General features: G+C 40.7%; 9 protein-coding genes and 4 non-coding genes across 34 annotated transcripts in view; 8 read left to right on the top strand and 5 right to left on the bottom strand.

Annotated features, from left to right (window-relative positions):
* c4b (complement C4B (Chido/Rodgers blood group)) overlaps nt 1-20,944 on the top strand; it is a 22,089-nt gene extending 1,145 nt beyond the window's left edge. Inside the window, exons 6-41 of the mRNA XM_061716635.1 lie at nt 71-153; nt 249-336; nt 879-1,002; nt 1,106-1,247; nt 1,362-1,474; nt 2,693-2,851; nt 2,930-3,097; nt 3,203-3,397; nt 3,730-3,873; nt 3,964-4,087; nt 5,281-5,352; nt 5,447-5,659; nt 5,756-5,870; nt 6,523-6,593; nt 6,704-6,843; nt 6,976-7,191; nt 7,314-7,365; nt 7,454-7,543; nt 7,623-7,832; nt 9,242-9,326; nt 9,459-9,639; nt 9,754-9,849; nt 10,179-10,332; nt 10,557-10,735; nt 10,896-11,054; nt 11,148-11,207; nt 11,279-11,369; nt 11,450-11,615; nt 11,758-11,848; nt 13,328-13,402; nt 13,475-13,577; nt 13,671-13,760; nt 19,882-19,986; nt 20,083-20,166; nt 20,281-20,413; nt 20,507-20,944. Coding sequence (XP_061572619.1) covers nt 71-153; nt 249-336; nt 879-1,002; nt 1,106-1,247; nt 1,362-1,474; nt 2,693-2,851; nt 2,930-3,097; nt 3,203-3,397; nt 3,730-3,873; nt 3,964-4,087; nt 5,281-5,352; nt 5,447-5,659; nt 5,756-5,870; nt 6,523-6,593; nt 6,704-6,843; nt 6,976-7,191; nt 7,314-7,365; nt 7,454-7,543; nt 7,623-7,832; nt 9,242-9,326; nt 9,459-9,639; nt 9,754-9,849; nt 10,179-10,332; nt 10,557-10,735; nt 10,896-11,054; nt 11,148-11,207; nt 11,279-11,369; nt 11,450-11,615; nt 11,758-11,848; nt 13,328-13,402; nt 13,475-13,577; nt 13,671-13,760; nt 19,882-19,986; nt 20,083-20,166; nt 20,281-20,413; nt 20,507-20,648 — 4,513 coding nt within the window. The 3' untranslated portion in view covers nt 20,649-20,944. The remainder of the gene's footprint in view (nt 1-70; nt 154-248; nt 337-878; nt 1,003-1,105; nt 1,248-1,361; nt 1,475-2,692; nt 2,852-2,929; nt 3,098-3,202; nt 3,398-3,729; nt 3,874-3,963; nt 4,088-5,280; nt 5,353-5,446; nt 5,660-5,755; nt 5,871-6,522; nt 6,594-6,703; nt 6,844-6,975; nt 7,192-7,313; nt 7,366-7,453; nt 7,544-7,622; nt 7,833-9,241; nt 9,327-9,458; nt 9,640-9,753; nt 9,850-10,178; nt 10,333-10,556; nt 10,736-10,895; nt 11,055-11,147; nt 11,208-11,278; nt 11,370-11,449; nt 11,616-11,757; nt 11,849-13,327; nt 13,403-13,474; nt 13,578-13,670; nt 13,761-19,881; nt 19,987-20,082; nt 20,167-20,280; nt 20,414-20,506) is intronic.
* Nucleotides 20,945-27,884: 6,940 nt separating this feature from the next.
* tnxba (tenascin XBa) lies at nt 27,885-35,886 on the top strand. The gene is made up of 15 exons (XM_061716634.1): nt 27,885-28,038; nt 29,284-30,515; nt 30,606-30,737; nt 31,666-32,856; nt 32,962-33,084; nt 33,185-33,328; nt 33,425-33,544; nt 33,624-33,779; nt 33,888-33,997; nt 34,084-34,216; nt 34,298-34,449; nt 34,534-34,630; nt 34,722-34,883; nt 35,204-35,367; nt 35,451-35,886. Exons 2-15 carry the CDS (start codon nt 29,420-29,422, stop codon nt 35,547-35,549), a joined length of 3,879 nt encoding a protein of 1,292 aa, XP_061572618.1. The 5' UTR covers nt 27,885-28,038; nt 29,284-29,419; the 3' UTR covers nt 35,550-35,886.
* A 290-nt stretch (nt 35,887-36,176) lies between these two features.
* Nucleotides 36,177-39,765, top strand: LOC133440966 (steroid 21-hydroxylase). Its single transcript, XM_061718316.1, has 12 exons — nt 36,177-36,302; nt 36,387-36,578; nt 36,706-36,795; nt 36,877-37,031; nt 37,133-37,228; nt 37,456-37,566; nt 37,660-37,746; nt 37,832-37,915; nt 38,038-38,151; nt 38,248-38,414; nt 39,299-39,402; nt 39,472-39,765. Exons 1-12 carry the CDS (start codon nt 36,188-36,190, stop codon nt 39,723-39,725), a joined length of 1,569 nt encoding a protein of 522 aa, XP_061574300.1. The 5' UTR covers nt 36,177-36,187; the 3' UTR covers nt 39,726-39,765.
* Nucleotides 39,766-42,241: 2,476 nt separating this feature from the next.
* Nucleotides 42,242-44,401, top strand: LOC133440609 (uncharacterized). The gene is made up of 6 exons (XM_061717930.1): nt 42,242-42,312; nt 42,543-42,850; nt 42,926-43,183; nt 43,293-43,391; nt 43,496-43,521; nt 43,597-44,401. The coding sequence occupies exons 1-6, from the start codon at nt 42,242-42,244 to the stop codon at nt 43,708-43,710; spliced, it is 876 nt and encodes a 291-aa protein (XP_061573914.1). The 3' UTR covers nt 43,711-44,401.
* A 230-nt stretch (nt 44,402-44,631) lies between these two features.
* LOC133440964 (uncharacterized) lies at nt 44,632-51,732 on the bottom strand. 4 transcript variants are annotated; one of them, XM_061718314.1, is made up of 8 exons: nt 51,638-51,732; nt 49,938-50,249; nt 49,569-49,844; nt 49,419-49,475; nt 49,152-49,331; nt 49,027-49,074; nt 47,840-47,899; nt 44,632-45,148 (listed from the first exon to the last, which is right to left on the bottom strand). In XM_061718314.1, exons 1-8 carry the CDS (start codon nt 51,699-51,701, stop codon nt 45,138-45,140), a joined length of 1,008 nt encoding a protein of 335 aa, XP_061574298.1. In that variant the 5' UTR covers nt 51,702-51,732; the 3' UTR covers nt 44,632-45,137. The 4 variants fall into 4 exon arrangements, 3 of the variants coding, with proteins under 3 accessions (XP_061574298.1, XP_061574297.1, XP_061574299.1); XM_061718313.1 differs by lacking the exon at nt 44,632-45,148 and adding an exon at nt 46,020-47,479; XR_009782381.1 differs by lacking the exon at nt 44,632-45,148 and having other exon boundaries at nt 46,020-47,899; nt 50,048-50,249.
* Nucleotides 51,733-63,598: 11,866 nt separating this feature from the next.
* On the bottom strand, nt 63,599-68,775 carry LOC133440963 (sperm-associated antigen 6-like). The gene is made up of 10 exons (XM_061718312.1): nt 68,716-68,775; nt 68,543-68,638; nt 67,755-67,915; nt 66,341-66,524; nt 65,930-66,135; nt 64,700-65,026; nt 64,406-64,597; nt 64,096-64,212; nt 63,871-64,016; nt 63,599-63,717 (listed from the first exon to the last, which is right to left on the bottom strand). The coding sequence occupies exons 1-10, from the start codon at nt 68,738-68,740 to the stop codon at nt 63,654-63,656; spliced, it is 1,518 nt and encodes a 505-aa protein (XP_061574296.1). The 5' UTR covers nt 68,741-68,775; the 3' UTR covers nt 63,599-63,653.
* Nucleotides 68,776-72,865: 4,090 nt separating this feature from the next.
* On the top strand, nt 72,866-73,056 carry LOC133441274 (U2 spliceosomal RNA). The gene has a single exon (XR_009782470.1). It is a non-coding gene; the product is annotated as a U2 spliceosomal RNA (small nuclear RNA).
* A 743-nt stretch (nt 73,057-73,799) lies between these two features.
* LOC133441276 (U5 spliceosomal RNA) lies at nt 73,800-73,914 on the bottom strand. The gene has a single exon (XR_009782472.1). It is a non-coding gene; the product is annotated as a U5 spliceosomal RNA (small nuclear RNA).
* A 692-nt stretch (nt 73,915-74,606) lies between these two features.
* LOC133441277 (U5 spliceosomal RNA) lies at nt 74,607-74,720 on the bottom strand. The gene has a single exon (XR_009782473.1). It is a non-coding gene; the product is annotated as a U5 spliceosomal RNA (small nuclear RNA).
* A 4,440-nt stretch (nt 74,721-79,160) lies between these two features.
* LOC133441271 (U1 spliceosomal RNA) lies at nt 79,161-79,325 on the top strand. Its single transcript, XR_009782467.1, has one exon. It is a non-coding gene; the product is annotated as a U1 spliceosomal RNA (small nuclear RNA).
* A 5,485-nt stretch (nt 79,326-84,810) lies between these two features.
* Nucleotides 84,811-87,310, top strand: LOC133429448 (allograft inflammatory factor 1-like). Its single transcript, XM_061716633.1, has 6 exons — nt 84,811-84,959; nt 85,071-85,132; nt 85,262-85,328; nt 85,424-85,465; nt 85,598-85,763; nt 86,598-87,310. The coding sequence occupies exons 1-6, from the start codon at nt 84,941-84,943 to the stop codon at nt 86,683-86,685; spliced, it is 444 nt and encodes a 147-aa protein (XP_061572617.1). The 5' UTR covers nt 84,811-84,940; the 3' UTR covers nt 86,686-87,310.
* On the top strand, nt 86,958-94,140 carry LOC133429432 (casein kinase II subunit beta). Its single transcript, XM_061716632.1, has 7 exons — nt 86,958-87,024; nt 87,740-87,815; nt 91,035-91,137; nt 91,901-92,016; nt 92,101-92,176; nt 92,277-92,466; nt 93,385-94,140. Exons 2-7 carry the CDS (start codon nt 87,744-87,746, stop codon nt 93,473-93,475), a joined length of 648 nt encoding a protein of 215 aa, XP_061572616.1. The 5' UTR covers nt 86,958-87,024; nt 87,740-87,743; the 3' UTR covers nt 93,476-94,140.
* A 24-nt stretch (nt 94,141-94,164) lies between these two features.
* LOC133429235 (uncharacterized) lies at nt 94,165-137,941 on the bottom strand. Of its 19 annotated transcripts, none has more exons than XM_061716615.1 (35): nt 137,692-137,941; nt 125,365-126,707; nt 122,370-122,654; nt 122,145-122,249; nt 121,894-122,012; nt 120,552-120,770; nt 120,308-120,395; nt 118,813-118,965; nt 118,287-118,384; nt 117,862-118,034; nt 117,664-117,780; nt 116,821-117,078; nt 116,548-116,664; nt 114,229-115,143; nt 113,908-114,123; nt 113,584-113,811; nt 112,562-112,789; nt 111,410-111,637; nt 111,115-111,285; nt 110,782-111,003; nt 110,485-110,673; nt 109,310-109,543; nt 109,060-109,230; nt 108,111-108,299; nt 107,733-107,933; nt 106,893-107,098; nt 106,053-106,103; nt 105,890-105,934; nt 105,158-105,220; nt 103,683-103,862; nt 98,766-99,155; nt 97,482-97,604; nt 97,154-97,267; nt 96,987-97,067; nt 94,165-95,775 (listed from the first exon to the last, which is right to left on the bottom strand). In XM_061716615.1, the coding sequence occupies exons 2-35, from the start codon at nt 126,697-126,699 to the stop codon at nt 95,746-95,748; spliced, it is 7,542 nt and encodes a 2,513-aa protein (XP_061572599.1). In that variant the 5' UTR covers nt 126,700-126,707; nt 137,692-137,941; the 3' UTR covers nt 94,165-95,745. The 19 variants fall into 19 exon arrangements, with proteins under 19 accessions (XP_061572599.1, XP_061572595.1, XP_061572596.1 ...); XM_061716611.1 differs by lacking the exon at nt 137,692-137,941 and adding an exon at nt 132,961-133,107; XM_061716612.1 differs by lacking the exon at nt 137,692-137,941 and adding an exon at nt 132,961-133,107 and having other exon boundaries at nt 106,053-106,100.
* Nucleotides 137,942-140,371: the final 2,430 nt, after the last annotated feature.

The raw sequence follows: 140,371 nt of genomic DNA, 5'->3' as shown, positions 1-140,371 counted from the left end.
GTTAAAAACTAAATTTTTTATTAAGTGTGACAAATATTAAAAGCGATACTGACTTTTTTTTCTCATAAAGAATGGGAATGTGGAAGATTACAGCACACTATGAAGATGATGAAGAAAACGCTGCTGTTCGAGAGTTCAAAGTCGAAAAATTTGGTAAGCTCTAAATGAGACAAACAAAAGAGATTTTACATTACCTGAAATTTAAGACAATTTCCCTTTCCTTTAAAAATGTGTGTTATTCATCATAGTTTTACCAAGTTTTGAAGTGAAGATTGCAGCGGAGCAGCGCTACGTTTTGTTGACTGACACGCATTTGAACTTCACTGTCTCAGCATTGTAAGTGCTGATTATTATTAAATCTACTTCAATGAAAAGCTTCTCTTTTAAAACACAGAAAAACAACAAGCTACATAATTATGCATTTTGAGTGAACTGTTCCTTCCTTCATCTCCACATAAAAAAGGGAAAACTATCATCTCAGTAGTCCATATAGTTTCTTTCATAAACTGCATCTTGGAACAGCTGGTTTGCAACAGAATGCACCATTATTATCATCACTTGACTAGGTTCCATATTTCCAGCCCAGGGAGCAGTTAGGGGGTTAAGGGCCTTGCTCAGGGGCCCATAGTGGTTAATCTCAGTTGCAATCCCAGGGACTTGAACCTGGGTCCCCAGACTGAGGCCCAAGCCCACCTCTGTAACCACTAGGCTACTACACCCTGGAAAATCAACATATTTCACAGTATAGTACATGATGCTAATCTAACGTTATATCTAAGTCATCTCCATATCCAGTCATCTTCATATTGCTGTCTCAAATCCTGATTATAGCATTTCCCATATCTCTTTGTTTCTCCAATTTAACCGTTTTTGTTTAGATACTCACATGGTGAAAAAGTTGATGGGTCCTACCACTGCAAGTTTGGGGTCGTAAAAAGAGGTGGAACTGGTAGTCAAAAAATGAACCCTGAATTTATCACGGGACTGGAGATGGCTGGTTCGGTGAGGAATCAGATCATCTGACCTTAATTTGTTAGGTATCTCATTTTAAGAATGAACAAAGTGTTTCATGGGGCTTCTTTGATTCCAACAATGCTTTTTTCAGGTCAAGGATGGAAGCACAAGGCTTTCTCTTCAGTTAGAAATGTTTACTTTGAAACTGAAGGAACAACTAAATCAAACCCTTGCTGATTTGCTGGAACATAAATCACAGCTCTATTTGGGAGTATTTGTCACTAACATCCAAAGTAAGGGTCACACATCTCCTCTTGGTTCCAAAAATATCACCAGTTTATTGTAACATCTGTGAAGAGCATAAAAGAGAAATTTGTTTTTCTTGCTGTGTCCATTTCTTTCACTAGGCAGAGAAATACAAGAGGGAGAAGTTCACCTTCCCATCATCTCACAGAAATACATTCTGGATCTCTCTCGAACTCGCTCTCACTTTGTTCCTGGATATCCTGTAGACATAGTGGTATGACAGAGACAAACTAAGCAGAATAACACAATGCGCATGGCTTTGATTATATTTAATAACAGGAATAACAAAAATAACATCTGGAGTTCCTCAAGGTTCAGTTCTGGGGGTCTCTGTTGTTTAACATCTATATGCTCCCACTCAAATTATAAAAAAGAACAAAACGTGTTACCATAACTATGAAGATGATACACAAATCTATATAACCATCTCCCCAGGAGACTATAATCCAATTCAAACATTGATCAAATGTATTGATCAAATTAAAGAGTGGATGGGCCAGAATGGTTTTTTTTTTTCAGTTAAATGAAGACAAAACAGAAAAATAGTGTTTGGAGCCAACAAAGAAAGATTAAAAGTTAGCACTCAGCAGTGAAGCCTGAATTTTAACAGCCACATTAAGACAGTAGTGAAGTCAGCCTTTTATCACCTAAAGAACATATCGAGGATTAAAGGACTGATGTCTCAGTAGGGCTTTGAAGAACTTTTATCTGCAGTAGTCTGGACTACTGTTATGCTGTTCTCAGAGGTCTCCTTAAAAAATCCATCAAACATCTGTGGTTAGTTCAGAACGCTGCTGGCCGAGTCCTCACTAAGACCAAGAGAGTTGACTCCAGTTCTTAGATCTTTACACTGGCTTCCTATCTGTCACAGAAAAGATTTAAACATTCTGTTGGTTTTTCCATCCATCCACCCATCGTCCGCCGCTTATCCGTTCCCGGGTCGCGGGGGCAGCCTTAGTTGGTTTCTAAATCTCTAAATAGTCTAGACTCTAGGGCCAAAATACATCTCTGATATCCTGGTCCATTGCGAACCAACCAGAACCCTCAGGTCGTCAGAGTCAGACCTACTACTATACCCAGAGTTAGAACCAAACATGGTGCGGCAGCTTTTAGCATTTCTGCTCCTCACCTGTGGAACAAACTCCCAGAATGCATCATGGCTGCTTAAACTCTCATTTGCTTTAAGTCAAGGTAGAAAATCTTTAATTATTGTTACATTTTAGTAATCTACCACAATTCACTACAACCTTTGTTAATTCCATCACATTTCTTTAATTCTTTCTGAATAATATCTGTTTATCTTTAAATATGCCTTTAAGCATGCATTTTTTTTAAATGTTTTTATATAAAGCACTTTGAATTGTCTTGTACATGAAATGCGCTGTACAAATTAACTTGCCTTGCTTGGCTTTAATAAAAGACTCCCTTTTAGGTGGTCTTGCGTCTCCCAGATGGCTCCTCAGCAGCTGGCGTGCAAATAAACATTGAAGTAGAAGGAGCCACTCGAGAAGCTTGGAATGGCGTCACTGATCCAGACGGGGGAGTTTTTTATTCCTTCAATATCAACAGTGAAGACAAAATTACAGTTGACGTTAGTATCATCCAAGTAAACATTTATTACTGAATTCACTCGAATTTAGTCTTAAAATGTTTCCACTTCTTCTTACAGGTGTCAGCAGATGGTCTGCAAGAGAGGAAAAACCTCACTCGTTTTTCATCTCCAAGTGGCAGCTTCCTTCACCTGACTTTTACCAACAAGGTGTACGATGTAGGTGATCTCTTCAGCTTTACTTTCAACACCAAAAATGCCCCAAGTGACGGACATATATACTACATGGTGAGAAATATGTGATTTAGAACATGGGGCATTGTAAGAAAAAAAAAAGCAAGAAACATATGCTCAAGACCAATGTTTGTTTGTTTTTTAAATCCTGTGTTGCAGGTCCTAAGTCGTGGGATCACTATAGAAACAGGCTCTTACGAAATGGGTATTTCAATTAAAAGCAATTCCCTTCCGATCACGGCTAAAATGGTTCCATCTTTCCGTGTGATTGGTTATTACTACAGCGCGAGTGGTGACATCATTGCTGACTCAATCTGGGTTGATGTCAGGGATGAATGTGAGATAAAAGTCAAGGTGGGTAAACAGGAGAGATAAGAGCTCAGCCTTAGCTCAGCGATACAATAAACAAAACTTTAGAATAAATGGGGCAGTGAAAGGGGTTCGGGGAAAAAAAAGCTGTTAATTTTGAATTCTATGAAATATCTTATTTACATTTACAAAATGCTGTTTTGCATATTGTAGTGTTGAGATTTAAATGGTTGCATGCTTAATATTTTTTATTTAAATTAAACTCTTCACACATTATGAAGTATGTATGTATGTATTTTGCATTTGTTTTGCTTTAATCTATCGTAAATGTTACATTGGAGAAAATAATATCTTGTTATATCTTTATCTTTATTTAGATAGATCACAGAGGATCAGGTGTACCTGGAAGAACTACTGACTTACAATTTGATCTACATGGTCAGGCAGCTAAAGTGGCTTTACTGGCTGTGGATAAAGCCATTTACTCTCTCAATGTTGATAATAAACTCACAAAAAAACAGGTTCATATACTTTTACATACTGATTTTGTGCCAAGTCATATGTTAGGAATGATAGAAATGTTAAGTTCAAGCTTTTTCCTCACTTTCTAGGTTTTTTCCGCCATGAACTCTCATGACCTCGGTTGCTCATACGGTGGAGGATCTGACTCGGCCTCAGCGCTACTGGATGCTGGTCTGGCCTTCGTGTCTCAGTCCTCATCAAATTCGAAAAAAGGTGCATGTTAATAATTACTGTCTTTATGATTGCTGCTTTTACAGATGTTGAAATGATAATTTAACATGTTCTTCATGATTGTCAGTCGACACCAGTTGTTTTCAAGACACTGTACTGAGTGCTATAACTTGATGCACAAACATAATCAAAACAGTGAATTACAGTGTCTCAAATGGGGCTGAACATTGCTTAAATCAGCTGTGTTCATGTTTTTAATGCTAGCTTAATAAATGAAAGCAGCACAAGAAAAATGATACATCATACACTGATAAAAACTGGTCATTTTGGCAATTTCTGGAATGATACTGTACTGGCAGCATATAGCATTACATCAGGGCATATTGTGTCTTCCTTTCCATCTTCTTGAGATTTTCTACTACTTCACCAGTACTGTTTATACAGTAGTTTATTCATTTATTTTTTTCTGAGTTTCTATGCTGGTTCGAAATGTTTGCTGCTTCAGGTACTTATGGTAAATTTAGCACTTGTTATGATGAGTTATCTTGTCTGTGGGGAAAGTTGTTGACATGTGGAAGAAGCTGACTGAAGTCATAAAGCCCAAATAAAAGAATGGCAATACATGTCTAGCAAAAAGGGAAGGAGTGAAACAAAGAATGAGAACGAGAAAAGTTTAAACCATAGCTTCTCTCGGTCATCATGGGCAGTGTGAGATTGAGGGGAAATCAAACATATGAGCTTGGTGCACTGACAGGGACACGTACTTCCCCTGACCATTGGGAAAGTTTTGATGCCATGGAACCGGTGAAGGTGCAAAAACACCACGCTACAAGCTTTTTGTTTTATGATCGGTTGTCATGTTGTTGCATTATTTATATCTAAAGAATTATAGTGACATGAAGGCCCAAAGAGCAGGAAGCAGATGACATTTGACCAGTCTGTTGAGATAACAGGTTGAAACATAGCTGGAAATATCAAGCATTATTGTTGCAGATCCTCCTTGATATCTAAGCTAAATTAGAAATATGCTATTGAATAGTGTGTTTTGTCTTTTAAAGACAGGTGTTGACTCAAAACTGTGATGCACAAGGATCACCACCATTAATGCCTGAACCAAAAAAAAAAACCAAATTCCTCCTTATATCATTACAAACAACCATCCAAACTATGTTTACGTGCAACAGTCATTGAAATATTTCACATTTACCTCTTTCTCTGTCACCCTACCTATCCAGGTTTTGGCTGTAATTCACAAACTTCAAGAAAAAGACGCTCTGTAATCGTTCAACAGGAAATTGAGAAATTAAGTAAGACTTTCAGCATTACAGTAGCCTACTGGAAATAAGGTACTTCTTGTAAAAATATGTACTTCTGAACTTTTGTTTTGATTGTTACTTTTAGAATCAGATTTTCCAGATGCCGAACTACAAAACTGTTGTTCCCAAGCGGTTTCTCCCATCCCTATGAGACGAACGTGTCAGGAAAGAGCGGCCAGGGTCCATCTAGTGAGAAACAATCAAACGTGCACTGATGCATTTTTAAAATGCTGCCTTGCAGCAGAGAAGCTGAAACACAAAATAAAGTTAGAAGAAGCAATGAGTGCAATTGGCAGAAGTAAGATTGAATCTTTTAATCATCTATTTGAAGAAATTACTGACTTTGGCACTATTATCACAGTTAAATGCAACCTTTCTTATTTTTGTTCCTCAGCTGCAAACACAGAGGACATTGAACAGTTCTTTTCGGACACCACTGAGCAGTATATTCGAAGATATTTCCCCCCAAGCTTTGCTTTTAGCAGTTTTGATGTTAACAACAAAGGAAGGTAAAAGATGGTCAATAATCTTTGAATGTAATTTTTTCCTTTTCATTGAAATGCAGGCGTTAGCTGTACTCAGAAAAACGTGTAGACTATTATACACACTATAGATGTGTCTATATGTAAACAAAAAACCTCAACCTTGCCCATTCCTGTGTGGGCGGTTTTCCCACTTCAAGCTTGGGTCCTCTGCCGGAGGCTGTTCCTAGAACTGTGCTCTTCTGGACCAAGATCTCTAATGTTGTTCCTGGGATCGGCTGGAGCCACTCCCCAAGCTTGGAGGACACACCTCCAAATATTATCGGCACCATTGCTGCTTTCACCTTCCAGTCTCTTTCTCCTCCATCAACACCTGGTACTTCCTCTGGTCTTCCTTTTTCTTGATATTGTGGCCACTTGGGATGGCCACATCAATGGCCGCTTCTCACTTCTGGAGTTTCTCGATCCCCAGTTTATCAGTCTGAATCTGGAAAACTCACAGGATCTTTGCTCTTTCATTCTCCACCACCACGTGGTGGAGGTATATCCCATCAGCATGGCAGTGCAAAGTGTAAATTAAGCAAGTTAGCCTTCATCTCTAGAATATTTTGGTGCTTTTCATACTCAGATTTTACAATGAAGTAATTAACCATATCTTGATTAAAAACTCCTTCCTTAGCTATTCTTTGCCCTTACCTGACTCCATCACCACATGGGAGATACAAGTTGTCACTTTGTCTCCAGAAACCGGTAAGAATAGCTAATGTCACATAAATACATATACATACTATATATGGAGCTCAGATATCTTGTTAATGACTTACTAATAACTGCATTTCATTACTCTGTGTTTTGTTCAGGTTTCTGTGTGGTCAAACCGTATGAGATCAAAGCATTTAAGAAGGCATTTGTATCTCTGAGGCTTCCTTACTCAGTGAAAAAATTTGAGCAGGTTGCTCTCTCACCTGTTATCTACAATTATGGGGATGAAGTCCTAAAGGTAGTTATTATCCATTTAATGTTGGCTGGCAACAGGCTCTGAAAACAGGGATTACTTCCTGCAAAATAAATCAATAAAAATATAGTTTATTTCTTTTTTACATGTATTTCTGGGCTGTTGTTTTGTCTGCAGGTGGCAGTGAACATGGAACAAACTGAAGGGCTTTGTTCACCCGTTTCAGCCACCCCTGCGTCTTACGTTAAAATTGATGTGGCACCACAGTCCTCGAAATCTGTCTTGTTCACTGCTGTTCCCATGGTATCGGGCTCAATACCCATCAAAATACTTGTATATGACATTGAGAGGGAGTGGGGATTAGACGCAATAGAAAAAAAATTAGAAGTCAAGGTGAGTGTCAATGACATGTTTTCTCTCCTTAAAATTACATTTTATATCAATCTAAGATACAAAACAACCAAGGGAAAAGACACAATTGTGTTGCAATGTAAATATGAGCTCATGTGTTACAGACAGAAGGATTAGAACAAAGAGTGGAAGAAACCCATCTCATCAATTTTGAGGGTAGGTGATTTCAGTATTTCTTAGTGGCGATTGCTTGAGTATTTTAGTTTTTTGCTTGTTCATCAAGTACATCGGTCTGTCGTGACAGGGCGAAGTGCAAGAAACTTCTCTCTCGATGGAACTTTACCAGACAACACAGTCCCTGAATCCAACTCCAATGTGTTTGTTTCAGCTGAAGGTGGGTGCTGTCAGACAGATGCATACGGTCTTCTTTGCAACGGACAGATGTCTTAATCTTTTATTGTCCCCATCTACAGGGGTAGGATTAGCTAGTTCAAATGTGGAGACACTTCTCTCACCTGAGAGGCTCTCCGGGATGATCGTGCTTCCCACAGGCTGTTTAGAACAGACAATCGGCGAACGACTGGCCCCTTTGGCTTTGGTCCTTCGTTATCTTGACTTGAGTCAGCGGTGGTTTGACGTGTCTCCATCAGACAAAGACGACGCTCTTGATAAAATTGAGAAAGGTAGGAACACATCTCATATTTAGCACGATGCTATTAACCCCCCTTTAATGTTTGAAGTTGGAAAATGATCACAAAAAGGGCTAAAATATATTATTTTGACAATGTCACCACTGCTCTAATTGACACTACACATTTTTGGTCATTCTCAAGCATCCGTATTTCATTTTGTGTTTCTTTTGTGGAGAAATATCTAAAATACCTCTGTAAAAATTATTTAACCAGTATATTAATCTGACTTAGTTTTTCAACCTGCTTGTTAATTAACTGAAGAAATCCTCTGTGTCAGCTATTGCTGTGGGGACAAAAAGAGTAGTTAACCATTTGCGCATTTCCTGCAGAAAGTGAATCAGCACTGTAAATTTGGGCCTGACGCTTTTGTATCATCAGACCTGTAGCTTTCCCTGCAACTGCTCAATGTGGTCTTAAGGTGGTGCTAGTTTGGCTCACCCTGTAGCATTTCATGCAGTGTTATATGAGTTATTGTGCATGTTAGTTTTAGCAGCAAAGCATCCATACGATTATAATATAGGATATAAAAGTTTTCTCTGTAGTATTTCATATATCAGGCATCAAGTTACCTAATCAGAATCTAAAACTATCTAAACAAAATCTAAAAAATAAAAATTACTCACCCAGCCATCTACGAGTGTATCTAAATTAGAAAAAGAAATAACAAAAACAGTCTCAACCAAAAAAATACTCACAAGAACTCTTAAGGAAACATATTAAGGAAAAAAAATAACATTCTAAATACATTTAAACAAATACTTTTCTGACAGTTTAAGTTCTGTCTTGACTTCCCTCGTTCCCACCTGCCCTGTCCGTGTGCACCTGTGTCTCGTCAAGCCTTCTGTGTATGTCATGTCATGTCTTTGGTTTTGTTGAGTTTGGGCTCATGTGTTTTTGTAATTCCTGCTCAGCAGCACATTTTGTTTTAGAATAAACCACGTTTTTTGGGAATCCTTGCTTTTCCACATCATCCCACACCCTGACAGTTAAATTATGGCCAAAGTTGATTCACTTCAGTCCAATTCATTCAGATTAATGTATAAAACAATTAATGCCAACTCATAATCAATTTCATTCCTATGGAGTATCTGGTGTAATGCTACTGTAAACAAACACACACACACATAGTGAGGTACTCAACAGATTGCATCAACTTCCTTCTGCAAGCAAGCATGAACTCACAGTCGAGACAGAAGCCTGGTTAAGAGGGCTTCGGCAGGGCCGAGCTCATGGAGGGCAGCCATCTTTCTTGACTAGCTAGAGGTCTGAGATGGCGGGAACAAGAGACAATTATAAAGACAAGATGCAAAAATGATAGGCATAAGTCATTTATCAAACTATCCCTAACCATTAGCATTATAGAAAAGAACATGCCTTAATCACAGTTTACACCTCTTTAGGTCTCATGCATATGAGAGACAGAAAATTCAAGGATGAATCTAGTGGGGCTTATGGATCATTTCGTTCAGTGCCAAGCAGCAATTGGTGAGTATTTGTTTTGCATTACCTCATTTATTTGTATTTATGATAGACTAGAAACTGAATATTTTGCATAATAATTTCAGTCAAGCAACACAATAAATCAGCCGTTTCCACTTATTTATCCCCCTTCCTCAGGGTGACTGCCCTTGTAGTAAAAGTTCTGTCATTGGTGGCAGAGCGTGAGAGGCCAAATTTTGGAGAACGAGGTCGGAGTGGCGTGACTGTAGACTTATCTGAGATAAGGCACCCCGTCAGTTACTTGCTGTCTATACAGAATATGGATGGGTCATTCAGTGATCCACATCCAGTTGTGATGGTAACCCCTCTTTTTATTTGAATTCATGCCCATTTGCAAGAACATTTATAATTAGCAGAATGTGGTGATGGAAGTATTTGGCTATTATTTGAATACAGTGTGTTTTTACTGTAGAACGGCAGGGAGCAAGCGGCATCCATGACTGCTTTCATTACTCTTGCACTGAACCGGTCCCTCCCGTTCCTGACACCTGAAAGTCAAACTAAAGCGGTGAGATATTTAAAACATTTCTATCAGTGTGGCCATTGTGTACCTTAACAGATAATGAATTGAAATAGTAATAAAAGTTATAGTAACGTGAACCTGTGCCTGCAGATGATTCCAATGACTTTCCTCGGCCATAGCAGATATAACTTACTTCACTTTGGTTTATTTACTCCGTTTGGCCTCAGCTGTACATTGATCTTTGATAATACTACGAGGATGTTAGCTTTCTAACTAGTGTACTTGTACTTTGATGAAGCTTTGCCAATTCATTATATGGACAAAAAATTAGCTGCAAATAATTAATAAAATGTCTTGTTTCTGATTTCCAAAAGCAAAGCAGCATTTCAGCAGCAACGAAATATCTCCAGTTACAACTTCCAGAGCTGCGCCACACCTACGCCGTGGCCATCACGGCCTATTGCCTCTCAACTTGTTTGCCAGGTGAAACATCTGGATGGACAAAACTTCAGTCAATGGTGAAAGAAGGCATGTCCAAACAAATGAACTTGCAAAATATGAATGGAATATAATGTTATGTACATAATTTCATTTTACTTTTCAAGATGTAGTAAAGTATGAAAAGTCGTGGAGAAAGGTTTCAGGATAAGATAATACAGAGGAAATGTTTTCAACAACTCTAGATAATTGACATTGGAATAGAATGATACATTACTAACTATTATTGTTTTATTTATTTATCAACTTATCAGATAAGAATGGCTGCTACATGTGGGCCGAAGATTCCAACGCGGATCATGCTATCACGATTGAGACGACAGCATACGCACTCTTAGCTGCGCTGGAAGAAAAGAACATAACGTGGGCAGAAAAAATAGCCTGCTGGTTAACCAGCCAAGAAAATTATTTTAAAGGCTACAAATCGACACAGGTGAATACAATGGCATCTTTTCAATAGATGAAACCTTAAGAAATCTCTTTCTTTGGATGAAACCCGTAATTCCACGGCATATATTGATCATTCTATGTCAATAAACAGAATCAACATATTTATTTATTTGGCTTATTTTTCTTCTATTATCTTTACCCAGGATACCATCATGGCACTGGAAGCCTTGTCAGAGTACGAGCTAAAGAAGCGCCCCAGCCCTGAGACAAATATGAAAGCAGAGTTCACAGTCCCAGGAAAGCAAGACATTGTCAGGCTGTCAATGGCAAATAAGAAGGAAAAAGTGGAGACCAGCCTGAGGGTATTGTGGATGAGTGCTGCTATACACATACATTCAAGTATATGTTTAGATCTCAACCTACATTATATTGTTTTTTTTGCAACTTTTTCACAGAAATTTGCAGGGAAGAATATTAGGGTGGATCTGACAGGAGAAGGAGACGTCAAGATTAAAGTGAGTTTAACTTATCTCTGAATTCTGTATTTCATGAATGGCACCTTTAATTTACCTTTCCTCTTTGGCAGTCTGTCAAGGCTTTCTATTTGCTGGAGCCTAAGGATGACTGTGACCAACTTTCTATCAAAGTCACAGTGGAGGGAAAAGTGGAGTATACAGGTGAGTTTTTCTTATTGATAACACATCAAAACCATTGATCAAATCTGCACATATATAGTATTTTTTTTTTTTTTTTTCAGATAAGATCATAGAAAACTATGACTACTATGAGGAGTATGATACCGAACAAGACGTGGCACGAGTATCACGATCAGTGACGGAGCAGTTTGACGCTCACACGCGTGAAAAGAGGGACCTTGAAAACAATCCAAGTTCAGAAGTTGTTAGTTATAACATCTGTGTCAGGTTAGTCGAAAGAGAACCACGTACTGGTTGCTCATTGTATTTACAGCATGGGGTTCAGCAAAATATGAAATTAAATAAAACAAAAGGTCAACATTTCTAATGCATGTCTTCTTTACTTTTTTCATTTTTTTCCCTTGCTCAGTATCAAAGCAGGTGCCCAACTCACGGGAATGACGATTGTTGATATAACATTGCTCAGCGGATTTGAGGCTGAAATTGCAGACTTGGATATGGTTTGTTGTTCTCCTTATACTATCTTAATTGTTATCCTTGTCATTGTCATCTTTATCTGAAACTGTGAAGAGAATTTTTGTTACATTTGTTTATTTGTTTAAAGAAGAGGCGATAGGACCCTCCAGGCTGAACAGACCACACAAAAGAGTGTCTGACAATATCTATAGCTACTGTATATATTTTGATATAGGTATTTGACTGCTGGAAAAACAAGCATTGTCCATACATTGTATTAAAAAAAACCAAAAAAAAAAAACCAAAGACGGTGGCACAGCTGGTAGTGCAGCCGTCTCACAGCAAGAAAGTCCTGGGTTCAATTCGCTGTGGGTGCTGAAGTGCGTCTTTAGTTCCTTCATGACTTCAGCGCCCACACCCTGAAGGGCCTTTCTGTGTGGAGTTTGTATGTTCTCCCCATGTTCCCTCACAAAAACATGCACACAGTCCTGGACTATACATGCCTCCTCTGGCCATCCGGGGCGCCAGTGGGGGGTGGGGAGGATCTGGCCGGAATAACGTGATCCTTCCACGCGCTACGTCCGGCCGGAGAAGCCGCACCTGGTGAAAAGATGCGGCCTGCTCACTCCTCAGGTTAAGAAGGAGACCTGAGCTCAGTGCGGGGACTCTACCAATCCCGGGATTGGTAGAGGATGGCAATGCCCAGGACTGACTTAGGTAGGAGCACTAGGTGTTAAAAATGGGAAAAAATCGGAGGAAAAAAAATATATAAAAAAACAAAAAACAAAGTGAGAAGAACTATGTGTTGTTAAGCAACCTCTGGTAAAACAGTGCTTCAGTATACATGCCTGTAATGCCTGTAAGTTCAGACCGATTACTTCTTCATAAATATTATCTAGAACGTTATAATAGCATCCATCTGATGCCATTATCAGCCATTGCATCAGGCATGTATGGTTTGAAATTATTTATCATTCCTTCATTTTGAGTTTGAGAATTTAAAAATTCAAACTAAATTTCTAATGCTTCTACAATCAATTTTCGTGTTCAGTGATTTTGTCTTACTGTGAGACATCTGAAAGAATTACTTCCGAATGTCATACATTGTCCTTTGAAATTCATCGCTGAATTAAATTTTTTTTACATTTGATGGACACAAACTGACATTGCCTGACCTTCTGACCTACTGACATAGCCTAAACTAATGCCTTATTCCTACGAACTGCTTACCGTGTAAGCTCACGTACAAACACACGTATAACAGATGAATTTTCCTCATCAAATTAATGTAATCTTTGCTAGCCCAGTGTGTCTTCATTTTTACCCAAGTGAAACAGTAATAAATAAACTCACATTCATACAGAAATACTAAGAGATTCTGAAACAATTGCTATTAAAATAATTTTTGAAAAGTTAAAATAAAGCTCTATGATACAAACAAGCAAAGCACATTTCTACCATGAGATGCTATAAAAAAACATTTGAAAACTAGAATATGGATGTGTTTATTATCTTCTTTTCAGCTAAAGCAGCCAGCTGAACAATACATCACCCATTATGAGGCCAACTCCGAAAGGGTGATAATCTACTTAAATAAGGTGAGGTTGAGATCAACATACAAATCAAAAGTGAATGTGTTCAATACTAACATATTTTTTTACCCTCTCAAGCTCTTTGGAAATGAGGAATGTTTTAGTTTTCGTGCTAAACAAAACGTGCAAGTTGGCCTTCTGCAGCCTGCTCCAGCTGTCTTCTATGATTATTATGAACCAAGTAAGCCCTCACTTTAATGTTTCTGAGCATATCTCTGAACAACATCCGGCCAATCTGAGATGAACTCATGGATTCTTTATGTTTTCTTTGCAGCAAGAAGGTGCACAGTATTCTACTCTGCACCGAAAAGAAGCAAAATGATCTCCAAACTCTGTTCAGAGGATGTTTGTCAGTGTGCGGAAAGTAAGCCCTTATTTATTTGCAGGCTATTTAGCCACCAGTTGTTTTCCAGATTCATTTTAGAAAGCTCAGCCCATTGTGAAACAATTTTGGTGCTAAATGTATATTGTAGCAGGTTGGATGCTACGGGGGTCACAGAGACAGCGGACACCGGGATCTTTGCAACGACTTTTATTTTGTTTCGGGCACAACCGATTCAGAGGCCTCGTCAGCCGAGCTGCTCGCCTCTGGTCTGCTTCCGTCCTTCTCCCGTCTCCAGAGCCCACACCCTACTGAAATACACAGAGAATGATTAGATTCACCTGTGTACCGTCAGCTGTTCCAGCCGCGTCACCTGTGCGGCACTCCCCCGCACTCCCTCTCTCCCCTGCAGACCACGCCCCAATCCTGCACCCTGCCACATACCCCCATCGCCCGACTCAGGCCGGGGACCGTCCGGCCTAGCCAACTCCCCCCCCCCGGAGCGGGAGAGGAAGTCAGGGACCGCCATCTGAGCCCCCGGCCTGTGAACCACTCTGAAATGAAAGGGCTGTAAAGCCAAATACCAACGTGTGATCCGCCCATTGGTATCTTTCATGCGATGGAGCCACTGGAGGGGAGTATGATCCGACCAGAGGGTGAATGGGCGCCCCAGGAGGTAGTAGCGCAGGGACCCGACCGCCCACCGAATGGCGAGGCACTCCTTCTCCACCGTGCTATACCGCCCCTCCCTCTCCGACAGCTTGCGGCTGATGTATAGCACGGGGCGGTCCGTCCCCTCCACCTGCTGGGACAAAACGGCCCCCAGCCCTCTGTTCGAGGCATCAGTCTGCAGAACAAAAGGGAGAGAAAAGTCAGGAGTATAAAGGAGCGGCTCCCCACAGAGGGCCTGTTTCACCCTCTCAAACACCTGCTGGCACTGCTCCGTCCACTGGACCGGATCTGAGGCACCCTTTCGGGTCAGGTCAGTCAGGGGGCTGGACAGATCGGCAAAGTCCGGAATGAACCGCCGGTAATACCCCGCCAGCCCCAAGAACTGCCTAACCTCCTTTTTGGTCTTGGGTCTTGGGCAGGCCGCAATCGCAGCTGTCTTGTCTACCTGGGGACGCACCTGCCCGCCTCCCAAGTGGTACCCCAGATACCGTACCTCCCTCCGTCCAACCACACACTTCTTCGGGTTGGCCGTGAGCCCCGCCTGTCTCAGTGAACCGAGCACCGCACCCACCTGCCGCACATGCTCCGCCCAGCTGTCACTATAGATGATGACGTCATCTAGATAGGCGGCAGCATACGCAGCATGCGGGCGCAGTACTCTGTCCATGAGACGCTGAAACGTGGCAGGGGCTCCGAACAAGCCGAACGGAAGTGTGCGAAATTGGTACAAACCGTACGGAGTGGAGAAAGCCGTAATCTACTTAGACTCTGGAGACATGGGAATCTGCCAGTAGCCCTTGGTCAAATCCAGTGTCGTGAAAAAGCGAGCTGTGCCCAGCCGATCCAGGAGCTCGTCGACCCGAGGCATCGGGTACGCGTCAAAACGTGACACCTCATTCACCTTGCGATAGTCCACACAGAAGCGTATAGACCCATCCTTCTTCCGCACCAGAACGATGGGACTAGACCAGCCACTGTGGGACTCTTCTATTACCCATTGCCAGCATGGCGTCCAATTCGGCCTTCACCACTTTGCGTTTGTGTTCCGGCAGCCGGTAGGGACGTGAGCGCACCGTCACCCCCGGGCGTGTCACAATCTGGTGCTCTATGAGGTTTGTGCGTCCTGGCAAGGGAGAGAACACATCAGCAAACCGCTGTTGCAACGAGGCCAGGTCTGCCCTCTGGGACGCGGAGAGCTGGTCCCCACAAGCGAGTGAGGCTGGATTCGCCGAGTTTGGCACCTCAGGCCCCAACTCATCTCTCTCTCTTACCTGCGTCACCAGAGCGACCGGTACCGCCTCCCTCCAGGCTTTAAGGAGGTTGACGTGATACATCTGTGTCGCTCCACCCCTGTCAGGACGCACCACCTCATAGTCCACGTCCCCCACTCGCCGTGTGACCACGAAGGGCCCTTGCCACTTGGTGAGTAATTTGGAGCTAGAAGTGGGCAGCAATACAAGTACTTTGTCTCCCGGAGTGAAATTTCTCAGCCTGGCTCCTCTGTTGTACAGCCGTTGTTGCCGCTCCTGGGCTGAGAGCAAATTCTCCCGTGATAGCCTCCCCAGTGTATGGAGTTTTGCTCTCAGCTCCAAGACGTGCTGAACCTCATTTTTACTGGGGCTTGGACCATCCTCCCAGTTTTCTTTAACCAGGTCCAAAACCCCACGCGGTGTTCTGCCAAACAGCAGCTCAAAGGGGGAAAACCCTGTCGAGGCCTGGGGAACCTCACACACTGCAAACAGCAGAGGATCAAGCCACCTATCCCAATTCCGAGCGTCCTCGTGAATTAACTTACGGATCATGGACTTAAGCGTCCGGTTAAAACGCTCACATAAACCATCCGTCTGGGGATGATAAACGGAGGTCCTAACCGACGTAATGCCCAGTAATCCGTAAAGTTCCCTCAGTGTTCGTGACATGAACTGCGTGCCCTGGTCCGTCAGAATCTCTTTCGGGATCCCGACGCGGGAGATGACCTGAAGCAGCGCCCGCGCCACACTCGTTGCCGAGATGGTGCGCAGCGGCACTGCCTCTGGATAACGTGTTGCATAATCCGTCAGGACTAGTACAAAACGATATCCCTGTGCGCTCCGCTGAAATGGACCGATGAGGTCCATGGCGACCCGCTCAAATGGAACCTCCATTAATGGCAACGGCTGCAAAGGTGCTTTTGGCACAGCCGGGGAGTTAACTAGCTGGCATTCGGGACAGGAGGCGCACCAGCGGCGCACCTCCCCCACCACCCCATGTGACCAGCCATCGGGTTATAATGAGCCGCCTGGAAAACCATTTCCCGGCGGTTCTTTGGTACCAACAACTGGGTAATAATCCGGCCAGATTTAGTGTCACGGCTCACTCGATATAACCTGTCCCTATTCAATGCAAAGTGCGGATATGTGAGCGCTGCATCAGGGCGCACCTTGTGACCATCAATTTGTATCACTTGGTCGAAGGCTGAGCGTAGAGTATCATCACGAGACTGCTCGAGTGGAAAATCTTCCATAGAGTGCAGCGGGTCCCGCCGAGCCTCCACCGGAGCCTCCGCCGGAGCCTCCGCGGGTCCCTCTCCCTCTCCGTCTGCAGCGTCGGACAACCTGGCGTCACCACTGAGCACAGCGCACATACCGCATGTCCCTGTCTGCCGTGATTGCATCCCCACACACTGACTCACCAAATTTCCAAACCCCGGCCAATCGAGTCCTAGAATCAGAGGATGCAAAAGGCGGGAGCTAACCGCGGCCTTTATTCTATGCTTTTTCCCCTTGTGTCTAATTTCCACTGGTACCACGGGGTACTTATGCACATCACCGTGAACACACACCACCTCAACCCAGGACGACACATTCATCAAAGCCTCGGGTCGCACCAGGCTTTGGTGAATTACCGACTGCATGCAGCCAGAATCCACCAAGGCCGAGTGTATACCCCCACGGATCCTTACCGGAACCCGGTATGTCCCTCCTGAGTCTGGGGAGGATGCTGGCGGACCGGCCACCCGGATCACCTGGCCCACCTCCATCAGCGGGCACTCCCGCCTGATGTGTCCGGGCTGGCCGCACCGCCAGCAGCCCTGCCCAGGCGTTTGAGGGGCCCCCGCCGGGTCAGCTGGCGCGGGTGGAACCGGGTGCGAGCTCTGGGGAGGAGAAAAAGGAGAAGCATTATTTGTTGTTGTCGCGGGACCCCCTGCCGCGCTGCGGGTCCCGCCGCGGCTGCGGCCGCCGGATGGACTGCCAGGTGGTCCTCTGCCAGGGTGATGGCCTCCTGCAGGGTCCCCGGGCGATGGCAGCGGACCCACGCCGCCGTCCGGGTGGGGAGCCCCTGGACGAACTGTTCCAGGACGATCTGCTACACCACCCGCTTCTCCCCCTCCGCCTCGCCGGGCTGCAGCCACCTCACCGCCGCGTCGTGGAGCTGGTGGGCGAAGGTGAAGGGGCGGTCCGTCGGCCCCAGCTGGAGCCCCCTGAACCGGCGGCGGTAGTCCTCCGGGGATCGCCCCAGCCGGTCCATCACCGCCCGCTGCACCGGGCCGTAGGTGGCGCGTGCTGCCGCTGGGAGGGCGAGAGCCGCCATCTGCGCCTCCCCTGACAGGAGCGGCAGGAGGCGCACCGCCCACTCCGCCGCCGGCCAATCACAGGCCTCCGCCACCGCCTCAAAGGTGTCAAAAAATGCGAGGGGGTCGTCCGCCTCCGTCATCTTCTGCAGGACGACCCCCGCAAAGGGAGCGGCCGGGCGACCACCCCGACCCGCCCTGCCTGCCTGCTGAGCTGCCAGCTCCTCCAGGGTGGCCGTCTGCCGCTCGGCCTGGTCCTGGAGCCTGGCCGACATCTCCGCCATCGCCTGGGCGAGAGACGCCACTGCCCGCTCAATCTCCCCTCCGCGTTCCGCTGTCATTCTGTATGTGCCCCACGTTGGGCGCCACTGTAGCAGGTTGGATGCTACGGGGGTCACAGAGACAGCGGACACCGGGATCTTTGCAACGACTTTTATTTTGTTACGGGCACAACCGATTCAGAGGCCTCGTCAGCCGAGCTGCTCGCCTCTGGTCTGCTTCCGTCCTTCTCCCGTCTCCAGAGCCCACACCCTACTGAAATACACAGAGAATGATTAGATTCACCTGTGTACCGTCAGCTGTTCCAGCCGCGTCACCTGTGCGCCACTCCCCCGCACTCCCTCTCTCCCCTGCAGACCACGCCCCAATCCTGCACCCTGCCACATATATAATGTAACTTTTTGGCTGATATGATCAGAAGATGTGTATCACAGATTGCCCAATAACTGTTTACCACACAAACCGTGCTCTTTGATTGGAGCAAAATGTGTGAAAATGTATGAAAATATTAGCCAGTAATAACTTCCTGAGTACACACAACCACATTGATGCATTCTTGCAAGGTCCCCCATATAGTTTTATCCTGCTGCCTAAAGCATGACAAATATCAAATTACTAACTGATTCCCATAAATACAACGTGCTCAGAAGCAATCCTTCTCATGCTAATCTAACGAAATCAATATAAACCCAGATAACTGGTATAAACACTGCTGTGCATTTGGCTAAAACAACCACAAGAAGATTTATGAACTTCAGACTTTCAACTTAATTGTGAAACTCACACAGTTGTATATTTGAAAAACAGACAAGTGTGCAATGGGTGCCTAAAGCAGAGGAGCTATCGGCAGGTGGATCCTTGTAGTGTGTAGCTTTTCCCCCATATGGCGCCTACCCGACCCTTTAGTTAAAGGATGAGAAATGTTCAGAGAGGATCCCAGACAAGAGTCACTGCTCCTGCATTTTCCGAGGAACCAATTCAGGATGTTCGGGTGTCTGGGAAGTATTGCTAACCGGATGCCTCTTTACATGGTGGACCAGGTGGAGGCCAACATGAGACCCAGGACCTGCTGAAGAGATTATTTCTCTTGACTAGAGGCCAGGGGAGGGAGGTGGGGGTCTCTTATCTTTTAATTGGATAAGCCTAAGGTTATTTTTTCTTGTCTTACTGGCCCTTAATAAAAGTGGTATGACAGGAAATTTGGGTAAAGAGAGAGGGAGACTTGCAACAAAGAGCCATAGGCCAGGAGTCTAATCTGGGTATACATAACCTCCATAGATGCGACATCTGCTCAACCAAGTGAGACATCTGGTGCCCTGGATAAAACGATGTTAAGGAAATGGATGGATGGATGGATGGATGGATGGATGGATGGATGGATGGATGGATGGATGGATGGATGGATGGATGGATGGATGGATGGATGGATGGATGGATGGATGGATGGATGGATGGATGGATGGATGGATGGATGGATGGATGGATGGATGGATGGATGGATGGATGTTAATGAATAGAATGTGACTTTTATTTTAAGAGGTTGAGAAAAATTGCCTTTCATATTCCTTTAGATTAATCTTGACTAACTTTTGAATATATTTTGCTGTAATGTTCAGATTTGTGGAAATAAAGCTGAAATTACTTTGTTTCATCTACTTTTAGGACCCTGCCATGAACTAAAAGATACTTTTACAAAGGACAGGGTTAAAAGAATCAAAAAGAATGACCGTGCAGAGCATGCTTGCTTCTCCCCGGGGGTGGATTATGGTTAGTAATCTCCACAAGTCATTATATTGGAAGCATGTCATAGTAATTGACTAGAGTACATCCTTTTAATCATTGCTGATACTTCTTGTTTTCCAGCATACTTTGTTACTGTCGACAGTATTTCTGTGAAGAGCAATTTTGAGCTGTACAAAAGTAATGTAACTGAGGTTCTCAAAACTCGTGAGTACACTGTCTACATGCTTTATGCAGCATAGAAAATTAACTGGCTGTGTCCTATTATGTTAATTCTCTGAAGACTTGTCACAAATATGATGACTATCTTCTGTTTTCAAGATGGAGATGCGCATGTTGGTGAGAACTCTGTTCGAGTGTTTGCCAAGAGATTTCATTGTAAGGGGAAACTGGAGGAGGGAAAACAATATTTAATCATGGGAAAAGATGGCTCCACTAAAGACTCCAGCGGAGAGTAAGCACAATTAATTATGTTAAGGCCTTCATCAAATTTTCCAGTCAGTCAAACATTCAGAGTTAACATCTCCTCTCTCCTCTCTTTTTCTAGGATACAGTATCTGTTGGAGTCAAACACCTGGATTGAAAAAAAACCTACAGCTGAAGACTGTAGAAAATCTGCCAATAGAGTTTCTTGTGGTTACTTTTATTCATTTGTTGATGGGTACAAGTATAGTGGCTGCAAAACATGAAACAACTTCAAAAATCTGCTTGGATAATGTTTGCTGACACTCAGGCAAGAAGTCTTAAAAAATGTAGTTGGCCGTCTATAGCTGTTTGGAACTGTTAACCTTTTTTATATGAGAACAATATACCATTGTAATCCTCCATACAAAATAAGCATGATCAATCAGACAAATGTGAGAGTGATTCAGAAGTTCATCATCACAAGCTGTTACAAGGAAGCTTTAATGCTTCTGTCTGTCACTTCATATTCAATACAGTCACCAGCGTTAAAATAAAAATAAACTGCATAATGCTGCAAGCATCTTTGTGTATTTATTATTACTGAAACTCAACACAGCAACAGTGAATGTACATTTGCTTAAACATGGCTGTCCCAGTGGTTCGATTCAGTTAGGTTTGTTTTAGCCTTTCTGTCAACTATATTTATTTTTACTTTTTTTTTTTTTTTTTTTTTTTTTTTTTAATGGGCAGCAAAGAATCTCTGTGCTCAACTGTTGTTGACGCCCGCCCTCTTCCCCAGCTCAGCATTTACAAGATGAGGAAAATGCAAGAGGGAGTGGTTCTGGGTACATGAGATGGATCTCCTCACGAGGGTAAAAGTTCTATATAAGAATTAATATGTCTCCCTGCAAATGTGGTCAAATAGAAGACATGATACAGAAGGCCCTTGGTGTAATTGCATAATCCAAACCGAGGCGCTGGGAGAGGAGGGGTGGGTGAGAGGGAGGGAGAGGAAAGTAGGAACAGGCAAAGGCCTATGTGCTTATATTATTCTAATCTCTGAGGCCAGGTCCAATGTAAGCAACACGGGGGGACTGACCAGCACTTCAATCACAGCTCGCTCAAAGCCTGCTCTGTTTCAGCCTTACCATCAGACATTTCATTAAATTTGAATAAATAAAGGCTAAATAAATATGCAGATCTTAGGATTTCTTAGGTGTGCTCTCAGTAACCAACAGCACATATGAGTGGGGGAGCTTTTTACCATCCCCAGACTAAGGCTTTTCATGAGTAAGAAGAGTATACTTGTGTCCTCTGGTTAGAGTTTTATCAAATAACGAGTAGTCATACTGATGGACGTGGCTGGAGGTTCGTCACTAGGAATGCTTGACACATTTCAGGGTTGAAATTATGTCTGTCTGGTTAATTTATTAAATATATGTATCTGCAGGCTGTTTGTCAAATGTAATGAAATACACTCACATCTGGCACATCTGCGTATTGCCTTAAGAGACATTTGAAATACACATGATCTTTGGCTACCTGCTGACTTGTCCTGGCATACAAAATGTGACCAAGCTGCATCTGGGAGCTTCCGGCGCGATGTTTGTGTGTGAACAGGTGTGTTTTCTCAGGTGTGCAGTAGCTGTAGCCGCTGAAGGTATGTCTTCAGCCATTTTTCCAAAGGTTAGGGCAGGGTCAGCATCGTGAGGGTGGTCTCTGGTGCATGAAGGACTCGAGTGAAGGTGGAGCTGTTCATAAAGAGTGCGACCAGATGGACTGGGGCCACCCACTCTAAAGTCCAACACGTTTTTTTTCCATTTTAACATGAAGCTCTTATCATTACACCCCTTTATCACCAAATATATTTTAATATTTAAGAAGAGCAAAAAAACTCAATAAAAAATATTGAAATTAGGAATAAATGTTTAATTAACTGCTTCAGACCATTTATAAGTTTTTGTACAGCACTTGCATAGAAATGTAAGAAACACAACTGTCAAACCATTCAAAAGTGCTAGTGGTCCCACTTGTATTGACAAGCATGGGTTTGCGGTGGAGCAGGCTAAATGCAATAACACCAGTGCTGCACCAGTGCAACAACCCTCAAATGCAACAAAACACTGTATGTCACTACATTTAAGCTGCTTAGATCCCTAATGAAAGTGTAAACTCTTTTACCATCTAATAATACAAATACTTTTTTTTTTTTAAATACAAGATGTATTGTGTATGAGATGTGTAACTATTTGAAGGGTAAGTAGTTCCCAGATCCTGATACACAAATGCACTTGATTAACTGATCATCAGAAAGTCTGACCACCTCCAAAAAAGATTTCAACACATATTGCATTAACATGTCACATTGCTGTCATGTTGACAGCAAATTCCTCTGTGTAATAAAACCTCCTAAAGATAGACGTGAGGACATCTATATGACACCTGAAGCTTGGTGGAAATGAAACCACAGGACGATGATCCCAAATGTCCAGTAAAACCACCATAGAATGGCTAATGACAAAAAGTACTAGCGTGCAGATGGTCACGGGTGTAGTGGTTGTAGGACCCAGATGCAGGAGACCAGGAGGCAGGAGTTCCAAAAACAGCGATTTATTAATTTAAACAAAACCAAAAAACACTGCTGGGCAGGTTTGCAAAAACCAGAACATGAACATGGCAAAAGTACAATACTACAAAAACCTGATATGAAACATGGAGAAAGGAACAGTACGGACCAGCAGGGAGCAAGGGAAAGACAAGACGAGATATACACAGAAGGCTTGACCAGACACAGATGCAGACAATCAGGGCAAATGGGATGGGATATGTTTGTGTGGCTGTGTATGTTTGTGTATATGCATGTGACTAAGTGGCTGTGTGTGTGTGTGTGTGTGTGTGTGTGTGTGTGTGTGTGTGTGTGTGTGTGTGTGTGTGTGTGTGTGTGTGTGTGTGTGTGTGTGTGTGTGTGTGTGTGTGTGTGTGTGTAATAAACCAAACAAAGCTCCACCTGAAGTGTATCTATAGTGGGGGAGGGGGGGGGGCAACCCCGCCACCCGCGAGACCAGAGGCCGACACGGAAGAGCCCGGAACCCAGGCCACCGGCAACCCCACAGAGGGGAGAAGTAGGAGGGAGGCAACCCACCGCCTGCGAGGCCCCCCCCCCCCCCCCCCCCCCCCCCGGCGGCGGCCGAGGGGGTCCGCGGGCGGGGCCCCCACGGCGCGGGAAGAAGCAGCCAGGGATCCCGTGGCGGCGGACCGCGACCCAGGCAATCCCCGGCCACCCGGTCCGGGCCGGACACGCGGCCAGGAGGCCCTCACCCTTCAGGCCAACGACCCCCACCCGGCAGGGGGCCAGCCTGCCCGGAGAGACAGAGCCGCCCCGGCCGCCGACGCGGGCAGGCGCACCCGCCCCCCACGAAAGTGGCCCTCCAAGACCAGAGGGGCGCCCCGCCGCAGAGGCAGCGGGGGGGACCGGAGACGGGCCCGGAGAGAGGGAACCCCCCAACAGGGCGACACCCGTGCAGGCCCGACAACGGAGGGCCCCAGACCCAGGCATCCCATTCATTCATCCATTCAACTATCCGATATCTATACTAATAATAATATGATATACTATACATAATAATAATACTAATAATACTAATAATAATAATAATAATAATAACCATCTTTGTATAATATAATATTGATAAATTATTAAGTTTTGATGTCCTGCCAATGGAGGCCCGAATCCTCCATGGCAGGACCCTTCCATACCGCATTCTCACCGACACAGACACACAATCACGCACCGTTTCCCCCTCCCCGGGGGGGTCCAGCCCCGCCAGAAGGCACCCCAGGCTGCACGGCGAGCCCGGCCGGGCCCGGGTATCCCGACCCACCTATCCCAGGCCGGTGAGGGAACGCGGGTGATGTGGGACCCCCTCCCGCCCCTGGTGTTGAGTGCATGTGATTAATGCCATAAAAACAGGGAGGGGGAGGGCCAAGTATCGATTTGACACCGACCCCCCCCTCCCGAACTACGTGTCCCTGTCAAATGTCTTTATTAAGTGTTGAATGTGCAGTGTCTATTTTGCTGTTAAAATCGTGAGGCGGGGAGTGCCGGGCCCCGCGGGACAATGCCCCCCACGACCCGGACCCCCCGCCCTTCGCCTATGTGCGTATGAATCGTGTAGGGGGGGAAGGAGGGGGAGCGGAGGCCGAAGCCAGGAGGCAGGACCAGCAAAGCCGGCCCTGATAAGACACCCGCGCCCCCCCACCGGCCAGTAGACGGGGGCCGGCCCTCCGAGCCGGGCCAGGGCCCCACCGTACCTCCACGGGCGCCCCCGGCGCCGCCGGAGCCCCCAGACGGAGGGGGAAACGGTCCAACATCCTCCCATTCATACTGACAACATAAGACATAGACACCTGGGAATGGTGCCGCCCCGCCGCCGCGCCCGCCCGTGCACCCCCCGGTCAGGGGAGGCCCGATCCCCGGACCCGGCCCCACCTCCACCCCGGCGGACACCCCAAGGGTCACGGAGTCCCCACATCCGCAGGGGCACTCGGCCCCTGCCCAGCGACGGAGGACCAAGGCAGCAATGTCCCCCCAGCGCAGACAGCCACCCCCCACCCAGGCAGGGCCGGGCCCTCCGAGTGGGACCCCCACGTCCACGGCCCAGCCCCCCCCGGGAGACCCGGAGACGCCCAAGCCACAGCCCCCCGCCCGAGCCCCCCCAGCCACCCCCACCGCCATGAGGTAACCCCCCCCCCATGGGCCCCCAAGGCCCCCACCGGCCAGGGACAGGGCCCCACGGCCCCCCCCACCGCCCCCCAGGGGCCACCAGAGGCCGGCGCCCCAGACCCCCCAAGCCGACCCCCAACCCCAAGGGCTACGAGATCACCACCCCCCCGCCCCCACTAGGTAACGAAGCCAATAATCGGGGACCACAGAGAGTGCAATTCAGCCGAATGTTGTTCAGTGGAGGCAGACATTATCTCACTACTAATATGGTCTGATAAAAGATTCCTAAAATGGTTGATACATAAACTGGATTTTTGTTTCCAATTTACTAGAATGGTTTTCTTTGCGATACATAAGGCAGTGAGGACCCGGTGTGTCCAATTAGGTTCTATACCAATGTCTCCCAGGTGACCTAATATACATACCGTGGGGCACACTGGGATTCTGTAGTTGATCCATGTGGATAAATCCTCACAAATCTCCTTGCAGAACCTCTGTACCGGTGTGCAGAGCCATAAAGCATGCATATAATTATCAGGAGTCAAGACAAAACTTAAACACAAAAACATGGGGTTTCAAAATAAAACAGGAACCTAAACACCAAAACTTTGACCAACTCAAATACGTGACACACAGGTGACCCAAAGTCCAGACCTAACTTCTTTTTTTTTTTTTTTTTTTTTTTTTTTTTTATCCTTGTCTGCACACTAACTTCAAATGCACTTGTTGGATCTTTAGACAGTTGTGCATAAATTAATGTCTGCAAATGTCAATAAACTGAAGCAACATTGTTAATATGAGAAGGGCCAAAAAGACTGGATGAGGACATTTTTTTATGTACCTCATCAGGTACTGATGATTGAAGCCTACTAGCCAGGGCTAACCAGTAGATGGCAACAGGATGATTGATAGTTTATTGGCTTCTACCTCTTGTGGGTCCTGTGGTCCAGCAACATTTGACTTGGATCCTTTCAGGATCTTTCCAAATAGGACTTCTAACCAACAGGCCTGGTGGAGCATGTTCGTAGGCGACCGAGTGACTGCAGCTCCCAGCAAGGCTACGCTGTTCCTTGACTCCACAAAACAAATCTAACAGTGTTAACTTGTCAGCGTTGGTTGTAATCAGTGTTATTTTAACATATTTAAATTAAAGGAAACACTTTCAGAGAAACTTCCACCAAATTTGAGTGTCTACTAATGGGTGTGACATGCTTTCCAACATTCACAGTATTAAATTGACCACATTCTTATTTTTGGTGAAGAAGCGCCTTCCAATTTCTACGGATAGCATTTTACGTTGCTGCTGCAGTAAGTTTTGTTTCATTACATTCCAAGTTTTAGAGAAATATTCAGTCAAATATATATTATTGAACTGCCTTTTGGTTTAACATACACCATACAGTGCTAGAGTAACGGGTCATTGTTAGATAATTAACTATTTTAAGTCTTAAAATAACACTCAACAGACACACATATACACACTTTTTTAGTGTTGAATGTAACACTGTAACACTGTGACCTGCGCAGTAGCACTCGCTTCGGATGTGATTTCTGTACTGGCACCTGAAATGACATGAGGATGTTAAAACACATTTTATCAGCATAAATGTAAATGAACATTAGTCACTATTATAGGCTAGAATAAGCTAAGCCAGCCAGGGTTATGCAGGGTCAGTTTCTAACAATATGGAGCCACGCTGTCAGACCAAAACAAAAAGTATTAAAAAAGTGTTAAAAAGTATTTTGTTCCCTCCGTACAGTCTATAGCCACATGATTATTTATTTATTTATTTATTTATTTATTTATTTATTTATTTATTTATTTATTTATGTTCTGGTAAGTAAAATGTCAAATTCACATGACTGTAGACTTAATTGTAAGAGAGTATAGGAATACTGTTTCTGCGGTGTTATGAGTATTTTCATGGTTTCATAGTTTTTCTGCAAAGTAGTTTTGCATATTTGCAGTGTTATTCTGATATAAAGTCTATGATGATCTCAGTTTTTGTTCACGCTCTCCTGTTAATTTAGGGGAAGGTGGCCTATGTCTTGTTTGCTCTGAACCCTTTATACTGTATACCTGTCTTCATGTGGTTAACAAAAAGTGAAATAGTGGGTGGTCATTCGGTTAGAGTTGCACTCCCTGCACAGAGCAGTCCTTAATTCTAGTGGATATTTGGTTACTCGCATAACTCCCACGTAGGTACATCTTATTACCTTCAACAAAACAGTCAATTCATATAGCGAGAGAGTCCTGTCCCGCAGAGTCAGTGTTGGATATTTACAGTGCTGGGCTATGTATTCTAGCTGAATCATGATTCTCAGATCTGGACTTTATTTGTTCAGAGATTACGTGTTGATAGCATCCATCCTTGGTATAAGTAAATCTAAAGACAGGAAAACATCTAGAAGGAGCTTTTAACATGCTATTTTACTGTTCTTCAAACAAAAAAATAATAATTTTAAGGTGCATATGAATATGATCATTTTTTTTATACATTCAAATGATGTAGTTTGTTTAATTTTCTTTTTTCGCTTTAAAATATCAACACTGACCAGACAAAGCAATCTAATATCCTATGTATTTCTTTTAAATTTAGACACACACACACACAAAACGCGTTTTCTTCATCTTACAGAACCCAAAAAAGTAATCAGACAAATCTGATTTGTAAGTCTATTTGAAAATGCCACACTTTCTTTAAGTCCAATATAAATATTTTTCGTGGTGGTAGGGAGAGTGGGACCTCGAGGTGTGGTATAAGGGTGTGGGGGTGTGAGTGTAAGGGGGTGTCCTTAAGTAGGAGCAGACTTTATCACTCTCCTTCTGTCTAGTGGCGGTCCTTTCCCTCACCTCCTTCTCAACGGCGAGTTTATATGAGCTTTTTCTGATCAGATGGCGGGGCAAACATAAAGACAGCAGTAAAGCCAAGAACTTATTCAGAACTCTGGTAGGTGTCTTTTTCATGTAACTCTGATATTCGTATACTCATATTGATTTCTTCATAAATTAGTTTTTCTTTAATAGGGAGTAATACAATTTTCTCAGGCTTATAAAGGAGTTGAAGTGTTTATTTTAGCTGCAGGAAGAAAATGAATGGTAAATAGTGGTCACAGTGAGTTCATCTTTTAGTGTACATATACTATAATGCATTGTTCATTGCATACAAGGATCAGACATGCATGGTCTGATTTGAGTGAGAATGATCAAATTACTGTTATTAAGTTAAATCCAGTAAGGTTAATCTTGCCGCCTGTAAGTTGATGTCCTGCAATTCATTGCAACATCTAAGATGTGAGATTGTTGTGTGGCAGCTACTTAGAGCATATGTAGCCACTGAATTATTGATTTGACATGACAGATCTAAAATCAAGGTTGAAAACTTTTTCTTTTTTTAAAGTTTTTGTGAATTAAAGCCATTGGTTCAGGTGGTTATGCAGCCTTCTGTATCTTGAAAGACGTCCAGTGTCCCGCAACCCTGCACAGTGACACTCTGTTACCTCAGCGCAAAGTCTTCCTAGCTGACTCTCTGGATTTCCGCTTCAAGTCACTTTCGTCCTTCCTGGAAATTTAAATATTATTTGCTTTGGAAAGCTGTTGAATTAAATAAAGCCAGAGATTTCAACCTAAATTTACTTCATGTAACCTTCTGCACATTTTTAAAAAGTGCATTGCTGTGTTAAGCATCCTAAATATGAGTTTTTGTCTTTTTTTTTTACATTAGCTCAGTAATTTGGCTGTATGTCAGAAATATAAATGAACTGTAAAAAGCATTTTAACAACTTACACTTTAAAAAAAAAAAAGCTAAATTACAGCACAGAATGTATATAGAATCTGCAGCTTACAAAACAAGCTGTCACAACTAAGGATGGTTAGACTGAAGCATTTCCAAAATGAATGTACAAATGGGGTCATTTTGTGGTGTGGTCATTTCTGGCAAAAGTCAGCATCATATTAGAGCAAGGCGTAAAACCAGAGAGTGATGAAAGAGTGACTTCTGAGTAGCCACTTTATCTGGGGACTGAATGGGAACTCTGTGAACATGAAGCTGGCCTGTGCTGAAATGGTTCATGTATACTTGGACTCTGACACCTATGAAAAAAAAGGGGGAAAAAAACTCTAAAAAGACGTTGCATACGATTTTTTTGTATTAAACATACAACTGATGTCTTTATTTTTTTTTTCCATTTGTAGGAAATACTGGGGAAAGCCCCCCTCCCCCCAATAATTGCTCCCAGAAGTATAGAGGAAGGAGTTCATAATTTTTCAGTTACACGCTTACAGATTCTCAAGAAGCCATACCATCTCTGGTCACTGTTGCTGGCTCAAAATGATGTTTACTTTAGGACTTCTCCTCCTTCTCACCCCATTTCCCTCCTGTCAAACCACGACCAATGAGAGGAGAGATGCTACGAGAAGCGAGCTGACCAAAGCCCATGCAGTTTTCACCCTTTCGAAACCAAAAACCACTGCTGCCCTTTCCAAACAGACCATTCACCCCACCCTAAAACCAAACACAGTCAATCAGACAGTTTTACCCACTCCAGCCTCCAACCAAAAGCCTCAAACAGTCAACGCTACAGCAGCCACCAAAAGCAGGCCTAACCCTTCAGTAATTCAAACCACTCCATCGGCACCACCAAGGGCTCCTGTAGCCAGTGGCACCATCACCAATAAAGGCAAGCATGTGGTTTCAGACAACCAGACTTCTACAACTAAGTCACCCTCAGTTCGTGAAGTGAAGACTACCAAAGACAAGCCGGCACCTACTGGAGCACCAAACATTCAGATAACATCTATAAAGCCTCCTTCAGTTAATGCTGCTAAAACCACCAAAGAAAAAGTCCAACCCTCTTTTAATCATACGGTTTCAGTGAAATCACCGACCAGTGATGGGAAGACTGCCAAAGACAAGCCTGCTCAAAAGGCGTCAACAACCATTAAGTCAGGCCCCACCAGTGGTACTAAAAACACCAAAAACACCTCCGCTGCCTCTGTCAATCAGAATGTTGTTTCTAATACCACCCGCACCAGTTATTTGAAGTCCAAAGACAAGCCTGCCCTCACAAAAGTTCATACTGTGTTGTCAACACCAGCAAAAACTGCCACAACTGGCAGGTCGGGAACAGAAAAAGATAAGGTCGCAGCCTCTGCAAATCACACTTCTTTGATTAAGACTCCCAGCATCCCCAGCAAAGAAAAGCCTGCCCCATCACAGCCAATCAAGGTGGTCATCAGCAAGGACTGTGACTCGAGCAGCACTAAGGAACAGGAACTAAAACTGAAACCTGGTGCTCCTTTGGTGATGACACACAAGATCAGCCTGCTGCCTGGCGGCTGCGCTGGGGGATGTGAAGCTGAGATGGTCGCTCTGAAAGGACGTGTGGCCCGACTCGAAAAAGAGATGACCTTAATCAAAGAGAAGTGTATGTTTTATTTTAAGTATAGCCTTTTGATTTATCACTATTTAATGCAAATTGTATTGAATAATTCTTGTTTTTCTTGTTGCTGTCCAGGTCCATGCTCTTCTACATGTCTAAATGAATGTAGTGGGAATGGGAAATGTGACAAAGGGAAATGTCTGTGCCAGCAGGGATTCACAGGTCCAGACTGCAGTAAGTGTATGCAAGGTGCAGAGTGTAACAAAAGTAAGTATGACTTCAATTGTTATCAGTGGTGGACAGTAACAGAGTAAATTTACTTGAGTACTGTACTTAAGTACATATCCAGAGGATTTGTACTTTACTTGAGTATTAGATTTCTTTGGTACTTATTACTCTTACTTGAATACATTTCCAAGACAAATATTTTTACTTTTACTCGAGTAAATTTCTAGGAAGGCTGAAAAGTACTCGTTACTTTCAGGTCTGCTCTTTTTTCTTCTTCCCTAAAATCCTATTGGACACAAGCTGTTTTTGTCAAAGGAGGAGACCTATCACAGTGCACGCTCTCCACTGGGATGTACGTAAAGCGGAAATACGTCAAGCCTCCTCAAAACGATACCACCAAAGTAGCCTGCGCTTGTCAAGACAGAGCTGCAACAAGTCAAGACAGAGCCGCAACAATGGCTACGCCTGCGTCAGGAGAAGAAAGACAATCCGCTGAGTCGTCTGAGTCTGATAATGAGCCGGACTCGGAGCAGGGACTTTCACAATATCCTTGGCCGTATCTTAACTCAATGTTTGAGTTCGACCGAGTAAAAAACGAGGGCACAGACAAACCACAGACAAAATTAAAAAATTAAATTAAAATTAAATTAAAATTAAAAAATATAGTAATTTACTGATGTGGAAAATAAGAAATTTACTCTTACTCATTTACTTTTACTTAAAGTAAATGTAAAAGCATTTACTTTTGGATACTTAAGTACCTTTAAAAGCAAGTACTTTTCTACTCTTACTCGAGTAATATTTTGACTGAGCTACTTTTACTTGTAACTGAGTAAATTTTGACCAGTAGTATTTGTACTCTTACTCAAGTACTGGGGTCGAGTACTCTGTCCACCTCTGATTGTTATCATAAATCATCAATTATTTGGCTTCTAACTGACTCTAAAGCTCTATTTTGAAATTTCAGAAGCTTCCCAAGGAAAGTCCAAGGTAACAGTGGCGACCATTACACTGGCAGTGAACAAAGACAAGGAAAACATGCAGCAGAAAATCACTAAAGTAGAGCACACTCTTCTACAGAGGAAGGGTACCGAAACCAAAGAGAGTGACCTTAAACCCAAAGTGGTCCCTAAAGCAAAAGCAGAAGTAACGAAACCACAAGGCAAACAAGAAACGTCTGACAAGAAAAAAACTGTTAAAGTTTTTTCAGGTCTCACAAAAAACAGTCATCCAACTGTTGGACAAGTGCTCTTGAAATATGACAGAAGAAAGGGAGAGGAGGCCCGCAAAGGAAAAACAACAGTTCTCCAAAAAACTGACCCCAAACTTGTTAAAGATGGAACTGCTGTTAAGACATATCCAAAATCTGACCATCTGAAAGACGAACCTCAATCTAACGCAACACAGAGTATGAAGAAAATTAACAGCACAGCTAAAAGTATGATCATTCTCTCCAAAGCAACCGGAGCAAATAAAACTATAACGGGGAAGGAGATCCTGGACCAGTCCACAATAACTGAGAAGAATGTGACTCAATCATATAGACATAAACAAATAAAGATCATTAAAGAAGACAGCAAAAATCAGCAATCTTCCGACAACAGAAAAATTAATGCTGGCAAGACTGGAAAGGACAAAACTGTCCAGAAGATTGAGCATGTCACTAATGCGACCATTTTAGTAACATCAGACAAGACGAAAATATTTCCAAACATAACAACAGCCCATGGTTCTGAGATGAGCACCAGGAGGATGGGAGGTTTAGGATTGGTGAAGGCTGCCAATATTTCATCGTACACCTTTACCGTCACATGGGCAGCCCCAAAAGGCATGTTCAAGAACTTCACTGTGATCAGAAGAGAGCCACGGACAGAGGACGACCAAGATGAACACGAACACGAGGGATTTGAAGAGGAACCCCTTGAAAGATACAAGACATCTTCAGGCAGGAATGCAACTGAGGTCTACAGCGAGAGCACCAACACAACTGCTGGAACACGAGGCAAAGCTGAAACCAAGAGGATCTCTGTGGTAGTCCCTGGCAGCGTACGCTCCGTGGAGTTCAGTAACCTCCGGACAAACACGCGCTACGTCCTGTATGTGTACGGCACTGCAGTCGACAAGAGATCAAAGATTCACAGAATAACAGCAATCACAGGTTATTGCAGTGGCAACACAGTTATGCACATTTCGCACAATGTCAAATGGGGGAACTATAAGGTTTGGCATCAACTGAATTGTAAAAATTGCTTTCTTATGGCAGGTCCCGAACCACCCTCGGAGATGGTTTTCAGCAATGTAACAGAGTCTTCTCTGGTTGTTTCCTGGACCAAACCAAAGGTCATATTTACAGGCTTCAGAGTCGCATACTTCAACATTGCCTCAGGTCTGTCAAAAACCACCTCACTGAAGGTCACAGTTCTTGCTAAAATAACAAGTATGACAAATCCTCGATTTCACAACGATGACTGTGATCGCTCTGCCAGGGGAAAGCCGCGTTGTGACAGTGACCTCCAAGCAATCTCAACTTGTTCTGTCTGAGCTATCTGCTGGATCCTCCTACATCATCAGTGTTTCTACGACTCACGGCAGAGCTCAGAGTGATGAACTCACATCTGTTATCACCACAGGTAGACTTTCAGAAAAGCTCACCTTGATGCTCCCATTTTAATTTCAAATAGAAAAAAATACATAAATAAATGTTGTGGATTCTCTCCTGACTGCAGTACCAGCCCCTCCAGCACACCTTCAAGTTGTAAATGTGACAGATACCAGAGCTGTGCTGCAGTGGACACCCAGTCTGGGGAAAGTAGACCGCTTCATCATCAGTTATGAGTCCTCCAAGAGTGAGTGCACGTGCCTTCATGACTTATGACCCATGACAGAGTGCTAGTGACTAATGTTGGTGTATTCTGCTGCCCACAGCTCCCAATGTGACAGTGACAGTGATGTTGTCAGGAAACGCAGTGGAGCACCAGCTGAGAGGCCTGCAGAGAGGCACCCTGTACACAGTGAAAGTACTGAGCCAGAAAGACAGCCTGCAGAGTATGGCCATCACTACTACATTTACCACCGCAAATGGTAAGACGAAGACGAATGGATAAAGTCAAATCAGGACTGTTTACATACTGATCACTTGCTCATGATGAGAGATTCGGAAAAAGTTAACCTAATTTCTCACTTTCTCAGTGGTTAAAGCCAGTGAGGTTGGGGCTCGCTCTGCACTTATTGCCTGGAGATCTCCCGTCGTTTATCACAGCTACAGAGTGATCTATGGAGTGGCAGGAGAGGAGACAAAGGTGCCCGATAATCTTTCAGCTTTGCCAAACAATTTGCACCAAACGATGAGATACTAACTACATGTGTGTTTCTGTGTGTATGTTAGGAAGTAATCCTGGAGTCCACTGTCACAGAGTATAAACTGACTAGACTGTTGCCCATGTCACGCTATAATGTCGTGGTGCAAGGCGAGAAAAATGAACACTACACTTCTGTTTTCGCTTCAGAATTCATTACAGGTATTATTTGTTTTACTGTTAAAACTCTTGCAATCAGAATTATATTCATGCTCCAACCAACATTTTGACTTTATGTTCCAGGAAAACTGCGTTTCCCTTTTCCCACCGAGTGCTCACAGGAGCTGCTGAATGGAGCTCTGCACTCAGGGGAAGTGGACATCTACCCAGAAGGAAGAGAGGGACGAGCAGTGAGAGTTTACTGTGACATGGAGACTGATGGAGGTGGCTGGACGGTAGGACAGACTAGTGTTGTCTATCCCGATTCAAGGCTAATTCAGGGGAAAACTGGTTTGTGAAGATGCCTTTGTGTTTTGTAGGTGTTCCAGAGAAGGATGAATGGAAAAACCGATTTCTACAAAACCTGGAGTGAATACAGAGCTGGGTTTGGAAACTTGAGTGAAGAATTCTGGCTTGGTATACTCAGAAAAATATCTTAAATCAGTCTGAATCAATATAGTTTTCACTCAATTTGTCTGAAACGAACATTTGTCTTTACTGTGCCCAGGAAATGAGCTCTTGCACAATCTGACCAGTGTCGGAGCTGTGAGTTTGAGAGTGGATATGCAATCTGGCAATGACACAGTTTACGCCCACTACGGCAACTTCTCCATCGCGTCAGAGGACAGGAACTATGCTCTTGCTGTGTCAGGCTACACTGGAACCGCAGGTACCACATAAAAGCTTAATTGAAAAACACTATAGCCACAAAGACAGCAGTGAAAACCAGTTCCTAATAATTGCATTTTCAAGAAGAAGACTTGCAAAGGAGGAAGAGAGGTTTATAAGTTATAAAGCGCTATGGCTTTTTGACAAAAAACCTTTCTGATAAAGTACCTTGAGTTCTGGTGTCTGATGTGTGCAATAATAAAGATAATGGCAAGAAGAAGAATCTGGACGCTTCATCTTTGCTTCTTCAGCCACTAAATATCCTTGAACACATGAATTAACTACCTGACAGTTTTAATCTAATGTCAATGTATTCTTCAGGTGACTCAATGAGGTACCATAATGGCCGTCCATTCTCCACGCGAGACAAGGACCCAGCTTCTCTGGGGATCCACTGTGCCAAGGCTTACATGGGAGGCTGGTGGTACAAGAACTGCTACAAAACCAACCTCAATGGTCTCTATGGCACCAACATTGATAATCAGGTATGACTGTTAAACTCTTTAAACACTTGTTTTACAGCAGATTGACTACATGGTACTAAATGAACATTTCTGCTCTGACACAGGGAGTAGTGTGGATAGACTGGAAAGGCAAAGACTCTTCTATTCCCTTCACCGAGATGAAGTTCAGACCCTCCAGGTTCTCCCCTGCAACTCACGGCTAAAGATGCATCATTCTCCAGGAGCCAGAAAGTCTTACATCTGGCAGAAGATCATTCCAGAAGGCAGTTGAATTATCGGCTGCTGCATGTGTCCGTACAACTGAAATCACATGTAGTGGTTTTGATTGAAATTTTGATTCCATGTGCTGTTTTTATGGCAAATGTAACAATGAATTGGAGTCACGTTTCTTTGTAACTGTTGTGTGCCCGTTCAACTGTTGGGGTTGACCAGATGTTTTGACTCTAACACCTACATGTGCACCACCAACATGATATACCAACCCACTACTACTGTGATTAAATATGCACTGTCTTAATCCATTGGAATAAATGTTACTTAAGTGGGTCTCAAGTGTCACTTCTTTAATTTGTCATGAACACCAAAGGATTAGATGAAGGTTTTAGACAAAGAAACACCAACATAACTGATGTGATGTGTTATCATGCCCTTCAGCGTGCCCCGGCTGTGTTTATCATGCTGCTTCATGGTGCAGGTGTTGCAATTATGTTGACCCAAAAATATTTAGACATCCTTGGCTTTAGTGAAAACACCAACAACGTATCAAGTTGAGGGGTTATAAAGGAGTAGAGCAGAGCGCCGACCTGCTTTCTGAAGTGGGACGCACACGAGAGACCACAAAATGGCAATGGAAGTATCAACCGTCAGTATAGGAGCTGTATTCTTGCTTGTACTGCTGCTGTTGGTGCTGATTTTTGGTTCAAGAGATACTTGTATGCAGGGAAAAGGTAAAACAGGTATGTATATAAGTAGACATCACTTTTCTTGATACTTACATATTGGCTACATTTAACTCACCTTTCCTTTCTAACCCTGTGTAGGAGCTGGATCTGGAGTACTGCAGGGTCTGTATCAGTTCCTGTCTCGTTCTTCTTCCCACTCCCTCCCAGGACCCCCCGGCCGCTTCCTTGTTGGCAATATTATGGAGCTGATGCACGATCACCTTCCAATTCACCTAACCAGTCTGGCACAACACTATGGAAATATTTATCGCCTGAAATGTGGAAACACAAGTAATCGTTCATACACATCTTATTATGTGAACTGCTGACATCATCAAGCAACTAAAATGTTTTTCTTAGACATGTTTTTTTCAACCCAAGCTTTGCATATCTATTGTTTCTTTCTTTTTTTCCCCAGCTATGGTTGTGTTAAACAGTAGTGACGTAATAAAAGAAGCACTTGTAAGGAAATGGTCTGACTTTGCTGGAAGACCTATTTCATACACAGGTGAATAACTCGCTGGCTTCCTTTGCTGTACTGATGTTGAAATGATTGTATGTCCTTACGGCCTTCCCTTACATGAATCAGGTGATATTGTATCTGGAGGAGGGCATAACATCTCTCTGGGGGATTACACTGAGAAGTGGAGGGCACACCGTCGCCTCGTCCACGGTGCCTTGCAGCGCTGCTGCCAGCGATCTTTGCACAGTGTGATCGAGAGACAGGCACTGCATCTGAGAAAGGTTACAGAAAACAAGGAGCAGTTTCAGGGAGCGGACCAAATGTTGGGCTATTTCCAAAGTCATCACGTAACCTGATGAAGAAAGGCTTGTTTACCTCTTAGGTTCTGATGGACTATCAAGGCCGTGCTGTTGACCTCGCTGAAGATTTCACCGTGGCAGCCAGCAACGTCATTACCACTTTGGCTTTTGGAAAAGAAGTGAGCATTCTTTCTCAAGCAGTTTATTTTGAACTCCTGGAGATGTTTTATAACACTGACATCAATCACCAGTTGCGGTTGTGCCAGACCAGAACTGGTTGCCTGTTTGTTTCTGGGGATCTGCAAAGTCACTGTTTACTTTTCCTTTCTTTTAGGACTGTCTATTTCAAAAGAGTGGACGAAAAAATGCTGTTAAGTTATGACAGGGTTTATTTCTCTTTTTCTAGTATGATAAGAGTTCTTCTGACTTGCAGCAGCTGCACAGCTGTCTGAATGAGATTGTTGCTCTGTGGGGTTCTGGCTGGATTTCTGCCCTGGACTCCTTCCCATTGCTCAGGGTCAGTCAATATTCATTGCCGTGTGTATCAGTTACATGGTATCAATTGATTCTGAGAAGGATTTCACACATTACATCTTTTCCTCTTTCAAAGAAATTTCCCAATCCTGTGTTTGCCCGTCTTCTCAAAGAAGTGGCCAGGAGAGACAAGATCATAAGACAACACCTCGACAGTTATAAGGTCCCATAACTTTAAACACAGGAATGGTCCAGGTAACAGTAAGAACCCAGAATAACTGACATAAATAACATTTCTGTTTGCACAGTTGCAAGAACAAAAAAATGAGGACGCCATTACAGGATCCCTCCTCCAGGGCCTAGACAAACATCGGAACACAGAACATGATGCGGTATGCACATACACTTCCTAGCTGCAAAGATGGGTTTAGAAGTGTTTCTAAATGAAAACCAGTGGTCACTTAAGATAAACTACAGGCACTGAAAGCTAAACTGCACATCGTCTAATGTCTAGCGCCTGACGGATGTCCATGTTCATATGGCGACTGTGGACCTTCTCATTGGGGGGACAGAGACCACGGCAGCCTGGCTGAACTGGACTGTGGCCTTCTTGTTACACCGACCAGAGGTATGCTATTTATAAGATTATTATTATCGTTATTAATACATTTTCCAAACATTGCATTGCATCAGTGTGTCTCTGCTCTCACATTTGATCGTTCAGGTGCAAACCAGGGTGTTTGAGGAGTTGTGCACAGTGCTGGAGGGACGTTATCCCAAGTACAGCGACAGACACAGACTTCCTGTCCTGTGTTCTCTGATCAGTGAGGTGCTCAGACTCAGGCCGGTCGCTCCTCTGGCGGTGCCACACAGAGCTCTCAGAGACAGCAGGTCAGCTGAGCTAATACACATGACTGTCTACATTAGTTTGTCATATTAAAGCCTCATATCTTTAACCAACCACTGATGCAGGTTTTTTTTACATGAAAAAGGTGGGCATTCTGCATATGGCATTATTTAGAGGCGATGCTGGAGGTGCGCTTAGCTTCTACAAATCTACAAAAAACCCATGAGATGGCATCACTGTCACATATTGAAACAGTACAACATGCTTAGTTTTGATAATTTCTTAAAGTTTTCTACACTCAAACTGGTTTTTAAGTGTCTACAGAACCTAGCACCAGATGTTTTATGTAAGTTAGTTAGCAGGCAGAATAGTGGTAGGATCACCAGGGGAACAACAAGTGGTAACTGTAAGGTTGAACGCCGTAAGACCTCCTTTGGGCAGTCAGCGTTCTCTATAAAGGGCTCTCAAATGTGGAACACACTGCCAACTGAGATAAAAACAACTCAAGATTTTAAGGTTTTTACTAAAAATGTCAAAGACTGGTTGAAGCAAAATCAGAAATGTACGCATTTTTAATCACCTGTAACCGCTAATAGGGTGCTCTCTTGCAAGCTGAGAATTGTAAATAGGATATAGCTTTGCATGTTGAAAATTGAATGTATTTTTGTATTCTTTTTCTCCTTTCTTTCGTTTTCTTTTACTAAAAGCCTAACTAGGGACAGGAGATGGAAACTAGCAATAGCTATAATCTCTGTATGCAGAACATCAGTCACATTGGCTTGTTTGTAATGAGTGAATGTGATCACATGTAACCCTGCATTGTCCCTATTAAATAAAATTAATTAAATTAAATTAAAATACAGACCTTCCAACTGTTTTTATATATGATGCAATATTACACCATGGTGAATGTATAACTCCTTCTTAGTATTGCAGGTTATTTCATCCCTAAGAATACAGTCATCATCCCAAATCTTTTTGGAGCTCATCACGATCCTTCGGTGTGGTCTCAGCCATACAGCTTCAAACCAGGTACTGCTCTACGTCTTTGTTCATATGCAGCTTTTATAGAATAAAGTCACCACTCTTCATCTCTTTCAGAGCGCTTTCTGGAAGGAGGAGGAGGCTCCACCCGTGCCCTGATGCCTTTCGGAGGGGGGGCTCGGCTCTGTTTGGGTGAGGCTGTGGCCAAAATGGAGCTCTTTCTGTTCACTGGATACTTGCTCCGAGATTTCCAGTTCATCCTCCCTGAGAACGAAGGCTCTCCGCCTGACCTTAGAGGGGTCGCCAGCGTGGTGCTTAAAGTCAAGGCTTACAAAGTTACAGCCCGACCCAGATGTGTAACTAATCCCTGAACTCTGTTGCTTGAATATTGCATTTGAATGTTCTCTGAAAAATGTAGTTTTTTGTTTTTGTTTTAAACAATTTATCCTTCTTGTATTTGGCTATATCCTGAATAAACCAGTTGCTGAATGAACTCACAACACATCATAAACATAGAAATAAATCTTTACCAGGGGAACACTGTACTTGGTTTTACCAAGCTACTCTTATCTTAATCTACCAAAGGCCTAATTTTTTCAAAAACAATATTTTTGATTGAGGTCAACGCTACCATCCAGTGGCCCAACACTGAACAGGCTTGTTGGGCCCGGCTGCATCACCTCTGGCCTGCAGCGGAAGTGCCAGTCACTTGCAGGAGTGGTAAATGACTCAGCGTCATAAATTACATATGTGGTTCACGAGGTTCACCATTCTCTTCCTCTCGCAGCTCATTTTCAGTCTTTATTTTAAATTACAGACAAACAAACGAGACTGAAACGACGGAGAGAGTAAAATACAAACTATTCATCACAGGTTTCCTTTCCTCATCACTTTAGAATACACATGAAACACGTGAAAGAAGATTATTATTAGCTTTGTAATTTTAGCTGGTGATTAAATGGAATTTGAAAGCTATGTTTAAAACAGAAAAACAGAAAAAAATCTTACAAACAGAAAAATAAATGAAACATGCACACAGACACACAGCGGGCTGTACACATGAAACAGTCATTTGTAAAAGTGCTTTTTGTCAAAGTGTGCAGAGTTTCCTCTGACGAGGTGTCAAAATGCCATTTCCTGAAACGGTATTTCGGGAAATGACTGTTATTGGAGTGTTTAGCAATAAGAAAGAGAAAAATCTGCCAGAAGACGTCTTTCAAGAAAAGGATGAGTTCCCTGTCTTCATTTGGACTCTGTGTCGTTATATTTGCATGGACAGCAGCCGGTCTTCGTTCAAATGGTAAATATGAAACTATACAACACAAACAACAGCAGTAGGAACCTGCATATGTGTGTGTATTTGTGGCATTTTCTAACTGCTGTTGCCTTTTGCCCTCTGTGTCCATTCAACTGAGTATTACTTTGCCACCTTATGATAATCCATTAAAGTTTAATGGATTATCATAAGGTAGCATCCTTCTCTCAAAGACAAACCAGTGGATTCTTTCGAAAGGAAAAAACGTGAGTTAGATTTGCAGAAGCAAGTTTTAAAGGCCACAACATCAGCTAACGTTGCTGCAACGAGGGCTTCATATCTCGTTGCTCACCGGATTGCAAAAGCTAAAAAGCCCTTTACAATTGGAGAGGAGCTAATACTGCCCGCTGCAAAATACATCTGCCTCGAACTTTTGGGGGAAAAAGCAGCTGGCAAAGTGCGAAAGGTTCCACTTTCCAACAATACTGTTGCCAGGAGAATTGATGATATTGCCGAGGATATTGAGGGACAATTGCTGGACAGAATAAAAGCATCTTCGTGGTATGCAATACAAGTGGACGAATCTACTGATGTGGAAAATTCTATTTCTAAAATGTTTATTAAAATTGACATAAATTGTCAACCGGTCCCTGAGCTTTTTGTTTATACTTCTGCTGGTCTTTGGCACAAAAAAGGTTGGGAACCCCTGCATTAAACAACAAGAAAAAAAAACAGGAAAAATAGCAGTATAATATGCTGAATCAACTGTGGGCAGAATGAGGTGCAGTCCTGACAATGATGTCTGCTCTTTTGTTTTAACACTTCAAGCTTTATAGCTCATGTTTTCAACATGGGAGCAGCTTTCTTCACGTAGCTTCAGATTCCAGGGAATCTCATAAATACAAATAAATAAAAATTGTTATTGTCCTAAGAATTATCTAATATTAAATTTTTCGGTAAAAATAAGAGCTTAAATTTGTTTGATGTGGGAAGTTTTGGAGATTTTTAAGAACTGTTCTTTTAATGTATTCAGCGTAGCTTGAATTATGTCAAGCAGCAATCTTGGAAAGTGTTGATGGACTCAAATACATTAAAGCAATTTGAGCAAGTTACTTTTCCTGGTTCTGTGGAGCATATTTGCTCTTAAAACCCTTGCCATAGAAAATTACACACAAGTTTTACTTACTGGAATAAACTGGAATATTAAATTAAATGTGTTTTTTTGTGTATGTATATATTCTGAACAGATACGTTGCAGATGTTTGCCATAGAAGGAGATCAAATCGTTTTGCCCTGTGGTTTACCCAACATTCAAGCCTGTTCCTCTGTGAACTGGATTATGAACGATAACCGTGGGGAGATTATGGTGAAGCTTGGAAGAGTGATAAATCCAGAAGCTGACAGGCATCAGGTGCTAAAGGACTGCTCTCTGGAGATCACTTCTCTAGTGCTTGATGATGCACGCATGTACACTTGTGAAACTGGAAACTTCAGTTCAATTGTTTCACTTCGGATTCTTGAAAGTAAGTGGGATTGTGCTACACGCAATTTTGAGGGTGAACAGTTAATAAAATCATAATTTTCTTTATTTATTCACTAGTTAAAGAGAATCCAAAACCTAACGAAGGCACCATGGAGCTCCAGTGTTACCTCAACACATTTAAAGGATATTTGGAGTGTGACGAAGAAGGGATGAATATCAGGTGGTTCGCTGAGGATGACACGCCTATACAAGGAGAAAGATTTGAATTTCAAAATATGTCTACTTGCTTCTCAAAACTTTTCATCACCAAAAAACGGACAGACCATCACAGAACATGGAGATGCCACCTGACTCAGAATAACGAGGTCAAAGCTACCACAGCTTACACAACAACTGTAAGAGGTACCAAAGCTCCTTGACAAAGTAAAACTGAGGTTGGTGTATTTCAAGTGTGACCAGCGTTTCATTTCTCTCAGACGGCGTAGAGGAAGTGTTTGCAGCAGCAGGGGAGTCAGTGTCACTCACTTGTAGAAACATTTCCTCTCTCAGTTCTGGAGGACCCATACGGTGGGCTGTGAATAAAACACCAGGCACATACAAGTTGCCAGCAAGCCACCAAACAGAGGACCTTGATCTGGACGGAGACTCACCGTTAGTCATTAGTAAACTGAGTCCTTCTCATGCTGGAAACTACCAGTGTTCAGAGTCCACTGGTCAGAAAAACGTGCTCAACAGAATCTGGCTGCACACCCTCGATGGTAAGACCTTTTTAAAAGTCACAATAAGGGTTCATATGTCATTATTATTATCTTATCTTTCTTTTTTCTTTACAGTGACTGAAAAGTCTGTGCCAGGAGATAAAAATGTCACATTTACTTGTGTGCTTACTTGTGCTGAAGAATGTGACGACTTCAACTTGACCTGGTCTGGAGCAAACCAAGAAGGCCGGCAGGGCAGGCTGATGAGTGTTAATAACACCGTGATGAAGGAGTTAATTCTCCCAGTTGGGCCAACGAGCTCAGATGAAATAACCTGCTCTGTGTACCGAGAAGGTGCACTCACGGTGTCAAAGACTTGGCACCCTGTTAACTGTATGTATAGATAATTGCCTTTCCTCCTAAAGTAAAATCCACGTGGATGACTACATGCACACATCTCCAGCATGAACAGAAGTTAATGACAGTATTTTAATATTTTCAGCTCTGCAAACACTCGCCTGGTTAGGCCTCCCTCTAGGCCTCCTGATAACTGTAGGAGGACTCTATCTGTACATGAAGAGGAAGCACAACAGGAATACAGGTATTTTATCACTCGTGCAAACTAGCGCAACAGAATAATTATGTTTAGTGGAATGATGAAAAAGCATGCCAGCTAGTGATGCTATCACTTCTTTCGTTATGCAGCCAAAGAACCGACAGATATTGGAATGGTGAGAAACACGTACACAGGATTTATGTCAGGTCCATATATGCTAATGTGTTAACGTGACTTTTCCTCTTCACAGACTCACGTTTATGATGTCATTCAGGATGAGGAACCAGAAAATCAGAGACGGTTCGAAAGAGAAGCAGCCACCAAAATTGATGGCTTCTATGATTTATTGCAGGCTGTAAACTAGAATGAAATAAACAGTGTGCTCTTTGTCTTTATTTAACTCTAAAAATACTTTACAATAATCAAATAATTTATGTCATAAAGTAACTCACTTCCAAGGATGGATGAAAAAAAAAAAAATAATAATAATATTAAATACATTTAAACTCCAGCTCTATAGGACAACTGTAGTATCTGATCAATGTATTAATTGTGGCTTTCAGCACGGTCATCATAAATAACCCTGATGAAAGAATGCTGTGTTCTTTAAAAAAAAAAAAAAAAATACTACAAGGGCTGTGTTTTAAATGCATAAAAAAATAGATAGGTTTATAGTTTATCGTTATTCCATTTTGCTATATTCACTTCTGTGCTACATTGCATTGAAATTTAATTTCTGATGCAAATCCGAAATGAGAAATAAAGTCTGTCTAACTCTAAGTCTAAAGTCTAATTTACCTAAACCAATGAATATCAAGAACCTAACTCTGGAACAGTGGCATCGTCTTCAAAGTCTTCAAAGAGACATTAAAGGAATGTTCACAGAGTTATTACATCCCTGTGTCTGTTAGTCAATGGGAAGGAAGGTAAATGTTGTTTAGGGTCCAGAACAACAGTTTTGAATATGAATGCAATATATGTGTTTGCAGAAAAATAGAAAGCCAAAAATGTAATTTCACCTAAGTTTTACTGTTTATAGGGTTCCTACAGACAAATCAAGGCCATTTTACTTTGTGTGAATAAAAAGTGTATGAAAATAAAAAATAAAAAAAACCTATTTGTTCATATATATCTGGTTGCTGTCACCGTGTCATAAGTTTGCAAAAGTCATATTTTCATGTTGCATAAACCCATTATTAAACAAACAGGGAGGAGAGCTCTTGGCCTCTATTTCTCCAGAACTGGAGTGGATTTATTCATGACAAAAATGTACTGTATTAAAACAAAAGGGCCAATAGTAAGTATCCCTTGAGTCAGTTCCACCTTTATCATCAATACCTTGCACTTTGAAACATTGCTGAGGAACATTTTGGGCCAATTCTTACATTATTGCTTAATTTCAATGAGGTTTCTGGACATGCACTTGTACACACCTGTGTAAAATAAATAATGAAAAAGCTTACAATCATTAGCTGTCCAATTTAGGATACTGTTGAATGGGAATATTGAACGCTATGTTTAACATCATATCTTGCAATAAGTAAAAATTCGACATGTACACACAGCAGGTTTTATACATGAAACATCAGTTTCTAAAGTGGAAACAGATTTATGTCAAAGAGAGTTTCCTCTCATGGCATGTCAACATGGGACTTCCTGAAAATATATTCAGGATATGATTGCCCTTCATTTTGCAATAAGTGGAAATAAATGAGAGAAGGATGACTTTCCTGTCATCGTTTGGATGGTGTCACATGGAAATCTTTTACATGTGCAGCAGCTGCTGGTCACTTAAATGGTAACTATGGAAACAAACACAAACAACAGTTACAGAAGATATACCATTCTGTCCTGTCCGGCATTTTCTAACTGTTGTCAGCAGTTGCTTTTTGTGGATATTCAGCTGAACACTTATTTATCTACTTTATCAAAAAAATTTAAAGAAAAAGAAAAGTTTTGTGTGCTGTATAAACTGTGGGCATGAATAAATGTGATATCTCTCGTTTTTGTAGTTCTGAGGGAGAATCAATATCTGTTCATGTGTTTCAATGTTTATTGCTTTAGAATTTAGGTTTTAAATCCCGTCACATCCCAGATGTTTTATTTGTAAAAAGAAATGGGACACTACTGGGTACTAAACATCACATCTTTTTTCAGCTTCTTTGAGATGTTTTGCTGCGATTAAATTCAAAATTAGCTAATATTTTCCATGTCTCAGTCTTGACAAGTGGCGTTATGAGATTCATTCATTGCATTTTATTTACATACTACACAGATTTCTGTCGTGCCTCAAGATTTCCATTTTGACATTCTGTCTACTTGCTTTCAAAAGTGACAGCCCATCACAGGACATGGAGACTCACAATGAGTTTCAAGTGTGACCAGCGTTTCATTTCTCGCACACGGCCTAGAGGAAGTGTTTGCAGCAGCAGGTGAGTCAGTGTCACTCACTTGTAGAAACACTTCCTCTCTCAGTTTTGTGGTGGGAATACGGTGGGCTGTGATTAAAACACCACACACATAGAAGTCACTTCTCTTGTTTTTGACTGTTGATGATGCAGACACAGCAGTAATTTACTGAATTTTTTGTTTGTTTGTTTGTCTTGACTGTGATGAGAGAGCTACAGAGAAGGTTGTGCGAAAGAAATGGCATCGAAGACATTGAACCCTGTTTACTGTATATACATATTGTTTATTTTCTTCAAAAGAAAACCCACACTTATGACTACATACATATTATTCCAGCATACACACAAGGTGATTGCACTATTTCAGTATTTGCAGCTCTGCAAACACCTGGTTAGGCCCTTTTTGGCCTCCTGATATCCATAATTGCAAGACTGTCTCTGCAAAAAGCACAATTGGAATACTAATCCGGTAAAAAAAAAAAAAAAAAAGATAATAATTAATCCAAACTAGAGCAACCCAATACTAATGAAATTAAACAAGCCGCTTTCCTTTTTCTTTATGCAGGCAATGAACAATCTGATGCTAAAATGTTAAGGCAAGCATTTGTATTAGATGTATAGCGAGCCAGCGTTTCCTGTTGTGTTAACGTGTGTATTCCTCTTCACAGACTCGTGTGATGGCATTCAGGATGAGGAACCAAAAAAGTCAGAGATGATTCAAAAGAGAAGCAGCCACCACAGCTGAAACATTTTTACGATTAACTGTATTGCAGGCTGTAAATTAAAGTAAACTAAACAGTGTAATTTTAACTCTCGAAAATACTTGAAGTCATCAGTAGACTAGTTTCAAAAGGTTCTGGCACAACTTCAGTTTAAGGTTTGTAGCCTTCATTGATGTCGTCCTATAACAATACTACTAAAAGCATTTAAATAGAGCAGAAAGAAAACAGGAAAAATAGAAAATATGCAAATTAATGAATCAGACACATTCACATATGTAGCGGCTTTAACTAATTAGGTGGGTTGAAAATATGGTTATTTGACTTCGACACCCTCTACCAGTAACCTGGCTCAAGATGCACCCAAATGTTGATCAATCCCATCACTAAAAAAATTCAGAGGTCAGATGTGTAACGAAACAGGCGGTTTAGTGGTATAGAGGTTAAAATTTGGAGAAGTACACTAACCAGGCTGCAAAAGTGGGAAGTAACGAAAAATACAAAACATTTGTTACTGTACTGTACTATACAGCCTCATAACTACATGTACATGAGACATAGCTTTTATATACAGCATTCATTTTTAGGAGACACAAATGTCTCTTAAACACTGAGCACATGATTTTCTTTCTCCTGCTTGAAATTTAAAGTAACATACTTTTCACATAACAGATGAATATTGTTTTATTTAAAAGACTTTATAATTAATTTGTAGTAGAATTGTGCTATATTCTCCAAGTGTCTCCAAGTGCATCATCAATACAATAGAATAAATGGTTTCCTTAAATGCCCAACATGTAGTTCTGTAATTAAACCGAATGAAAGCTTTATTTTTGAGCCAGAATGTCTGTGTTTTATTTTAATGATATCATCGATTTTACCTATTAATACAAAGATGTCTTTATATTATGAAAATGATACAGATTAGATGATCCATTTTAGATACCAGGAACAGAGAAAAATCTTCTTCTTTTCCATGAGTAATCTCATAATGACTAATAATGAACTGCAAGAAAACAGTAGAACAATGATTCTTTTGTGAATGTGATTAGGATTAAACATGTATGGAAGCCCTAAAGGGTCAAACATACATAGATTTTATTTTCTCTGCTTGCCCGTGATAACAAGATCATTTTCCACAGAAAAAGGAAATAAAATATATGTATGCATGACCCTTTATGGCTTTGTGGGTTTTGTTTTCTTGAGATTGCACATTAATTATCTCATAATCACAGGAAAACTGAGGAATTATCTTGATATCACGGAAAAACGGAGGAAATAAAATGTATGTACGTATGTATGACCCTTTAGGGCTTCCGTTAACATGAGACATCAGGAATTACTATGTTTTAATATTAACACTTACATGTATTACACAGATTTTCCTCCTGAGGTTGGTACAGAGTGTTCAATTGATGCTGAGAATCTATAAAGTAAAAATTGAAATAATTAAGAAAACAAGGGTGCATTCACCTCATCTTGTTAATACTTCACTGTCTGGAATTAAAAATGTTTGATCAACAACATACTTGCCATTTTTAGAGTGCAAAACCTTTTCAAAAACATAAAACTTAAATGTACACTACCAAAAAAGGTCAATACTATTTAACTTTTAAAGTAATTTGTTGCAAACACTAAATCTATACATCTTCTGCTGCGTGTCTCCATAAGTCTGGCACATATAGCCGCTGGTATTTTTGATTTCAAACTAAAATGTCTCGCTGTTATACAGCAATGTTGAGGTGAAAACACAGATCAAATCAGACATCAGTCAGATCAGGGTCCAAACCGACTCTTCCACTTACATTCTGCTAAAGCCACACTCGACCACTTGAGTGTTGCTTTAGCAGTATTGACAGTTCTGAACAAATGTCTAAGGCACGCCTATTGCTGCTTTATCAAAATGCTCATGACAATCCTTATTTATTTTCCAGTCTAAATTCAAAAGCAAATAAATAATAAGAGGGTTTTTCACCGATATTAATTCCAAAGACAAGTGAAGGAGGCTAACATTAGACTTAAACATAAATAAATAAAATAGTTTTTCCTGAAGGAATGAGGAAATGGTTTATGCATTGTAATGTAACAACTGTCATTTCTGGTAAATGCCATATTTGTTTAGAAAACTTTGAAACGAAAGCTGACAATCTGCACTTTGAACTTATCTGCAATGTTTTATTTTAAATCCGTGGTGATGTATAAACGCAAAAATCACAAAAACTCAGACATTGTCCAAATACTTCTCAGCCTAACTGCAAATCTGTGTTGAGTGTTTTGAAGGAGGTTAAAATAACTAATACCTTTTCCTTGTAAAGTTATTTTGTTCTGAGACTGATGTTGCATGAGTTTGTGTACATATTACCTCGACTGACGCTAAGCATTAAGAAATGGCCAGGAAGCAGCCATCCAATTAATTGGCCAACAAGTTAATCGGTCTACCTCAAATATTATTAGTGCCTATTATTTCCTGTTTTATGTCTAAATAAATAGACTGAAGGATAAATATCATTTTTTTGTGTCACAGTGGTTATAAGAACACAACTTCATACTCACTGCCTGGAGGGCGACCATCATAAGAATTCTCGTACACCTCCGAGTATTCTGTAAAAGCATGTATAGTTGCACGTCACTATACTTGATAAATATGATAACTTTAAGATTTCTCGTACAGATCCTACCTGTAGAGAATCTCTGTGACTGCTGTGATCTTCTTTGGGTTTGAGGCCTACAGTAAATGAACAATCCTGTCAGGGCAGCAATTGTGATGATCACGCTGATCACTGAGACCAGAACTGGAACCAAAGTTTCTGTGCTCTTCTCCTTCCCATCGGTCAGAACAGTCTCGCTGGTTGTCAGTGCTGAGAGAGGCAGGAAGCAAAGGTAAGCAATTGCAACACGACAGTGAAAAAGGTTTAATGCATAGAAAACACAACAAAAGAGCAGACCTTGTTCAGAGATTGTTGTTTTAAAAGGAACCTCAGTGACCACAACTGTGTCTTCTGCTACATTAAGAAAAGATAAATAAGATGAATGTGCATAATTGCCCTCTAATGTACATTACATTTATCTGCAGATGTAGCAGATAAAGATCTGACCTTGGAGAAGTAGGTGGGTGTCAGAGCAGCGCTGGCTTTGTCCGTGCAAGTAAGTACATCTGTACCAGCCCCCGTCACTGTCAGCCACGGACTGAAAAGTCAAGCATGTGCCATTGACTTGTGCCCTTTCAATGTCAACCGATACTTCGTTGCTTCCTTTCACCATAACCCAGGAGGTATTTAGAGGTCCTTGTAGTCCTGGTGGTGTATTCACCGAGCAGTTGAGCACAACTGCCTTGCCAGGTACAGCCTTCACCGCTTGAAGGATTCTGCATTCTAAGAGGTTGTGTCAGAAAATGTGATAAATGAAAGAAATGTATCTGTTGAATGAATAAAATCAAAGACAAAAGGAGACAAACATATATTTACCTTTAACTTTTAAAAATAATTTTCTAACATCAAATTCGTCCCATCCTTTAAAGATTTTGCATATGTACTCCCCTTCATCAGATTTTTGCAAGTTTTTTAGAAAAAGACACCTTTGTCCTTTTCCGTTTTCTTCCAATTTCAGACGTTTTTCATCCTTGGATTTCCCTGGCCATTCAAAGATAACCACCTCATCTGTCTCTGTGGTTTTCTTTGTCCATCTGACTCTGTAGGAGCTCTCAGGATCTGTTATATCGGACTCTAAACAGGATAGAGAAACATCTTCGTGTTTGGAGGCTGAAACTGTCTCATCACCTGTAGAGACAGTTTTCAAATAATTACAATACAGATATAGAATACAAGTACTGCTAAAGCCGGGCATACACTGTGCGATTGGCGGCTCATTTTGAGCCCATTTTCCAGTCGTGCGACTATTTTTTGGATCGGGCCAGATTTCGACCCAATCGTTGGTCGTGCCTTGTGCAGTATACGTGGAGTAACGACGAGAGATTAACACCTCACGACGAGCTCCCGATCACAAATCGTGTGCTCGCAAGAAAATCAAACGTGTTTGAAATCCTGGTCATGCTACGACCCGATTTGCCTCATCCTTTCGCAGAGAGCATGCGCAATCTCTGATGTCACGTCAAAAACTATTATTTGTAGTTTAAAGTGTTGCAAATTCACATTACACATCATGTTTTAATAGCAGAAAAAAAGGCCGCATTTCCCACGTCTGCCCAGCCAATTCCTTGTCCAATCACGGCGTTGTTTAATCTTTTTTCATTTATCGCCACACAGAATGGCACATATTGCTAAAGGCTGATTTATGGTTCTGCGTTACACCAACGCAGCGGAGGATGCGCGTGGCCGCGTACCCTACGCCATAGGCTCTGTGTTGGTGTAACGCGGAACCATAAATCAGGCTTTAGTGTGCGCTGTTCTGAACACTTCTCTATTGTGCTTATTTTGCTGGGACGCCGGGTCCCTCCGCCGAGACACAACTTTTGCGGTATGCGTTCATTGTTGTGTCTAAAAATGATGCGCAGTGCCCACCCAATCAGAAACGGTACAGATATCTTGTGATTTTTTTTATATATATAAAAAAATAAAATTATAAAAAAAATAAAGGATCCCCATAACCTTTGATTGGGTGGGCAGGACGCACGTTTGGGTGGGCACAGCCCACCCCTGCCCCAAAACCGGTCTCGAGTTCCAGTACACAGAAATCCGACGTGAGGATTATGATCGTATAGTGTGAGCAGACGGAGCATCAGAGCATCGGGTCGTACAGTGGGAGACCATAAATCGTGGGCTGTGAACTTTTGAACTCAGCGATCTAGTCGTGCAGTGTGAGATGGGGCTGAATCAAACGATTTAAAATATCGCACAGTATATGCCCAGCTTAAGAAGACAATGTTGTACATTCAGTGAGTTCTGTGTCCGAATAGCAAGACACATAATTAAAGATTCATTGCATTATATCATAGACTATTGGAAAAAACAAACAAACACTTGTTCTCATATAGATAGATAATATATCAAAGAACCAAAGTTTGTACTTAATAAAATACAAGATACATATTTTGTATATATTGAGTGAAATAACAAAAAAAAGGACAATCTTTTGATAATATTGAGTAATGTAATCTTCTTATTTTAAATATCTTGGAATATCTTGGAAATATCGTGGAAATACTCACCTCTGCAGTCAGGAATAATTTTTAATAAAATAAATAAAAGAAACGTAAAATAAAAGTGAGACATTTCCTGCGTACCCTAGAGCAGCAACTTGAGAGACAGCAGACTGTTTTACCAGATCCATGGTTTTGTTTCGATCTACTCTCAGTTCCTTACCTGGGGAGGGTGGGGGCAATATCAGTGCAGTATGAGGAAATTCCAATGTCTATATAAACTTCTTTTTGCTGCTCCTTGGAGGGTTTAGGGGAACATCTTTAAATGAAGTTGCACTGGTGCACCCCTACGGAAGAGTATTTGTGACACTGAAGAAAAATAATTGCAATTTTGAGAAAAAAGTCAGACTTTTTTTCTCAGAATTGTATTTTTTTTTTCTTCAGCCGCCCTGATATTCTTCCTTATATCCCGTTTTTAAAAAATAACTTGCAATATTTCTGTTTTCGAATGTTGTCTTACAGGGTATGAAGCGCTTGAGGCTGAATCTCAGACTTTGACAAAAAAAATCAATTTTCTGATTGGCTGAGAAATTCTATTTTCTGATTGGCTAATAGGTTGGCAAGACATATGAGTTAGCTCTGAGTTGTATGAGAACTCAGCTCACTGCAGCATAGTCTGCCTTTGACTTGCCTTTTCTGTGCGGGGAAGTTAATGATTTCTCAGCGTGAGACTAAAGAGCCCTGCGATACACGAGCAGTTCAGACATTAGAACCCGTTCTGGCTAGCGGTTAACAGACATACTGAACAGTCGCCTTTGGCGGTTGGTTCCTGGTTGAAATTTGACTTGGTTAAATAAATTTCACTTGACTTGAACTTAAAAATAAGTAAAAATATCACCTGTGGGCCGTGGAAGCTTATTTAGCCAACAGCAGTTTCTCCACTGCGGCTCGTTTCGTCTCATCCACACAGTCAAACAGACTTGCAGCATGTGAGGGGCATAACTATTTTAGAGACCAAAGATTATCTATTACAGTTTAAAAAAAAATAAAAAATCATGCCTTATTTCAATGCATTGGGGCGATTTTGAGCAGAGTAGTCATTTGTTTTGTAATATCTTTATAAAAACCTTAAAATTAGGGGGGAAACGGGGGGGGGGGGGCTCTTGAGTGGGAAGTTTCTCCTTCATTTTCTTTGCAGACTTTGGTACGGACGTCCAGTCACGGTCCATTAGGAGTTGTTTTCACCATTGGATGCACAAGAAGAACTGAACAAACCCGCTGTCTCAGAACCACCCATACTTTGAGTGGTTCTGAGGCCCTTTTTTTCCTCATACTGCATGCAAATGGTTGTAACTGGCTGGAACATGACCACCTCATGTCAGTCACAATTAGCTATTTAAGTTTGGCTAACTTAGCTTAGGCTAACCTGCGATGCAAATTAATGTTGCTTTACATCCACTCTTATTAAATCTGCCCAAACATCCTCATTCCAAGTGTTACCACAACAAGGACTAGCTGAGCTGGCCAGGACGTACGGTGTCTTGAACTGACTGACTGCAGGTCCTGACAGACAACAGAGGTCCTGAAAAGATCTGCCGTGGGTCAAAAGCTATGCTCAGAAGTCATACCAATGTGAAGCGCTATGTAGCAAAAGTGATGAGAGCTATCTATCGGGTATGTTTTCAAGTTTTCAGTCAGAAAACCACGCTCCTATACATAAATGTATTGCTCTATATAATTTTACTTGTAATGCAAAAAAATTCAGTACATCCAGTAACTTTGCCACAAAGGCAAATTAGCTGGATGTACTGGATGTGATTGCATTTAGAATAATACTATTTCATTGATATGATTAGGGGCCATTTTGTTCCTCCCAACTGAATAAATTGGACAGATGTTAAAATACAGGCTGAACCCATAACAACTGCAGAGGAGTTTCATTCAGAACTTATAAAGGTCAGATGTATAGCGAAACAGGCAGTTTAGTGATATAGGGGTTACATTTGGAGAAGTACACTAACCAGGCTACAAGTGGGAAGTAATGAAATACAAAACATTTGTTACTAGAGTAACAAATGTTCTTTTTGATTAACAAATGTACTGTACTTTTTCAGGTATCTGTACTTTACTTGAGTATGGTATTTCTTTTTCTGAAGAAATTACTTTTACTCCATACATTTAAAATCGTATCCTCCATCACATCACCAAGCGGAAGAAGCCTATCATGGACACTAGAGGGCGTCCAAACGCAAACTACTCAATTGAATAGCAAAAGAGGCTGGAAACAAGGACACTGGACTTCATTTTCTGTTGCTCTTGAAAACGTTTCCCCTTCTATCCTGAAGATTTCTTCAACTGACGAAACATCTTCAAGAACAAAAGAAAAGGAGGGCAACTTGCTTTGCCGCAACTTGGATGGCTGAGAGTTTACACCAACAAACTGAAAATCACTTCATTTTATTTGTTAGCACATTGAGAAACAATATACAAATGAAATGTGAGTAAATGAAGAGTCTACTGGATAAGATAAGCAGATTTCACTAGTAGCCTATGTGTAAGAGCGTTTCAGTAGTATCAGTGAGTGGATACGTTTCCAGTTGTATGTATAAGAGCATTTCACTTGTGTATGTGAGAAGTTTCACATGTGAGTGTGTGAGGTTTTCAGCATAGTGTTTAAAAGAGTTTGGTTTCATATGTGTTTATAAACGCTAATTCAGAATTATGTCCCTCACGGCACCTCACATGAAGTGATGAGCTCCTACTCTGGCTGTCAGTTTGAAATTCTACAGCTGGGATGACAATATCAGTCCCACTCACCACAGGATTGTACTCCCAGAGCTGGTTACCCTTAAGATGATGATACTTGAGCACCGTGATGAGTCTGTTCTCCTCGGACACATCTAGACACAAGTTGTCGTCCTGATCTCCTTCTTGGCCATGTAGGAGAATACCTGCATGTTGGACAAAGTCACACCAGTTTTTAAAAAGAGCACATATCAAGCTCAAGATGATAATGTTTATTGGTATCTCTGGCCCTAGTTTTATTAATTTTAATGCTCAAAATTAAAAAGGTTTACTATACCATCTCTCCAGGGTTAGCAATGTCATCTCACAGCAAGAAAGCCCCCCAATTCCCAGGATTTTCTGTGTGGTGTTTGCATGTTCAGTCTGTGCTTGTGTGAGTTTACTCCGGGTACTCCGGTCTCCTCCCACTTTCCAAAACACATGTAGAGCCCTTACCTGTAGCTCTACTGCGAGGGACAAGTTTGTCATAAAAGTTTGACAAGTGCGTGTCCATAAAATTCAATGTCCAGAGTTATATTCTGTGTTGATATGCCAATCCATTTATTTGCATATTGAGCCCAGAAATATGTTTCGTACTCCACAAAACACCTTTTTTATACCATGCCACGGTCAAAAACTGATTGGCTTTTCCTCATTGTCCACACCTGGCTTCCATCACTGACAGGTGACCATAGCAACAGTTTAATTTGACCTGTCGTCATACCAAGTCTATCCGGTTCACATAAATAAATAAAATAAAACATGTATTTGGCTCCAACACATGTATGTGAGGTTTCTGTATCTCTCCCTTTGCTTGTGGGGTTGTGGCAGGAAGGGCATCCAGCATAAAACTGGACCAAACCGATACACAGACTATGATCTGCTGTGGCAACAATTTCAGCTTAATCCAAGAGGGATTAAGCTGAAATTGTTGATGACTGTACCGACTCCTCCTTTAGTTTTCTCCAACAAGTGGGACTTGTTACGTCTAATACTATATCCACAAATTGACAGGTAACCTCCTTAATATAATGTTTAAAATATGCTCAGAAATGCTTTTTATTTTTGTTTTAGGTATATTTATATGACATTAATTAATACATTTATTTAGTAAAGTTAATGATTAATTATCTGCTCGTAGGCTACATTAAAGGAATGATCCGAGAGAAATCATCAGATACATTTGTGAAAAAATGATGATTGAGAACACAAAACCTCAGAAATATTGGTGCAGTTTTGGTTTTCATATTTTCATAAACATCGAGAGGGACCTGGCTGCAGGCAAGATGGCCGACAAGGGCGCCGCCATACTTCCATCCATACCGGAAGTCCATACCGGAAGTTGGTCACTTCGTTAATATATTTTTTTTTTAATTTTTTTTTTTTTAAATTAACCTTTGCAAACAGTACAATGATAACAAAACTTCACATTATGCAATTTCACGTTGAATTATAACATATAAAGAGTATTACTCAAATAAAAAACAAAACCAATGCATACCGGAGGTCCAGACCGGAAGTTCATACCGGAAGTTGGTCTTTTTTTTTTTTTTACAAGCTTTATTGAATAGTTCTCATATTACAAAATACATAAACAGACAGACATACAAAACAGTCGTTAATACATAAGAGTACAACAACACAGGAGCCAGGGGGATTTTTAAACAAACACATTAAATAGAGAGCATAAATTAACAGTTTTGACAGCTTTTTTGTTATTTGAGTCAGAGATGGAACTCAAGTATTGTTTGGTTTCATTCTCAAAAATTAAAAAAAGGGGTTTTGAATGACTGAATTTGGATTTATGAATATGAAACTTTGCAAGAATAATTATTAAATTGATTACAAAAGATTCTCTAGATTTGTTTCTTTCATTTCTGATGAAACCAAACAATACATTTCTCCAATACAGAGTGAAGTCAGAGTCAATTTTATCTATAATAAATCGGGATACATCTTTCCAGAATTTGTTAGTGTAGGGACATTTCCAAAACAGGTGTACCAGTGTTTCAGGGGACATTTCACACAACGAACAGTCAACACAAATATCTCTTTTGAATTTAAGAAGATAATGATTAGCAGGGTAATACTTATGTAACATTTTAAAAGAGATTTCCCTCACTTTATTTGTAAGAAGGTATTTGTATGGAAGAGTCCAGATGTCCAGGGAACGTATATTACGATTGTTACTTCTTGTGGATGTAACTAGACAAACTTTGCCCACTGAAGTTTTCTTGGGGTCCAGATTTGGTAAGCAGGCTGGTCTTTCAACCGGAAGTTGGTCTTCTTCATGTATATTGTTCAAATATGACGGAGGTAGTTTAAAAGCGGCCATAAAACGAAAATTATAAAACATTATTATAAAACATAATATAACATAACGTACTTACTAATAACTATGTTTTTTTAAACTTATTTATATACATATATAACAAAATAAAAAACATGTATGTATGTATATGTATATATTATTATTATTAATTTGTTGATTATCCTCGCAAAATTCCACATCCACAAATCCAAATTCTTACGCAAAAAACCCTTTTTTTTACTTTTCATTGTGAATTAAAACAGTATCTGGACTCTATTAAGTGTTCTACTAATTCAAAAGCAATCAAAACCATAAATGTATGTAAATGTTTTGGCTTTCTGTTATAATGTGTTGTGCTTTTTGTTTTGTTTTTTATTTGAGTAATACTCTTTATCCCCCCTATATTCTTAATCCCCCTGGCTCCTGTGTTGTTGTACTCTTATGTATTAACGACTGTTTTGTATGTCTGTCTGTTTATGTTTTTTGTAATATGAGAACTATTCAATAAAGCTTGTAAAAAAAAAAAAAAAAGACCAACTTCCGGTATGAACTTCCGGTCTGGACCTCCGGTATGCATTGGTTTTGTTTTTTATTTGAGTAATACTCTTTATATGTTATAATTCAACGTGAAATTGCATAATGTGAAGTTTTGTTATCATTGTACTGTTTGCAAAGTTTAATTTAAAAAAAAATAAAGAAATATATATTAACGAAGTGACCAACTTCCGGTATGGACTTCCGGTATGGATCGAACTATGGCGGCCCCCTTGTCGGCCATTTTGCCTGCAGCCAGGTAAACATCTGCAGTCAGCACTGAGTGTGAAGACAAAGTTGAGATGATTGTTCTTATTTGATTAAAGAACATTTTAATTTGGGTCTCCTAATGCTAATGAAGCAGAGGACAAATAACAGATTTTTTTTAATCAGTTACTCATAATTTTTTAATGTTATAGTTTGTTTCATGTAATAAACTATTTAGATCCAGTCTGAGGAGAACAGTTACCTATGTTTAGTATTGATTAAACACAAGCAATACACACATTGAAATAACAATAAACATAAAACTGCAGTATGAGTAACATTTATTTGAAATGAAATAAGCACTTTTCTGTGTAGATTGTTGTTGTCAGGGGTCGTAGATGCTGGAGTCTGGAGATTCCTGCTGTCATCAGGTGAGAGGTGGCTGCAGGGGACAACACCTGCAATGAAAGCAGGTTTGCACACATTTCTATGGACAATTTACAGTCACCAGGAAATCTAACATGTTTTATTTGTCTTTGGGAAAAACCAGAGAACCCACAGAAAACCCATACCGATATATATCCTGTTTCTGCACGATCAATTAAATCTAATTAGCTAATTATTTAGGAAATGTTTTGACTGCAGGTGAGGTAGGGACAGTATTTTTAAGAGCTCTAATTGGCCGGGGTCTTGGTCTTCTTGGGTTTTTCAGATTTCCTTAAAGGAGACCTATTATGGCATTTAATGTATATTTTAAACAGGCCTTGAATGTCTTAAAAACAATCAAAAGCTTGTTTATTCTACATAAATCAGAAATTCAGCCTCTGGGCCATGTCTCTAGTTTTACCGCTTCTAGCCTCCTTTTCTATGAGGGATTCTGAGGGGAGGGGAGGCTATGATAATGAGGCTCTGTGCTGATTGGCTGCCTGAATGACATGTAGCAGGGGAGGAGACAAAGCCTCGCTCCAGGCAGAAGAGCAGCGGCTGCGTACACTATTAAAGCTTGTCCCATGCGATGCGATCGAACTTCAGTGACAAAATAAATTCCATTGCTTTATTTTCTATTGGACTGTCCTAACTGGCCGCGAGTTTAACAGTTTCAGTGTGGACAGAGAGCGTCCGATGTCACGCAGCTCGAGGCGATAGTCGGACGCTGGGATCTTAAGCCGGAATTACAGTTCTGCGTTAAATCGACGCGTACCCTGCGCCGTAGGCTCTGCGTTGGTGTAACGCAGAACCATAAATCAGCCTTTAGTCACCTCGTCTTCACACAGGAAGATTTAATTGAATTCTAAACAGTTAGACCACAGTTATTTACTCCGATTCCTCATCATTTAATTTCTTATGTTACAAGACAAATTAATCATGTTAACTGTAAAGAAATCACAACACTGAAGGTTCACAAATAGCAACTTTATTGTTAAAAAAAATAAAATAACATAAGTTGTATATAAATAACATGTATGCACTATTGCTGGCTCAAGGAAGGACCGTGCGTCTTCTGAAGGTGTCTGAACAGCTTCAGGTGCATTGCTTGGAAGATATGAAACCATAAACAGAAAAAAATGTATTACAGTACTAATAGAGCTCCGTAACACGGAGTAACACCGGAGCTGAGCTAAATACTTAGCCCATGCAAAGATCATACTTGTAGACAAATATAAATAACATAAAAAATTTACTTTCTTACCGCTGACTCATGTGCAGTTGCCGGGTCCGTACTGTGGGCACTGATCCTTTTATGAGGGTAAGTGTCGATGCAAAAGGTGTCCCTCGCTGTGGAAACAGCCCCCGCTTCTAAACAATGGCGGACGCTCCGGCCGGCTGAGTTAGTTGTGGGCGTGGTTTCAGCAGCGGAGGAGACCGAGGCGTGGTTTGCATTTTGCTTACGTAACGAAAATGCACAAATCTGAACGGCTCGTAAAATCACATGACACTGGAAGGATCCTCCGGGCGGGGTGAACAGACCCAGCAGAATTTAGTTGAATTCCTCCTTCTCTGAGTTGTCAGGGTGAGGGGAGACCACTTTATATATGTTAAAGCAAGAAAAAACGTGTTTTTCATAATAGGTCCCCTTTAAAGGAGCTGTATGTAAGAGCAATAATAAAACTAATCATAAAATGACCCCGATATGTCAACAGACATTTAAAAATCATGTTAATTTCAAATACTTATGTCACTGACAACAGCACTCAAGCCAGGATATTCCAGTTTAAAAAGAGGAGTTGCAGCCCTCAACTGATGTTTATGTTGTCATTTTTTGTTTTGGCCTGAAGCTCCACCCTCCACCTATCTCCCAATCACCAAGTCAGTATTGTTTCTGAAGCTCCACCCTCCACCTATCTCCCAATCACCAAGTCAGTATTGTTTCGGCATCCGGGTTGCCAGCTCGGCTCTAATTATCGCAGCCATGGCAGCCTACGTTCCTGCTGCATTCTGCAGCCTACCTGGCAACCTCTGGTCGGGGGGAGGAGGGGGAGGGTACACGCCGCTCAACAATATTTTGAAAGTGACTGCAGTACCAGTTTTGGACATTTCTTACAGACGGCTCCTTTAAACCCAAGAAGTGTCTGACTCTCTTCCAAAATGAAAATTATTTTCTCGGCTAGAGCTTCCTCGTGTCGTTTTATGATCTCCTGAAGTTCAGTTTTTAGATTGTCCAATACAGAGCGATGGATAAAACAGAGTGACGACACTTCCATAGGACTCAGTTGTAACCCGCACTTCCAGGTTATGGAGCCCTCTGGAGTTCCATAAGCGGCGTTGATCGCGTTGGATCCCGTTGATTTCAGTGGCCGCACTTCGAGAAACTCCAGAGATAAGGCGATGAAATACCGACCAATTTTAAGTCATTATGTGTAGTTATTATATCGGAGGCGCTTTTTATGTTAGATATGATTTTTTTTCTCCATTTTTAAATCCATACATTATAGGCCAAAACATTGCACAGCGGTTTAAACATTGCGGCCGTAGATAACCGGTTACCACTGAATTAATTATATTGTTAACCTCTGATTTAAAATAAATATTAAATGTTTAAATGGGATGTTCAGTTTAATTATTTTAAAGGTAATCCTGAAAGAGCCTTGTGAAGTTTCTGCTGTCAAAAGACTCCACAAGTGGAGTAGCTATAAATTACATGAGCAGCAAAATAATTTTGTGGCTGTTCCTTTTCTTAGTTGTGTATGTGAATCATGTTTTCTCTTGCAGGGTTTGCTGTTCCTAAAGCGATGCCGTGTCCACCTCCAGCAATGGGAACAAAGTGACCCTTTGATGAGTCACTTTTCGATTTAAAAGCATGTCATCATCTGCTTGTCTTTCTTTTCTTTTATCAGAGTTCAGTGGATGTATTTGAATGTGTTTCTCCCTCACAGGTCCCAGGTTCTCCAGCCCAAGATATCTAGTCATTTCAATTCAATTAAATTTATTTGAACAGACAAAAATCAACAGATTATTAAAGTCAGTTTCCGCATATACTCCTTGGGAAGACGAGGATCCTGCTCCATCTCATCCTTGATTTGCAAATAGAAATATCATTTATTTCCCTGCTCCCCTAACACAACTAGTCATCATCATACCATGGTATAATCACTGATCTACATACAATAATAAATGTAAAAAAAAAAAAAAAAAAAGCGTGTCAGACCTCAACTTGATTATTAACATTTCTGATTGACTGAGAGCACTGCAGTTGTTAAATAATAAAATTAAACCTCAAAAATACAACCTAATAAAATTGCCTAATAAATTGTGCACACAGTGTAGATGAATACTTTGTAGTGGTGTGTATATTTAATTGACACTTTTATTTTATTGCCATTGATGAATATATAGACATTAAGATAGTGAATGCTCGGATGCTAGATTACTTTTTCTCACTCTTCTTTCTGTTTCCCACAGGTTTGGTTGACGTAAAATTCAGAATCCAATTTAAAATTTTATTACTTGCGTATAAAGCCCAAAACGGCTTAGCTCCGCATTATTTGCAAGACCTGATAGTGCCTTATGTTCCTGTCAGAGCTCTCCGTTCTCAGAGTGCAGGTTTACTCGTAGTTCCTAGAGTATCCAAATGTAGATTTGGAGGGCGGGCGTTCTGCTATCAGGCACCACTACTATGGAACCAACTTCCAATCTGGGTTAAGGAGGCTGACACCACCTCCACCTTTAAAACTAAACTTAAAACCTTTCTGTTTAGTAAAGCCTAGAGTTAGTGTTTAGTAAACCTCTAGCTGGTGTTGGTAAATCTCTAGGTAGTGTAAACTTTAGTGTGTCAGAGTCGCTCCTGTAGTTTCTTGTGCTGGCCCCCCCTTCTCCTCCCTTTTCTCTCTTTTGTCCATGTTGCAGCATCCTTTGCCGGACACCGGAACCTGCAGTGTGGGAGTGAGGGGGGCAGGGTAACGGCCCCTTTTGGGCGGGGGAGAAGGTTCGTCCCTCAAGACTCCTCTCCCTGGCCCTGCCCCTTTTCAACCTTTCCCCGACCCTGCACCCCAACCTGGGACTTGCTGATTGGGCCGGAGCTTCGGGAGCTGCGTGCTGGCCTGCGGTCCCCACCCCTGGTCATCCCGTTGCTGCTTCCACCTGCCTGCTGTGCTGTTGCCGTCCCTGACCCACCAGTCTGGCCCTCGGCAGGAGGGTCCCCCCTTACGAGCCTGGTCCTGCTCAAGGTTTCTTCCCTCCTAAAGGGGAGTTTTTTCTTGCCACTGTTTGGCTTAAGGTTTTTCTCCCACTAGGGGAGTTTTTACCTGCCATTGTTTATGTAATAACTGCTCGGGGGTCATGTTCTGGGTATGGGTCTCTGGAAAGCGTCTAGAGACAACTCTGTTGTATTAGACGCTATATAAATAAAATTGAATTGAAATTGAATTGATGTACACAGATGATATTGCTAGAGGATATTGTAATGAAGCCAACTTTTACACCAGATACACCTCTTTTTATCAAATTGTTCCCCTTTGGAGGAGTCAGAGTGGGTCAAACACTACACTGATGAGCAGGACGTGGCGTCAGGCACTTTTCACAGTATTCTAATAAAATATATGCTCATATTCTCTGTAAGTGTGTAAAAGCAGCTTGTGTTTCACTGTAAGAAATGTAAGAAATTTCGTAGCCCCACCTTTGTTCTGCTGTCCTAATGCTGGAATACAGTCTCTGTTAAATAAAATTGTTCTTCCGTAATGCCAAACACATTTTTCTGTGATGTAAGAGCCTTCATACAATGTCTTTTAATTGTTTTACTTGTTCTCACAGACAGACACTTGCTGTTATTGTCACAATCATCATTTAAATTTTTGTGTGATGCTGCCTCCCCAGCAGACTGCAGCATAAAACACACTGACCACAGACTGATAAACATCTGCAGCATCGTACTACAGATGTCAATAGATCTGGATCATAAAATATTTAACTGAAAACCATAATTTATCATTGTCCAATGTAAGGGAGTATTAATCAATTTCTTACATGAATCTCATGTAGCTACACAAGAGATGCATTGCACCAGATTACAGTTAAGTTGCTAATTTATCTGCAATCCATGAAGCAAAGTTTTCCCTCCCCACCAAAATAACACAGAAAAGCTTGTCATCCAGCCATTCAATACACGTAACTGACATTGATGTATTCACAGTGATTCATTATCAGCTGTAAATGTAACTGTGTACAGTTTATTTTAATATTTACCGTTCAAAAGCGAGCTCACTGCTGTCTGTCCCATTTAGGTCACTGCTTTTACAGCACGAAAGATCAGGAATAAATACAACATGGTGTATGTTCATTTTAATTTTTTTTTTCTCCCACATAAAAAACTCAGTCAGTCAGATTTCATGTTCCCAACCACCTGCTGCTCTGCCACTGAACCTGGCCTTTGACCTTTCTATAGTAGAAGAGTGACAGCCGCACTGACTGTGATAAAGCCACTAGCAGCTTCAAGTGCAAGTGTAGAAAAACATTTGAAAGAGATGCTTGTCAAAAATGTCAATCATTATTTCACCCTCAGTCTCACAAATCTAAAATACGAACTGGATTTGAAGCTTGCCGATGTGCAATTTAAGGAGAAAACACAAAACAAACACGTTCTGGAACAGAACAGAACTTCATTTTATTTGCAGACGTGCAATTTAAAGGAGAAAACACCAAACAAACACGTTCTGGAACAACAGAACTTCATGTTGATATAATTGTTCACAATGTTAAGGCTCAGTCTATGTTTTTAATTAAAAATTGGTCGGTAGTGTGTGTTGTTCACGGCTTTCAGACTGGCTGGTGGTTCTCTAATTTCTGCAACAAGACATCTGGGTGGTTAAGGGAGTAGAACCTGCAACAAAGCACACACAAATATATAGTCATATTCCAGTCTGAAGATTATTATCTCTCCCTGAAGTTATGATTCAGTATGGGAGAGAGAGATAAGAGCATGCCTCCTCAATAAAACATGGCCATGTGTGTGTGGAAGGTGGACAGTCTGCACCTGACTATTTCTTCAGGAAAGCAGTTGTTGACGGCGTTGATGTGCTCCTGCAGAGCAGAGTCAGGCTCAGCCTCAATTTCTTGCACCTTCTTCAGTCCCCCGCTGGTCACAAACAGACGGCGGGCCTTGCTGTCGTGAGGCAGCACCTTATGGAGACAGAGCTGTGCTGAATAGGCTGCCTGCACCATGAATGTGTGTAGTGGAGGTTGCAGAGTCGCTCCCAACCTTGCTGAACTGGCAGAGGACGAGTTTCAGGATGTTGCTGGGAGCGTCGTAGAGCAGTGGTTCCAGAGCCGACAGGCAGGTGCACTTCGGCAGGATGCTCTCCAGAGCTTTCTGACTCTGAAATGTCACAAGGTGGTTTTTAGTGCATCACAGATAAAAGTGAATAGCATGTTCATTCAATTTACTGTTAATCAGAAAAAAAACAGTTAAAAAGAAAAAAAAACAACATTTGCCAACAGTTTTGATTTTATTTCTGTGGCGATGAGGCTGTTCGTTCATTCATTAGAGGAAAGTGTGTTGCATCTCTTACTTGGACCTGCAGCTCCTTTGAGCTGCTGGCGTCCATATAAAGCTGCAGCAGTTTGGGCAGCAGGTTGGCTGTGGCCACTGCTTCTGCGTGGTCAGGGGTGTGTTGCCCTATCTGGCCGATGGACCACACTGTAGCCGCCTGGATCTTCTGTTCAGACTCCTCAGACAGACACAGGGCCAGCTGGGACACCCCCTGCAGGACAGGAGGACACACAGCAACAAGGGTGGCCTCAGTGCATGTGACCTACATACCAGCCATGAGGGTTTTAGGGGTCACATGAAGAGATTTTAACACCTTAGAGCGGATGACAGCCATAGCGAGGCTTTCACTGTGAGTTGCTAGATATCCCAGCATCACGATCGCCGGCAACCGCAGGCCTCCACGACAGCCAGCCAGGTAGTCAGTCACTGGTGCCAGGGCACCAAAGTTCACAATATCCTCCGACAGCTCCAACGAGTGTTTCACCACCTCCTGCATGAGGGTGGCCACGTTCTTCCTGACGGATTCATCCGGGTCTCTGAGGAGGGCCAAGGCTGCAGGGAAGATCTCCGCCTCCATCACCATTTCTGCCAGGCTGGACGAGTGCTTGCTGATGTTGCTCAGCGCGGAGAACACCTGCCTCTGCACGGACACAACAGTACTTCCAGAGATGATTCACATTTTTGAAGAAATGAAAAGTTTATTACTCCTTGACGTTTCCCTTTTGAAACAGCACCATCTGTCTTCAAATATAATTCAAATATTTATTTAATTTTTTTTTAAGTTGCCAAAATGGGAGTACAGATATGTTTAAAAAATATTTTTTTAATTAGTCTAAAATAAAACTTAAATAATAAATCCTGTTTTGCTGAGATTTCACTCTGCTTTTTTGGATTTTCCAAGACAGACTTAAGTCTAAAGATAATTCAAGAAAAAAAATACAGCAGTGGTGACTTAGTGTAAATCAAAAATACAAAGTAATGTTTACAATCATTTTCTACAATTTAATTCTATATTTTTGGATGCAAATACTTTGTAGAAATGTTTTCTAAATCTGTTGATCCACAAATAAAAAAAATCATCTAACAGAGTTTGAGCAGGGCAAGATTTTGTTGAAATGTTTAACATAAGTGAAATGAATACATGTGTAAAACTCTTAATAATTCAAATGTACATGTATGTAGATTCTCCTCTCTGTTAAAAATTGATTTAATAAAGTTAATTTTGTCTCTTGATTACAATTACTTTGCTAGTACTTTTTTTCAAACAAATAATTTAGGTTTTTTTAATTACCTACATGTTTCGGCGATTCCTTTCGCCTTCATCAATGTCACCAGTGTCTGGTGACACTCCACCTAAATTATTTGTCTGAAATGAGAACTAGCCGAGGATTTGTTAAGAATTGATTTTAAAGCAGGGAGGTTTTTTCAGTTTTCTGCAAACAGTGTTGTTAAATCCGTATATAAATGAAATTAAAATGGAAAAAAATAAAACTGGATGAGCTTTTGTCTAATAAAGTATCACCAGCAGTCATCGGGGCCTCACCTTGAGTTTGGCATCTCGGCTTAGGGCAAACCGTGCCAGGGGTGCGATGGCGCCTGCGTCCACCACGGTCTGGGCCAGCTTTGGTGTGTGCTTGCAGATGTCACAGATCGTGGAGGCTGCGATGCGTTTTAGGTCCATCTCAGGCTCCAGGAGACAGAGCACCAGCAGGCGGGCCGCTCCAGCCTCCACCACTGACTGAGACAGCGCTGCAGAGGCAAGGAGGGGTTGTGAAAAATGAGGGAAAAGAGGTATATTTCCAAATCCTGCATGCTGTGTCCTCTTTAATGTTTTATTCCAAATGGTGAATGAAGAGCGTTGATTTAAAAAGTATAAAAAAAAATATCTGCAGCCTATTAAAACATAGATGCAAAAGAGACAGATGTAAATTAGAACACGTGTGAACGTGCTTACATGCATTGTGTCCTGCGATGCAGCCCAGAGCCCAGGCGGCGGCCTCCTTCACCTTGGGGTCAAACTCCTCCAAGCAGAGAACCAAAGCCTCCACCCCCCTGCAGCCCACCACGGCCTGGGACATCTCCGGGGAGTGTTTGGCCACCGCACGCAGCACAAACGATGCTGCCTTCTTATAAGACCTCTGAATACAAACACAAATTAGTTATTTAAAAAAAAATGTACATGTACCAAGAATTGCTGGTAATTACTATGGAGACTAAAGTTTTGTTTTATTTTGAAAAAAATGCATTGATTGGCTGAAATGGCTTATATGCTTATGTTTAAATTATATAATCCCTTGCCAAAATCCAAATGCACATAAAAAAGAAACAAAACAAAAATTATAAATGTAAATGATTGAATTAAAAATATCAAAATGATGCAATTTGTTTTTAATTAATTGAATTTAGCTCTCTGGATATATAAAAGAAATTAAATGTATCTTTCAACAGCCTGTAATGTTATTTAAAATGTTCAATTATGAAGCTAAAAGATGGATGTGGCATGAATAATCAAATCAACCAAGGCAAATTATTAGCTATTAGACTCAGTCAGCTGAAACACGCAAATACTGCTATCAAAAGAAGTTCACAAAAAGGTAAGACTAATTTCAGGTAAAGTTGTTCAAGATGAGCATCAGTGTTTAAAATTGTAAGACTTCATATAAATTACATGTTTTAGATGCTAAAGAACAAAGAAAGGTTTAATCTATTGGGTGTATAAAACAGAGGCTGTATGAGTGTGTATGAGAGCAAAGCAAAGCCTTTTCCCAAGCTTTCAGAGCACATTTGTCCACATAAAAATTAAATTAAAAGAAGTTTGCAGTAAACATCAAACCTAAAGCGTCCATATGTAAGATATAACACTACACTTCCACTCTGATAATAAGAAGTTCTGGTCTGAGCTTGCGAGTGGGCTGCAAGAGAAGACAAAAGGCCTGGTTGCCTTCGTGGTATAAAGTGCTTTTAAGTTTTGAAGTATCCCCCAGGCGGACTGCTGCGTAAGCCCCACACATGATTACATTCAGGGGCTTGACCCCTGAGGTCCTGCAGGGTGACAGCCAGCCCTTAGTCATCGCTTTCCTCTCTCACATACACACAGCACCTTCAGAAAAGACAACATTACATATATATTGTAGTGACCACTCACTAGCAGGACACTGTTTAGTTTCAGTGGGTTGGAATTCACAAGAATCTAGCCGTTACTAACGACGATGATGACTTTTCAGTTAGTTTTCTGTTACTGTTGGTTACGGGCAGTTGTAAATAAACAACACAAGTTTTTCCTTCGTCCACAGAAAGCGTTCTTCAGCTCTTTTGTTCCCAAACTCCTACAATATATTATATATATGTCCAGAAAATGAAAAGCTTACATTGTGTGAGGCCATAGATTGGACCAGGTGAGGCAGGATGTCCTCCTTGACCACGGCCTGGGCCAGGCCCTGGTCTGCCAGGTGGCCCACAGCCAGGGCTGCTGTCTGCTGGATTCTCGGGTCCACATCCATCGTCAGGGGGCGGAGTAAGCTCAAAACCTCTGGAGGAGAGGTGAAGACACATGAACACTGGGCTCAGTTATTTCATAATAATTTAAAAGAAAATAAAACCCAGTCTGGCTTAACAGCTTCATTTTGCATTCAGCCCCACTGTAGCTAAAATCAATACAGTCAGCTTCAAATACAACAACTACAGCATCATCCTTTAAAAAGTATCTCACCTAATTTCAGTAGTATTTCACTAATAATATTGTTAGGCATCATCACTTAACAGTTAAATGGCTTAAAATTTCAGAAAGTATTATTTCTGCAGAGTAAATGGCCTAAAAAGATATGTGATGAAAAAGATAAAGGAAAGGAAACCTTCAAAATAACAGGAAACAGGATTTGGTCTCTCTCTAGGTCCACAAGCTTAGAAATGTTTGTTTGTTGTTGGGGTTTTTTTTTTTTTTTAAAAGGGCCCACAATGTATACATCCATATTTAACAACAGTATTACTTGACTCTGCTGCACATAAATTAATAAAAACAAGGTCTTCAGTGTAATTCCTTGTCTAGCTGGATGCTCGGGTTCACATCCATCGTGAGGAGGCGGAGTAAGGAGAGGTGAAGACTCATGACCACTGGAGTCACAAACAGGTGCTAACTTTGCCGTAAAAATGTTTGTACCTGGATTTTGTAGTTGCTCTGCATTCTCGGGTCTGGATGCCAGATCGGCAATAGACTGCACAAACTGCACCCTCGCTTTCTGGAACTGCCCCAACACTGCACAGCAAACAAACGGACACAACGTAAAACACTAACTTTCTTCATCGTGAAGCAAAAGTTTGCAGGCTTCTCACCTTGAATTAGATGTTGTTGACTCATTGGGATCGCGTTTTCTTTTTTAAAGGAGTCTCGAATATACATTTTTCAGTTTTTTAAGGAGATTTTAGCTCAGGATTTAACGCAGCGTTTCACCAAGGCTTGTGTAGTTGTTGTTATTGTTGCCCTGGCAACGTCGGGGAGACTGAGCGTTCTGTGGGCTGTGACAAAGATCGTCTATATTAAAGGTATAGTCCTTGATGTTGGAGAGCTAGCTAGTAAGATTTGAAAGTGGCACCTCCTCTAAGCCCCGCCCCCTCCCGTCAGCGCTCCGTCCAAAGCCACGCCCCCACAAACTTTGGGGAACGCGCATTTGCAGGAGTCGAGTTTTCCAGGACATTTTGGACAGCACATTTTCAACAAAACTACCCCATGTCTCATTCACCTGTAAGCGAGGCTGGTTTTAGGGGGAGGCAGGGGTGGGCTGTGCCCACCCAAACGTGCGTCCTGCCCACTCAATCAAAGTTATGGGGATCCTTTATTTTTTTATAATTTTATTTTTTTATAAATATAAAAAAATATCACAGAATATCTGTACTGTTTCTGATTGGGTGGGCACTGCGCATCATTTTTAGACACAACAATGAACGTGTCTCGGCGGAGGGACCCGACGTCCCAGCAAAATGAGCACAACACAGAAGTGTCCTCTGACCAATCCGTGCCATTCGGTGCGCAAAAAACAGATTGGTCAGAGTTTTTACAGGATTAAAGCTGTCAGAGAGGTCACATTTTTTTCTTTCCTTTTTCTGAACACATTATTCACTGGCTACTCTCAGGATGGAAGGACCATTTCACCCAGTATAACAATAAATGTTTTTGAATACGATTACAGAATATACCTTTAAGTAACGTCTCACTTCGTTTAAAATCACATCAGCGGGCAGCTCGATAATGATCTCGGGAAATACGTTCAGAGTGAGAGCTCTTCTCTTTTCTCATGTTGCCTTTTAAACGGCGGACTTGTCGCAAGTTTGATCAACACCGTTACTGAACCATCTTCAAAAGAAAAGGGAAGTGAAAAAACGGATATAAATACGACATGCTGCATCTAACCGCAGGAGGTGAAAACGTGTCATTTTTTATACGTTTTCAACCTAAGGACCATATTCGTGGTGATTAGCTATTAGTGTTCATTTAAGATGCCAATGAAACCTGACAAATTATGGTCTGGGCTACCTTTTAGTGAAGGTGAAACACCTGAGGGAAAACATAATGTCATGCTATTTAAAAATCATATTAGTAGGCTCTAATAATAGTGCTTCCATGACAGGCTATGAGTACGCTTTGTGTACGCAGCCGGCTCTTCTGCCCCTGAGCGAGGCTTTGTTCCCTCCCCTGCTACACGTCATTCAGGCAGCCAATCAGTACAGAGCCTCATTATCATAGCCTCCCCTCCCCTCAGAATCTCTCTAGGTAAAACTAGAGACATGGCCCACAGGCTGAATTTCTGATTTACGTAGAAAAAACAAGCTTTAGATTGTTTTTAAGACATTCAAGGCCTGTTTAAAATATACATTAAATGCCATAATAGGTCCCCTTTAAAGCAGCAAAATGTAACTTTCAGCTTTTGTTGAGTTTGGGGGCTCCTTTGGACAAAAGTGGTAGTGCTTTACCAGAAAGAACACTACGTTTCCCATGAGCACCAGCGCGTACTGCCGGAAAACTCCTGTGCCCGTCGCGTGCATTTGTTTTAATGAGAGAAGACGGGACAGACTTTCAAAACTACTTTTCTGTTTCACCAAGTGAACAGACGGAACGCAAAAAAAAAAGATGTTAAACTGCTGGAAAGGAACTGGAATTTACCGGGATACCTTAAACAAGGAAGCCAGGGAGCGGTATATGGAGAAAATAATGATTATTAACGGGTTGGGTCCATATGAAATCCCTATCAAAGTGTGGAGCTCCGATGAAGACTTACCGCAGTTCTGCACAACCGACGTCTTAGGCTACCTTGTTTAGGAGTGTTTGGCAGCTGCTTTGGTAAATGTTTGACTCGCCATGTGTTTCAATAAATTTGTATAATAGTACAACATACAGTACATGTTTTGTATCCCTCTTACTTCTCTTTACTTTTTTTTTTGACTGCTATATTATGTTGAAGAGGCTCCGAGGCGTGAGCAATATTTTTGTTTTCCTCGTGAGTTAATTTTTTTCCTCTGCAGCTACAAAAGAGTTAATATTTTTTCCTCAACAAACTAGTTTTATCTGAAGATTGGGGTTAATTGCACCGCAGAGAGCTGGCCAGCAACTGCGTTTAGCTGGAGAAGTGGGGAATAAAACCCGATCCGACACGTGTGTCTGTGTGGAAGGTTATGTTTGGTCGTTACAGCCGCCATCTAACCGAGCCGACAACTCTTTTACTCTTTTACTCTGTTATCTCAGATACTTGGCCGACCTCCGTGGTTCTGCCTCCGAGCAGGAAACTGGTGAAAAGTTAAACCATTAGCAATCTTTTCCCCACGTCTGTTGTGTGTGGAGCTGTTGCAGCCACAACACAGCAACGGGTTACCAGCTTCTCCTGAGCTCTGCGCTCCACGCCCCGCCCATTTTCGTCTCGACTGCGAATCGGGAAGGAGGGGGAAGTGACGTATGCCGTAAAGCAGTCAAAGTCGTAACGATTTGTAGTTTTTTAGTGTGGCAGGGTTCCTACCATGCTCCTCAAAGTTACATAGTGCCAGTGAAGGCGATACAGACCCCTCAGACCATGACAGAAGTGTCATTAAACCTGTTGGAAGTTTTTTTTTTATTTATTTATTTTTTTTATTTATTAACATACAGTGCAAACAACGACAAAAGACAACATCAGTATGTGTGTGTGTGTGTGTGCGTGCCGTGTGTGAGTGTAAATAAGATGATGAAAATAGATACATAAATTGAGAATATTAATTTGAGAGTAAACAAATAAATAATTATCATATAGAGTGGTGTAGCATGATATCATATAAATATAGCATAATAATATAGTAATATCCTAATATAACATAATTTTTATAAAATACTATAACATATAACCAAATTATATCACCGTACAATTTTATATATAAGAATATAATAATACTATAGTTTAACATCCCATGAGATTTCATAACTTAATATAATAATACGAAACAATATATCATGATAATGCCAGGAATAATTATTAAAGTTGGAATTGGTAATTTATGTTTTGCAATGAGGGGTGAGGTCAGACCGGGGCATCAGGGAAGCGAGCAGGAGGCCCCCACCAGACTCCAGTTGCCCGACCGGGAGCCCCAGCAAGAGGCAGGTAGGACGGCAGTGAAAGGAACCCCCCCCCTCTCCCTTTTTTATTTTAAGTATTTGTATTTATTTATTTGGTCCTTTCCCTTATTCCCCTTCCCCCGCCTCTCCTCCTGATTGGTTTTGTTTAATTCTGTCAGATGTGATTTAGAGTCAGGAGGGATCGCATCTTGGGCCGCAACCCAGAGGAGGCTGCCGGCCCGTTGTGGATCTGACCTCCTGTGCTTCTCCTACTCTGGGCAACTCCCAGACCCAAACCTGTTGTAAGTTGATGTACCATCACAATGACTCTGGAAATATGATATTGAGGTGGAAAAGTTACATAGTGCTGCTTTAAACAAGTTTGTATAAATGTTTTCATTGAACAGTTTGATCAGTTATTGTGTGGTTTGTCCATCTCTCCACTAGAGGTCACTGAAGGATCTCTGTCGGTCGTAGAAAAAAGGTTTCTTCCTCCTCACCAACAGAAGATAAGCTCACTACAAACATTACAGTACAAGTTAAAGACAACATAAACACATATATACATTATATATACTTGAATACACATGTGTGTTATGTTTAAATAATCATAAATGTGAAGAAGTCGTGTTTCTGGAGCGTTCTGCCCCAAGTGTCTTTCTATTGGTCCGTAGCGTGTCACCTGTCCAAGAAGTATTCATGAGGCTTGTTTATAGATATAAAATCACCAAACTTCCCCGAATACACAAAAAAGAAAAGAAAATATTGTAATGTGGTTTACAATATTCTGAAGTAGTTGTTTATATTTTGACTTTATTTGTGTGTGTGTTTTTTTTTCCCCATTTTTCAAACCGTGAGTTTAAACGAGGGTGCCGGGAATCGGGAGGTTTCCTCCAACCCTTTGTGGGTATCGCTTCTCGGCCTTTTGGCTAAGATCAAGTGTAGTATCTGTTCTTATCAGTTTAATATCTGATACGTCCCCTACCCGGGGACCATATATTAAATTGATTTTTGGAACAGGGAGATGGAATAGGGGCTTGCTCCGTCCACTCCACGCATCGACCTGGTATTGCAGTATCTCCAGGAGCGGTGCACTCCTCCATACATGTACAATGTTAACTATCGCTAAACGCAGAAGAATAATCCGTTTTAACACATTTAGGTTCAGAGGGTTAGCGGTTTAAGACAGGGGTGTCCAGTCCTCGAGGGCCGGTGTCCTGCATGTTTATGTTCTTCTTTTTTAGCACACCGTGATACAAGGAGCTGTGTCATCAACAGATCTATCCGGACTTTGAGAACAATCTGGTGACGACCGTTAATTAGAATCAGGTGTGTTGATGCAGGGAAACAACTAAAACATGCAGGACACCGGTGTTCTGCCAATTTCTGCTACCTGCCGAGAAATGCTACTTTGTGGTTCTGCGCATGCGCACAGACGATTTTCAAAGTTTGATTGCCACGTTTAATTGATATGGGATGTTGAGTATTTGATCCTTCAAAATACACTACCCATGACATGAATCCCATTACACTTTGTGAACATTATACGATAAAGAGAAAAATTCTATCGCTTTATTTGATATTGGCCTTTATTTAACCAGGCAGGTCATTAAGGACACATTCTTATTTACAATAACGGCCTGGCAAGTGACAAGGACCATTTGAGGGCAAAGAAGTTGGCTAGGGAGTGAAACACAGTAAAATTGTAGCTCTACAAAGGTAGAAACCCATTAGGCATCTGAATAAGAATATATTTTCATTACCTCATCAAGGCAAAGACTGGTATATTTATTGAACACAAGACGTGTACATATTTCAATTTTCTATTTAACATCAATAAAAAAGCCCCGTCAAAAACAGGGCGTCAAAAAATTAGTTAAAACTCTTATTGTTCCTCTCCACGGAAATCTTTAGTAAAAGGCGAAAGATTTATACGATCTGAAAAGAAACAAGAGTGTATAATGTAATTGGCTCAAAGTGTCCGTTCCCATTCTCCGCCATAGTAAACTTACTTACGGTTGTCGGTTGTTGTATGTAACTACCGTATTTATTTTATTTATTAAATTAGCAATTTTACACAATTTTGTTCATGCTCCACGGATCTTTCTTTCTCAGTTCATTAAAATCAGGGTTAAAAACTAATTTATTTACAGCTGGCTTTAACTATTCTGAATTTATCTTTAAACAATGCTAATTTTAAAACAGGCTGTACATTTTTTCTTTTTACTTCATATTTTATATCTCAGTTAATACTACTTGTTCTTTTGTATTGCACCAAATCACCACACCAAATTCCTTGTGTGTTAAAAAACAACTTGACAATAAACTTCGTTCTGATTCTGATTTTAGTACTCAGTTGTAACTCTGAATCCAACTTTTTACTCTGCCACTGCACTGTAACTTTTATTTTTTCTCCTCACTCTTCATATATCTAAAGCACCTCTGAATGCCTTGTTGCTGAAATAAACTAGCCTTGTTTATAAACAGCAACTTAAAGTGTTTTCAATTTGATCTCTAAAAAAGACGTATGTTTCACGTTTCCAAAAAGAGGATTAAATATGTTTTATGAGTTTTATTTTTCTCTTCATTGCTACATACATAGATGAGCAACACCATAAATGTTAAGCTTTATTTTTGAACAAGTTTAGAAAGCCCCGTCGAAACAGGGCATCAAAAAATTGGTTGAAACTCTTATTGTTCCTCTCCACGGAAATCTTTAGTAAAAGGCGAAAGATTTATACGATCTGAAAAGAAACAAGAGTGTATGCTCTCCCAAGCGCAGAGTGTCCGACCCCATTCTCCGCCATAGCAAACTTACTCACGGTTTTCACAGTATGTAACCATTTTATTTTATTTGTTGAACAGATATTTTACAATGTGACACTTAACTCCAGTAGAAATCGTTGTACTACTGAAAATAGATATGGTTCGTTGATAATAACACATTTATTTTAAAAAATGTACCGCTCCACGCGTGAAGCATTGTGGGAATATGATGACGTCACGTCGGTCGCAGCCATCGTGGATGTGGCAAAAAGTAGATTGACAGTAGAAGAGGCCTCATTCACGTGAAGTATAAACTTAAATAAACTATTGGCAGTCATGAATAAACTATTTTTACGCAGTTCAGCTACAATTAAACAAAATTAGCTGCTTGATATTTACTTGACTATCTGTTTTATCATAGATAATAAGTGTTGTTCGATACCATCGATTTCCTTTCCATTCTGATATTCAGTAAAATTCAACCTGGTCAATTCATCAGCTATTCAATACCGATACATTGTGAAAATACACCTAATGTCTAATGTGACCGTAAATAAAAAAAATTGTGTATTTTAGATAGATTAAGAATACAAAACATCAGAGTCACTTATTTAGCTATTTATTCTAGTCAGAAGTATACTGAGGTAGCGGCCTCATTCAGAACATAGCTGAGCTGTTACAACAGGAAAAACATTGTTTGAAAAAGGTGCTTCAATCACTAAAAAAAGATCCTAAGTAAATAATGAAACCGTTAAAATAAGTAATAATATAATAATAAACAAAAATAAGAACTACTATAGAAATAAAAATGAAAAAAGCAGTTCCTACCAGCAGCGTGTCATTCAGACAGAATCTGAATAGTCTCTCCACCATATTCCTGTTAATGATATACATTAACACAAATTAGTATCAAAAGTATCAATATTTTCATTTGAGAATCTATTTTAGAGCTATAGATCTGGTATCAGAAATATCAATATTTCAGTATTGATCCATCACTAGTAGCTGGAGTAGATTGTATATAAACCTGAACCTGATGAAATGAACGGAATACCTTTTTCTTAAGTTTGAAACTATGACCCAGCTCAAGGATGTGACAATGTAATGGGAACTATTTTAACATATGCTAGTTGCAGTATTGTAATTGACCCACACAGCATTCAGTCCATCTTTAACCATGTGTTTACAAAAAAAATCCACTGGCCCTGATGGCATCTCTGCACTGTTATTAAAGACATGTGCACAGGAACTCACTCCAGCTTGCTGTCCCATCCTCCGGCGCTCTGTGGATTCCCATACTCCCCTAGAAGAAAGCCACAATTGTTCCTGTTGCTAAGAAACGGTGTCCAGCCAATAACTACAACTTCAGACCTGTGGCCCTGACTTCAATTGTCATGAAAAGCTTTGAGAAGTTCATTTTTATCCTTAAAGCAGAGGTTAATTATAGACAGGGGAGAGGTGCTGATGATGCCATCCACAGTATCACCCACTCTAAATAATGTGTGTAATAGTTAAGACAGATCTCCCTTATTTACGTGGATCAGAGATTTCTAAATTGTTCTTTTTATATTATGAAAAATAACTACTGTTTCCTCAAACCCTTTTTTCTGCAGTATGGTTGTAGAACTGAACATCTGAATAGACTACTAGTGCTTGATTCACTGTGTGTACTGGAGCAATGGCCCATTTGTCTGGCTCAGCATAAAAGCCATCAGTCGAGGAGATCATTTTTGGCTTTTTTCAACTTTATCTAGCCATTGGCATGACATTTTTGAAACCATTTTTTGTATGTTGTCTTTCAGTGCCAAGGGAGAGGGAGGGGGGAAAAAACATTTGCTAATGTGAGTCCCCAGAAAAGAAAAGGGCAAAGTGCTGCTGCATGCCTGTGTCGATAAAAGGAAGAAAGTTTCATGACAATTAACAGACAAGCCGTCGGGTGCTACTATAAACCTTCAGGTCTTATTAATTATTGGATAGAGAAGAAGGTATTTCTTCCTGTTTTTTGGATAGACCAAGATCCAGATCCAGATCAAATGGTTGGATGAATGGATAAACGTCATATGTCAGAGACTGTCAAACACTTTTTTTGAAATGAGTGAATGTTAAAACATTTTTTGTAAATATTTTTTTACATGTACTGTAGAAAATATGCATGTAAACTATTATTAGTTCAGCTTTTAATACACTTCAACCCCATCTCATCTCAAAGCTGAGGCAGATGAGTGTCAACCCTTTTTTAATTAAATGGTATTTTTCATCTAGAAGTCAACAGGTAAGAATCAACAACAGCCTCTCAGAGATAACATAATTTAGCTCAGGTGTCCTGCAGGCTTGTGTCAGGTCTCCTGTCCTTTTTACATTTTACACAAATAAATGCACTAACAGGTACCCCGGGAACCTTGTTTTTTTAATTTTCTGATGACACCGCCATTCATATTAATCTCCTGCACAAAGACTCCAGCTTACTTTTCGGAAATAGAGCATTTGGTGAAAGGGTGTGATGCTTATTATTTAATTTTAAATGTCCAAAAAACTAAAGAGATGGTCCTAGATCCGAGATTGATGGGGGATCACAGTCCTGTTGTCCTACATGACTCACCTATTGAGCAGGTCAGCTCATGCAAATATATTGGAGTTCTCTCTGGCTCTCTGGAGTTCCCAACTACCGGTAACTCTTTTAGTTGGGATGTTCACGTGGAAAGTCTATGTGCCCATCTGCAGCAAAGACTGATTGAGGCTGTATGGTTTGGACAAAAGCATCATGTTTTTATTTTACCAGGCAGTACTGGAGAGTCCGATATGGGATGTCAGCCTGGCTTGGGAACCAAATTGGCCCATTTGGTGCTTAGAACCCGAAGGTGATGGAGAAAAGGGACCATCATTCCTTGCAGTTGTCAGTCAGGCCCAGAGGACGGAGCTGAGCCTTCATAGAGACTCAGAGTAATCAACCACTGTGCAATAATAATAATAATAATAACCACAATCATATGCTGTAACAATGCCCCTTTCAATAACCATGACTACCTCATACTGCTGCACCTTTCACTTTGAAATTGTTTATTGGTTAGTAAGAGCCATTTGTCTATTACTGTTTGTAACTATTTAAATCTGGGTTCAGTGAGGGAAAAAAAACAAACAAAAAAAACAAATTCCCTGTCTGGCATGATCATACTTGGCCAACAAAGCTTATTCTATTCTATTCCGACATCTTTACTCGGAGTACGAGCTCCTGCCCTCTGGGAGACGATGCAGGGTTCCCAAGTGCAGATTAAATTGCTTTAATAACTCATTTGTGCCAACCTCCATCAAACTTCTAAACGTGCTCCATGAGGCCAAAGGATGTGCAATAATTTTATGCATTTATTTATTTTGTATTTGTGTTTTATTATGGTAAATTTTAGCATGTATCAATTAGTGTATGTTTGTGTTTTAATTGTTGCTGAAATACCCGGAGATGTGTTGTTTTGTCACTGTAGCTGTCGCCTCCTCTCAATTTCCCTAAGTGGGACAATAAAGTATATTGAATTGAATTGAAACAAGTGTAGAAAATGAGTGGATGGATGTTTCCATGTTGGTTTGGTTCTGCAGTTCACTCTTTTCTCCACCAGAGGCCGAAAGTAATTTTAAAGCGTGGTGAACAGCAGAAAAGGCTTTTCTTTACGTGTAAGAACATAAATCCAGTAACCAGATTTATAGGAACATCTAATCTTGGTTTTGACCTGTATTCAAACATATTAAAATCCCATTATAAATCAACCCGAGTTGTTCACTTTCCAGATCAAAAGCAGGACATGCAGCTTCCTACCACTGGTGAACAAAGAAACAGGAAGTAGTTGCACTGTGAGCAGAAAAATGCCGCGTTCCATTTGTCCTCGGAAGTCGGAATTTCCTAGTTCCCAGTAGGAATTTTCAACTGGAACGCCCCTCGAAGTGGAATTTCCTACTGGGAAAGTGGGAGAAGCTCACCACCCCCGAGTTACCATTCCAAGATGGCTGCCATTCCCAGTTCCGATTTCCGAGGTAAATGGAACGCGGCAAAAGACCTCGGATTTGCAGGTTTCATACTCTTCTTTTAAAATCACACTTGAATAAAATAATGTATATCTTCAGTTTAGTTCAGTTTTGTGTCACTTGAACCTCTTGTTGGGTTGTGGGTCATCTGTGGGGGATAATCGGAGGAAATCTGATATTTATTTCAGTTAGCTGTAGCGTTGAATATTCAGCAATGCATTATGGGAAACACCAGCTTTCTGTTTGTTTCTTATTTTTTCTAATGAAAACATCACCGATTCTCACCTTTTATCACACATTCTTTGTTTGTACTAAAATAGTAAAGTGTTCCGGTCCCTGTATCCTGTGGTTAAGTTGATATTGATAGCACCGTCAGTGAGTTTGGTGTGTGTGTGAAACACTCCCCCAGCCGCGCCGTGTACAACTCATACTTACCTGGCAGGGGAGACACTATGATCAGGAAGGTGGTTCACCCAAGGCGAGGCTAAGCCATTGCACTTCGGCTATGCTGACCTCTTGCGAATTCCCCACATGTGGGAATCTCGACTGCATAATTTCTGGTAGTGGGGGACTGCGTTCGCGCTCTCCCCTGATCTAACTGTTAAATAAAATCATTTATACAAACTTGTTTATCGGCAGGATTGACTCAGAAAGTTAGAATCTTGTGATAAAGTTCTTTAATTTCTGTAATGCAATTAAAAAAACAAAAATGTCATACATTCTGGATTAATTTCAAATCAACTGAATTATTGCAAGCCTTTTATTATTTTACAGTTTTCCTCAGTCGCTTTGGTACATTTCTCAGATCAGAATTGAAATTCTCAAAAATACTTGTTCAATCTTCACATCATTGTGTCACTTGTGCACATCAGAAAAGCAGTTTCTCATTTCTTTGAACAAGTTGCAAATGCATTTGTCATCCATGCAAATGATAATGTACAATTTTCTGCTGTTTCCTACATTATCAGTTGTTTATGTCATGTTGATCAAAATGTATTATAATGGGTCTCTGTTGAATAGTCTCACCCCCCACAACATTTAGGCATTAGTTCATCGCATAAGTCTTTACATGCAAAATAGTTGAACAAGTTGTCATAATATGTCAGCATATTTCTATACATTTCCATTAGACTTTGTTTCTAAATCTGGCCTGAATTGGTAAATTGATCCCAGGTGAATCTTGACTTTCTGTAATGAAGGGAAATATGTCAAGCATTAGATCAACCAATGATCAACCAGTTTTCTGAAATAGCTCAAAGGTGCATCTCATGAACTATCAGCTGGTAAGTATACATATAGCCGGAGCACAACACAATGTTACAATGTCTGACAATGGAAGGACAAGGAATTGGACGGGGTCAACAGCCAGAGAGGAGAAGAAGAGGAAGAGGAAGAGGAGTGAGGCTGCGTGGCGGAAGAGTTGGGAGGCCAGAGGAAGAGGCAGAAGAGGCCGAGGACACGTTCCTGATGAGATAAGAGCTACGCTTGTAGACCATGTTCTCAATCATGGGCTTACAATGGCCGAGGCTGGTCCAAGGGTGCAGCCAAATGTTGGGAGAACAACTGTGTCCTCAATCGTTCAGACTTTTCGTCGACAGAACAGGTATGTAATCTAACAGTAGGCACTGTAATGTAATTCCTACAGTACTGCATGTAGCCTACAGTTTTCCCTAAGGAGATTGTCCTATGTTAGATTTCTACTTTTCGTTTTTTTGTTTTTTGTCTTTTTGCTCTGCAGTGCTGTCTTTTTCTTTTCTGTATCGCAAATACATGATCTGTCAACAAATTGTGGTACAAACAATGAAAATGAATAAAAAACATGACTAAGCAATTTGACTGTCTTATCCGTACACAATGACACAAGCACTTGTGATTCTGATGCACTGACATGTTCATTGACACAGATATTTAATTTTGAGAGATGAACTAAGGATTTTGAGCAAGAGACTGGCTTTTGCAGGTAATCCATGGTGTTTTGCTATTTGTACGAACTGTTTTGAGAAATGCACATACTGTTTTGCAAATGTCCAGGATGATCTGAGAAATGTACCAAAGCGAATGAGAAAAACTGTAATATTGCTGATTATGGCTTACAGTTTAAGATTAAGATTCCCAGAATATTCTAATTTTTTGAGATAGGATATTTGAGTTTTCTTAAACTGTAAGCCATGATCAGCAATATTAAAATAATAAAAGGCTTGCAATATTTCAGTTGATTTGTAATGAATCCAGAATGTATGACATTTTTGCATTACAGAAAATAAAGGATTTTTTCACAATATTCTAATTTTCTGAGACAGTCCTGTATATCGAGGTGCCGAAGAACATAACCTCCTGTCGTCTTATTATTATTATTATAACCTCCTATCTGCAAAATTGTCTGACTGGTGTTTTTCACTTTAGATGACATCACAAGGTGGGCTGCACCTAATCAGCCTGTCTGTACGTTATTTCCACCCATATAGGTATCCTTAAAACAAAATAGCATACAACACAGTTTTTTGTTTTCCCAAAAAAGTGAAATTTTCAGATAGGAGGTTAAGTTCTCGATATGTGACTTCGATCCTTACGATGTTACAACATACACGAATCAAGCTTCTTATTGTTATTAATGTTATGTACTTTGTTAAGATAAAGATGGGCCATACAGAGCCACAGTGGGTTGATATACCTAAGAGATAAGATAAAAGAAGAAGAAGATAATCCTTTATTTCTCCCTCAATGGGGGAACTCACATGTTAGCAGCAGTACACTTAACACACACATGCAGGGAAGGGAGTAAAAAAGTTAAAAAAATATATAATTACAAGATACAGACAGTATATACATTGCGATGGAAATAAAAGTAGTGCGAAGGAAAAAAAACAGTGGAAAAAAAGCAGGTAGAATGAGTGTGAGGTAGACAGACAGATATTGCATAGATATTGCACATATGGTTATTGCAGATAATAAATACTGCTTGGCATGACTGGGATGGAAGCAAGAGCTTCAAGAGCTGGGATAGGCTCCAGCAGACCCCTGTGACCCTGCGTTACAATAAGCAGGTGTAGAAAATGGATGGATGGACAGTTTTTCCAAGTCTTCTTCAATGTTCAGTCCGTGCTTGTGTGAGTTTACTCCGGGTACTCCAGTTTCCTCCCACTTTCCAAAACACATGTATGTAGAGCCCTTACCTGTAGCTCTACTGCGAGGGACAACAAGTTTGTCTTAAAAGTTTGACAAGTGCGTGTCCATAAAATTCAATGTCCAGAGTTATATTCTGTGTTAATATGCCAATCCAATTATTTGCATATTGAGCCCAGAAATATGTATCAGACTCCACAAAACACCTTTTTTATACCACGCCACGGTCAAAAACTGATTGGCTTTTCCTCATTGTCCACACCTGGCTTCCATCACTGACAGGTAACCATAGCAACAGTTTAATTTGACCTGTCGTCATACCAAGTCTATCCGGTTCACATAAATAAATAAAATAAAACATGTATTTGGCTCCAACACATGTATGTGAGGTTTCTGTATGTCTCCCTTTGCTTGTGGGATTGTGGCAGGAAGGGCATCCAGCATAAAACTGGACCAAACGGATACACAGACTATGATCTGCTGTGGCAACAATTTCAGTTTAAGAGGGATTAAGCTGAAATTGTTGATGACTGTACCGACTCCTCCTTTAGTTTGCTCCAACAAGTGGGGCTTGTTATGTCTAATACTATATCCACAAATTGACAGGTAACCTCCTTAATATAATGTTTAAAACATGCTCAGATGTGCTTTTTATTTTTGTTTGAGGTATATTTATATGACACTAATTAATACATTTATTTAGTAAAGCTACTGATTAATTATCTGCTCGTAGGCTACATTAAAGGAATGATCCAAGAGAAATCATCAGATAAATTTGTAAAAAAATGAGGATTGAGAACACAAAACCTCAGAAATACTGGTGCAGTTTAATGAGACTTTAAACTGCACCAGGTTTGGTTTTCATATTTTCATAAACATCTGCAGTCAGCACTGAGTGTGAAGACATAATTTTATAATGTTATAGTTTGTTTCATGTAATAAACTATTTAGATCCAGTCTGAGGAGGAGAACAGTTACCTATGTTTAGTATTGATTAAACACACACACACACATTAAAATAACAATAAACATAAAACTGCAGCATGAGGAACATTTATTTGAAATGAAATAAGCACTTTTCTGTGTAGATTGTTGTTGTCAGGGGTCGTAGATGCTGGAGTCTGGAGATTCCTGCTCATCAGGTGAGAGGTGGCTGCAGGGGACAACACCTGCAATGAAAGCAGGTTTGCACACATTTCTATGGACAATTTACAGACACCAGGAAATCTAACACGGATGTTTTATTTGTCTTTGGGAAAAACTGCGCACCCACAGAAAACCCATACAGATATATCCTGTTTCTGCACGATCAATTAAATCTAATTAGCTAATTATTTAGGAAATGTTTTGACTGCAGGTGAGGGAGGGACGGTATTTTTAAGAGCTCTAATTGGCCGGGGTCTTGGGTTTTTCAGATTTCCTTAAACCCAGGAAGTGTCTGACTCTCTTCCAAAATGAAGGCAGCTTCTTTCTTTTCTCGGCTAGAGCTTCCTCGTGCTGTTTTATGATCTCCTGAAGTTCAGTTTTTAGATTGTCCAATTCAGTTTGATACGTCTCCTCCTGCTGCATGGAGCTTTGTTTGAAAGAGGCGATCTCCCTGGACAGTTTCTCACATTCAGCATCCTGCTCAGCTCTGAGTTTTTTAATAAACTGCAGATTCTCCATCATCGTCTGCGTGTGAGTCTTTATATTATTGTTAATGTATTATTGTTAATCTGCAGTTTCTCCACCTCCTGCCTTCCTGCTGAAACATCAGCTTCATACTTGGAGCTGAGCTCCAGGTGTGAGGCCTTGGTCTTGTCCAGATCTGTCTGTAAAATCTTCTCCATCTCTTCTGAGCTTTTTTGCAGAAAGATCATCTCTTTCGTCATCTGATGACAGAGATCTTCCTGTTCAGCTCTCAGTTTGCTGAGGAGCTGCTGACGTGACGTTAGTGCATGTTTCCACAGAAAAAAAAATATTAGCTTTAAGATGATTTATGTCTAAGATATTTTTATTCAGTGCTGTTTCAAGCTTTTGTAGGGTTGTGTGAACCTTTAACCAAGAGTTTCTTTAGATGGGCTTTTTCTTTTCTTTTGTTTTAGCAAAACAACAGTCTAATATTGGAGTCAAACATTTATTAAATTATTTTATTATTTTATTTTACTTCTGTATTACACAACAGATGGTGCATAACTGAAACATATTAAGATAAGATACTTTTTTGAGTCTCAAGAAGATATGAATTGGTTGCAGCAGCTTTGTCTATGTTCAAAGATAACAAGAAAAACAAATTATAGATATGGAAAGGGGGGAAAGATTTTGAAGTCAGTGTAGAATATACGGTGTGTGCTTATCATGAACATTAAAACGAGCTCAGGGCTCTTATCTAATGATATGACCAATGAATAAACACATGTGGGACACGCATCTGATTCCGCTTTTTCAGTATCAGCAAAGAATTGTGATATCCACGGACCATCGTATCTTTATGACAACAAGTTTTGAAAAATACAATCCTACAGTTAAAAGCATTCATCAGATGGATGTGTAATCATCTTTTTCTGTTCTTTTTGTTTGACTTTTTCTCAAGTTAGAGTGGGAAGTACAGGCAGCAGATGGGCCTGAGTAAGATCTGATTAAAAACTTCAGCCTCTGCATGAGGGTCCTGCACTCTTACAGGGGAGCAATATAGAGAGGTGTGTTATGTTTTTTTGTTTTTCTTTCATGGGTGCATCAGTGTCTCCTGATCTTGACTGGTCAGGAGAAAAAAAACATGTACTTCATGTATTTTTCTCATAGCAGGTGGTGAGGTTGAAAATTTCAGGACAGCAGAGACAAGATATCTCTTGTGCAATATTCTTTTTTTTTACTTCACCTTTACTCTGTCTGGGGGAAAATAGGCCGTAAGCATGAAACTTCTCTTTTGCATCTCTACAGTTGACCTTTGTTTGCTGTGGCCTGAAATTAAATACAGGAACTTCACCAGTGCAAAGTGATACTTTTTTCAGTTCTCTTCCTCTTCTGGTTTACAGAAACAACATAATAATCTTTCAGTATCATTATCAGTGCTATTTTCACAGTTTCCGAGCATAGTTGAGAGAAATGGACAAGACTGCTCAAGGTCAGTTTTTCTGCTGTTTAAAACTAACTTAACAAAGCTTTGTATTCTGAAATGTTCTTGAATAACTTGTAATCTGAACGGGCTGTCTTGCTGCTTTCTGGTTTCTCGCAGGTGGTAAGGCATATGGTCTTCTAAAGTCTCAACAAGATGAAAAACTGAACGGCATCAATGAGGTGAACCAGAATGATGATTTCAATATTTGATCAAGTCATTTGCTGAAATGTTGTGCCTTAAAGTGAAACATTAAGTGTGGTGACTACTACTAATAGTATTAGGCTGATTTCTGCTCGTCCCATGTTTAGACTTTTCTCTCAGATCCAATGTATGTAGAGGAGGAAGATTTGGCCTCAAAGCTGGAAACTTTTAAAAGTGAGTATTCGACTGTCACAAATGACCATTCTGTTCTCTGTTTTATTAAGTACATAATACTCACTTTTGATATGATGTATCTGTTTGGATTTCAGAGAAATACATGGAGTTTGATCTTAATGACAAAGGAGAAATAGGTAAAAGTTAACTTTCCCTCCTCTTAAGAATTTATAGCTGTACTTTCAGTATAGTGTCTCATTCATGAAAGTTCTTATCACAGGCTACAAATAACCCTTGTATTTCTCTGTGTGAAATAATTTATCTAATAGATATGATGGGGTTAAAACGAATGTTAGAGAAACTGGGACTTGCCAAAACTCACTTGGAGCTGAAAAAGATGATTTCAGAGGTGGCTGGAAGTTCATCAAAGGACACAATCAGCTACGATGACTTCCTGAAGATGATGCTGGGGAAAAGAAATGCCATTCTAAAGTTGTGAGTATGAAAAACTTGGTATTACTGAAAAATCATTTACAACTCTGATAATTCATGGCTCCATGCTAAACTACTGACCATAAGACCAAAAAACAGAAATAACTTGTCTCTTATGCTTGGTTAAGAAAAGGCCGTAAAACTACAGGTTACTCCGGAAAAACAATCTTAGCGTTTAATTACAAATGTTTTTAGTGTTGGCGTTCACATCTCTTTTAGCTAGACGTCGTATCCTACTCTCATGGAAATCCCCCAAGTCTCCGTCTATTGCTCTTTGGCTTAGTGATGTTATGTTTTTTTCTAAAATCTGAAAAGGTGAGATATTCAGTAAAAGGCAACTCATCTAAATTTGTTCGTAAATGGCAATCTTTCGTAGATTATTTTAACTCATTGAAGACTCTACCCACCGACTGATCCCTCCCCCTTACCTTAATTTTCTTTTCATTTCTTTCATTTATTTATTTGTTTTATTTATGCTGCATTTTATGCTTTTTTTATTTCCAGTTAATGGGATATTAGTGATGGGCATTTGCATTTATCACTGCATTTGTTTTTGTATGCCGCATTTGCTCATCCATTACTCTCCTCCATTGTTCATTTGTTGCTCATCTGTTTATCTTTTATTTAACTCTACAGAGACTCTGTTCTTAGTTCTGTGTGTTTATAAAAAAAAAAAAAGGGACAATGTATAATGCATAATTCGTATTTTTGATTATTTGTGTCCATGTTGTCATTGTATGTTGTTTTTTTTCTAAAAAGATCAATAAAAAAAAAAAAGGTTTTTAGTGTTTACAAGAATATTTCAGAAAGGACTGAACTGTACTCTCTTCATTTAAGGATCTTGATGTTTGAAGGCATGGGAAAGGAGCAGGAGCAGAAAGAAGCCGGACCACCTTCTCGCAAAACCTTTTCAGACCTGCCCTGAAAGATGTCGCCATCCCAGCTGAAACTGACCTGGCCTCAAACCATAATACAGAATGCTATTTCGTTTTACTTAAAAGAGCCAACATTTGACATCAGACTCTCACACCGTGTACTATTATGTTTTTTTTTTAGTTAAATCAAAAGTAAAACGGGACTCTTTCTTTCCAATAAAACTTTTATGTCAGTCAACATTGCCACACATTTCCTGTTACCATGGTAACTCGTGAAGCGTGCATTATTGAAACTTTATTTTGAAAACTGATTTACCGGAAGTGTGACGTCTCTGAAGGGAGAGCAAATTTAAGAAAGCTTGCAACTTGATGTATTAAAATACAGAAGGGTGAGTAAAAACCAAATCAGGCTGTTTTTATATACACGTGGGATACAGTTATCTTTTAAAAAAGGAAAACATGCTCTCGTTAAAAAAAAGTAATTATCTGTACATTGTGTGTTAACCAGAAAGGTAGATTTGTAGTTTAGTAGAGCTAACGTAGTAGCAGGGAAACCATACTCCATCTTAAAAACCCACTGCTATACAATGCTTTTATGTGCTATATTCAATTTGCTGTGTCCATATGGGAATATAAAATTGCATGTATTAATAAAAAGGGCAGCTATCTAGCTTATTTGTCTGTCTAGTAAGTTATTGGTTGCGTTAAGCCTGAATTATGGTTCCGCGTTACACCGACACAGACGCACTTACGCCGTGTACGGCGTAGGCTACGGCGTAGGGTACGCGGCGACACGCACCGTACGTTGCGCGTCGCCGCGTACTCTACGCCGTAGGTTCTGCGTCGGTGTAACGCAGAACCATAAATGAGCCTTTAGCGGCCGGAGCGGGTGTGTAGCTGATGCAGCTGTGCTGGTCTGCAGCATGGATGTATTATTTATTAACTGTATAAGTATGTATATATGAATGGTCTGCAGCATGGATGTATTATTTATAAACTGTATAAGTATGTATGTATGTATATATGAATGGTCTGCAGCATGGATGTATTATTTATTAACTGTATAAGTATGTATGTATGTATGTATATATGAATGGTCCGCAGGAGGATGAGCAGCTCAGAGGAAGTTTCCTGGATATCCTGGTTCTGTGGACTCAGAGGAAACGAGTTCTTCTGTGAGGTGAGTTTCTCTTCACTCTTAAACTGTTATTTAAGGCAATGCAAGGCAAGGCAAGTTTATTTATATAGCACAATTCAACACAAGGTGATTCAAAGTGCCTTACATCAACATTAAAAGCAGCAAGACACAATTAAACAGTAAATAACAAGTACATATACATAAAATGATAATAAGAAAAGAAGGTAAAATAATAAAAAGCACAAGTTGCTGAAAACTAAGGGCAGTAGAGTACCGCAGGTACACATCTCATTTGATTTGATTTAATTTTTATTTTTGTACATATAAGAAAACAACACTTCAAGAGAAGTTAAGACAACAAAGAATTTCATCCTTTAACACTTGATATCTTAGTTTACATGTGCAAAAAAGGAGTAGGAAGAAATGTAAACTTATTTAGTCCTACCCCCATTCACTAATCTTTTAACCCGTATTTATAAATACTCACACACTGTACTCACACTGCTAAATAACATTATTATTATTATCATTATTATCATTATTATCATTATTATATACTGTAATTATACTCACACACATACCTATACATACATACACATAGATGAATATTTCTATATTTGTACACACATGGCCATATAAATATTTATATAAATATATTGATTTACACTATACTGTCTCTATTAACAGCATCTGCTCTATATCTATGTATATATCTACTTACACACATAATCACACACACATTCGTGGTTTTCAGGAAGTATTTAATTTAAGAGTACGCTTAAATACCAAATAAATGAAATAAAATGATAAGAAAAGAGGTAAAATAATAAAAAGCACAAGTTGTTAAAAATAAGGGCAGTAGAGTACAGCAGGTAAGTATTTAATTTAAGAGTACACTTCAGTAAACAGTAATGTTTTATGGCCTGATTTAAAGGATCTACAGTTGGAGCAGACCTCAGGTCTACAGGAAGTTTGTTCCACCGGTGAGGAGCAGAATAACTGAACGCTGCCTCACCTTGCTTGGTTCTGGTTCTGGAACCACAACAAACCAGATCCAGATGAACCTCAGGGGTCTGGGAGCTTCATAGGAACTAACAGATCAACCATGTATTTTGGTCCAAGACCATCCAGGTCTTTGTAGACCAGTAGTAAGATTTTAAACTCTATCCTTTGACTCACTGGAAGCCAGTGTAGTTATTTCATGACCGGTGTAATGTGGTCCAGTTTCCTGGTGTTTGTAAGGACTCTGGCAGCAGGTTCTGGATCAGCTATTTAAGAAAAATACATGTTCAAGGCACATAGATGTGTGTGTATATATAGCTACCATGTGCAATTACATCTTCTACTTTTACCAATTGCTGAACACGTTTCAAGCAATCCACACTTGTAAACTTGAGTTAGAGGAACAAAGGGTAAAATAGGTCGCGCACATCCAAAAGCTCAACAGGTGCTGGTCTCAAAGCCTAGATCCAGGAAAAAAGTCTGAAGAGAACAAAATGCGTTTCGAAACGTCACGTGTGATGTGCTAAATAGATCTGCACTGGGGAGAAAAAGTCTCTCTCTTTTCCTGAAACTTGAGTTAGAGGAAACATTACAATATTATAAACCGCCTGTGTGTTTACTTAAAGGAATGGTCATTCCTGTCATACCAACCATCACCAAAAATGCTTGTAATCTTTAAAAAAAAAAATGTGCTCACTCCGACACTGGCTTGAGAAATATTTTGACCACCTCTAAAAATGGGGATTGGTGTGCTTTTTGACTCATAAGCTCTTGTGTCTCCTTCAGTTCATCCACATGGTGTTTCCTTATCTTTAACATGTTGGTGTGCAGCAGGGAAACAGACTTTGTTGCAGGGTCAAAGCTCTATGTTGCAGAAGGAGCAGTCACAGAGCCCTGAAAATGTCCACAATTAGAAATAGAGCAGTCAGATGAATGAAACTGGTGTAGATTTTGACAGAGTTGAAATAAAACGATTGCATAAAGATGACATGAGCACTAAATGTATTAGCACACCATTGACACGTCACTGTGTTGCAAAATGTTAGTTTTTTCTGTTCACTGCAGGGGCTCACACATTGCAGATGTAGCTCCAACTGGAAAGTTTGTTTCTTATGAAACCCTGAGAGTTTCAATTCCTGATTTGCAGTTTAAAGGAAAGGCTTGGCCAGACTGTTTCTTTCGATTTTTCACTTTTACTTTTTATGTCCTTGTTCTTTTTAATATGGGTTGGTAGTGATTGTGTATCCATTGGCACCTACTGTATGTACAAACACAGCAAACAGATATGCAGCAACCATCTCGGCTACTGTTTTATCTTGTCCTTCAAGTTAACTTGCTTCGCTCCTTTTTTTTCCATAGTTGTCTTTTTGTTTTCAATCTGTTAGTGGTTTGCAAACAGCAAAGTGGTGTATTATTGCCTCCAAGTGGTATGTAGTTCTAGTTTTCTAGGTTCTACCTGGGTTGAAAGGACTGAGGAGAAGGTCATTTTACGTTTCCAGCCTCCTACTTTTTACACTAGAGTCAACCCCCACTAATGAAAATCCACTTTATATTTCCATCATCGTCCGGTGTTGTAGTATTAGACAGTTGTGAATGCCACTTGGGGTGGCTCTGCTTTAAAACAGACGTTTGATGAATCAGATAATTATTTTAAGTCTTTATTTTGGTGTACTAATTTTCTTTATTCCATTAAGAGCTTGCCTTTTATTCGTATGGTAAAAAATACAAATAAATGAAACCATAATTGATATCAGTCATGGGTAGAATCACATTAAATTATCCTATTGTTCCTTTCTCTCTAGTAATCATTCTGCTTGTCATTGCTAATATGCAGCTTTTGGTGGCCTTTTCCTTTCATTAAGGCTTACACTGTATTCACTGCCAGTTCTATCTGCTGTTAGCCACTAATCCTCTCCACTGATTCAAGAAAAAAAAAAAAAGCTTTCTTCCTGGGGGAAAAAACAAAAACCAGAAGCAGATACCCGTATATAAAATTAAAGACATTTTTTTTTCTTAAACTCCAGGAATGATGTGGCCAGTACTGTTTCAGCATGGTATAAACTGGTTTGTCTCATGAACTGGCACTCACACAATCCAATTTCTAATTTTAACTTCTTACTTTCTCCTCTTGGAGCACCTGACTAATCCTGTTAGGCGCTTATGCAAAGCTCCCACATTACTGTGCCGTAGTCATGTTCTGCTGCGGCCACAGTTATTAATGCCATTAATAGCCTTTCACCTTCTGCTGTTTCGTTATAGGTGGATGAAGACTACATCCAGGACAAGTTTAATCTGACAGGTTTGAATGAGCAGGTGCCTCATTATCGCCAGGCTCTGGATATGATTCTCGACCTGGAGCCAGGTAAGTTTATAAGTAGTAGCATTTGTCATGTGAAGATGTGTGTGTGTATGCACTAGGGCTGTTCGATTAATCGATTTTAAATCGTAATCGCGATTATGTAATTAGAACGATGTTAAAACATGAAAATCGTAAAATCGATTTTTCACTTTTTTTTTTTTTTTTTTTACCTTGTCTGCACACATATTAATGATTGATACCATATTAATGATTGATGGAAATACCTCTCAATACCTGCGACAAGTGCCCCATTACACACCTCTACCTCCTTCATGGGTTGCATTATTATTTAGCATGCAAAGACCCAGTTTAGTTTAATTAGAAAATGTCTTGTTTTATTTACTTGGAAATATAACTTACTGTATGTTTGCAAGTGCTGATTTGCTGATTTTTTTTTTTCAGAGATAAAACTTTATATTTTATTATATTTTTTAAAACTTTTTTTCAACTCATTTTACAGAGTTTTGCACTTTATTCTTTCATTTTTGGTTTAATAAGAGCAAAGTTTGCACTTAAAGCCCAATGGGGCAAATGTTCAATAAAAAAACAGCATATTTGAAATCATTTCTTTGCCTTTTGTCAATTCACAAAATAATCGTAATCGGATTTTGAGAGAAAAAAATCGAGATTTTATTTTTGGGCAAAATCGAACAGCCCTAGTATGCACACTATAAGTTAAGTTTGGACACAATTTCTTAGTCATATGAATTGGAGTTGGGGAAGTGTATTTTTAATGACTAAATCCTCGAGTGCTCTAATTTAACAGATGAGGAACTTGAAGATAACCCAAACCAGAGTGACCTGATAGAGCAGGCCGCAGAGATGTTATATGGACTTATACATGCACGCTACATCCTCACAAACAGAGGAATTGCACAAATGGTGAGCTTTAGTACAGTAACTTCTCAGTCTTGTATGCTCTGGGAATAAATCTCAAGCAACACATTATTTTGTTGTTTTCTGTAGCTGGAAAAGTATCAGCAGGGGGATTTTGGCTATTGTCCCAGAGTCTATTGTGAGAATCAGCCAATGCTTCCGATTGGTAAGTCTGACTCTTCTTAAACTCATCATTGAAATCCCCCCCTCCTGTATTCATGACAAAAACTCTGCCTAATCATTTCACTCCTGGTTCTTTCACTCAGGTTTGTCAGACATCCCGGGAGAAGCAATGGTAAAGCTTTATTGTCCAAAGTGCATGGATGTGTACACTCCAAAGTCCTCCAGACACCACCATACAGATGGAGCTTATTTTGGCACGGGGTTCCCTCACATGTTGTTCATGGTGCACCCAGAGTATCGACCAAAACGACCAGCCAACCAGTTTGTGCCAAGGTTTGCTCCGATACTCTTCAATATTAAATATGTTGTTCTATCTATCTACGTAGAGATAGATGTATGTGTGTACACACACACATTGGTGACTCTTAAGTTGAACCAACCTTTACCACATTGAAACTTGTCCACCAAATGCTAAAAAAAAAAGGTATCGAATATACAGGACTGTCTCAGAAAATTAGAATATTGTGATTTTCTGTTATGCAATTACAAAGACAAAAATGTCATACATTCTGGATTCATTACAAATCAACTGAAATATTGCAAGCCTTTTATTATTTTAATATTGCTGATCATGGCTTACAGCTTAAGAAAACTCAAATATCCTATCTCAAAATATTAGAATATTCTGGGAATCTTAATCCTAAACTGTAAGCCATAATCAGCAATATTAAAATAATAAAAGGCTTGCAATATTTCAGTTGATTTGTATGAATCCAGAATCTATGACATTTTTTTTTTTTTTTTAATTGCATTACAGAAAATAAAGAACTTTATCACAATATTCTAATTTTCTGAGACAGTCCTGTAATTGTATTTTTTTAGGCCTCTTTCAGACATGCAGTTCTTTTTTCCATCTGGTGTTACCTGAGCAGTCTTGCAGTAAAAAGTCACAATCCAAGAGCACAAACTTTGTATGTACACAGATACTGTATCTGGGTGCAGAGAAAAGTGCTCAATTGTGTACCCATTTCTACCCACAGCAGTGCTGAGACAGTTTTGGGTACAGAATGTTGCAAGCAAGAACAGTTTTGATGGACCGTTTGAGCATGTAACAAGGAGCTTGCTCTCAAACTGAAAAATGATGCTCATGATAAAGACAATATTTCTCCAATGCCAATCCACGAGTACTGGGAACAGTACAAAAAAAAGATCATTTTAGATAGAGAAGTAACTGTGTTTGTTCTTTTTCAGACTATACGGTTTCAAAATTCACCCGATGGCTTATCAGCTTCAACTTCAGGCTGCATCAAGTTTCAAGAGCCCAGTGAAGACGATTCGCTAGAGCTCAAACTTCACAAAGATGAACACAAAGATGTTACTGTTTACAACAAAATTAAAGCAGTTTATTTGATATTCCTGGCTGTTCAGTTATCGAAATTCAGATGTTGATACTTTTGGATTGCGTTTTATCCTCTTATTTAGTAAAACTGTTCAGTTGAAGTACTTTTATCTGTGTTAAACATGTTGGGGTGGAACTCATGATTCAGTGTTCATTAATAACATAAGAATATTGTTTATCAGTGATAATGAGGACTACAGTTTATGGATTCAGATACAAAGTGTAGTTGCTGTTTTAATTTGCAGGCCATTGAATGTATCAGGAAATCTCAACACCAGCCCCAAACAGGTTTGCCTTAACGATACTCAAGACTTCCATCAGTTAAATTGTATTAAATAATGCCAAAATTGTGGCATAAAACAGATATATGATAAAAAGTTCTGGAAGTATGTAATTAGGTGCTATTTCCAAGAACCTTAAAAAAAACTAAGTATGGTTCGCATCTTAGAAATGGACCTGTTTTTTGTTGATCTAATTTTCAGTGGTTATATATTTGCTTGATTATTTAAACATCTTCAATATTTTCGTGATAATTCTGCATTTGTATAATTTTTTAATTATGGAACATTAAATATTTATTGCCAAAAAAAACAACTTTCTTGTATACTTTGTACAGACAGTCCGACAAAATGCCAAGTAACGCATATTTTATTTTTTTCATAAAAAGACAGGGATAAGTCACAAAGCAACAATAATTTTCTGTCTAAAAACTAGTTTTCCTTAATGTGAAATACTACTTTGTCACTGGTAAATGTTTTTTTTTTTGTCAAGTAGCTACAATACCGATGGTTTCTGTTTGGGTTCAAATCAGTTCGCTAACAAACAGGTTATCTAAACAGGGATTCATACTTTCCTCATGGAAAAGTGCAGGAAAACAGCAAGTGAGAGGCATCTACTTCAAAAAGGCTTTACAAACTTGGTAATGTATTCAATATTTGACATCTCTAGCTGAGGCCTGGAAGCTTGTGTTCAGACATCACAGTACATCAAAATCACAAACAGTTCCTACTGTACAAATAAATTACTGTATAGCAGAACATGTTTAAAATAAAATAAAAAGACGGGGAAGGGCAAAGCCACATATATTAGGACAGCTGCCTTCATTTCATACATGTGGGTTTTGTTTTTTTTTGACAGATGAGCTTTTACTTATGTTGACCTCACTTGCCTGAACATCAGTGAACATTTTACATTAGAGCTGGATATACATACATGGACATTCTTCATACAATCATATGGAGGTCTGTGGTCTTACAAAGAATATCAAAACCTGAGATAAACAGACCAGAGCTAGTAAAACCTTATGTCAACCAAATATGTTCTAAGTAATTCTGAAATCTATGATATTGAACAAAACAAAAGCGCTCTAATGTTGTTAAATAAACTTGATGCATCACAAGAGGAAATGAATAACAGGAATTCAGGGCATCACGTGAGACGTATTAAAACAACTCAAAATTCAGCAAACGGCTCAGTGGTAACCTGCGATTTAATCCATGAATATGAATAACTTAAAAACGTCAAATTTTACAAATACTATAAAAACCATACTCCTATAAAATAGAGACATTTCAAAATAGATCAATTTTAATTCAAACTTTACAAGAATGTGTAGGCTACTGGTTCTTGGCTGGTTAGAGAATGAGAGACTGAAGTTTAGTTTTTTGTACCTGAGCAGTGAACAAAACCTAAGAATCTGGCCAAACGTGACCACAGAATACCTTTGTTCACATATTAATGCGAGGTATGCCACAAAAAAGTGTCCTGAATTAAACAGACAAGTAAACAAAAGTCCATTTCAATGCTGTTTTAACATTTTTCCTTGCAGCACCAGGGGAACAAATCCTGCCGAGAGTGACGTGTATTTGTATAAAATCAACAAGCACTAAGAAAATAAAAGCAAACATAACTGAGATCATTCAACTGATGATGCTGATTTCTTTAAAACCAATGAAAGTGTTCATGCTGAGCCTGTACAACACCAGGAAGATAAGCATCCGATCAGCAATGTGCAGTCCTAACCTACTAAGAACAACTGGAAATAAACCAAACAAAGAGGACAAAGTTTCATCTACTGTTGTCAATCATTTCGGGTGCAGTTTTTGGAGATTTTTCTTTTGTGAGCAGATGAAGTTGGTTCGTGTATGTTGTGTGTTGCTGTTTAACAGAAGGATTTCAGAGGTGATGAGCCAAACGATGACGGAGGGTCTTGGTTACAATGATGATGCTCCGCTGTGCTTCTCCTGCAAGACAGAATGGGTTTTAGAGCATCTTTTGAGATTTATATTTATATATATATCATTTTCAAATGAGAAGATTGAGGCCTCCCTTCAATACCAGGTTTCTGCAAGAGGTTAATATACTTTGCACACTGGAAATAACTAGAAAAACCTTAGTTACAGGTAAGAAAACAATTATGACCCATATATAGTTACTTTGAGATTTTGATCTTTACACAGATGAAACTATAAATGATCATTTAGATTCCTGTAAGCAGCTCATAGACCTCTGTTATTAATCTGGTGGGTCAGTTACTTTGGCTCAGGTAAAGGTGGAGCTCTCAGGTAAAGCTACAAATATTTGGAGCTACTTCTCAGTTGTAAGTTTAAGTTATCCCTGATGTGGGTTGCGGCTTGTAATTAAGGAGTGATGGTGGGTTCTGAAGCCAGACCAAACAAAGGGAGTCGTATATGAATATGCACGTACAACCACACAAGCCGCATCACTGCACTCTCCTGTCCCTTGTTCAACATCCTTGTTTGCTATTTTAACCCATCTGTTACCATAGACCAGGGGTCGGCAACCCAAAATGTTGAAAGAGCCATATTGGACCAAAAACACAAAAAACAAATAAAAAACAAAGTCTTGTATAAGCCTTAGAATGAAGGCAAATGGCAAAACGCGAAATGTCAAGAAAAAAGTAGAAATGTCGAGAAAAAATTTTTTGAGAAAAAAGTCGAAATGTTGAGAAAAAAGTCGAAATGTTGAGAAAAAAAGTCAAAATTTTGAGGAAAAAAGTCGAAATGTCGAGAAAAAAGTCAAAATGTCGAGGGAAAAAGTCGAAATTTCAAGAAAAAAGTAAAAAAGTCGAGCAAAAAGTCAAAATGTCAAGCAAAAAGTCAAAATGTCAAGATTAATGTTGAAGTACAATCTCGAGAAAAAAGTAGAAATGTTGAGAAAAAAGTCAAAATTTTGAGGAAAAAAGTCAAAATGTCGAGAAAAAAGTCGAAATGTCAAGAAAAAAGTCGAAAATGTCAAGATTAAAAAAGGAAAAAGGAAGAAATAAGAAGAAAAAAAGAAGGAAAAGAAAAAAAAAAGAAGAAAAAAGAAAGAGGAAAAAGAAGGAAAAAAAAGGTCAAACATTTTTTAAAAAGCTCCAGGGAGCCACTAGGGCGGCGCTAAAGAGCCGCATGCCGGCTCTTTGCCGACCACTGTCACAGAGTAGAGTTCATACCTTCTCCTGGTCAATATCCGAGTCGGCAGTTATAACGATTCTCTTCTCCATGCGAGTTTCTGTGGATCCACTTTTTATTACCTGTGTCAAGAACAAAATGTTCATTTTAGAGGCATAAACATAGTGTAAAAAGAAGAGGTTAGGACAGCAGGATTAATTGTGGCGACCTTTTTCGTGGTGGTGGTGGTGACTGCGCTGCCGCTGGTCGTCTCTGAGGTAACTGTCTTGGAACTAGATACTGCTGAGCCATCTTTGTTCTCTTCTGCTCCGTCAACTGTTGCCTGAGGAAACACCAAAAAGAGCACACTGAATTATCAGTTCAAACTAATTTTCCCCTGCCGTTATGGAGGGTGTAGTGGTGCGTCATGCTGGTTGCAGAGCCCCCGTCCACGGCCCCGCCCAGATCTGCTCATCATCAGCTTGCTATCTTCTCTATTTAACCTGACTGCCTGTATCTGAGGCAGATCTGGGCCGAGCAGCTGCTGGAGCCCCTACCTTTGAAGACTCGTAGGTGACGGTCTTGGTCGGGACAATAGGCACCTCTCTGGTGGAGATGTCGCTGGATAAGGAGTTGGAGACGGCTGTGATGGTGACAGTCTGGGTCTGCACCAGAGGGGGCTGTGAATGGGAGCATAGCCCCGTGAGCGGCTGTTTAACCACACAGTTTGCACCTCACAGGAAACATTTTCATCAACGCCATGCAATCCCAGCGGTGCTTTGTTTTCACCACCAGCTCTTTCCTCTCACCAAAATAGTTTATTATTATTTTCCCAACAAGACAATCACATTAGTTTTCCTCCCACCACCATTAAAAGAAAATATATATAAAGCCATAAGTGAGTTGGAAGATGAGAAGTAGTGTTGTCCCGATCGATCAGCCCCGATCACGGCATTTTCAAAACATCGGTATCGGCCAAAGTATCGGGACATACCTAGTTATTAATGTTTTTAATATATATTAAATCGTTTTATATATCGTTGTATTTATCGTCACTTCCGGCCGATGACCAGCGAAGTAAACGAAACTAACATGGTTTACATGTTTGAATTGTGAAGTTTTATGTATGTTCATGTTGCATTAAGGTGCTGCTATTCATTTCATGCCATTCAGAATGTTGCACTAAGGTTAAGCCAAAAAGTATTTTAATTTTCTTGTGTTTGTGAGTTTGACTGGATCTCATTCAACTACCTCTATTGAAGTTAAATTTATTTATTTTTGTTATTGCACTATTCTGCACTTTTTATTTTAATTTACAATTTCATGTTTTTACATTTTGTGGCACCAGTGCTGATAAGCTTTGTTGAAATATATGTCCATGTTGTTCTCCAATGTACAATAAAAGAAACTTTGGATAATTTGAGTTTTAGTCCTCTTTTTTTTTTTTAAATGCATTGCCAAAATGTATCTGATTGGGAAAAAGTATCGGAAATGTATCGGAAGCCAAAAAAAGTGATCGGATCGAGAAAAATCCGGATCGGCAGATACTCAAACTCAAATGATCGGGATCGGATCGGATGTTAAAAAATCCTGATCGGGACAACCCTAATGAGAAGTGCTGACAATGTGCCAGAGTAGAATATCCCATCGCTACAGTAACCTGCCACCATAATCAAGAACTGCAGCAATACTGAGCAGAGGTGCTGGAAACGATGATTCACGTTTCACTTACACCACAGATTATTTAAGTGTCATGGTGCTGCAAAGGAGTGAGCGAGTGTAGCAACCAGAAACCCAGCAGAGAAAGAATCAGCATCACGCTGACGGAGTCAGGAGACTACCTGGGAGCAGCGTACGACCTGTGGACCATCACTCCAGAAATAAGAAGCCGGGGAAGAGCCAAGTATCCTCTCAGAAAACTCTGAGACTTCGGGACATGATCCTTCTTCCTCCTGGATCTCATCTAAAGCTCTACAGGAGGGCTCAAAGGAAGGAACCAGCTGTGCCATTTCCACCTCTACAACTGGTACCATGAGGGTCTCAAAAACTACAACCTCCTCTTGATCACTTGAATCTTCCTCAGCGGGAACACTGAGGGCTTCAGAGCTACCAGGCTCCCTCTTGGGGCTCAAAATGGAACTGGGTATGCCTGAAAAGTCCAAACTACTGCAGGTTTCCTTGTGAGCAGCCTTTGTCTCAGAACCTTTGCACAGAGGACTAATGCACACACTCTAAAAAAAAAAAAAAAAAAAAGACAAACACAGTCACTATGTGATGGATAGGGAGAGTATTACGAATAACAAGTAGAAGTTACATGGATTATAAAAATGTTTGCATGCAAGAACATCAATGCACAGTTGAGATATTGGGATGTACAACAGATGTCATAAAAGATGGCAGAGGTCTAATGGTTTTTATGTGACGAGATCTAACCTGGCCAGCCATCCTAATTCTTTTTCTCTTCAATGCAAATAATTCGTCTGGTTCCTTGGCTTCAACTTTGATTGAGTGAATTAAGCAAAGAGTGGGGTAGGAATGCTTGTGAATGAGGGTTATCGGTTTGGCCATAAAAATGTGATGAACCGATGTGTTTTTAGTAAATCTGTGGCAGTCGGACCCTCATCACACGAACCCTGCGGTGATCGGTTGGGCGTGATATGCTCGATTGTGAAAGGGTATGGCTGGCCGGGCTAGACGATTCATACACACAGCTTTACTTTGCAGAGTCTCTCCTTAAACACTTTAATACAACATACTGTACTTTCTAGATGGACACCAAACTCAGATTTAGCTTCATGTTGCATTTCTCATCAACAAGCTTATTTTTGGTTCATTCCATGCAAACTCATCTCACCAACCCCGTTCAGATCATGGATTTCCTTTAAATACTTTAAAAACATCTCACTGTTGTGAGATCGTTCATTTTCCTAAAGCTTAGATTGAGTTACTTTTGCATGTACGAACTTCTTAAGCTCGGCTTCTTCTATTCTTTATATGCCGTCGGCCGTGGAGCTGGTTTAAACACACCTATTTTTTAAAACGGTATTTTGTTTGTTCTTCCAAAAAGTAATATTCAAATGTGTTGATACTATTACATTGACAATACGTTAAAAAAAGGAAGACATTTTAATCGTATTTCATGATTTGATATTCTTGGAAAAAAAGAGAGAGGGGACAACACGTTAGCATCCTTTTCCCCGCTACAAAGTGTGAAGTGCAATTAAGTGTTTTTATTTCTTGTTGAATTGATAAGTAGGTATTTGTACCTTGTTGACCTCAGTGTTGAGTCTCTTTTGGTCCCAGATCTCTGTCTCTGTTTGGGACACCTCTCATCCAGTTGCATACAACACTTCTGCCATGGAAACATTTACAGGGACGTGTGTACCGCACCCCGAAACCCCAAGGATAATTAACAAATATATTTGTATAAATATATTATAGGAATATATTTGGATCATGAGGGTTTTGTTTCTCAGAAATGTTCAAAGTAAATTCATAACATGAACTGGGAGGGTTAGGTGGGTTAAATATGTCAGAAACAGATTTTTTTTTTAATATATAAAAGGTGGAAGAATTCCCTGAATTACATATACAACTACTAAAACATGCACTTGTAGTTTTTTTATATATATTATATTTAAATGACAAAATTCTCCTCATTAAAAAAAACAAAGAAAAAAACAATTTGAGCTGTAAATGGAATGCTTTTTATTCTTTGGTCAAAGTTGATCGTCAAAAAGTCATGCAACAAGGAATCTCTTGACACTGCTACATATAGTCTTTACAAATACTGGTGAAGGACAAATGAGACTATTAAGTACTATAACTGAGCTGCCTCATGGTTTCCCACCACAGGAAATACCATAGTTAGTGGTGACAAAGAGTACTAATGCATTCCCCAGAACTAGGGCCGCTGTTCGTAGTGCATACTTGATGTGTGTTCAGGAAAAAAGTCACAGTGATCAGCTTGTCTGAAGACAGCATCATAACTACTAACAATAGAAATGTACCCCAGCAGGTGTATAAAAACAGGCTCAAAGTGATGTGGTCAAACATTAAAAACTTCCAGATAAATACCAGCTATTAGGAATTATTTCAAATATCAAAGTCCATCACAGAAAAACAAAAGCCACAGTGGGATCGATTTATCATTTCCGGTCCTAACGAGTCGCTGGTCTGTTTCTGGCTGGAGAAACCAGAGAGATGGTGCGTCGATGAAAACAAGGAATCAAAGTCTTGTTCAACAGAAGTTTGAGAAAAAGGGTCAGCGTTTCAGGTGGAGCAGAGGATGAGGGATGAAGAATGCTGGAGTGATGTTGCAGAGAAGGCTAAAAGAAGAGGAGGGGAGGAGAAAGCTAGAGGTTGATGGGTAGATGGGCTAGATGCGATCTCCACGGGTCACTTTCCCACCTTTGTGGGGTTTCCGCAAAGTCGAGACGGCCCCTCAGCTGCGTTTGGAGTAGAAGTCTAGCAGGGGGCCGCGTGGGAGGCGGATGACAAACTGAGAGGGAGGAGGAGGAAGGAAGAGACATAAGAGGAAGAACTCTCAAATGTCTAAAATTACCGACTTTAAACTACATTTATTTTAGGGCTGTTCGATTAATCGATTTTAAATCGTAATCGCGATTATGTAATTAGAACGATGTTAAAACGTGAAAATCGTAAAATCGATTTTTCACTTTTTTTTTTTTTTTTTCTCCATGTCTGCACACATATTAATGATTGATACCATATTAATGATTGATGGAAATACCTCTCAATACCTGCGACAAGTGCCCCATGGGAGAGGCTCTTTAGTGTAGGAGGGGGCGTTGTAACTTGCCACCGGGCATCCCTCAAGCCAGATGCGGTAGACCGGCTCGTGTTCCTTGCAAAAAACTTGCAAATGTGAACAGCAAATGTAATGACTGACATTACACACCTCTACCTCCTTCATGGGTTGCATTATTATTTAGCATGCAAAGACCCAGTTTAGTTTAATTAGAAAATGTCTTGTTTTATTTAATTGGAAATATAACTTACTGTATGTTTGCAAGTGCTGATTTGCTGATTTTTTTTTCAGAGATAAAACTTTATATTTTATTATATTTTTTAAAACTTTTTTTCAACTTATTTTACAGAGTTTTGCACTTTATTCATTTATTTTTGGTTTAATAAGAGCAAAGTTTGCACTTAAAGCCCAATGTGGCAAATGTTCAATAAAAAAACAGTATATTTGAAATCATTTCTTTGCCTTTTGTCAATTCACAAAATAATCGTAATCGTAAATCGGATTTTGAGAGAAAAAAAAAAAATCAAGATTTTATTTTTGGGCAAAATCGAACAGCCCTAATTTATTTTATTCTTTTTTTTTTTAAACAGTATTTATAAATCTGAAATGAACTAGTTAGAGGGTACTGGAAAGCAATAAAAGCTATTAAAACTACTAATCTCAGACTAGATTAACCAGTCGCTTCATGTGGACAACTATCAATAAATATCAATAAAAATAACTAGTTTATCCAGAACATTTTAAGTTGATCCTATTTGACAACAGTTTTTTCCATAATGTTTGATTTGATAGACTGATTAATTAGCCTGTAAAAATGTGCATAAATGTGTCCACCACACCAGCACTAAACCACTAATCTGCTTACATCAAGCCCTTTTCACACTCGACCTTACTGCTCATTTTAAGCTCCGTTTATTTCACTTTTTGTTTTAGCACAACTGTGTCAGTGTGATGTGTTTGGAGGCATTAGTCTCCAAATGTAAAAGACATACGTCGTCATAAAGCACTCGACATGCAAGACATGCAAAAGGACACAATGCAAGACGTTATCAGTGCAACAACACTGGAGTTGTTTCTATACCACTGAAGTATTTAGGCAAAAATACTTATAATGGCAGCAATATGCAATATGAGACTGCTTTACAGTTGTCTGAGATCCCTGTGATATTTGTTTTATTTTAAATTTCTTCACGATAGTGGCATAATTCTCTGATGCAACTGTGAAGATTTGTCCCTTCATAGAAAAACAACTGAAGATTTGGAGAAAGAAGCAGCGTAAAACAAGAAGTTGCAGCAGCATGGGCGAAAAGAAGAAGAACAAAGCAGAAGTAGAAGAAAATGTTGGGGAAAGTAGGTGGGGGGAAAAAAAAGGGAAATGATGCTCTGTGTCAGGACGTGCAAACCTTCATGAAAGTGGTCATCTTTTAGTCATGCAGTTGTTTTCAGAGTCAGGTCTGTCAGTCATGCAACACCAACATGTCACGGTAGAGAGGCATCCAATGCAGACAAACATCCACACCAGGTCGTTTCTCAGAGTGGATAACCTTCCCCAAAGATGCCTCACTCACATCCGTCTTTGCAGTGACAGAACAAAACTATGAGCCCTATTCATCAAGTCCAACTGTATTCTTCATACACATGCATGTATTTCATACCACATGCCATGGCCTTGAATAGGACTGCACATGCACGCACACGAGCAAACAGAGAACTGACAGAGGCGGCTGCAGGAGCCGAGTCCTCCCTCTCTGCCAATTTCCTCTCAATTAGATATCATTTTCACAGCAATACAAACCTAGAAGAACTAAAAACTTACAAAAATCTACCCAGCTACTGTCGGCTTTAAAATTACAAAAGGTTTTGTTTGGATTAATAAAAAATAAGAAAATATAGCCATGGAATTCATTTGTAGAAACTCTCTCTCATTCCTGAAGTGAAAGACTTGACCTAAATTGAAAGGACGGGCTGGTTTTCATGGGAGACGTACCCCATCAGCACTTGGCAGCGGCTGACCGTTGATGCCCAGGGTGCGGAACGGAGAGTGTGTGGACAGGCGCTTGTCCCACTCGCTCGGCCTCGGCTCCGGGACGGTTTCCATGAAGTTCCTCTTCAGCTCGCTGATGCTGGCGTGGTGCCTGAGCAGTTCCTCCTGAGGCTTATCGAACTCCTGGAGGAAGAAAAGGCGGGAGCGGAAGGACACGGAGGAGGAGGGGGCGGGAATTTTGCACATGGAGCACAAAAGAAAATAAATAATAAGGGAATTTTAAATAAAAAAAGAGGGGGGAGATTGGGATTTGTTTGGAGAGAGAGAGATTGAAAAACAGGAGAAATAAAAAAAGTCAGATTGTGCCATTTTCTTGCTACTGTGAATGTTTTTTGCTGCAGGTAAATAAAAAAGCTGAAGCAGGGTTAACAGGTGCTTCTAAGACAACATAAATTAGAAAAAGGAGCATTGATTACAATGTTTGTACTTCTTGATAGAAGTACAAATGTTTGTGGTTCCTTGATAGATTATCAGCAACTCCTTGTCAGACTGCAAATTAAGTCTGGCACAGACTGCGGAGTGAGTGCCATGATTTATCAAAGCTGATTATTACTGGAGCGCTGGGCATGTAGAAACTATGAACTACCTCGCACAGTTATATCCATTTCAAAGCATTTGCGCTTACAGTGAAACAATTGAAGAAAAAACAGGCTGCAAATCAAAGAGCGGGAGAGATGATGAAAGCAGACATGGTGCAGGTTTTCAGAGACAAAGCCTCGCTATAAATGGAAACCAGTTCATTTAGGGCAAATGAACAGACGCAGCAAGAGAAGCAGTGATCTGGCAACATTTAGTACCAAGTCCATTTTCATAGACAAGTGCAAAGATGGTGAAAGCCATACGGTTGAACATCCTGCAGATGGTTTTAACTGCTCAACAGGACCTGTTGTGATTCATAATAAAAGCATTTCTCCACACATCATTTTGGTCATACATCGCGCACAGCAAAGATGTATAAGTCCCATTTGCATAATTGCTACAAAGCTGCAATGCATTACACCTTCAGAGTTGGAAATGTATACAGAGCAAAAGCATGAGCAGGAGAATACTGATGATCCAGAAGAAAAATGATTCCAGCTACAAATGGAGCTATGTGACCAGCTAAAGACGTCCGGAGAAGTTCATCGCCCAGATCCCGACTTCAGCGACGGTATGACGTGCACCGATCCTAACAAGTCTGGTAAAACCAGTGCAAGCCTAAGAATCCTGATCATAACCCAGTTCTTCAAACCAGTTCAGCAGCACTCTCCTGATCAACTTGATTAGGGTTATTTTGCCACACAAATGATCGTTTGTTGCCAGTTGCAAAAAGTGAGTCATGCTACAGTACATGCAAGCGTGAGATTAAACGTGTAGCCAGTGCACCAAAGAGCAAGAAAATGCAGCTGGAGACCGACATCTCCAAAACGAATACCAACCTCCAGCATTAAAAGGCTATGTCTGACATAAATTGAGTCACCCTCAATTTTCTTAGCTCTTTTCTGTGAAGGATGAAGAGAACAAAATAAAAAAAAAAGTTGGGTTGGTTTCAGTTTCCCGGTATGCTGGCATCCTACCTCTAAACTTTGAACATGCACACTACAGAGTTCCCTCAAGGGTTAAGACAAGAAACAAGAGAAGTTGGGAGGTGTGCATGCAAAATCGTCTGGTGCAAAGTAATCACAAGGGCCAAAACGGCACTATACCAGCAAGGCGAAGAATAAATGACTATGGATAACCAATGTAGGGTTTCTAGGTTTGTAACGAGTAAAGAAACAGTGATGAAGTAGCAATACATCTGACAAATAATCCATTAGTCTAAAATCATGCATGTGTGCATTCCAGTGTTTTTAAAACAGCAAGCAATGAGAAGAAAATGAATGCTTTTGGACACGTTAAAACAGCTATTATGTGTAAAAACGGCCTATTGACTAAATATACAGTCTTCTACTGAGACCACTAACTCACAGTTTACATATTTGAGAAATTACTGTATTTTCTGCCTCTTACAATACACTTTATGTGCACCGAACCTGCTGTAGAGTTCATTTAGACCTAGTTGTGTGGAAGCACAACATGAAAAGAGGATGACATTAGTCTTTTGGATGAGAAGCTGAATCATCAGAATGGAGGTGGAGAAATGGCTACGGCAACTTGTGCGAGAATCTGACCTTTCGCATTTTCACGCCCTCCACGCTCGTCTTCTCAAACTCGTGCTACCCCAGGGGAGGAGAGAGGAACAACACGTTAGCATCCTCTGCTCGTCGGCTTTGACGCGTCACGTTTGGGCCTTAGAGCGGCACGGCATGCAACAGGCCTTTGTCTGACACTAACCTGAATGTCCCCATTGATGGTGGAGATCAGTGAAGAGTCTACTTCTCTCTGCTCCACAGAGACAGAGACACAGTTCACACTCAGACACAGAGAGAAATCTCTGCTCTCCATGTTTTAAACGCTAAAACAAGCAGGCTTCTTTACCAATCACAATATCCTACAAATACTGCATCTATGAACACCTCATAAATAATCTGTTGAACCTTTTGCTGGTAAAAACTATTGTATGGTTTAGTACAGGAGTCGGCAACCCGCGGCTCTGGAGCCGCATGCGGCTCTTTAGCGTCGCCCTAGTGGCTCCTGGAGCTTTTTCAAAAATGTTTGACCCTTTTTTTTTCTTCTTCTTTTTTTTTCTTTCTCTTTTTTTTCTCTTTTTTTCTTCCCTTTTCCTTTCCTTTTTAATCTCGACATTTCGACTTTTTTCTCAAAATTGTACTTCAACATTAATCTCGACATTTCAACTTTTTTCTCGAAATTTTGACTTTTTTCTCGACATTTCAACTTTTTTCTCAACATTTAGACTTTTTTCTCAACATTTCGACTTTTTTCTCGAGAGTTCGAATTTTTCCTCGACATTTCAACTTTTTTCTCGGAATTTTGACTTTTTTCTCGACATTTCACCTTTCGCCATTTGCCTTCATTCTAAGGCTTATACAAGACTTTTCATTTTTTGCGGCTCCACACATATTTGTTTTTTGTGTTTTGGTCCAATATGGCTCTTTCAACATTTTGGGTTGCCGACCCCTGGTTTAGTATAATCCTTTATTTCCCATGCACTTGGAGACCTTTGTTGAATTTACATCCCAAACATGGAGAAGAGGGATCACAGAAACCAAATACCTTCACCTCTGCCACGGCCTCAATCTTTGAAGGCTCCACAGCTTCTACGGTGACCTCCAGCTTCCTGTCCTCCTGGCGGCTGGTCTTGATGGGGGTGGAGGTCTGGGGCTGCTCGAATGGAGCCATCGGGATCCCGGCCTCCGCCAGAGCGGCCTGGGAGAAGACTGGAGCGCTGACAGGACGGGCGCCCCTCTGAGTGCTCACAACTAGACAAAATGCAGAGAAAATATGTTTAGGCACAAGCTGTTTGTGTTTAGTTTTTTGGGCAGGATGGGATCAGGGGGAGCGGAGAACCCATACAGATTTGATCAAATAAGCCGTCACACATTGAGACACATCAAGCCAGGTTATACTTACTGTACTCATTCAAATCCTGTAAGGGTATACTGTACCGTAATAGTTTCCAATACTCTCTCTTAAAAAGTCACGCATGTGAAAACTGAAGGTGGGCAAGAAGCAGATGTCCTTAAAATGGAGCGAAAGAAGCAGCGTGATTTAGTCCTCGTTACAATCCAGCGGCGGATGTGACGGCGGATGATGTTAGGCTGCGCGTAAAGCCGTAAATGAGGCTGAAGCTTTGAAATGTTGAGATTAGGAAAGCGTTACTTCTTCAATCTGCGAACAACGGCGCAGCACTTGGAGCTCCTCTGATTCTGACAAAAGTGAAATGCCGTCAATGGACACTTTCTCCCTCGGAGGAGAAACCAGTGTCCAGCAAGCGTTAGTATGCGTTGTATGGAGCCGAGGAGGCCGCGTGTGAGGTGTCCATTGCCAGCAAAAGAAAACAAAAAAAAAAGAAGAAAAAACACACCCAAACAAGTAAAAAATAAAAAAAAATACCTGACTTTTTGAGGTCAACATCTAGCAGAACAAACCAATCATCACTGAGACGTGTTTGTGTGAGCGGTTGCCGTTCTGCCAGGATTCGCTGCTCAAACTGTGGTCTCTTCTCAGAAATAGCAATCCTTGTTGCGGTTGTTGCGGCTGCAGGAGCTGGAAGTCTGACACCTGCTGGGATCTGGATTCGTTCATGCGCAGCGGCTAACACAAATACACAAGCAGGTGTTAATGGTATGAAAGAAGAACAAAACAATATGACAACGCTTTGAAAACAACATCACTGCCATATATGAATGAGATCACACAAAATATTACACTAGAAAAACCTCAGCCAGAGGTATTTGCGTGTGTAACGGGACGACGTTCTTTAATATATACCTTCTTTCTTAGGGGACACATCCAGGAAAACAAACCAATCATCCTCCAGCTCTGCCAGCGCTGGACGCGCCGGCACCACCTCCCTCTGCTGCTGCGCCTCCTTCACTATCGTAACTCTCCGCTCGGAGACGCGCAACTCTTTAGCTGGTTTCACTTCAGGACGCAAACCAACGCGGTCATCAACAGCCACTGAGTAAGAGTATACACAAGTGAGGCCAAGTTAGACGTCACGCAGAAGAGCAAACCCAGCTGAATCCTTTGGTTCCCGCCTTCTTCCTACTATTATCCCTCAAATCCTTCTAGACTAGGGGTCGGCAACCCAAAATGTTGAAAGAGCCATATTGGACCAAAAACACAAAAAACAAATATGTCTGGAGCCGCAAAAAAAGGAGTCTTGTATAAGCCTTAGAATGAAGGCAAATGGCGAAAGGCGAAGTGTCGAGAAAAAAGTTGAAATGTTGAGAAAAAGATTGAAATGTCGAGATTAATGTTGAAGTATAATCTCCAGAAAAATGTTGAAATGTCGAGAAAAAAGTCGAAATGTTGAGAAAAAAATCCAAATGTAGAGAAAAAAGTCAAAATTTCGAGAAAAAAGTTGAAATGTCAAGAAATAAGTCGAAATGTCGAGATTAAAAAGGAAAGCAAAAAGGAAGAAAAAAAGGAAAAAAAGAAAAAAAGAAAAAAAAAGAGAAAAAAGAAGAAAAAAAGGAAAAAAAGGAAAAACATTTTTGAAAAAGCTCCAGGAGCCACTAGGGCGGCGCTAAAGAGCCGCATGCGGCTCTAGAGCCGCGGGTTGCCGACCCCTGTTCTAGAGTAAATATCCGCCTCTGACACCAACTAAAGCAGGTGTTTTCAGTTGTGCTCTATGTAAAGTATTGACATTAAATATGTCTTAGACATATAATTACAGGGTATGTTTCTGTCTCATACATACAAACCAGCAGAATACCTGATACTTTAGCTGGAGCATGGAGCAGGACAAACCAGTCATCATCTACTTTTGGTAATTGCAGTGCGCCAGCCGACCCCACAGGTGGCCGCACATCCTCCACGGTGAGCCGTGGTTTTGGTTCAGCGATTGCTGCCACCTTAACGGCAGGCCGAACCACAGGAACTGACACTGGAACATAAACATCAATCAATCCGCTGCAAATGTTTGTAGCAACACAGTCCGCAGCCCCTTTGGCAGTGAGAGGTACCTGCTGGTGTGGTGGGTGGTTTTTCTCGGGTGACGCCAAACAGGTCGACCCAATCATCCCCTCCTTCTCTCTCAGACTGTGGTGGAATTTGGCTCGGTCTAATTCCAGAAATCCCTGTCCCGACTTGCATGTCGTCCACGGCAAATACCACCTTCTTGTATGTTCTAGTCTCTGCTTTTGTCACCTCAACCTTTAACGTCTTCTTCACGTCCTGAACAACTTCAGCTGGAGTGACTGGCACAAACATTGTGAAAGAATCCGAGTGTCACCAACGTAAAAACAGAAAAGAGTAGATGTCTTGTCTGTATGGAGCTAGAACAGTCTCATAATTGACAAATGCACAGGACAAGTTTTACAAATGCACAGACCGATTTGCAAATACACACACAGTTTCACACGTGCACAGAACAATTCACACGTGCGTAGGACAAGATACACAAATGTATTTTTGATGCACACACAAATATAACCTGATTTACAAATGTTTTTTTGTCTGTGAGCTGCGCTGGATTTGTGTGTGAGTTTTGAGACTCTCCTGACGTGACTCGATCCACAAATAGGTTTTTTTTTAACGCGGAAGGATCTGCAACCAATCAGATGTCTTCCTTTGTTTCAGCCAATCATAAGAGCCAATCATATGATCTCCTCTCCATCCTGTTTATTTATATTTTATCTCCTGTTGCTGTTTATTTATCTTTACTCCACCAACTCGAAATATTAATCACTTTTCTAAGTGAACAGCGCTAACGCAGTTCAAACAGCAGGTCTATCCGCCCCTTTAATTTGATTGGTTTACGAGTAAATTGTCCCCCACGTGGGGTGCGCTCTTATGATTGGCTGGAACAAAGGAAGACATCTGATTGGTTGCAGATCCTTCCGCGTTAAAAAAAAACCTATTTGTGGATCGAGTCACGTCAAAGGAGTCTCAAAACTCACACACAAATCCAGCGCAGCTCACAGCAACATTTGTAAATCAGGTTATATTTGTGTGTGCATCAAAAATACATTTGTGTATCTTGTCCTACGCACGTGTGAATTGTTCTGTGCATTTGTGAAACTGTGTGTGTATTTGCAAATCGGTCTGTGCATTTGTAAAACTTGTCCTGTGCATTTGTCAATTATGAGACTGTTCTAGCTCCATATGTCTGAGGTGCAACCGTATGTGAATCGTCTACCTGTTGGTGTTACGGCGGGCTTTTCACGAATAGCATCAAACTGAATAAACCAGTCATCGTCCCGCTGCGGCAGTGGCTGGGCGTCCTGAGTTCTAACCTGATCAAGACCAATCTGAAACAACCTCTTCTCTACACGTTTTGTTTCAGCTGGAACATCTGGATAGAGTTTAGTCGGTGCAGGCACATAAACTGAAAAAGGACAAAAGTCACACATAAAAGTTGGACTATTATCAAACACAAGATGATCTTATGTTGACCAGTAACATTAAAGTAAAGGCGTTTCAAGGTTGCAGATACCTGGCGCCACATAAGAAGTCTCTTTAGAAACAACATCCAGCAGCAAAAGCCAATCATCCTCTCGCTCCGTCACTGGCTGGAATATTTCCTGCTGTGGAAGCCTCTCAGCCTCTTTCTTTGCCACCACAACTACAACCTCTCTCCTGGACTCTACTGCCTGGACCTGAGCCACAGCAGAAATGCTTTCCCTCTGATATGCCTGAGCATGTTTGGTCATGGAAACTATGGATAAAAAGTAACAGTTGTTGTGAGGCACTTCGGCGAAACAGGAAAAAACAAAAGAACTGTGAACAGAGATAATGAAAAGACATGTGAGGGCAAAAGCGTTGATACCTGTGGGCACAGATATAACTTCTCTGACAGGAACCTCCAGCAGCTCAAACCAGTCATCCTGTATCACGGTTGATACTTGTTTTATTTCTGTGTCCACTAATGCAACGACAATCCTTTTTTCTCTCTGCTCAACAACTATATCCTCCTTTAGAGATCGGCCCTCTGGAATCACTTCAACAAAAACAACACAAAAACTTTAGACACTTTGGATTGTAAAAGGACTCCTAGAAAAGCCCAGGATAACGGTTTGCTTTGATAAAACAGCGAGGCGGCCCGGGCGACTCTTGCCTCATACCTGGTGGTACATATGAGGTCTCTTTTGAAGGAACAGCCAGCAACACGGACCAGTCATCCTCTCTGTCTGCCACTGGCTTCTGGGGGACTTCTTCCAGATACCCTGGAGTCTCTTGTACTATCTGTCTCTCTTCCACCACCACCACCTTTTCCACGTATGCAGCTCCAACGACAGAGCCCATACTCTCACGGTCCAGCTGCGCTCTTCCCGTGGATCTAACTGATGTAACTGGTAAGTAGAGTCAGGACAGTGCGGTGAGGGGCCTCTATCGTGTAAGCAGGTAGGGCTGGGCGATATATCGAGATTTTAATATATATCGATATATTCTTCAATTCAATTCAATTCAATTTTATTTATATAGCGTCTAATACAACAGAGTTGTCTCTAGACGCTTTCCAGAGACCCATACCCAGAAAATGACCCCCGAGCAGTTATTACATAAACAATGGCAGGTAAAAACTCCCCTAGTGGGAGAAAAACCTTAAGCCAAACAGTGGCAAGGAAAAATATTCTCAAACGCGATATGGTACGAGACAATATCGTTTATATCGATTTAAAAAAAATATATATATATTATTTTTTTTAATGATTTTGATATAGCTTATTTTGTGACAAATTGACTTGAATGTTTTATTTGAGATTTGCACAAATGTTTTGTTATTTGCACAACTGTCAACCTCAGTGGAAAAGTCTGCCTGTTACTGTCTACATTGTATTAATTGCACAGTGTATTTTAATTTAATTGTTATGCAGGAAAGGGATATTTGTTTCATTTTATTCAAGAAGCATTTTTATTCTATATATGCAGGCAGTTTATTTTTATTTCATTTGTTTTATACATTTTGATATTGTGCAGACCTCTGTTAATAAAGGAACCTGTGTGACATTTGGCACGAGGCTTTGTATTAAAACTGACTGTTTTTTTAAGGGTTTGCCTCAGAAAAAAATGAAGCTAACAGAGATGCTATGCTATAATGCTTTGGGGGAAACCCCAATTATGGCACAGAAAAAATATCGATCGAGTATCGCCATTTAGCTAGAAAATATCGAGATATGACTTTTGGTCCATATCGCCCAGCCCTATAAGAAAGCACCAAAAGAAAAGGAGTAAAAGTTCTTTTTCAGAACCGTGTTCGGTTGCTTTGGCTTTACCTGGTGGTACGTAAGCAGATTTTCTGGGAGAAACATTCAGCAACACAGACCAGTCATCCTCTCTGTCTGCCACTGGCTTCTGTGGGACTTCTTCCAGATACCCTGGAGTCTCTTGTACTATCTGTCTCTCTTCCACCACCACCACCTTTTCCACGTACGCAGCTCCAGCGACAGAGCCAATACTTTCCCGGTCCAGCTGCGCTCTTCCCGTTGATACAACTGATGTAACTGGTAAGAAGAGTCAGGACAGTGCGGTGAGGCCTCTATCGTGTAAGCAAGCACCAAAAAAAAAGGAGTAAAAGTTCTTTTTCAGAACCGTGTTCGTAGGGCTGGACGATATATCAAGATTTTAATATATATGGATATATTTTCAAACGCGATATGGTACGAGACAATATAATTTAAATCGATTTAAAAAAATAATAATAATAATTTTTTTTTTTTTATGATTTTGATATAGCTTATTTTGTGACCAATTGACTTGAATGTTTTATTAGAGATTTGCACAAATGTTTTGTTATTTGCACAACTGTCAACCTCAGTGGAAAAGTCTGCCTGTTACTGTCTACATTGTATTAATTGCACAGTGTATTTTAATTTAATTGTTATGCAGGAAAGGGATATTTGTTTCATTTTATTCAAGAAGCATTTTTATTCTATATATGCAGGCAGTTTATTTTTATTTCATTTGTTTTATACATTTTGATATTGTGCAGACCTCTGTTAATAAAGGAACCTGTGTGACATTTGGCACGAGGCTTTGTATTAAAACTGACTGTTTTTTTAAGGGTTTGCCTCAGAAAAAAATAAGCTAACAGAGATGCTAACAGAGATGCTATGCTATAATGCTTTGGGGGAAACCCCAATTATGGCACAGAAAAAATATCGATCGAGTATCGCCATTCAGCTAGAAAATATCGAGATATGACTTTTGGTCCATATCGCCCAGCCCTATAAAAAAGCACCAAAAAAAAGGAGTAAAAGTTCTTTTTCAGAACCGTGTTCGGTTGCTTTGGCTTTACCTGGTGGTACGTAAGCAGATTCTCTGGGAGCAACATTCAGCAACACGGACCAGTCATCCTCTCTGTCTGCCACTGGCTTCTGGGGGACTTCTTCCAGATACCCTGGAGTCTCTTGTACTATCTGTCTCTCTTCCACCACCACCACCTTTTCCACGTACGCAGCTCCAACGACAGAGCCAGTACTTTCACGGTCCAGCTGCGCTCTTCCCGTTGATAAAACTGATGTAACTGGTAAGTAGAGTCAGGACAATGCGGTGAGCTGCCTCTATCGTGTAAGCAAGCGCCAAAAAAAAGGAGAACAGCGTTTGGTTGCTTTGGCTTTACCTGGTGGTACGTAAGCGGATTCTCTGGGAGAAACATTCAGCAACACAGACCAGTCATCCACAACTTCAACCAATGGCGGCTGTTGAAGGATCTCTGGCGGATGTTGAACATCCCTTTCTCTTGTTTGCTTCTCCTCTACTACAACCTCTGTCGTCTCCACAATCCTATAGCTGAAATACTCACTCCCCTCCACCTGAGCACTCTCCACGCCAGCAACTAGTCATGGGAGTGAAGACATACGGGAGTGAACATGTCATTGTGATATTATAATATTAGAGATTAGCACAGCTACTAAGCCGTTTACACACCAACATACTGTACCTGGTGGTCTGATAACTGCCTTGTATGGAGGATGGTGGAAAAGTTTGAACCAATCATCTTTATATGGCACCTGATCCTCTACCTGACTCTCTGTAACCTCCGTCTGTGTCCTCTCCTCCACTAACTCTCCCATGTCTGATGTCACACCAGACGCCCACTTCTCCTCTACGATGGTTACTTTCTTCTTAGCCCTACGTTCAACCTGCTGAAACGCTCCTGCAGAAGTGATGCCAGCAACATCTGGAGGGCTAAACTTCTCCTCCACTTCCCCCTGCCATTCTTTTTCTGATGTCACGGCCGATGGCCCCTTCTCCTCTACGATGGTTACTTTCTTAGTCCTACGTTCAACCTGCTGAAACTCCACCGCAGAAGTGATGCCAGCAACATCTGGAGGGCTGAACTTCTCCTCCACCTCCTCTTGCCATTCTTTTTCTATCTGACGTAGCTTCTCTCTCAAGCTGTCGTCTATCAGGCCCTCTTGTGTCATCCTCTCCCCCTCCTGCTCTTCTTCCTCTTCAGACAACAAACCTTTCAAAAACACCTTCTTTATTTGTTCATCCAAGTCCTCCTCTTCTGTCTCCATCATCCTCACAGTTCTCCTTACCACCACTTCTGTTTGACCTGTCAATCGTTGCTCCTGCTCCAAATAAATCTCTTCTTCTCTTAGCTTGTCCACCTCCTCCTTTCCCAACTCCTCCTCTATGACCTTCTGAAGTTTCTCTGCCATCTCATCAACCTCTTGGAGCCTTCCCTCCAGGTCCCTCACTTCTCTGATCCTGCTTTGTAAAACCTCCGCCTCTCTCAGTTTATCTACCAGGATAAGTGTTTCCTGACGCGTCTCAGTAACTTTCACAGTGGTAACTTCCTGTTCATCCTCTGGGATACCCTGCTTCTCCACGTGGAGATGGTATTCAGCTGGAAGGAGGAAAAAGTAAAGTGACACATTGATTCTTGAAAGGAGTTGACAGTGCGACACATATTTTCAGGCGGCCACGGTCAGGTGTTCACTAGGAATGGGCGATATTTTACCGTTCATGATAAACCGTCAAAAAAATTCCCCACGGTAAGAATTTGTCATCTCACGGTAAAAACAATAAATTCCTGTTGATGACGTTTTTGTGTAAAGATGATTTATGGTTCTGTGATAAATCCACGCAGAAGGTACGTGAAGGAAGGAAGGAAGGAAGGAAGGAAGGAAGGAAGGAAGGAAGGAAGGAAGAAAAGAGGAAGGGAAGAAGGAAGGAAAAAAAGAAGGAAGGAAGGAAGGAAGGAAGGAAGGAAGGAAGGAAGGAAGGAAGGAAGGAAGGGAGAAAAGAGGAAGGGAAGAAGGAAGGAAAAAAAGAAGGAAGGAAGGAAGGAAGGAAGGAAGGAAGGAAGGAAGGAAGGAAGGAAGGAAGGAAGGAAGGAAGGAAGGAAGGAAGGAAGGAAGGAAGGAAAGAGGAAGGGAAGAAGGAAGGAAAAAAAGAAGGAAGGAAGGAAGGAAGGGAGAAAAGAGGAAGGGAAGAAGGAAGGAAAAAAAGAAGGAAGGAAGGAAGGAAGGAAGGAAGGAAGGAAGGAAGGAAGGAAGGAAGGAAGGAAGGAAGGAAGGAAGGAAGGAAGGAAGGAAGGAAAGAGGAAGGGAAGAAGGAAGGAAAAAAAGAAGGAAGGAAGGAAGGAAGGAAGGAAGAAAAGAGGAAGGGAAGAAGGAAGGAAAAAAAGAAGGAAGGAAGGAAGGAAGGAAGGAAGGAAGGAAGGAAGGAAGGAAATGAGAAAACAAGGAAAGGAGGAAGGAAGGAGAGCAGGAGGATATAAGGAAGGAAGGAAGGAAGGAAGGAAGGAAGGAAGGAAGGAAATGAGCCAGAAAGAAAGAAAGAAAGAAAGAAAGAAATGAGCCTGAAAGAAAGAAAGAAAGAAATGAGCCTGAAAGAAAGAAAGAAAGAAATGAGCCTGAAAGAAAGAAAGAAAGAAATGAGCCTGAAAGAAAGAAAGAAAGAAAGAAGAAAGAAAGAAAGAAAGAAAGAAAGGAGCCTGAAAGAAAGAAAGAAAGAAAGAAAGAAAGAAAGAAAGAAAGAAAGAAAGAAAGAAAGAAAGAAAGAAAGAAAGAAAGAAAGAAAGAAAGAAAGAAAGAAAGAAAGGAAGATAAATTCCCGTTGATGACGTTTTTGTGTAACAAACATGGCGGATCTGAGAGCGAGATAGATTTATAGTTAAAAAGGTGGAGTTGAATTGGTATTTTTTTTATCGTCATTTTTATCGTTATCGGGATAAATGCCAGAAATTATCGTGATACATTTTTTAGTCCATACCGCCCATCCCTAGTGTTCACACGACGAAACTCACACGCAGGCTTTTCAAACAGCTGTTTAGAGGACGAGCCGTAGACTCGGTCAAAGCACAGGAACCAATCGTCTTGCTGCGTCAGTGCTGGCTGCAACACTCGGTCCGGAAAGAGTTTGGCTAACAACGCCACAGAGACAATACGCATCATTTTTATACCACGTAAACAAAATTTGTGTTCTGCCTGTTTGCACTGGCAAACTGTAAAAATAACACATCAAAGCAAAACAATGAAAAATGCAGACAAGCATCTGTCGGCATTAGCGGTGCAGATACCTGGCTGTTTGACAAAATCAGCAGGAGGAACGGAGGAAAAGGGAGGATGACGCTGCAGAAGTTTGGACCGCTGATCTTCATCTCTCCTCTGCTGCTGCACATCGACTGCCAGATCCTGCATGGGCTGATTGACTGACTGGGTAAAGGTCTGAGAGCCACTGTACTCCGTCACGGTGACCTGCCCGGTCACTGTGAATGTTTGAACGGACCGTCCCCCCTCCCAGAACTGAGCAAGAGTCTGCTCAGACTCCCTGCTGGCTGTGAAGAGACGGCGAGGGGATGACAGTTACGTAACGGCTCGGCTGGACAGATGACGGCCACTGTGAGAGCTCCGTTCTCACAGGTATTCAAGCACGTTTTCAACCCAGTTAAATGGTTAAGATGCCAAGCATTTGCAAGGGACTGCTGTGAGTATTGCAAGATGAGATTAGTTAAAAAAAACGGTAAGAAACGCACGTTGCTCCCGGACAAGAGCCGATGACAAGGTAATGAATTGGTCGGTTTGGAGGTTTAACTAGACATATTGAGCACAACTTGCCAAAACAAAAATAAGGAACAGCGATCTCAAGACTGCAAGTGGCCGGGTTAAAGATGGTTAAAAGGTTAAAGAGAGCACTTGTATCACACTTCCCAGAAGCCATGGGAAGAACAAAGTCTGTGTCACAACAAGAAACCTTCCTGGCGTATGAACCGCGCCGAGAAGCTTCATCCTCTAAGATCTGATGACATGAAAGCCGATGAACGAGAATGGATGAGTATGTTAAAGAAAACAATAAGCAAGCGATCAGCAAGTTAGGAATATGCCAAAAGGCATCATGCGTGGCTCCACACAGTTCCTGGTACCTGGGAACGCAGGAGAAGACTGGGCTTTGTCAGAAGCCACCAGTGAGGACCAATCATCAGTCTCACACCTGGTTGATGCTGAGAGTTGTTGCAGAAACTGGAGAGTTTCATCTCCAGCTGCAAGAGCAAAACAAAGTCAGAGAGCGGCCTATTCAACCGGGGTTTTAATGAGAGAACCACGTTGTTACGTGCACGTACCTCCATCTAGGGTTCGTGACAGCCTCTTGCTTGCAGAGCGTGCGAAGCGAGGGGCCGGACGGATAATCATGGAGCTCGCCTGGCGGGTCTGGGCCTGAGTGCGACCACTGTACCTAAACTTAGAGCCCAAGCTCAGGAAGCGACGTGATGCCGGAGTCTCCACTGCTGAAACCCTGAGTAAGACATACAAAGATTTTATTTTCACCAATTTATAATTAAATCAATGTTGACACTTTGAATTTTATCTTTTATCTTATTAAAGAGACAAAACTTGACTCTGCGTATGTAGCTTTTTGTCTCTGGGGTTTAATCCACAGCTTAAGCTGCACAAAAAACAGTTGTCTACAAGATCGAGAAACTGAGAAAGACTCCTGGTACCGATAAAGAAAGTGTCATTTTAATCAACTAGAAAAACATATGTTTACCTGAAGAAGGTATGATGTTCAACGCAAACTTTCCACAGTTTCTTTGAGGCTTTGTAGTTGGGCAGCTTGAATCCTATGGTGCTCTCATACTGCTCTTGCTAAAAGGTAAAAAAAAAAAAAAATTTACTGTTCAGCTATTACAGATACTTTTTTCTTTTATGACTAGTGAGAGTACATTTTTTTTCAATTAATAATAGCACTACATAGAGGATTTTTCTTTTTTCCTCTGGTTAATACAACTTGAAATGAAAGACAAGAAAGCTGTCCTGTTGCAGGGCGAGGTCAGTCATGTGCATCAACAACAACAAACATACGTCATGATCATAACATTAAACATATATTTTCCAGGTCGGAGACGTTTCACCTACACAATGAATCTACGGAGAAAGGTGGTTTGCTGTCTTTACGAGGTCAATATGAGCCCAAAAAAACATGTATTTTCTGAGTATATGGAACATGCCAAAGCATTAGATGGCATGCAGTTGCAGCACGTGGAGGCTCCAATACGTAAACGATTAAGATTTACCTCCGACGGCCTGATTTTGATGAAGAAGCTGCTGCGTTTGTAGGATATCTTCAGCACTTTGGGCCAAGGGAAGCGGTTGATCCTCAGTTTGTCCTTGTAAACCATTAGACCGCCGGAGCAAACCCCCAGCGTTATGTCCACTCCATCAAGATCCTGAATGTAAAAAACAGAATTAAATCAACGTGAGCTCATTTTTCGACTTTACCCATCCTGAACTCTTCTGCATGTTACAGCCTCCCAACTGAGAAACGGAGAGAAGGTGAGAGAAGGTAATGGGTATACAGGACTGTCTCAGAAAATTAGAATATTGTGATTTTCTGTATTGCAATTACAAAAACCAAAATGTCATATATTCTGGATTGATTACAAATCAACTGAAATATTGCAAGCCTTTTATTATTTTAATATTGCTGATCATGGCTTACAGCTTAAGAAAACTCAAATATCCTATCTCAAAAAATTTGAATATTTTGGGAATCTTAATCTTAAACTGTAAGCCATAATCAGCAATATTAAAATAATAAAAGGCTTGCAATATTTCAGTTGATTTGATATGAATCCAGAATGTATGACATTTTTCTTTTCTTAATTGCATTACAGAAAATAAAGAACTTTATCACAATATTCTAATTTTCTGAGACAGTCCTGTATATAAAGTGATTTCAGTGGTAGTTAAATGTGACACTCGACATGACAGCGGCATCATCTTTGTATCGTTTTGCTGCAGCCTCTGGTCATTTCTGTCAAATGAGTAACAAAAGTGCTTGTGACAATGTATGTATTTTTCTAATGATTTCATTTATGGTGCAAAATTAACAAATAATTACCCCTTTGCTGTTAATATCACAGATACTGAAAAGACTTGAGCAAAGGATACACTAGTGTATCCTCACTGACGGCTCCTCCAGCAAGTCTCCTCTCTCCCCCACGTGCGTTTTAGGAATTAATGCGTATATATATGTATATATATTAAATATAGTAATAATGCACATATATATACACCTTTGGTTTCTACCTTCATGGTATCAATCATTAATATGTGTGCAGACAAGGTTAAAAAAAAAAAAAAAAAAAAAAAAGGAATTAATACATTTTATAAAATATGTAACTGAGATTTGGAGGAGAGGCGAGGAGATGAGGAGTGACACTAAAGAAGAGGCTACAATCACAACCATTGGCATCTCCCAGCACTTTCAAAAACAGCCACTAGGGGGCATGCTTTTTTACATAACTTAGACCATGTCGTTTCAGGTCATGGGGTTTGAAATTGTATTAATCTCGATTTTTTTTTTCTGAAAGGAGATGACATCAATTTTGTAATTAAATCTGGATGCCGTCAGTACAATACAGGCTTGCTGCTGCAATATAATGACAAGCATTTTATAAATGAAATGCAATCAGGACATAGTTCGAGGTAGGATTTTCATGAAAACTCTCCATCAGCAGGAAAGGATTAATCCAGAGGGCGGGTGGAGGGGGTGGGGGTCAAATGTACCTTGGCTTGGTGCAGGTCAACGCCATACATAGCAAGTTTCTTTGCATTTTCCAGAAACAGCATGTCTGCTTGGGCTGGAGTCATTGACCTGGACACACACAGATGAGACGGCTCTTTTTCAAAGTCATGGTTCATTGCTGCAGTTACTTTATCATTAAATTATTCCTATATAACTTTGCATGCCTCAGGTGAGCTGTGCTACCATCTCTATGTGAGCCAATCTTTTCCCATGCCCTTTAATGACCTGTATGTGTGGTGCAGCTCCATCACTTTTTCTTCCAGCTCTTTGCTCTGTCCAGGAGCCAGACTCAGATCTTTAACGTAGTCGGCTCCGTGAAGCTCTGGGTCATATTCTCCCAGCTCTGACTGGGCTGTGTAGGAGCCCAGCAGGGACAGTGTGACAAAGGAACAGGGAAGAACGCCACGCATGATGTCCTTCCTCAACTGGAGACACAGAAAATACCTGGAGAAGGTGGGAATGGGGAAAGAAAAAATAAAACAGATAAGTTATGAAGTAGGGGTGTAACGATACACTAATCTCACGATACGGCACGATACACGATATTGAGGTCACGATAACGATACGATACGATATATTATTTTTTTAACAACCTTGAATGAGGTAGTCATGAGGAAATTGTCTTTTATTTGAAAGACACAAAATACAAAATAATGCTGTGCGTTTGCCCTATTGTTACAGTTTGTAATGCTTTATAACTGTTTAAGTTTTAAAGAGAAAGCCAGGCCAACCATTTTACACAAACTGAACTAAAAGTAAATGTCAGGTTTGCATTATGCATCTTCAGTTTCATACAAGTAAAAATATTTTGCCACAAACTGAATAGTTTCTCATGTATGATTTGACTTTTTTCTTTTCCAGAAATTTAACAACTAAAATTAAATAAATAAATACAAGTAAATAAATACATACAATTTTACATCATAAAAAAGATTGATTCATGCTCACCTTATAAGTGTAAGAGGAGATTTATTTTTGTTAAGAAGGTTATTTTGTTAATTCAGGGTTCATTATTTTATAAATATATTCTTTATATTCTGTAAATCAGGGACTATAATTAAACTAGTCAGTTTATCTGTAGTGATTAGTCTGTTTTAGATTGGGGGGAGTGATACGCCACAGTACGGCACTAGGTGCTGTGTTGATGTTCTAAAATCCTACGCTGTTGAGCGGACATTAAAGTACACTGGAACTCAGCAGAAGTTGTCTCTGTGTTTATCCTACTCACGACCCGACAAAGGTTTAATTTAATAAGGTAAGGCTTAACTCTACACCAGCCTTACATTAGTAAAAGTTCAGACCTCAAAACAGTACTAGTTTCTTCTGAGCGGAGTAAGATTTTGATCCGCGCGGTGCGGTCGAGGTCGGATGCGCGTTACTAGTCAACACAATAGATTAATATTAATAACCCAATATCGCAATACACTTTGTCATCTCCACGACACGTATTGTGACATTTTTGTATCGTGAAATTTCGTGGCACGATATATTGTTACACCCCTATTATGAAGATGGGAATCTTTGCTGGAAGGAGGTTGGACAGAAAGTAGAAACTACAAGAACGTACCTGGTGAGGTCTTCTGTGAGTTGCGCTGGATCAGGAGGATAGAACTTCACGTTGAATGTAAACTCATACACGGCACCAGGAACCTGTTTCCGGATCTCTTTAGAGGGGTCCAGCCATATCTACAGAAGATGCACGAGGGGAAAGAAAAGCAACCACTTACAACAAATGTCATGTCAATGTTTGTTTGTTTTTTTAATGCAGTTTTGCTCTCAAAGAATAAAAAACGGTTAAGGTGAGAAAAGCCAGAATACCTTGCCGGCTGGAGTTTCCCAGTTAGAGAGACCAAAGTAATCTTTCTCCAGCAGGTTGACATGGTCACACACCTTTGACAAAAGCTCTTGACCTTTAGCATGTTTCTAAAAGAGAGACACATGGGTTGACAAACATCAGTGCATGAAAACTCTTTAGGTATCGATGCTTATACGTACGTTGATGACATAAAAATTAGAAATAAAACTAAAGCTGTGGGCTCTTACATCAAGCTCACACTCGAACTGAGCGTCGTCCAGCAAGGTGACTTTACACTGCATGGTTTTCTGACGTTTGGAGCCTTTCGTCTCCTCTGGCTTCTTTTCCGTCTTCTTGTCTTTAACCGGTTTCTCTTTCTTCGCCCCCTCCGTTGTTTTTCCTTCTCCTTTGGTCACCTCCTGCTGTTCTGCTGGTTCCTCCTCCCTTTTATCCGTGTCCTCCTTTTTCACTTCCTTCACTAATTCAGGCTCCTTCTTTATGTCAGACTCCTGCTTCGGTTCCCCTGGAACAGGCTGATCAAAGAACACAAGATATTTTGTATGTGTCAGATGCCGATGACAAGACGGCAAAGCAATGCAGACTGATGACAGCAATAGAGCCAACACTGGAGATCAAGAGTGAAACACAAATATCTAGCTGTAGCTTTAAATCACACTAAGCTTTTAGTTCAAAGTCACTGCACTTTCCCATAGTAAGCTATGCAGATCATAAATATTTCATTTGGAGAGAAAAGAGCCCCTGTTCTACAATATGATGTGTACACACGCTGAGAGAGGATAGAAGGGGTAGAAGACTGATAACAACCTTTTATGAACTAAAAACAAAAACACATATCACATTAGCTTAGCATGGAAAAAGTTCATCTTTCTTTCTAAAAAAAAAGGGTTGGGGTTAGGCATGGGGCGATATACGATATTATCATATATCGCGATAAAAAACGGCCGCGATAACGTTATCGTGGGGTACTGTAATTATCGCCAATTTTTTATTTTTTTTTGTCACACAAGGCTACCAGCCAGGTAGAAGCCAGTGTTATTTTTTTCATGTATTTTATTAATATTATTTATTATTATTATTTATTTAATATTTTTTCAGAGAGTAGTACAATCCGTGTGCATTTGACTACTGTGGCACTTTATTTTCACTCAATCTTTGTGTTGGCCATGCAGCTTTTGTTTTGTATACTACAGAGCAGTGCCTTTATTTTATTATTTTTCCAGAGAGCCGTACTAAGTAGCAGGCAGCCAGCCACTGTTAAAGTTTCAGAGAGTAATACAATCAGTGTGCATTTGGCTCTACTTTGTCACTTTATTTCTATTTGTCACTTATTTCTTTCGACTCTCAGGGAAGTATTTTCTTACAAAAAAAGAAAGTTCAAATAAGTACCGGTACCGGTACTATAGTTTACACTTTGTAATGCATAACATTTACAGTACACTATTTGTTCTCTACCTCAAGTGTCACTGTGTTGAGAATGATTTGAGAATAAATGTTCTGAAGGAACCAGTGGATCCACGGTTAGTGTTTTTCCTTGCATTTTAAGAATTTTATAAGCAACGCGCTAATATTGTGATAATATCGTAATCGTGATATTTTTGTCCACTAATATCGTGATATGAAATTTTCATATCGTCCCATGCCTAGTTGGGGTAATAGTTGCCTAAAAGCAATGCCAAAGCTCTCCAGTTGAAATCCTGGATATGCAGTAGTGGTTTATCTGATATCTCGTTGTCACACCGGCGTTAAAAGCAGCAGAATCCACACCTTGAACACGGTTCTGCCACCGATCTGCATCTACACGTCATAGCCCGCCGCTGCCACTTGGGAGCAATCTCAGAAATATATGGTTATGTACTAATCTCAGTTGAGTTGTCACTTTTTGGTTTTTGTTTTGTCAAGTTATCATATTGTGACGGGCCTGGGGTCTGATTCATGACATTTAGATTGGAGATCAACCAGCTTGTTTTTAAGCATAGTGCAGAAATCCAATTAAGTTATTCCATATATATTTTTAATAAACTGGGTTATATGTTGAACTGTGGATATCTATCTCAAAATTTCAGCCCAGCATCCCAGGTTTTAAAATTTGGACAACTATGAAAGCTGATACGTCACCATCCCCTTCACTGTCATCAGCTCCTGAAAAGACGTCTTAATAACCACCAACTTACTGTGATCATAGAGACTTGATTTATAATGCGCTTGTGCTAATTAGGGGTGGGCAAAAATATCGATATGGCAATATATCGCAATACTTTTCCAGCCGATTCAATATCGATATTAAAAATTTGAATATCGATTTTTTTTTTTTTATATTTTTTTATCCCCGATTTTTTTCCCATTTTATCACCCAGTGCTCCTACTTAAGTGACAGTCCTGGGCATTGCCACTCTCTACCAACCCTGGGAGGGCCCTGCACTGAGCTCAGGTTTTATTTCACGTTTTATTTCATTTTATAATTTATTTTTTATATAACACAATTGCCTGTCCTTAAAAAATGTAAAATAAGGGACAGAGGTTTATTTATTTATGGATTTATATTTATACTGACTGATCACTGTGGCTGTCCTTGGTTTTAGTACCCATCTTTCTTGTGTTTATTATCATTTGCCACATAATTAAAGCAACCTCATACTAAATGTAATGTTAATTTCATATGATGTAAATAATATGAAAAACATATACAAATATGTTGTAACTTTAGCTTGTATAGTTATAATAAAACATTGTTTTGACTCAGTTTGTCCCATGAATTGTCATTATAATCTGATGAACGTGCAACTCGGATTTTAAGATCCATCACTATCATCTGATGTACATATATACAACTTGGATTTTAAGACGTGTAATGCATTTTAACATTTTTCGGTGAACTATGTAGAATATAATAATCGGGATATCGCATAATCGGGATATCGCAATGTGTATCGTATCGTGGCTCAAGTATCGTGATGCGTATCGTATCGTGAGGTCCTTCCCAATACCCACCCCTAATAATAATGAAAGCATAAACCAAATTGGCAAAGGTTAGTTACAATTAGCTTCCAATGATTAAACAATCAGTGATATTCAAGGAAAACTCATTCATTCTGCCATGTTGCATCAAAGTTATCCCATGTTGGTGGCTGGGGATTGGATCCAGACCACCATCGTGAGAACAACTGGGCATCAGGGGAAGCTGCAGTAAATGGACACCGGTCCACAGTCGTGAATATTTCTCACCTGTGTCTCTGCGCTGCTTATTGATTGCTGATCTGGAGCCTGTTCGGCGTCTGGCTCCGTTTTAAGCTCAGCTTCTGGAGCAGCGATTGGTGCTTTCACTTTTTCCTCAATGGGCTCCTTCTTCCCTTTGTTTTTCCCCTTTTCCTTCTTCTTCCCCTTGTCCTCTTCCTTCTGCTGCTTTTCTTCGGTCTTTCCCTTCTCCTCCTCGTTCTTTTTCTTCTTAGTCTCTTCTTTCAGGTCCTCCTCTTCTTTTTTGGACTCCTCTTTTGGTTTGTCCTCTGTCTTTTTTCCCTTTTCGTCTTTTGCTTTCTCCTCCTCGTTTTTAACCTTTTCTTCTTTCACTTTTTCTTCCTCCTCCTCTCTCTTTTTTGTTTTTTCAGCCTCTCTTGCTCTTTCTTCTTCTCTCTTCTTTGTTTTCTCCTCTTCTCTCTTTTTTACCCTCTCTTCTTCCTCTGCTTTCCTTTTTGCCTTCTCCTCTTCCTTTCTCTTTATTTTTTCTTCTCTTTCTTTTTTCTTAGCCACCTTCTTGTCAACTCTTTCTTCTTCCTTCTTTCCAGTTTCTGCCTCTTTTTCTTTGATCTCAGGGGTATCCTTCTTTTCTTCTTCTTCTTCTTTTTCCCCCTTTTCTACAACTGGTTTTGCCTTCTCCTCTTTTGGCTCCTCTTTCTTTTCTTCTTCTTTTTTCGTCTCGTCTTTTACTTTCTCTTCATCCTTATCTGCTGCTTTCTTTTTTGCTTCTTTCTTTTTCTTTTTACTGCCCTTCTTCTCAACTTTTTCCTCTACTTTCTTCTTCTCTTCTTTTTCTTCTATTTTCTCTTCCTCGTTCTTTTTAACCTCTTTGACCTCTGGTTTTTCCTCCACAGCTTTAGCCTCCGTGTCTTCCTTCTTCACCTCTTCCACCTTCTCATCTTCTACCTTGTCAGTTTTCTGTTCTTTTTCAGCTTTTTCGTCCTTGGCCTTCTCGGCCTCGAAGCCCTCGCCCTCGGAGCACTGCGACCGACGTTTCAGGAAAGAAGAGAAGAGGCGAGAGAGGCCTTTGCCGGCAGAGGTCCTGGTCCGAGGCTTCAGCTGCTCCTCTTCAGGAGAGCTGGCTTCATTCGCAGGCCCAGGCTCGGCAGCCTGCTCCTGGGCCTTCTTGCTCGCCTGAACCCCTTCCTGCTCAGACGCTGCTGCCGCTTGTTTCTGCTTGTTCGCCGGCTCAGATTTGGGTGCAGGCGCACCACCGCTGGTCTTCTGCTTGTTCGCCGGCCCAGATTTGGGTTCAGAGCCACCACCGCTGGTCTTCTGCTTGCCCTCTGTGGCTGCCTCACTCACAGTGCTTGGCTCTGTTGTCATGGTAGCCACTGGGAAGGAGAACAGAAGTGAGTCAGAGATGGAGAAAGGTCATCGTGCTGCACAGAACATAACACTGCACTACATGACTGCAACTGGACAGAGGTGTCAAAAGTATTCACATTCATTACTCAGGTAGAAGTATAGATACTAGAGCTTAAAAATACTCCTGTAGAAGTTGAAGTATCAACTCAAGTTTTTTACTCAAGTAAAAGTATAAAAGTACTGGTTTCAAAACTACTTAAAGTATAAAAGTAAAAGTAATGTAAGGGGGAAAAAAGCCATTAAGGACAAAAGCCATTGAAAATGAATGCTAATATATTAAAGAACCATATATGTGTACTATTGAGCATTAACATGTGTTTCAGAGAGCAGGAGATATGATGACTAGTTGCCTATAAGTATTGTAATGGTGCAAAAAGTCAAACTTCAGAGGCATGTTATCATTTATCCTAACATTTATTGGAATGTACATCCAAGTTTAGTTGCAGGAATCTGAGGGAACGGATGTAAGAACAAAACTGGACAAGAACATCTGAAACAACCACAACCAAATTCACTCTATCCGGATGGAGCAATTTAACTGGATAGTTTTTGTTTAAAGGCCAAAATGAAATAGAGTAACGAGGCTGTTTTTAAAATGTAAGGAGTAAAAAGTACAGATAATTGCGTGAAAATGTAAGGAGTAAAAGTAAAAAGTCGTCTGAAAAATAATTACTCCAGTGAAGTATAGATAACCAAAATTTCTACTTAAGTAAGGTAACAAAGTATTTGTACTTCGTTACTTGACACCTCTGCAACTGGATCAGGTTAAACGAGAAAGTGGACTATAATCTGACCGTTGGAAAACATACTTCACTTGCTATGCAAAGAAAGAAATGATCATGCCTGGACTTGACTACCTAGATTGGAAAAATGTGCACTGTGCAATTATATTAATTAACACAAAGAAATTAACAAAAAAGTGTAGCCAATCAAAAATGTGTTTAAATGTATCATTAGCTGCCTATCCTCATAACAGACCTAGTCTATGAAACATGAAGTAAACTGCCACCCACAGATTATAATCTAGCTCAAAAACACACATACACAAATGTCATTTCATCACACAAAAGCCGTCCTTGTTGCAGAGAGCATCAGCGTGGAGCTCTGAGACCAATCAGGGACTCATTAAATCACATTGGCACAAGAGAGGAATTCTGCTCTGGAACTTCCTATTAGCAGCGCCGGGGTCATCTTCCTCAAGCTTTTCATATCACACATGCTCCTCTGGCACACTGGGACCACCTACTGTTTTTTTACAATAAAAGGGCAAAAAGGTGCATCAACTGATAATATATTTTGTAGTGGGCGACCGATAATCGGCCGTGGTCGATTAGCGAATTCGATATTCATAATTTTATTAATAATCGGTATCGCCCCCCCCCCAAAAAAAAATCGAATTTTTAAGTAAATATTTGCACTTAAAAAAACAACCTGTGTAGCCATTTTCACAACCTGTAGTTTGGTTGTTTGTCATGTGTACTAGTTAGCTTACTGTTACTACCTCCAAGTCGGTTTGGGTCTGGGAATTGGGAGTATTGTGCCTGACTGTTCTAAAATTGAGGCTGTTATTCCTCTTAATTTGTTATAGGCAGCTTTTTTATTTTATGTAAAGAGAAAATTCACTTAATGTTATTTTTAATAACTGAAATGCTGCTTGTTTTGTTTGATGTTCCATAATTTGCACTTTTGATGTGTGAGCCGTGCGAAGTGAATATTGCTGTCCTTCCTAGTTAAAGCAATAAATTGCTCACCATTCATTTAAATGAATTCTTGTATTGAAATTTGTTTTCTCCCAAAAAGGTAAAAAAGGGTAATAATCGTATCGGCTGATATCGGCTATCAGTCTTTTTGATTTCCCCCTAATCGGTGATCGAAATAATCGAAAAAAAGGCTGATCGGTCGGACACTAAGATTTTGGTAAGATTTTATTAATTGACCTATAGATTTTCAGGACTATCAAAGATAACGGATAATTCTTCTTGGCCACTATGTCTTTAGAATAATAATCAAATTTTTCCACATGTCTGAGGCAGCCGTGGAGAATATCAAGGCTGCAGCTAAAAACGTAATACTTTCCCCAAATGTTCTGAAATACAAACTGTGGCGACTGAATGACTGAGTGTTGCGGCGCCGACAGGAAAGATCTGGTGGAATTAGAAACTTTCAACTGTCAGCTGATTCAATCACTCATCTGACTAAAATACACGGCGGGCACTAATTAATCCCTGGACACCTCTCTTATAGTGCTTCACTCAGCATGATCAAGTATCTTCAGCTCCACAGATATGCCTGGAGTCTGGCGCGGTGTAATCGGTGACTAATGTGGCATTGCTCGTCTGATCCATATGTAGTTCAAGTCCCACCCAGCTCAGGGTGGAGTGGGGGAGGACAAAATGCCAGACAAGCAGACAGGCCAATCTTCCAGATGTACAGGGCTGCCCCCCAAAGGATCTCTGTGCCATACACTTCCCACTGGCACTACGGGACAGCAGGAGAGGAGGAGGGGTACACCAACGCCAAATCCTCTTTAGCCCTCCCATTGTTTGCGTCCAGTGACCAATAACTGAGCGCCACTCTATTACTAATCCTGCCCACCCTTCCCCCATAGGACCCCCCATAGGTCTATTCCCTAGGTCACCGCCGCACACACACATGCCCACACCTTTCTGCATCAGTGCCCACAGCCTCCTCTGGGTGTTTTAATGCTCCGTCATCTCAATTCTGATTGTCAGGAAACAGACATGTTCCTAATGGACCAGCTGAGTTTGTGTCTGCTGCCTCCTCCATTTCGTGTTACTTAACTAACATCTCTGCTATCAGCCAGCTGAGCAGGGCCAACCCGAATCATGACGGCGACAGAAACGCCACGGGATCTCTCAGCACACTATCAATCTCCAGCAAAATGACAAATGTCGCCTCCGCTTTGGTGTGGAGGCAATTACATGAAATATTGCGGTTCTGTTTGAAAAGAAAGGGGAAAAAATCTGCCCTCAATGCCATCCAATTAGTGTCTGTAATGAGCTAAATTATAGATGAAGTAGGCCACCCTCTAGCAAGGGAGCTCACAAAGAGCTGATGAATCAGGTTCAGGCGCCAGGACTGGTGTTCACGCAGGATTTTATTTGAATTTTGTGTTTTTGTAGAGAAATCATGAGAAATTATAAGAGATTCAATGTGGTTTGGTCTGTGAAACGGAAGGTTCCTTTAAGTGATATCTAATCACTTAAAGGAACCTTCCGTGTATTCGCTCATCTCATTGAACTTGCAAGAATTCATGAACAAATTTGTCTGAAAATGTTAACGAGACACTTGGATTAAACTTCAAAAGTTACATTTCTGGCAATTGTCTTGCTATTAGAGCTGGTTTGGCTCCAGTACATCAGTGTATTTATATGAAATCAGATGAAAGGACTGAATGGAGAAGACTGTGCAGAGGAGGAGGAGGAGGAGGAAGTATAGAGTATAAATAGCTCCGTGTGCGCAAGATGCAAGGATTCATTAGTTGCCTTGACAGCTCATTTCTATTTTTGTCCAGTTTACTGCACAAATGCACACATGTGCAAATATGTACACAGTGGCAAAAACTTACATAATATATGGCTTCGTCAGAAAACAGAAGCACATTTTGTTTGTTTTGAAGGCTCAAAACACCACTTCTTTACCATGATGAGTAAAAGGAGTCCTAAATAACCTCGTACGAACACTCGAGCATAAAGAAAGCATGTTTCCTGGACACTGAGAGCAGGCTTAAGGAATTAGAAGGAGTTTAGAGTTAATCAGCCCCCAAGTGACCAAGTGAGATTATCTCCATCTACCTGCCAACAGGGACCCATCTCACTGTCTTCCTGGGTGCGACTGACTGTCTCCGTTTGTGTCTATGGGAAAGAATGAGGACCTGGCGCTTGTGATCCACTTTGCTGATTCATGGTTTTATGCAGAGCTCCGCCTACCTGGCTGAAAATCAACAGAAATGAAACCAACGCCAAAATATCCGTCCTTTTTTCCACATGGTTGCTCATATTAACACTTCTGAGTGAACACCGGCAAACATGCTAACACTGCTCAACCTTTCATATGTCCGGCCCTCACATAAGCCCACACAGCAACACAGATTACATAAAAGTACTTCCTTTTTTCTATGATCCCGTGGTTGTAATAATACAGTATGTCAGATTAACTCAAAGCTTTGACCGGAGCACATACTGTACATCCTAACTGCAGCGATATGTGAACAAAAGGTTGTTGTGTTTTTTTTTAGTCTGGTTATCTGTGTAAGCCTACCCCAATCTCTCTCCTAAACTAATCAATACGCACAGATGGTCCTTGGGCCTGATGCTGTAACATGAAGCGACATGGGAAAAGGAGGAATTGGCATGATTGATTTAATTTGGTTTCCCTAAAAGCAATTTTGAGTCCATTTCGAGCATCACTTCAGCCAAAGCGCTTAGAAGAAATACTTTCTAGACACATTTATGGCACATGATGACAGAAATGATGTTGCAGACAAAAACCAGATCCATGGTAAGATGTCTCGCTCTCAGGATTTGAATGTACAACTGTGGTTAGCACTGTAACCCTCAGAGAGAGAAGATTTCTGGTTCAGGTCCAGCCCACAGTCCAAAAACATAAAGATGACTGGTAGTTCTGAGGGGAAAGCAGGCGTGAGTGTGGGCGTGCATTGTTTGTCTCTGTGTGGCCCTAAAGGACCAGTGACATGTGGAGGACATATCTCGCCATGACAGCTGGGACAGACTCCAGTGCGCCTGTAACCCTGAACAGGATGCAGGAGGAATAGAAAATCAACAGAGGAATTATTTATACAGTTTGGCGTCAAAGTTATTTGTGAAGTTATGATGTTAATTCTGATTTACAGTTGATGCTGTAACTACTAAACTCATTCTTTATTTGAAAAGAATAAGAGCAGGAGGCCCTGCAGGGTTTTCGTCTGCTTCCAATTTAGTTATGCTCACATGACAGAGTAGTAGTCTAACTGTACGAATGCATCATAACTCCCAAAAGAGGATTACACCCAGCAAGCTCTTCTGGGACCTCGATGACCTCACTCTCCCACAGCAGGGGCAAAAAAAGGCTTCTTCATAACTTCAGTAGCTCCGTTTGTTCACAATACCACTGATTCAGCTGCATGCAAGACCCAGACACCTGCTTCTTATCAACATCCTTTTTAAACATCTGTGTTTTTCTTCTGTCGCCCATGCAAGCACTTCCCCAGTTCTGCTGCATTAGTGCTGCCTCGGTCTCTCCCTCATCCTCTGTACGTCATATCTGCACAAAAGATTATCTGACTATATATATTCAGCAGTATCATCAATGGAGATGAGGCTTATTGGATGAGTTTCCTTCGATTGCATTATGGTTTGCAAAGGCACACGACTAAATACAGTCACAAACGCCACCTCTTCAGAACAGAAATGGGTATTTTTATCCCACACATTCCTCAAGGGGGCAAAAGCAAAACATGTCAAGCAGAAAACAAAATGCAAAGCAGAGAAGTCCCTGAAACCAAATTAAAAAAGAAGAAAAGAAAAAAGAACAAAAGACATGTGTGTATCTGAGCACACACTTTTTTGGGGAAATTGCTGCTAAAACAGCCAAACATGAGCATTTTCATCCTGATTATGATCGCACCTGTCTGTTGTATCCTACTTGTCAAAAGATTGCTAAACGAAAAGCTCGAACAAAATAAATAAATATTTTTCAAAAATTATAATTTACAAATTGTAATATCCAAAAACAGCATCACCATAACAATACAGAAGAAATTATTATAGTCTTAAATAAACTTGTGCAAACGGTGGTCTTTCCAAAAACAGGTTTCTGGCCATTTACATACATTTGACAAAAAAATAACACGAATACTGTATATAAAAGACACAACAACAACAACACATCACAGCCTCCAAGAGTCGGGAATATTTCTCAGTTATTAATTTTAAAAGCATCAATACTGGTCTTTTTAAAAGGATAATTTAAACGTGGTCAGATTGAAGCTGCTGGAACAATTTAAACAGTATAAAGTCGAGTGATAGCAGAGACCAAAACGAGCGTAAATGCCCAACTTTTCAAATGAACCGCTAATCGGACCAACATGTCAGGGCATTTAAACAATCCTGCATGAAAATGGCGCCGAATGTCCAACAAAACAAACGGACCTGGTCCACGCTGATAAACGGACACGCTGCTTAAACTGGGCTTACCTACTCTAGGTTTTGCATCAAGGGAGAAGAAAAACGGAAGTCCAAAATCCCACCAAACGCGTAATATTCCGCTGGTTCAGTGGAGAAACAATGCCGGGACGATGCACATGCTTTGTTTTGCTGGAGGTGTCCGCTCGTAAAGGGGCGGTACTCGGCTGAAGCCGGATTTATGGTTCCGCGTTAAATCGACGCAGAACGTACGGCGTAGGGTACGCGGAGACGCGCATGGTACGGTGCGCGTCGCCGCGTAACCTACGGCGTAGGCTCTGCGTCGGCGTAACGCGGAACCATAAATCAGCCTTAAGCCGAGCGCCCGCGCTGCAACCAGCGCGCGGCGCGCTCGGCTCTGGAGGATGGATGGATGGACCTTCATACAGGCTCATTCGAACTGCCTCACTCTATTATGGAAACTTAAAGGGGACCTATTATGAAAAACACATTTTTTCTTGCTTTAACATATAAAGTGGTCTCCCCTCACCCTGACAACTCAGACAAGGAGGAAAGCAACCAAATTCTGCAGTGTCTGTAGAGCCGCCCGGATGAGCCGTCCAGTGTGATGTGGCTTCTACGAGCCGTTCAGATTCTGCTCCTGTCGTTACGTAACCAAGATGCAAACCACGCCCACGACTAAACACCACGTCCTAAAGGCTGGATTATGATTCTGCAACAAATCGACGCCGAGCGTGCGCCGCAGGTTGCGCGCACGCCACGCCGCACGCCACGCCGCACGCCACGCCGCACGCCACGCCGCACGCCACGCCGCACGCCACGCCGCACGCCACGCCGCACGCCACGCCGCACGCCACGCCGCACGCCACGCCGCACGCCACGCCGCACGCCACGCCGCACGCCACGCCGCACGCCACGCCGCACGCCACGCCGCACGCCACGCCGCACGCCACGCCGTGCCTGACTCGCACCTCCCACAAATTGTAACTACGCGTCGAGAGGTCACAGACCAACGCAGACCCAGAGGGCTGTGATTGGTTCGCTTGGTAGCAACGCATTTCCGGTTCCGGCTCATGAAGGAGTCGTGAACTTTCAGCGCTCTTTTCTTCGTGTATGTGTGATTTTTTTTGTTTTGGTTTTTTGCACAATAGTTGTCCTTATCTCTTATCCCTATCTGATTCACTCTGACCAGAAAAGTCGGATAAACCCTTCAGGAAAAGTTCGCATCCCCCTAGCGGTCACGGGGGGTACTGCACCCCGGCGAAATGGAGTGACGGAGAAGTCTGGAGGATTCACGACGGCGTCACGGCAGCGGCGTGTGCTCTACGTTGGTTTAGTGCAGAACCATAATCCAGCCTTAACTGCGGCGTTGCGCCGCCTCACGCCACCTCGCGCCGCCTCGCGCCGCCTCGCGCCACCTCGCGCCGCCTCGCGCCGCCTCGCGCTGCGCCACTCGCTGCCAGTTAGGGCAGTCCAAAAGAAAATAAAGCAATGGAATTGATTTTGTCGCTGTCGCTTGCATCGCAGGCAGTTAGGACACGGTAACTCTGTCAGCCGGAGCTTCCGCCATTTTTTCGTAGCGGTGTATCACGTCCTTCAGGCAGCCAATCAGCACAGAGCCTCATTATCATAGCCTCCCCGCCCACTCAGAATCCCACATAGATAATGAGGTTAGAGACGGGGATGATAAAGACATGGTTTAGAGGCTGAATTTCTAATTTATTTAGCAAAAACAATCAAAAGCTTGTTTTTAAGACATTCAAGGCCTGTTTAAAATAGGTATTACATGCCATAATAGGTCCCCTTTAAATACTCCAATGCCAGGGAAACACTGTGATTCGGAGAGGTATTTAAAGTACTTTTAAGGTTTCAATCACGGATTACCACAGTATTTGCATATTGCAATGACTGTCAATACAAAGAGCATAAAGGAGAGCAATCATTAACAGGGTACAATGTCCATGAAATAGGAGGGCAGCAGAGGGGACACAGTAGTAGGGCTTGTTTCTTTTAATGCAACCATGCACCCTTGGTAGAGATAAGTGTAACAATTCAAAGTACCAGATGAAAATACAATGACAAACATACCCCAAAAGCATATGCATATGGTTGTGCGTACGCGCACACACACACACACACACACACACACACACACACACACACACACACACACACACACACACACACACACACACACACACACACACACACACTAGATGTCTTTATGAGGGCCTGAGTGGTCCCCACCCATCTGCCTGACCCCATTAGGGACATAAAGCTTATAGGCAGCAAGAAGTGGTGGTGTGAGGAGGGTGGGGGGTGGGGGGGTTTGGAGTGAGGGGGTTCATTATTCTCATCACCACACGGGGAATTTTTTTTGTCTCATAGTAGCATGCTTGTCTGGCATGCGAATCAGTGCCAGGTCACTTCTGGGCTATTGACTGGCTATCCATTAAATAGGGGTGTGTGTGTGTGGGGGGCTAGGGGGGGGCTACCAGTTTGTAGGTTAGTCCATAATTCTAGTGACTTAGAAGGCCACTCTAAAGGAACCCCAAAGAAATAATGGGAAATGCCAGTTTCTTTTTTTTTTGTACAAAAAAGAGAGAATATGTCAGTTGAGTGGTATTTATTTTTCAGGACTTTGACCACAGCATGAAGTGACGTCACCATCAAACTGACGGTGTTAAACATTAACAAAAAACCAGGCATTCACAGGAATCCTAACAGGGTTCAAATACAAAGTAAAACAAGAGCAAATACTTCTGGATGTAGTTTATTCACGTTGAACCGGCTTCCTCTGATTGAGTTTTGGCTCTAATGAGCGAGTTGGTGAGACATATGAAGACCCTTGGTTGCTTAGAAACCCCGGCCCAGCCCTGTGCCTACTGCAAGGAGCAGGTGTTGAGCTGGGCCCAGGAGAGAGACGAGAGACCAAAAACAGAGGGGAGGAGGAGAGAAGCAGCAGCACTTACAGACTCACTGTCCCCAGAGACAGTGACAGCCTGAAACCACAGACACTGACACTACCCACAACTCACGCTTTTGCACTATAGACACACCCAAAAACACTGACACAAATTCGCAGCTTCCCCTGCTACTCTTCCTCATTCATCCAAAAGAGCAAGCCAAACACACACATATGATGGTGTGTTGCTTTACTCCAGCTGAGTGCTCGGGGGGTTATGTTATGTTTGTTTGGAACATCTTTATCCCTCTCTGGCACCATCACTCAGTGATTGCATAATGCTCTATCACACCACTTCCACCCGGTTCATCTCTCTCTCTGACTTTCGATTCTGCATTAGGATTCAAATCAGTCCCCCTGAATCTTATGTAAAACACATGTAGATTTAAAAGAGCTTTAAATACGAAATTCGACTGCATGTAACAGAGGCATGGTTGCAAGGTTTGTTCTTTCATTTGTGCTGAGCTTTCAGGAGCTCTAGCAGGATGCAGGGTAACATCAATATTCATAGTGTGCCATTATGTTATGAAGAATTTATGAAGCAGGAAAGGTCCATATTTCCGCCCTTCACCGCAAGAAGACACAGCACCCCAATTTCTTTTTGATCTTACTTTTGGATTCTCTTACAGGAATGTAAATTGCTCGGGGTATGAAAGACTGTTGTAGTGCAGCATGCCGCACAACATCTTAACAGAGAGAACAGGACTAGATGTGTAGCTACTGAAACTGCTGACTCCATCTATTAACAAATCCTATTAGGAAAGAAATGCTTTATTTGAATATGCTCAGATGTCTCCTGAGATTCAAGGCGACCTTTCAAAGAGTCTAGACCATACCCTGAGGCTCACAGAACAATAAACAAGTTATGGCAGACATTCTCAGCCAACTAAGTGCATGCTGCATTATATTTGATCATTGGGATGCCATAATAATGGCAGAGTTGTGTTAGTTTACATTGCCACCTGGTGGAGACTGTAAACGCATCACGCTCATATACTTGTGACATGTATGTTGGTGACTTCAGTTGGTGGACAGCGTGATGGTCTGGTGTCAAAACTGGATAAATATTCTTCTATTTATTAGTTTTCAATAAATATAGAACAGTGCAATATAACTGCATTTCTATGGTCTCCCCTATGCTAGAGCTTTTCAAATTTGCTGTTTAATCTGGGCAGATATTTTAAAATAAAATTACAAATACACTTTTTGTTGTGAGAGGGAAACCCCGCCAATTCTACTCTACTTTATCGCTGAAGTGTTGTGCGTGATGTGAGCATGTGTTCGTGAGAGATAAAGGTGTGTTTGCGTTCAGAGGCCTCCAGAGACACTGTCATACCCCTCCCAAAATGAGTCAGCTGAGGGCTTCAACTGCTCGACAAAAACTGTGTTCAATAATGTTAGCCACTGTCATTTTTTGGATAATGTCTTGAGTCTAAAGATGTGAAGAGGTGGGGAAAAAAATCAAGATTTGAAAGCTACAGTTGGGAAGACACAAATATTTGAATCAGGTGTCTAGAAAATGGTGACGGAGTTACAAGGGATGACAGAAACATTCAAAAATAAATATTTGATAATCACCATGGAGGCTGATGAGCTATGATGTTATAAAAGTGCTTCTTAAATATAAATGAAATGCGTCTTTGCAGTTGAGCAAAGATGTTAAACTTCAACAACAGCATTGTTTCCAAGCATAACATAGAAGCCTATTCTCAAGATAAATATGATTGAATAAAATGATATTTAACCGGTGTTTCGGTCCCATCATGACTGCAGTATAGCTCCTTTCTGTTTTAGTCAGATTACATTATATTTGATACTCACATCATTTCCAATGGAGGGTGATTTCCCAGTGAACAGGCAGTCCAGATGGTGTGGCCGGGTAGAAAACATGGAATCAGAGAAACAGGGAATCAGTTGAGGAAATAAAAGTCTAATTTAGGACACATTATAGTTAAACAGAATTAAAGCACACCACCATAAAAACAACGTTTACCTTGGCGGAGGGTATTTCAGAAATTCACAATTATTAGTTTGCATGAAAAAAACAACCCCTAAATTGGTATGTTTTATATTATTACAACTATACTTACCTGCTGCACTCTACTGCCCTTATTTCTAACAACTTGTTTTTTATTATTTTACCTGTTTTCGTATCATTTTATTTCATTTATTTGTTATTTAAGCGTATTCTTAAATCAGCAACTTGTGCTTTTTATTATTTTACCTGTTTTCTTATCATTTTATTTCATTTATTTGTTATTTAAGCATAGCCTACTCTTAAATCAGCAACTTGTGCTTTTTATTATTTTACCCGTTTTCTTATCATTTTATTTCATTTATTTGTTATTTAAGCGTACTCTTAAATCAGCAACTTGTGCTTTTTATTATTTGACCTTCTTTTCTCATATTTTTATTTCATTTTATTTGTTATTTACTGTCTAATCATGTCTCGCCGCTTTTAATGTCGATGTAAAGCACTTTGAATTACCTTGTGTTGAATTGTGCTATATAAATAAACTTGCCTTGCCTTGCCTATTCCAGTGATATCTGTTTAATCTTTGACTTTTTCTTAGTTTTTGGTGCCTCTGCGGAGCAGACACCACCACGACAATATTATACTCAAAGTCCTTCTCTGTTCTTCTTCTTTCAAATTACAATTTTTGAAAAAGTATGGTACAGCAACAAGCGCGGCGCTTTGAAAGCTCCTGCTGCTTTATTTCCCATACAGTAGGTCTAGACACGCAAATATCTGACCTGGCCGCGTCTGACATAAGCCTGGTAAATGCGTCGCACTGAACTCTGCGCGAACTGCTGCCGTGAGGAAGCGAGACAAGAGGGAAATACCTGGTAGAAAAGGTGTGCAGCAGAAAGACGAGCGGGGGTAGAATGCGGGACATACCTGAGCAGATGCATAGGTCCCCGGGGTGCGTCCCCCGCCCTCAGAGCGGTCATTATTCCTCTCAGGTCAGGTTGGAAACTCTGGTTCTCTGCGAGCCGGTGACGCAGCTGCAATGACGCTGCGCTCAGTGATGGGTGGAGATCAGAGGTGGGAGCTCTGCTCCCAGCCAGGCGTCGCTTGTTCCTGATTACATTTAAAAATAACTCCGTACTGCTGTCCCCTTAAAGTAAATATTCCTTGGGATTCCGGATTCCTCACTGAATTTAAACTCAGCCAGAGAGATGGTGTTGCCTTTACGTCTTTGATAGCAAGGCGTACAGTATTGTTACATTGGAAATTGCTGTAAGTCCCTCAATTTCTATGTGGCTTAAGGATATGATGTCTTTTCTGAAACTTGAAAAAAATCCGGTACTCTAGTCGTGGAAGTACTGAAAGGTTCTATCAAAGATGGCAACATTTCATATCCCATGTTTCAAACTTAAAAGTGTTACCCACTTAGAGGTGCCTGTTAGTGGTTGGCACTCATTCAGGTGTTTTCATATACTTTTCCTTTCCTTTTTGCAATTTTATTTATGTGCGGGTATGCATTTGCATTATGGTGTTTAGAGTAATAGTCTAGTGAGCTGTTTTCTTTTTTTTTATTTATTTTTTTTATTTATTTTATTTTATATATTCTTTATTTATCTATTTTTTATTTTCTTTTTATTTATTTATTTTCTATTCTTTTTTTGCGTAATTAATTCTTATCCTGCTTTAATTTTATATCCATTTATTTTTATTTTATTTTTATGTTTCTATGTTGGAGGGATTAAAAAAAAGGAGAAAAAAAATCTTTGACATGTGATTTTCTTTTAGTGATACTTGGTACACTACGGTCATTGAATGTAGTGATCTTTCTATTGTTCCTTTTTCTTCGAAATAGTTATGAAGATGTATGTACCATTGTTACTTTGGCTATTGATCTCAATAAAAAAAATTATTAAAAAAAAAGTAAATATTCCTCTTCAGCCGCTCACACAAACGTTAAAGGATTTTGTTTTCTCTTTTTAAATAGACAAACGCCGGCCCTTGTGTGCCAGAGCGCGCCGGAGGCCGGGCATCGGGAGATTGTGATCAAACATGAAACTTTGGCTCGAGCTATTTGCTTTCTCTCACTTTGGTAGCAAAGATCCTTAACAGGTGTATCAGATCTAATAGACTTGCAAACCTCGTTGCTGGTTCCACGCAGGGGCGCTGTTGTGTGTGTTGGAAATAAGTTTGTGGCCATTTAGAGGCACCAGTGAGCAAAAAATGGGTTTGCATTTCCAAAAGTGTTTATTTGAGTGTTGGTCCAAATCCAGCTGAAATAAAGCACTTTGCAGTGTGTTTCTTATTCTCCCACAGATTCATAAAATGTGTCATATTGTAAACGTTCTTCACTTTTTCTCAGTCACATTGACATTCTTGATCTCCAATGACCACAATGGGAATCCCTGTGTGGCTTTAAGACAGTTCAACAAATAAATTGAATGGATTAGGCATATTGGATGGAGGATTAACTGAGCCAGGAATAAAGTACTTCAAAACTTCATTGGGTTGATTTGGTTTGGGGATCTTGTTAGG

Source organism: Cololabis saira, chromosome 3 (genome assembly GCF_033807715.1).
Source record: "Cololabis saira isolate AMF1-May2022 chromosome 3, fColSai1.1, whole genome shotgun sequence".
NCBI classification, from domain to species: domain Eukaryota; kingdom Metazoa; phylum Chordata; class Actinopteri; order Beloniformes; family Belonidae; genus Cololabis; species Cololabis saira.
The sequence above is the reverse complement of the archived record's forward strand: the minus strand, read 5'-3'. Positions and strand labels throughout refer to the sequence as shown.

Coding starts and splice junctions, on each gene's coding strand:
- LOC133429448 (XM_061716633.1), top strand. Junction 85,466..85,597: donor TAATGACAAAGGAGAAATAG/GTAAAAGTTAAC, acceptor TTTATCTAATAG/ATATGATGGGGTTAAAACGA. Junction 85,764..86,597: donor AGAAATGCCATTCTAAAGTT/GTGAGTATGAAA, acceptor TCTTCATTTAAG/GATCTTGATGTTTGAAGGCA.
- LOC133429235 (XM_061716611.1), bottom strand. Junction 120,396..120,551: donor GAGCTGCACCACACATACAG/GTCATTAAAGGG, acceptor GTGTGTGTCCAG/GTCAATGACTCCAGCCCAAG. Junction 118,966..120,307: donor TTGACCTGCACCAAGCCAAG/GTACATTTGACC, acceptor TTTTACATTCAG/GATCTTGATGGAGTGGACAT.
- LOC133429432 (XM_061716632.1), top strand. CDS start 87,744: ATGAGCAGCTCAGAGGAAGTTTCCTGGATATCCTGGTTCTGTGGACTC. Junction 91,138..91,900: donor GATTCTCGACCTGGAGCCAG/GTAAGTTTATAA, acceptor CTAATTTAACAG/ATGAGGAACTTGAAGATAAC. Junction 92,017..92,100: donor ACAGAGGAATTGCACAAATG/GTGAGCTTTAGT, acceptor TGTTTTCTGTAG/CTGGAAAAGTATCAGCAGGG.
- LOC133440609 (XM_061717930.1), top strand. CDS start 42,242: ATGGAGCTCCAGTGTTACCTCAACACATTTAAAGGATATTTGGAGTGT. Junction 42,313..42,542: donor GAAGAAGGGATGAATATCAG/GTGGTTCGCTGA, acceptor GTGTATTTCAAG/TGTGACCAGCGTTTCATTTC. Junction 42,851..42,925: donor CTGGCTGCACACCCTCGATG/GTAAGACCTTTT, acceptor TTTTCTTTACAG/TGACTGAAAAGTCTGTGCCA.
- LOC133440964 (XM_061718314.1), bottom strand. CDS start 51,701: ATGTCTCACTTTTATTTTACGTTTCTTTTATTTATTTTATTAAAAATT. Junction 50,250..51,637: donor AATTATTCCTGACTGCAGAG/GTGAGTATTTCC, acceptor CTGTCTCTACAG/GTGATGAGACAGTTTCAGCC. Junction 49,476..49,568: donor CACCCACCTACTTCTCCAAG/GTCAGATCTTTA, acceptor TTCTTAATGTAG/CAGAAGACACAGTTGTGGTC.
- LOC133440963 (XM_061718312.1), bottom strand. CDS start 68,740: ATGAGTCAACAACATCTAATTCAAG. Junction 67,916..68,542: donor AGAGCAACTACAAAATCCAG/GTACAAACATTT, acceptor CCTCTCCTCCAG/AGGTTTTGAGCTTACTCCGC. Junction 65,027..65,929: donor GCCGAGATGCCAAACTCAAG/GTGAGGCCCCGA, acceptor GTGTCCGTGCAG/AGGCAGGTGTTCTCCGCGCT.
- LOC133440966 (XM_061718316.1), top strand. CDS start 36,188: ATGGCAATGGAAGTATCAACCGTCAGTATAGGAGCTGTATTCTTGCTT. Junction 36,579..36,705: donor CCTGAAATGTGGAAACACAA/GTAATCGTTCAT, acceptor TTTTTTCCCCAG/CTATGGTTGTGTTAAACAGT. Junction 37,747..37,831: donor AACACCTCGACAGTTATAAG/GTCCCATAACTT, acceptor CTGTTTGCACAG/TTGCAAGAACAAAAAAATGA.
- tnxba (XM_061716634.1), top strand. CDS start 29,420: ATGATGTTTACTTTAGGACTTCTCCTCCTTCTCACCCCATTTCCCTCC. Junction 33,329..33,424: donor CACATCTGTTATCACCACAG/GTAGACTTTCAG, acceptor TCCTGACTGCAG/TACCAGCCCCTCCAGCACAC. Junction 34,631..34,721: donor GAGTGAAGAATTCTGGCTTG/GTATACTCAGAA, acceptor TACTGTGCCCAG/GAAATGAGCTCTTGCACAAT.